The sequence below is a fragment of the Solea senegalensis genome, linkage group LG19, assembly GCF_019176455.1.
Source record: "Solea senegalensis isolate Sse05_10M linkage group LG19, IFAPA_SoseM_1, whole genome shotgun sequence".
NCBI lineage: Eukaryota > Metazoa > Chordata > Actinopteri > Pleuronectiformes > Soleidae > Solea > Solea senegalensis.
Genome location: NC_058038.1, coordinates 1,814,743 through 1,941,922, shown reverse-complemented (window position 1 = coordinate 1,941,922; position 127,180 = coordinate 1,814,743). Strand labels below are relative to the sequence as shown.

The 127,180-nt window shown below is 43.0% G+C and overlaps 7 protein-coding genes across 13 annotated transcripts in view; 4 read left to right on the top strand and 3 right to left on the bottom strand.

Annotated features, from left to right (window-relative positions):
• eve1 (even-skipped-like1) overlaps positions 1-4,342 on the top strand; it is a 7,721-nt gene extending 3,379 nt beyond the window's left edge. Inside the window, exons 2-3 of the mRNA XM_044050962.1 lie at positions 1,178-1,386; positions 3,873-4,342. Of these exons, the coding sequence (XP_043906897.1) occupies positions 1,178-1,386; positions 3,873-4,340 (677 nt within the window). The 3' untranslated portion in view covers positions 4,341-4,342. The remainder of the gene's footprint in view (positions 1-1,177; positions 1,387-3,872) is intronic.
• Positions 4,343-22,728: 18,386 nt separating this feature from the next.
• Positions 22,729-29,429, top strand: atp5mc1 (ATP synthase membrane subunit c locus 1). The gene is made up of 5 exons (XM_044049980.1): positions 22,729-22,810; positions 24,372-24,419; positions 25,827-25,907; positions 26,057-26,235; positions 28,983-29,429. The coding sequence occupies exons 2-5, from the start codon at positions 24,381-24,383 to the stop codon at positions 29,095-29,097; spliced, it is 414 nt and encodes a 137-aa protein (XP_043905915.1). The 5' UTR covers positions 22,729-22,810; positions 24,372-24,380; the 3' UTR covers positions 29,098-29,429.
• Positions 29,430-30,610: 1,181 nt separating this feature from the next.
• ube2z (ubiquitin-conjugating enzyme E2Z) lies at positions 30,611-39,132 on the top strand. The gene is made up of 7 exons (XM_044049979.1): positions 30,611-31,479; positions 31,884-31,956; positions 33,567-33,754; positions 34,295-34,406; positions 34,764-34,876; positions 35,589-35,679; positions 35,877-39,132. Exons 1-7 carry the CDS (start codon positions 31,031-31,033, stop codon positions 36,057-36,059), a joined length of 1,209 nt encoding a protein of 402 aa, XP_043905914.1. The 5' UTR covers positions 30,611-31,030; the 3' UTR covers positions 36,060-39,132.
• Positions 39,133-42,240: 3,108 nt separating this feature from the next.
• On the bottom strand, positions 42,241-51,244 carry LOC122784673 (NACHT, LRR and PYD domains-containing protein 12-like). Of its 6 annotated transcripts, XM_044049971.1 has the most exons (10): positions 50,984-51,244; positions 49,600-49,897; positions 49,449-49,526; positions 46,966-48,829; positions 46,681-46,854; positions 46,014-46,187; positions 45,325-45,498; positions 44,887-45,060; positions 44,739-44,785; positions 42,241-43,059 (listed from the first exon to the last, which is right to left on the bottom strand). In XM_044049971.1, exons 2-10 carry the CDS (start codon positions 49,877-49,879, stop codon positions 42,443-42,445), a joined length of 3,582 nt encoding a protein of 1,193 aa, XP_043905906.1. In that variant the 5' UTR covers positions 49,880-49,897; positions 50,984-51,244; the 3' UTR covers positions 42,241-42,442. The 6 variants fall into 6 exon arrangements, with proteins under 6 accessions (XP_043905906.1, XP_043905908.1, XP_043905907.1 ...); XM_044049973.1 differs by lacking the exon at positions 49,449-49,526; XM_044049972.1 differs by lacking the exon at positions 50,984-51,244 and having other exon boundaries at positions 49,600-50,977.
• An 8,796-nt stretch (positions 51,245-60,040) lies between these two features.
• LOC122785794 (oxysterol-binding protein-related protein 7-like) lies at positions 60,041-74,721 on the top strand. Of its 2 annotated transcripts, XM_044051747.1 has the most exons (23): positions 60,041-60,240; positions 62,367-62,589; positions 63,267-63,410; positions 63,502-63,555; positions 63,634-63,747; positions 63,846-64,013; positions 64,814-64,955; positions 65,052-65,170; positions 65,510-65,596; positions 65,674-65,830; positions 67,837-67,970; positions 69,695-69,787; positions 70,291-70,471; positions 70,548-70,622; positions 70,819-71,033; positions 71,115-71,252; positions 71,335-71,398; positions 71,472-71,550; positions 71,694-71,838; positions 71,931-72,081; positions 72,511-72,637; positions 72,749-72,871; positions 73,970-74,721. In XM_044051747.1, the coding sequence occupies exons 2-23, from the start codon at positions 62,422-62,424 to the stop codon at positions 74,085-74,087; spliced, it is 2,796 nt and encodes a 931-aa protein (XP_043907682.1). In that variant the 5' UTR covers positions 60,041-60,240; positions 62,367-62,421; the 3' UTR covers positions 74,088-74,721. The 2 variants fall into 2 exon arrangements, with proteins under 2 accessions (XP_043907682.1, XP_043907683.1); XM_044051748.1 differs by lacking the exon at positions 69,695-69,787.
• A 4,575-nt stretch (positions 74,722-79,296) lies between these two features.
• LOC122784767 (TANK-binding kinase 1-binding protein 1-like) lies at positions 79,297-95,856 on the bottom strand. Its single transcript, XM_044050100.1, has 13 exons — positions 95,754-95,856; positions 88,159-88,393; positions 87,931-88,062; positions 86,810-86,914; positions 86,544-86,694; positions 85,608-85,798; positions 83,693-83,757; positions 83,506-83,612; positions 82,903-83,093; positions 82,545-82,826; positions 81,525-81,605; positions 81,212-81,439; positions 79,297-80,103 (listed from the first exon to the last, which is right to left on the bottom strand). Exons 2-13 carry the CDS (start codon positions 88,384-88,386, stop codon positions 79,975-79,977), a joined length of 1,890 nt encoding a protein of 629 aa, XP_043906035.1. The 5' UTR covers positions 88,387-88,393; positions 95,754-95,856; the 3' UTR covers positions 79,297-79,974.
• Positions 95,857-105,040: 9,184 nt separating this feature from the next.
• LOC122785706 (lymphocyte antigen 6D-like) lies at positions 105,041-109,657 on the bottom strand. Its single transcript, XM_044051620.1, has 5 exons — positions 109,606-109,657; positions 108,808-108,909; positions 107,717-107,893; positions 105,781-105,906; positions 105,041-105,363 (listed from the first exon to the last, which is right to left on the bottom strand). Exons 1-5 carry the CDS (start codon positions 109,652-109,654, stop codon positions 105,179-105,181), a joined length of 639 nt encoding a protein of 212 aa, XP_043907555.1. The 5' UTR covers positions 109,655-109,657; the 3' UTR covers positions 105,041-105,178.
• Positions 109,658-127,180: the final 17,523 nt, after the last annotated feature.

Sequence of the window (127,180 nt, the reverse complement as noted above, 5' to 3'; positions counted from 1 at the left end):
AAAATACTTCCAGAATATATCAGATGTGTGTTTTGTTTATGGTAGAACGTGCACCTCTGCCACTTTGGAGCCATTAGTCCTGTAATGATCCACTTCCAAACGTGCCAACATCAAACGGCGGAGAACAATGAGGCTCTGCGCCGCTGTCTCTGCATGCGCGTCTTTAATTCTCCATAACAAAAGTACAAAGGCCGAGACAGAGACCAAAGGCTTCAGCCCTTAAACACATTTAACACCTCTGTGCGTGGACCGCGGCGCCGCGCCGGCCCGACGCACTCACACACACTCACACACACACCACTCCACGGCAGCACGCGGCCTCTGTCTGCACCGAGCGCCTGACCTGAGATATGGAGCAGAGAGAGAGACAGACAGAGAGAGAGACAGACAGAGAGACAGAGAGAGAGAGGACAGGTAAAGGTAAATCCTGGTGTTCCACAAGCGGAGAGGAAAGAAGAGACCGAGCACGAGGAAGAGGAAGGAAGAGTTTCCATTTATTTAGATTGTTTTTATTTATTTATTCCTTCTGACTCGTCCACAGAAAGAGAAGCCGCCTGATGTGTAAGTACCAACAAAACTGTACACAACTCGTTAATGAACAAAGTCGCAGCTAAACTAAACTGACATGGAACGTTTGATTCATTCCAGAACTGATTAGATGCTACTTTGTATTTTGTTTTTCGTCCTCAACACTCCAGTGTTTATCAGCACGTGTTTGATATATTTTTTAACTCAAATATGTAGAATATACTTTTAAAGTCCTCTCTTTTTCTTACATATCATTAAGTTTTATTACAAATAATTTCCTCATATGGACTATGTAAATACACGTGTATACTAGTACTAATAATAACAGTAATATTATTAGATAGATTATCGTTATTATTATTATTATTATTACAACAATAATATTAACAAGAAACTTTTTAGAAATGTTCATCTGATATTTTGACCTATAATGTAGTTTTGAATTGATTTATATTATAAACTGAACATTACTAATAATAATAATAATAATAATAATAATCATCATCATCATCATCATAACAACAGCAACAATAATAATTATAATCATAACAACAACAATAATAATAATAATAATAATAATAATAATAATAAAACTATAACAATAAAAACATAGTGTTTCCACATCATTTCCTGCGTGTTTGTTTCCCAGTGTCGGAGGGCAGACAGACGCCGGTGGCGGCTCAGCAGGACTCGTGCCCGCGCAGCGTCCTGATCGACAACAGTCGTCGGCACCGGACCGCGTTCACGCGGGAGCAGCTGTCCCGCCTGGAGCAGGAGTACGGGAAGGAGAGTTACGTGTCCAGACCCCGGCGGTGTGAACTGGCCACGGCGCTCAACCTCCCGGAGACGACGATAAAGGTATGAACCACTAACGAGCTGAGTGTCTGAGGTCAACCCTTCAAACGTTAGAGGTGATCCATATAAATATTGATACTGATAATGAAATCTAAAACAGTTTGACTTTTCATTCATTGTATTTATGAAAATGGGTGAAGACACAAAGCTTCTATTCTAGTATCTGTATCAGTTATCGGCCCAAGCATTCCCGATATATGGTTTCTGATGTTTTTCACATGTTGAATGTTTGAGTGTCTTCACACATGGTCGTCGTCTTCATCAGCAGACGAGGTTTGCTTTGTTGTCACAGAGTTGTCGATGTTTAAAAAAGCCTCCATTATTCGGACCATACTTGTGTAAAAGCTGAGACTTTGACAGCTGATCTTTGAACTTAACAAAACAATCTCCAGTCACAGTCTGCACACTCGTTTTATAACTTGCAGCTGCCTTTATTAGGACATGACTAAATATAGACACTCTTGAAGAGGCCTCTTTCAAAGCAGACACTTTTGATAAGGTGTCGTGGTTTTTTTTACAACTGTAGGAAATGTCCAGAAAATTTGGTGTGGACATTTTCAGAGCTTAACGTTCACATCTGAGGGATGCAGCAGGAGCATCTCTGGGGACATTTATGGAGCTTTTCTATTACACAGTTCCAGCACTTGACTCTATACTCAGTTTGGTATCAGGCACGTCGTTTTCTTTTACTTCATAGTACGTACGTCCTCATAGGACTCAGTCACAGACTCTGAACTTTCAGCAGTGCTGTCACTAAACACACCAGACTAGATTTGAGACATGTCCTTTGCTAAATGTTGTGTATTAACACATGTCTTCAGGATTTTTCCAGGGAAGGTTCTGAAACGTGGGGACATTTGTTTTATTGCATTCAATGTCTCCTCCCGTTTGTTGTTTCAGTCAGCACAGAAGATTGAGCAGTGGCAGGTTTAGCTGCACCTCACGTTTGATGCAGAGGCAGTAAATGTGCCCACCTTTCTGGCAGCTACTGGAGGGTCTTTTATGAAGGAGCAGGAATGCGAGGCGAGGCCTTGTAAACGCCACCACCTGACGTTTTAGAAGCACTGCCTTCCGGGAGATTGTGTGAGCTGGTAAAACAGTTGAGGACTAGACTCACAGACACACTTGTTACTTATCAGCCCCATCTTTGAATTTTAGGACACAGGACAACAAGGTACTGAGGAAAATAACGTGTCATTTAGAGTAGTAGGATACATCTTTACTAGAATGTTCTCTGTGGACAATCTGCATCCAGATAAGTGTTTCACGTCAAATATCTCACCTGGTCGACCCCAGAGGTGAAGGCTTTCTGCAGTGATTTGGGTTTGATTCTAATTTGCTACGCGTCTAGCCTTCTCTTTCATACTTTCACACTTAATCTGCTCTGTCCATTAAAAAATGGTGTGGGGGGGGGTATTCTCTTTCCACAGTAAAAATGCATATCACAAGACCTTTAACAACTATTGGCTAAATAGTGCCTATGTGAGTGTGTACCATACTCTATCCATACGTCACCAATTTCACTGAAGGAAATGCATGAATCCTGCTCTGGATCTGCCTGGAGATTAGAGCGGTGCTCAGTTACCCACATTTACCTCTTCAACTTCACTGTTGGTGTGAGCTCAAAAATCCTTGTCCTACTTGTCAACATTGTTGTATTTTCTGAATCAAAGCAAACAACTGCAGAATCATCTCCTGTTTACCCCAAATGTTCAAGTGACGTACGTTGTTATTGGCATATTAATATCCGGTTGCGTACATTCAACCGCAGAAGAAGAAGAACTACTCTCGTTGTAGCTGCTGAGATGCAGAGCATCCACCGTGCCAGAGGGGGAGCTGTGTATCTGAGAGCTGGCCTATCTATTACGTCACTTCCAGGTAACACAGGACAGTGGGAAAGCTCTCGTTGGCTGGCCAATCACAACACAGTCCACCTTCTGGGGGTGTGGTTTTGGTCTGAAACAGCGCGGCTGACGAGAGCGTCAGTGAGGAGATATTTTGATCGGCTCGTTTGCAGCGATTAGGAGGTTTTTAACCATGAAAACAAGTTAATATATGTAAGTAGACCTCCATAACTAACATATATGTGTGATACAAGCATTCGATGTCGCCTTTAAATGAAAATGTAATGTAACCTCACATTGCGACCACTGATAACTCTCTAACATGTCTTCAGGTCATTTCCAATTGCACTCTCATGTAGCCAAGCAGCATCCGATCAAGCCAGTTATTTAAAACACGTGAACAATGGCTTGACAAAATTGTCATTTTGCCACTTTAGGACGAAGCACAAACTAATGTTAATCTTCTTCTCAACTTGGAGGTCGTATAATACAAATTTAAGAGAATCTTGAGTCTCATTTGTCTTATTTATCTGTCTCTTGTGTTGAATTTTGTTCTCTTTTTACACCTTCTATACTTCCAGAAGGAACAGTTTGAGTACATGGCCGTTGTTGTCAACCTTTATGTATTTTCTTCTCTTCCTCCAGGTGTGGTTTCAGAACAGGAGGATGAAGGACAAACGTCAGAGACACTCCTTGCCGTGGCCTCACCCTCTGGTCGACCCTCTGGGTGCACTCTTGTTGGGCCGCGCTTCTCCTTCCACCACCTTGCCGTACCCCTACATCCCGCCCCACCTTCATCACCTCCCCCTCCACCACTACTCCCCCCTCGCTCTCGCCTCGCCAGCATCCCCAGCTCACAGTCCCTACTCTGCTCCCATGAGGTCCCTGGATGCATTCCGCCTTTCCCAGTACCACAGCAGGCCAAGGGGACTTCCACAAGCCACGGCAGCCCTCTACCCCTCCGCCAGCATCGTGCACCATCCAGCTTCATGCCCCTGTCCGCTCTGTCGTCACTGGGGACAAGAACAGATCCTCAAAGCCAGAGGGGAGGCGCTGGGACTGAGCCAGGCTCGGAGTACCAAGGCCAACATGGAGCCTGCTGGTGTGGAGTGACGAGCAGAGACCAGTTCATTCCACACAGAAACAAGGTCATTGAACTTAGATCAGATACACGGCTGCAATAGGACAGTACACTCACTGTGACTTCACGCGATGCTATCGACTGTACAAGGAGGAGCTTGTCATCAAAGCTACGTGCTCATATGTAGCTCCTCATAACAGGAACAGGAAACACGCGAGTTAAAAGAATTCCTGAGTAGAATTGGTTATTTTTGCACACACACCAGTTAGTGATAGTGAATCTGTTAACCCATCGTTGAACACACGAGCCGCGCGCTGCAGCAGTGAGCAGCACTTATCTGCGCAATGGGGGATTGGATGCCTTGCTCAGCGGATATTTGGATTGAACCAGTGGCCTTTCAGTTTGCACACAGTGCATGTACTGCACGCCATGCCTTCCCACTCGGCCGTGGGCTGTTTTGTCCAGCGCACGGTGTTGCTATTTGGAAGTAAGCAGTTATTCACATGCAGCATCTAAACATGCTTGAAAATGCATAAGCAAGGCCTTTGCAGGGTTGCATTTCTGTCCTGTCCATTGTTACCAAGCAACCGGAACCTGGGAGCTGCTGAGACGATGGACATTGCTGCAGCTTCATTGTAGCAACATTGTAGCATTGTAGTGTGATATCTGTCCATTATGTGTGCAGTCATTGGGGCCATAAGTGCTTTAAATGCAGTTAGAACAGACCTTATAGGAATCCTGACCAGAAATGTTGCTTCTGATGGGCATTAAAGAACTGCGATTAGAGCTTTTATTACATGAAACTATGTTACTCAAAGTTGGAATTGATCATCAAGTCCAGTTTTGAAACACAAAATATAGAGAATTATCCGTGTGTAGAACAAATAGTTTAACACTGTGATGTTACAGCTATTCCACCCCCATGATTTCAAGATGGAGGCTGCATGTCTGCTCTCAGCTTCGTGCATATTTACTCTAATGTCAGACTAAAGCTGCTGATTCTGACTGTTACTATCCTCACGACTAACTGACTTTTCTGTCTACAATATCACTTTATAATAACATCAGTTCATTTTTGTGTATGTAGTCAAACCTGTGGTAACTGACACGGACAAGGATCATGTTTCACATGTTAAAGTGTAAATGTAGTTGATGAAACTTGACATTGTTTCATTTTCATCTCGCTTTTCTTTCTTTTCGTTAAATTATTTGAATTTAATAATTGGTCCGGCAAACTTAAAGAAAAAGATAAGAAAAGATTTGTACGCTGAAACTCCAGTGACACGAACACATACATTCAGACTTTACATGACTCATGAAATCATTATTACATGTTAAATGACAACAATATGACATTGTGCCCTGTGGGATAATGCAGGGTCTGGAGTGTCTATATTTAAAGTATCCATACGTGATTGTTGGGGGAGAACCCCTGCTCTGTGCCACATTACTTATCATCGCTGTTTTAAGACTCCAACATTTAAGCTCTGATATTTTCTGGAGCTCGCAGGGTTATGAAGGCTGAAGTGCAGACTTTGAAGTGGCAGCAAAAGCACAGTAACACTGAGTGAAGCCTTTAATTATATATCACACTGAAGAGTTGATCTCCATTGTTTTCTCTGTAAAAAAAACTACTGCTTTTATTTATTTTTCAATTTACTTTTTAACTGTTAAGCTTTAAGTAGCGGTCACTGATGCGTCGGTCTAAGCCAGGGTCACTAGAGTATCTAGAATTCCGAGTTGTTTACAGTTCATTAATCGAAGAAACCATAGACCTGCACATTAGAATGCTGTTGATGTTGATGTTTGATGATACAGTTTTGTGTTTAAAATGATATATGGAATAAATTCTTGCACAAAAATGTCAAATGCATCAATAATCTTTGATTTTCTGGGTCGTTATTTTGTGGAATGAAAACGCCTCACAGCAGAGCTGCAGCTGCATACAGATGTAACATTATGTGTAAACTGTTAAACAAAGAGTCTTAGAGTTTTAAGTCATGGACGTAGTTGCACAACAAAGCTTTAAGGTTTGCGCCGGGCAAAAAAACACAAAAACACTGACTTGCAACGACCATGAACTTGAAGTGTACAGCAACATGCACTCTGGTGAAAATGCAGTCCCACATACAGAACTCAAAGTGCCTTTAAATGTCACTTTTGCAATAAATGTGCCATGTTTACTCGCTCAAATGAAAAATGCTGTCAGCCTTGGTATCGCTGATTGATTGTAGTTCTCAGAGGCTTGATGGAGTTTCCCAGTCAGACAGGAAACTGCTGCTGAAGCTGTAAACGTGATAGAGAGATGAAATCTCATCAATATATGTGGGCTAGAGGGAGAGAGAGAGAGAGAGAGATGACTGTATTTGAGTGTGAACGTCTTTTTGAAATATTACTGCGTGTATATACTGCATGTCTGTGTGTGTGTGTGCATTAATTACCGTTTAAGTGCATGTGCCCTCTGTTTGTTCTTGCCTTGCGGTTGACGTTTGTCGCGGCTCCATGTTGTAAACAGAGCAGAGGCCGTAAAAAGGTTTCAGATAGAAAAGTCAATCAGTCCGCTGGTTGGTGGTTCCTGTAAAATGAGGGAGAAACACACCGACGGGCTCCGTGTTATCCGACACAGTTTTCTGTAGACCACAAACATGTGTGAGTTCATGTTTCGTAACCAAAATGATGTCACTGAAACAGACACACCCATTCACTCACACATGCACGTGCAGCACTTGGACATGTTGACATGTAGACTAGACTAGCCCAGGATCAAACCCAACACGCTCCTGTTGTGAGGCTGCAGGTACTGCTGATAGAGAAAGAGGGAGCCAGAGAGCACGACTCTAGCTACACTATATAGCACAGCAATATATGATTTAGTGTGGACCAAAGCAGGTGAATGGCACTTTTGATCAGTGTTTTTACAGAATATAATCTATATGTTAACAATATAAAAAACAATACAAGCAGAATGCAGTCAACATGTTTGTTTTATTGCAAATTCAAAAATGGTTGCCAGTTTAAAATAGTATGTGGACAGTATGTCGTTAAACTGGGACCAAAATGGTGAAAATGTTAGCCTTGGTTCAGGTGTGCTTGGGGGCGGGGCTCCCCTGAACAGCTGATGCTGATCCTGAGGCCTGAGAGGCTCCCTCACACATTCACTGAGCACATTTCACCCACTGCAGCACTACTGACCACTGATTGACTACATGCTTACTTCCTACTATTTTAAACTGGCAACCATTTTTGAATTTGCAATAAAACAAACATGTTGACTGCATTCTGCTTGTATTGTTTTTTTATTGTTAACATATAGATTATATTCTGTAAAAACACTGATAAAAAGTGCCATTCACCTGCTTTGGTCCACACTAAATCATATATTGCTGTGCACGTCCACTGGTTTGGTTTGATATTGGTGTGTTTACATACAAACACTGATAAACAGCAATAGTACAGTAAGGTATGTTTTGCATTCAAAATTAGGAAAGATGGTGAGTAATACCACTGACAACATCTGACGAGAGATATTTCTTCTTATCCTTTGCCCCACACACTTTAACTGTGTTTCCATAAACACACCAAAATGTCCTCATAACACCACGTGTATCACCAATAACTCTCAGTCGTTTGGTGTGAAAACAGCTTTTGATTTATGGATCTCTTGTGACTAAACACAAGCTTTTAAAAGGACCTGCAAGTCATTTCCAGCTTTTCATTCCTTATATTCTTATTTATACACTGTAAACTTGCTCCAAAGTTAGAAATAAACTATTCCTGTGTCTGATTTCATGAATATATTGATATAATGGCCTAAAGTGGTGGTCAAATCATGTTGAGTATAAAAACATCAAATAATTCTGCAGGTGTTCATCTTTAGGACATTTTCGATAATATAAATTAAATGAAAGACAGTCAAATAGATTAAAATGGGCTTGATAAAATGCAGCATATACCAAATAAACCCAACACTATAATTATCTAACAAAGCAAATACTTTGCTGTGCTGCTACTTACTGCAGTACACATGGCTTTTACACCATTGTATAACAACCTAAAACAACTGAGGCCACAAAACCTGATGCACATTTCAAAGATGGACTGATGGTCTTAAAAGCCAGAGAACAAACAGTAAGAATATGAATGATGATGAAACAGTGAGGCCTTTTACAATGCTGCTGCTGCTGCTGCTGTGCTTCACTGACCAATCAATATTAGCTTTTACAGAACTGAAACAAAGCAGTAACTGACACATACAATCTCCTCTGAGCCTCGGTCAGATCTTTCATTTCCTTTAGCACAATGAAGTCCAGACAGAGCTGCTAGCCGTCATGCTACGCTCCAGACAATCCAGTGTGTGAGCATGATTCCAGGCTTAGCTGCCCCAGCGCTCACCTGGGACAGGTGTTCACCACGACAGCCACGCACGTGCAGCCTGAAACCAGGAGCAGCTCCACACATGCTGTGTGTAATAATGTAGGACAAAGGTTAATTACAGGTGAGTGCGTCTGAACAGAGCTTAGCATGGCGGGACACACGGAGGAGACCACTCGGATAATAATGTGGTATAATCACATTAGGTTATAAGTAAAGGGGGCAGGAGTACTAGCCTGTCTGAACTAGCTTAGGTTGGATGAAGAGAGCTAAGTGGTGAATAAAGGGGTTTTTATGTGATATAATTGAATGTCTGTCATACAGTGTGCCATTCTGGCTCTCAGCTGCACAAACAGCTGATTCAGATACATGAACTTGTGTAGTTACAGTGTAAGTGTGTGTGTGTATCTGCAGAATTCAGAAACCCAGACCAATTTCATCACCTGGGATTCCAAGATGGCTTCCATTGCATTACATTTAGCAGACGCTTTTATCCAAAGCGACTTACAATTGAGTACAAACTCAAACTTGCAACCATTGCGACCATAATGTCTTTTGCACACAGGGTACCGGTCTTAACCACTGATCCACTCCACCCCTTCCACATTACAAACACTGCTGCTTTTACCATTAACGGCACTTGTGTTGTTATTTGTTTCACAGTAAATCAGTCGCACACATCTCGCTGTTTAACTTTCAACGGTACGTCACAGTTCACATAAGCCTTGCACCAGTAACCCCGTGAAGTTTTTTTTTTTTTACATTTGGTACGAGGAGGCGTGTCTTGTTGAGTGCTGCACGTCAGTTGCAGAAATGTCACGGGAAGACGCAGGAGGAGCCCCAGAGTTGGAGGACGCACCAGCAGCAGCATCGCTTCATTTCTCCTGTGGGAGCATTTTGGATTTCTGTTCTACAACATGAGACCGAAACACGGCTATACTGACAAACGCAATATAAAGACTGACAATGTAATATGCTTAACTGGCATCATGTGAACTCATCTGACAATGGTTTGAATGTGATGGACAGTTATTTACATGTACACACTGAGCGCTACAGCTTTAAGTGCACAATATTATAAAAATCTGTTTGTCACTTTATCTCATCAAAACAGTCTCCTGTGACTGTCATCATACATCACAAGTCGTCCATCATATGTGATCTATGACAGAGCCGCTACTGCTTTTTATGCTCTGATCTGGAACACATAACTCAAGCTAACCTCCTTCGATGGTTTTCATTTCTAAAATGTTAGATTGGTACTTCTTTATGGTCTAAGTCCTGTAGTGTGCAGCACATTGGAATACTCCAGTAACACATGTAGTAGCCACATGCATATTGCACGCATCTGGTGTATGCAAACGTGTGGCTGCACAGCAACTATGGTCGACAGCCTCATGCTTAACATTAACACTGGGAATATGGTGAAACGGCTAGCATGGCAGTGAGACAGTTTCCTTTACACAAGTCATTATTTACATCTTCCTGTAAAAGACTGGGGACTTCCTTTAGTCTCATTGGTACGTGCCATGATGCGCTTGCATTTTATTTCATATACATAGTTAACAGACTGGTGGAAACTATCAGCCATGTAACATTTGACCTTGCGCTCCTTCACACGTGAACATTTATTTGATGCATAAATTATCTGTGCAAATAATTTCCCTTTTCAGTTTAATGGGGCTCATTGGAGGAGACGACCAGCTCCAAAGAGGTCGCTGATCCACATCGGTCACAAGTAAAAACTGCTGACCAACAAATATTAGCACCTTTCCCACAATGCAGTCTGATCCACACAGCAGACATTAGCACAACATGTTATGAGTAATGGTTTTCACTTGTGCACATGTCAGGAGTCAGTCTAAGAGTTCCTCTGCCTATTTGTGGTGTTCGAAAGAACTAGTACAGTCTATGCTCGTCCAGTTCCATCCAGCTCCTAAACATCCTAAATATTTAGTGTCTTGATGCCTCATTTTACAATCTGATATGTCCGTCTTTATATTTGTTGTCTCTGTTGTAAGCCCAGGACAGTCAATAGAAGAGCCATTATCAGAGCAGTAGGTGCAATCAGAAGACTAAGGAGCTCATATTTGACCCTTCTTCCAAACCTCCCCTTAATTTATTTGGATATTTGGACATGAATACAACCATGACATGGTAATCTGGTGCCAGTGTCTGTACAGCAAAGAAATAGCCACCGAATAGTAAGGAAATACATTGATCTCTGAGGTGTTGAATTCAAACAACAATACAAGATTAACTGAATATTCACAGATGGACGTGAGCAGCGTCCTGACATTCTCCCTAAAGACTACAGGACAACTTCAGTTCAGTTCAGCTCAGTTCAATTTAGTCTCACTAGCGGCAACTCGTTAAGAGCAGCATGGAAAATAATCACCATGACAACACATAGCAACAAATACAAGCAGGTAAAAGCACATGGAGCCAAGAAACAGAAGTACACAGAATGAACTGCCAGCGGCCAAGACAACAGTTTGCTTCTGGGTCATGAGAGCAGTGAACAAGCGTCCATGCAGCATCAGCAATGGCGGCCATCAGCCATGACATAGACATCACTCTGAATGCAGCTCGTCAAACATTGATTGCTGACCTTTAAATTGCTCTTCCTGCTCATGTGGTGTTTGAACATGAATCTCTGTTGTGAATGTGTGATTTGACAGTCAAGATGTTTCCATGCTGTGGTTGGACACCTTTTTTATTGGACGACTGTCTTTGTCCCAGTAAAGGGAATTACTGAGTGAAATGTCTGGCTCCAGGTGTTTGTCAGTATTAGGCATTTTCTGGTTGATTTTAGGCAGACTAACAATCATGTCATCATTTTTTGCTCGTAAACATCCTTTAATGATGAGAATGTATTGGTGCATTTAAAATGAGACAGTGCCGCCAAAGAAGTGAGCAACTATAATCACTATATTTCCAATGCTGTACATATACAATGTGAGGCTGTGTCTCGCAGTGAATTTAGCCCATACACTCATGTCCATATTCAGTGGACAGCGTCCTGCAGAGTCCAGCACTGTGTAAGAGACATTTTTGTTTCTTCCCTGGTAACAAAGCCACCCTCACACTGTGGGATGACATATCTGACGTATCTGCACTGCCACCTGTTGGCAATAAGGCTGTGCTGCAGCTTGTTGCCATGTGCACTCACTCACCGTCTTCCGCTTTATCCTCCACATGAGGATCGTGGCGGGGAACTTATACAAAAACGTATTTTAAATCTATATCCACAAAAATCACTGTCACACTACATTTGCATCTATCACTTTTTATTATGTAAGTTTACAATATAAATCCTGACAGGAGAAGAAATGACATTTTGTTTCTGACTAATATTATTCTGAATATATAAACTAGCATTTACAAGAGCTCCTAACACATCACAACTTTATGCATCACACTTAAGCAGATTTGTTTATCAATGGAAATTCCCCCATGACCCATCTATGGGTCTCCACTGGGACTGATGGTCTTACTGTAGAGAACTGTTGTACAGAGTTGTGCTTCTTTATTGCTCTGATATTAGCAGTGTTTGAGTGTATTGATAATATTCATCTGCAGATGCCTTTGGCCTCAGTTCTGGCTCACTTTCACAAATGTAATGAATCTGACCTGCCCCTGTCAAATAAATGAAGAAACTAAAGTGTACAAATAAAACAAACCCCCAGAGAATAATTCACATCCTCATGGAGGTAGAGAGCTTATCTCATACTCTTGTTAAATCACTTAAATTAAGTTCAATGAACGTTGCCTGCAGTCAGAGTCATGCCACATCAGTGCGCTCTAATAATAATAAGTGATCGGTATTTGTAAAGTTTCTTTTCTACTTTCTTTAGGTAATATATTTTTTGCAATTTCATTTATATGCTGTAATTCCACAGATTGATTTTCATGCTTCTTTATCGTTCAGTGAAGAGGAAATGTGTGCGCACACACTTTGTACAGACTGAAATCAAACATCAGATTTACTTAACTCACTTATGTCAACCGGTCCCACTAAACACAATTAATTAAATGGGAGAATGACTATGTATATAATTATTACTATTTACTTTTATGCATATTTCACTTAATAGATCTAAATATATTCTACATCATACAATTAAGTTGGATTTACTTAACACTATAATCTTCTTCTACTAAACACAGTAAACACTGTTGTGTTGGATTTAATTAACATTGTCAAGTTGAATTGAATTGAATTGTGTTTATTTTAATAAAAATGTTTTTTTTTTTATGTTGCATTAACTTAAGTCCTACACAGAAAAAGTCCTTTCATCTGCCTCTATTTTAAAATTCAATTTCAGACAAGACGGACAAGTTAAAAAATTCGACATTTCTCTCAAACTCAAATCTATTTTCGTCCACAAACCAAAAGATACTCATGCACTGAAAACTTCCTCCCCCTTCTTTTCACGATGGCTCTGACAGAGAAGAAACACTTTGAAATATAACATTAACATGTACAGTAATACAGAACTACAGCACAATCCATCTCACTGTGCCGGAAAGGTCAACAGGAAAGTGATTCAATACGTACCAGCTTATAGAGACATAGTGCCGACATTACAGTTACATGTTCTCCTCTGCATGTAGACTCGGACTCTGTTATATGTAAACACACTGAGTATGAAATCAAAAATATCCATTAGGTATCGAATTTAAAGTGAATCAATTAAAATTGCATGGCCATCATGTTTTGTGAAGGTTTTTTAATAAAACAAATGTTTTTGTTATGTTGTTAAAATCACTGGCCCTTCAAAAATACACCATTCAGTACAAAGCAAAACCAAATATAACAATAATCATGGTGTCTTCAAGTAAAAATGCCAAAATTGAAACTTGGACATTAAATTCAAAGCCTTTTGGTTTTGTAACAAAAAAAAACAAACTCAAAGGACAGAATTGTGGCACATGAGGCAGAAAAACAAGGGTTAGGGTTAAAGCTTTAACAGCCATTGCTGGTACAGAACAATATTAGAAAGCAGTGAACATGTCAGACCTTGGCCATGTAGTTGTTTTTTATGCAGACATTCTGTTAGTTCTTAATTAACTTGCTTACATAAATGATGCTCATTATTGTTTGTTAATGACAACAAATGATAAAGTTATGTCCATGCTATTTGACATTATTCATTTGAATCCAAAACACAGAATTATTCAATGATGTCAGTTGAAATAACTTTTTAATGCAAACACCTGAGTTTCATTTCTTAGCTTTATTGTGAAAGGTCACAGATGTCACCACGGTGTGTCTACATGTGCAGTCACATCTGTGACACTTTCTTTACTTAAAAACAAGAGCAGCAGTAGTACTGAGGCAGTGATGAAGCAGGGAAGTGTTGGCTTTATCGTTGGAACAGTAGTTTGTGATGGAGGAGGCTGCAAACCACAACAACCACATGAAGGACCTGTGAACACACACACACACACACACACACATATAAAACTGACACACAACCACAGTATCACATTTACTTTAACTCACAAACCACATGAATGAATGAGCAAGTGTTAAATTAACAGATTATTGCTGGAATATGGAATATATTGCTGGGTTTTTTTTTTCCAAAATAATAATAATAGAATTCATATCTACTGCGTTTTCTTATTAGAACACAACCACAGGTCATATGTAAAAATGAGAGTATACTGAATAGCCACAAGGGGGCGACTCTGCTGGTTGCAAACAGAACAGAAAATGTGCTTCCTCTTCTCACTTCAGCAAACATTTTCCTAAAGAGTTCATGGTCTCAGTTTGAAGTCTTCTTCAATAGAGAACGATGTCAGCGTTGTAAATGATCTCCAAGTGCAGCACAAGCGACAAATGGGAGAAGAGGAATGTTCAGCAGCTAGCATCGTCAAGCCCAGAAGACTCAGGCGTCAAATGTCAGCAGTACATGACTCTGCAGCAGTGGCAGTGATCAGGCTGATGAACTCTGTCAAAATAAAAGCATTACAGTCGAGATTCAAGCCACACAAACACAAAATTTGATTTTACATGATGGGTGACGGAAAACGTCAACGTGTCACCATCCAAATTTCATTATGGCAACACAACACAACACAACACAACACAACACAACACAACACAAACTCTGAGGAAAACACTGAAGTTTCCTCCCCATTGTTTGGATTCTGCAGTTTGTATGAATGTAGGATTTAGTGACTGTATTAGACCCAGAATACTGTGTAGGTTCATTTATTAAATTTTGTGTAAGAACATTTTTTATCACTACTACTTTCAGAAAATGACTTTAAAAGTCAAAAGCTTTTCTTTGAAAAAACAGGAACGGCGCTGAAGAAGCCTCTTGGAAGAGAGGTGACATGACTTGTAGTGCTGCTCCAATAATTAATTGAATTTAGTGGAGAATAATATATTATTTTCAGATATTTTCATAACTTTTGACGTGGATTTTTAAAAGTGAACCTGCAGTCAGAGGCATGTGTGCGAACATCTCAGCGATGTATTACACACGTCAGCAAAGCGGAGCTAGTAAATTGCCGGCTGTCGCCACGCGAGGACATTAATCCGGTTTATGTAAATGGAGTGAACCAGCTCATTAAAGGTTCATTTCACGTGTTTGCTCGTGATATTTCATTTCTTACATCAGTGATTTAAGAAAGGTGAGAACATCTCACACTACATCGCGGCTGCTGTTCTATGAGACTGGGATCTTTCACACACACACACACACACACACACACACACCACAATTACACTAATGTCTCTGTCTACCTCCATCCATCCCTTCATCACCCCTCCCCCACTGCTGCTTCCTAATAAACTGGGCGAGAGAGAACTCAATACCAAACCAACCAGCCCATATCATTCTCATGGCATCATTGGAACAGTGTGTGTGTGTGTGTGTGTGTGTGTCTTCACTGTGGTAGGGTAGTAAAAGTAGGTGTGCCACCACACAGAGCAGTAAAGAGATTGCTTGTTAAACTCCCTCACCGGCACCACACACACACACACACACACACACACACACACACACACACACACACACGACACATATTATATGCACATACGGAGGTAATGTAAAGTCAGCACACATTTGCTGGCCCCGTTCCACACGAACACAGAGACGGAGACACTCGTCTCCGACATTTGTGTTTAAAATGACGACGCTGCAGAGGAAAGGGAAGCTGTCGTTGTTTTTGTAGATGCAATAGATGCTAATGTACACAAGAACAGCACAGAAACGGCGCGTGTTAATGGCACAAATGACAATAATGGCACGGTGCAAATCTGTTTGTGTTCGGTGTGACCTTTAAACTCTAAAGGGAAGGGTCTCACTCGCTGTGTGTGATTGTATGAGGTTTAGTGGCTGTGGCTCAGGAGGTAGAGTAGGTACTCTTAGAAACATTAGGACTGTGAGGGACTTGACGAGAGTCATTGCTGTTTTTTTCTCTTGTGCACATTTTGCACAAGAGAAAAAAACAACTTACTTCACTAACTTCAATCTTTAATTATTAGAGAGAATAATAAGTTAAATCAATGGTTTGTCAACGTTTTCTCTCTCTTTGTCACAGTATGCACTTTGGGTTGGACAAAGACAGGGAAACGCAACATCACTTCATGGACTACGCCATCATCATCTTTGGTGCCTCGTGACAAAACCCTTCTCCTATTAACAGAGTATCATAAAACCTCAGATTCAGAATTGTTATGTCTGATAGTTTATATTAGTGCAGTTTATTAGCCACTAATATTGTGTGTGTCAGCCTCTGCTGACATCAGAGTCACACAGCCACCAAACAAAGACTTTATTACAACACAAGCAACTGCCCCCTGACACACACACACACACACACACACAGTGTGAAGTGAAGACATGGACAGGAAGTCACATATAAAGCAAACATGTCTCTTCAAAACTACACATGTCAGTTTGATAGTAATACTATACTATACTATACTATACTATACTATACTGTACTATACTATACTATACTATACTATAATATACTATACTATACTATACCATACTATACTATACTATACTATACTATACTATACCATACTATACTATACTATACCATACTATACTATACCATACCATACCATATTATACTATACCATACTATACTATACCATACCATACTATACCATACTATACTATACCATACTATACTATACCATACCATACCATACTATACTATACCATACCATACCATATTATACTATACCATACTATACTATACCATACCATACTATACCATACCATACTATACCCATACTATACTATACTATACTATGCTATACTATATACTATATACTATACTATACCATACTATACTATACTATACTATACTATACCATACTATACTATACTATACTATACAATACTATACCATACTATACTATACTATACTATACTATACTATACTATACCATACTATATCATAGACCCTTTCATTGTATACAAACATTAGCAAGAATGCGTGTGCAGTTTGGGGTCAGAAACAACACAGTTAAGCGAATAGCACGTAATACTAGCCAGCTTCCATAAAAGAGTGTGTAGTGGTCAGATATTCACTCTTACCTTATAGATAAACCTAGCGTGTACACGTGAGGAAGGTTTTTAGCACACCATGTTTACCTGTCAGCGCACTAGCCGGCAGCTAACTACAAGCTAGCTACGTCCACGACCACACCATAACTTTAGGCAGCATAGGTTCATATAGATATATATGTGCACTGGATTTCACACTTTTCTGTGAAATCCAGGCTTTTCGTCGTGATCGTAAAAAACAGAAAGAGCTGATAAATGATAACGTACATGAAATGAAACACGAGCCTCTGGCTGCACTAGCATCACCACAGTCTGCTCTTTTTAATGCTTGGACTCACAGTCTATCTTTTTGAAAGGGATTCTGAAGAACGTGCTGGTTCTATTTTCACAGTCAACTACGCTACAAGTAGGCATCTTATGTGTTGGACTGTTGTACAAGTTAATGCTACGAGTGTGTTTCCTGACCCCAAACTGCACACACACATTTCTGTGACATAGCCCTCGAAAGGGTCTATAACCTCCCAAAAATATAACCTTGCCCACTGCATGCTGGGAAAGAATATCCAATAACGTCTCCATGTCCTTGATCTTGTCAGGGCCAGTCGTCCTCAAGGAGACCAAAACCTGGTCCTAAAGAAGCAGATTTGAGGCTAAGATTTGAATTGTGGTTAAGTTAATATTACGGTTACCAGTTATGGTTAAAGTAAAGGAATGATGCTTATTTGAGGCTATCCAAATGAATGGTAGTCAAGGCTGTGTGTGTGTGTGTGTGTGTATGTGTGTGTGTGTGTGTGTGCACGGTGTGTGTGTGTGTGTATGTGTGTGTGTGTGTGCACGTGTGTGTGTGTGTGTTCTCTGCGTGTTTTAACCAGGCTCTTCTGTCTCCAGTTCATTGATCCCACTGAGGTAGGTCATCATTACTAGGCTACTGTGGCATGGAATGAATGTTGAGGAGGTGTGTGTGTGTGTGTGTGAGGTGTGCGGTGTGTGTGTGTGTGTGTGTGTCTGCTTCCCCCCTGGTTGCCAATAAATCCAGAGGCCATATTAGCACTCAACACTAATGAAGATGGCAGTCTCGCTCAGTCTGTGTTGTGTGTGTGGTGTGTTTGTGTGTGTGTGTTCCAGGTATTACTCATGTTGTGGGGACCTTTACACTTGACTTGACTTGACTTCCTCAGAGGGACAAAAATCATGTCCCCATAAGGTGAGAACATGTTGTATGGTTAGGATTAGGTTAGGGTCAGGTAAAGGTAAAGGTTAGAGTTAGCGTTAGTGTTAGGGTTAGGCTAGTAATAATTCTGGTTACAGTCAGAGCAAGTCTCAAGGAAAATAAATGTCAATGTAATGTCCTCTGAAGTCGAGGAAACCAGACACACCAGACTGTGTGTGTGTGTGTGTGTGAACAGTAAAGGGAGGAGTCTTGCTGGCTGATAGACATCGCAGTTTGATTGATCTTTTTCTGCAGTGACAGTGCCACCAACTATAGCCGTCATTGATCTCAAAGAAAGCACAAATCACTGGTTCCAAATGACACTGACGTCACTGTCGTTTGATTGTTTTGTTAAAGGTTGTTTGCGATATCATAATAAACGATGTAACTTTATTTGTAAGACTATCAGAAGTGACTGAGGGAGCATTTGTGTGTATACAGCAGCAGAGCAGGGTGGTGCAAACAGCATTTATCCCCATTTTGAGCAGTAGAATTCACTTCTAAAACATTTTGAGCTGCTTTGCATTTTCAATCTCACTCCAACCTGTTTGCAGACGTCTTGTTTTATGCTGTGTTCCTCCTGAACTCGGGGTTGTTATTCCAAGACGGCTGCCACTATACAAACATTGCAACAAACACTGTTCTATTTGTAGTTGGAACTCGGAATTTCCAAGGTCACAGTCACCATACAAGCACTGCTACTTTGACTATTAATAGCACGTCTGTCACATTTGTTTCACAGTAAATCAATTATACACATAGTACTGTTTCTTTTTTTTCCCACAGACATCGCTCTCAGTTTTAACTCCTGAGTTCCGATGTAAATGGAACGGTGTGGAATGGTTAGTGTCTGAAAAACATCACTTCCTGTGTGCAGCACAGGAGCGTGGCTGTGTCTAAACTCTGCTATGCTGAGAAACACAGAGGGAGTCGGGTGGAGCTGATGGGCTAATCATTTGACAATGGTTTCAATGTAACACACACTTGTTTAGATTTTAAAGTAATAAGTTTCAAACAAGTTTCAGCTTTAAAAGTAGCAAATGTGACACTGAGCTCTAACATGCACAAAACAGACAGATATCAATTTTGTCATTTGTCAATAATTCAGCATCTCAAGTCAACACCAGTGAGGTCATGTAAAAGCTGTTTTATTATTATTTAAGCATCAAAGAAAGTCTGGGAGGAAAGTAAAACCTGAAGGTTTGACCTTTGAACTGCTTTTCACCACTACCACACAGCTCATTGTGTCTGTTGTTGCATTTAAGTGGAATTCATGGATGTGTGAGTATGACACAGAGTCATATCCAGGACATCCTGAACTGAACTGAAGACAATTTAACTATTTGGACCTTTAAGTGGGAGTTTACTGTGGGAGTACACTGTGGGAGTTTACTGTGGGAGTATACTGTGGGAGTACACCTTGTACACTGTGGGAGTATACTGGGAGACTGTGGGAGTATACTGTGGGAGTACTGTCTGTGGAGTATACTGTGGGAGTACACGTGGAGGTTCACTGTGGAGACTGTGTACACCTGTGGGAGTACACTGTGGGAGTTACCGTGGGAGTGTATACTGTGGGAGTACACTGTGGGAGACTGTGGGAGTACCGTGGGAGTACACTGTGGAGGGAGTACACTGTGGGAGTATACTGTGTGGGAGTATACTGGGAGTGGAGTACACTGTGAGGGGAGTATACTGGGAGTACACTGTGGAGTATAGAGTACACTGTGGAGGGAGTACTGTGGGAGTACACTGTGGGAGTATACTGTGGAGTACACTGTGGGAGTATACTGTGGGAGTACACTGTGGAGTACTGTACTGTGGGAGTATACTGTGGGAGGAGTACACTGTGGGAGTATACTGTGGGAGTACTGTGGGGTATACTGTGGAGTACACACGGGAGTACACTGTGGGGAGTACACTGTGGGAGTATACTGTGGGAGTATACTGTACACTGTGGGAGTACACTGTGGGAGTATACTGTGGGAGACTGTGGGAGTATACTGTGGGAGTACACTGTGGGAGTATACTGTGGGAGTACACTGTGGAGTTTACACTGTGGGAGTATACTGTGGGAGTACACTGGAGTACTGTGGGACACACTGTGGGAGTATACTGTGGGAGTACACTGTGGGAGTACACTGTGTGGAGTACACTGTGGGAGTACTGTGGAGTATACTGTGTGTGGAGTATACTGTGGGAGTACACTGTACCATACTGTGGGAGTACTGTACTGTGGGAGTACACTGTGGAGTATACACTGTGGGAGTACACTGTGGGAGTATACTGTGGAGTACACTGTGGAGAGTACACTGGGAGGAGTACTGTGGGAGTATACTGTTACAGTGGGGAGTGTATACTGTGGGTGTATACTGTGGGAGTACACTGTGGAGGATACTGTGGGAGTATACTGTGGGAGTACACTGGAGTACACTGTGGGAGTATACTGTGGGAGTATACTGTGGGTGTATACTGTGGGAGTACACTGTGGGAGGATACTGTGCATTTTTAGTTATACCACATGTGTCTTCTGTTGTGTCTAAATGTTCTGAATTAAGTCTCCTCAGAAAGTAACTGCAGATTAGGGTTAGAACAGCATTGATCAGGTTTATATTCAGCATAACAGGCCAAAATCACAGAGAAGCAAATAAACGTACATTGTACAGTGGTGTAAGATATAGGAGGTGTGGTCATAGGCTCATGTGACGATTCCTGCAAGTAGAAGCTGTGGAACAGAAACTACAATAGAAATCAGAAGGTTAGAGAGAGTGATCACCTAGTGTTCTGGCGCCCTCTGCTGCTCAGGCTGTGCGCCTCTGTCTGCAGCGCCACAAAAACATCTATAATTATTTTTAACAAGATATAATGAATATTTATGTGCATGCACTTCTCTGATATCAGCCAATCAGGTGGCAGCAGAGTCAGCATTAACCGCCCGGCAACTCGCTCCCTCTGTGGCTGTAAATGGCTCTGAGTTATTCACATGTGCATTTTTAACATTTAGCTTCCGTTTTCATCTGTGGGAGAAGTGGAAATGGCTGCTGTACACTGCAGCTACTCGCCGGACACATCTGAGTGAGGGTTCAAAGGTCAGAGGTCACAGTGCCTGACAATTCTGAAAGACTGTTAAAAGATTTAGACTTTAAAAATGCACCAAAAAAGTGTATGAGGGAGAGAGTGTGTATGCTAACCTTGACGGAACCTTCCAGTTTTATTCACTCCTGTATGTCAACTTCCTGCAGATGTTATGATGTATCGTTGGCTTGGCTGGGAAGACCAGCAGTCCAGTTTTGGAGAGGTTTAGCTGGAGGTCATGGGCTTTCATCCATGCAGGTATGTCAGAGAGACAAGTGGGAACGACAGATACAGCTGGGTATCATCAGCATAGCAGTGATACGAGAAGCCCTGTGAGCGGATGATCTGGCAAAGAGGAGAAGCCCCACTTTTATTTTAAATAAAAACAGTATCAATGTGAAGCTTTACTGTGACATTTCGATTGTATACACTTTCATTTCACTTTATAGCTTTAAAAATGCTTCCATTCCTCAAATTTACTGAACATATTCTTTGTTCTGTGGAGAAACAAATCTAAATAAATAAAATGTGAAGTTATTAATAGTTTAACTATAAATGGTATGTTTCTTTGTAAACACAGCATCGGGCTTCTTAGTTTGTGCTTGGTAATCACAATCAAGTACTGATCATGATTATTAGTTGGTTATAGGAACAAAATATTTAAATTTTAGTGCCATGGTGTGTCATTACTATTCAAATGTGAGCATGGGCAACAGAATATTTGTCAAAATTGTATTTATTTATTTCTAGGGCCTCAGACCTCTAATTTGGGATGCTCTGAACTAAAATGGATCTGGTCATGTGTTCACCCTATAAATAATTAATATTAATATGAAATGTGTTAGCAACACAAGCTACAGCCTCCACAATTATTTTACAGCTGTATGAAGATGAATTGATCCACAGTACATGAAGAATATCCTTCTAGAGGCGGGACTTCCTGTAAACCAACCAATCGCTACCTAGGACACTGGATGTGCTTTGAAAGGTCGCTTCTCGTAAACTCGTCGTTCCCGGCAATACTGCCCAATAGAATTCATTAAACGCCCCTTGTCCCGCCTTTGTAAACGCCTCGGCCTATTAAAATCTTCGTTGTCTAGAAATGTAGGCGGGAGCTTTGTGAGTGACTTGATCTTGGACCAATGAGGAACGAAGGAGGGTTCCGTGTGACCAATGGGCCTTTAGGACGTAGAGGCTGAGCTTATAAATGACAAGGTGACGGCGCCTCTCGTCCTACATTCATTGACTGCCGCCGTGAGCGAACCAAGCTAATCCCGGACCCTCCGTAAATCGCAACTCACCGGTAATATGTTGTTTTTTTTATAAACCATTGCCTCTGTAGAACGTCTAATAATGCTAATCTGTCTGTTATGCACACGCGTGAGTGTGAGTTATCTCACAAAAGGTAGCTGTCATTGCTAACAGTCAGTTGCTAGCATGTTAGGTCGGCCATTCAATGACTTGGTGCTGAGTGTTCGGATTACGACTGGATTATTATATGTGCGTTCTTCGTTGTTGTATGAGACGGTCAATGTAGTTTATTAACGAGAGTTTACGCTCACTGTGGTTGTTATGTGGCTGGTGAAGGCAGCGGGTCACACACCGGGCACAGCGCGGCCCCCGCTCCTCTGACAGGCGGCTGAATGTAAAATGTCTGACACTCGGGGCCTACCGTGCTCTGTGTGCGCCAGTGTGCGGCTGCAAGGACAGAGCTGTCGGGTACCCGCGGCGTAATGTGGCACCTCGTCAGTGCACCACAGCCCGGCGAGGGTGTATCGTAACGGGCAGTGCTCTGTGTCTGCTCTTTAGGCCTCAAGTGACCGTCTGCTGCTCATTTTTGACCTTCAAGGCTGCTAGCTGGTTAGCATAGCAACTTAGCTGAGCTCCAGCACTTCCCCTGCTCTTAACCCCCAATCTTAACAGGTGGCATTGCCATGCAAGCTAATCTGTTGTTGTAGTGCAGACCACACTGTTGCTGTTACCCATGAACGTTATGCGAATCCTGAAGTGAATCGTTGTTAGCAGACATTTCGTCCAAGTAATGGCGTCTGAAAGTGGGAGTGATAGTCATTCATTCGGCAGCATGTGTGGAGTATGAGCGGTTTAGATCTGGAGCTCATCCACACACTAGCCAACTCAATTGGATTAATCTGCTGGATGAACTGGCTAACTGGTTACAGCCACCAGATCGGGGCTAAACTCTTCCTCGGGGAACTTGTTGCTGAATTTGACAGTTGCATGCATTAGTTGTTTGTTTTTAATGTGTGTGTGCGTGTGTGCGTGTGTGTGTGTGTAGATATATAAAACATGGAAATATGACTTGAACTATGTGTGTGTGTGTGTGTGTGTGTAAAATGTGTGTGTACTCAGAGCCTGTGTTGAAAGTAACATAAGGCCATTAAGCTGTAGGTCACTAATGGACACCATGTATGGAACTGCAGCCTTCATCCTTGATGAGACTAACCTGATTCTTAAACTTAAACAAGTAGGCGTTCATAAACGTGCCTGTTTTAAAGTGTATAGAAGTGAAAAGTATTTTTTTAAATGCATGTTATACAGAGGTGTAAGATAATATTGATTCACAAAAATATTCCTTTGACTTTTAGCAGTTTGACCTTCCCACTTCTTTGAGTAGACAGTACACTTTATGTTTATGCATGTAACATATTTACAACGAAAGGTTTTCATAAATGGAAACATATTAATGTTTTTCTGTATGGAATGTAAAAACAAACTCTTGTCGGTAATATTTCATACATGTATGTTAAAAATGTGTGTTAGGCTGCAGTGTTTTTGCACAGCCTGTAACTAGATCAGAAGGTTTGTGTATATAAACTAACACTGTACACCTTTCCTCTCTCCAGGTTTCAGCCATGTATGCCTGCGCCAAGTTTATCACTTCCCCTGCTGTGGTACGTCACCTGTTGATATAGTTGTTTGTAGCTTTTTATAGCTGCAACCAACAATTATTTTCATATTTGATCATGTGTTTACGTTCTTGATTAATCGAGTAATTGTTTGCTCACAAAATATTCAAACGGACTGGTCGACAATGTAGCCAACGATTATTCAGTTGTTTCAGCCATAGAAGCTTTAAAAGGTAGTTTTAAAGAAAATATGTGTGTTCTTGTGAATGAACAGTACTTGAGTGTAAATGTTTCTAGATCAAATCATTAATGTGAAATGATATTTTGGCTCATGGCTGCATGCTTGAGTTCAAGGACACAGTATTTACTGCGAGTGGTCAGAGGATGGCAGCCGTGGCATTTCCATGTCAGCTGATCCTGCAGCATGTTGGGCATCTCCATCATGGACTTGTGCTAGAGTACAGGTTGAATTCACACATTCCGTTACAGAAATACTGTGAATCCATATTTCCATAACTTTCCTCTTTGGTATTCTTGCATAGATTTAAAGGTCTTGTGTGTAATGTTGAAGGCAGTTCTGAAAAGGTGTGTCCTGAGTCTGGATTTAAAGGTGTGAAGGGGGTCAATGTTACGGTGTCGTGTGGGAGACTTCTAGAGGTGGGGCCAGAGTGGCTGAAAGCCCTGGACCCCATGGTGACGAGACAGGCAGAAGGTGTAGTGAGTTGGAGAGCAGCTGATCTGAGAATGGGAGGGAGGGAGGAGGGGGAGAGATTGTGGAGAGTCTTGAAGGTGAGGAGGAGGATGTTGCATTGAATTTAGGGGGGTTCTAGGGTGCTATTGATGATGCGGGTTGCTGAGTTTTGGACCGGTTGAGGCTTTCGGGGGGGATTTGTGCGGGAGACCAAAGAGGAGAGCGTTGTCTTCATTAATTAATATTAATTGAGAATTAAATTTAAGAGCACAAAATGTCAAATGTTAAAAAATGTTGATCTGTTTTTTTACTAAACCTAGAAGTGATGATTATCTGTGATGTGATGTTTTGTCCTCAAACTAAAATGTTTAGTTTTAACGATTGATTTGTGAAAAAGAGCACAGAAATATTCACATTTAAGAAGCTGAATAATCAGAAAGCTTGTTTTACCGATAAAAAACTGCAAAATAAAACTGATTAATCAATAATTTGGTGATGATTCATTTAGTAATTGATTATTAATCAAATGATTGTTGCATCCCAACTCAATTGTATGATTCATTTGTTTCACTCCAGAATGAGCCTTTTTATATTTAAATGCTGTTTTTAAACCACCATGTTTTTTTACAATAACCCACAGAATATTTCCCATTACTGCCACTTCCTCTGTCTCTGCAATAAAAAGAATCAATGAGAATATGCAGTTTTTTAATGGTTTATCAGGGATGTTGGTTGTAATGTCATTTGCCTGTTGTCTGCAGCTGCGTGGGGGGTCCAGAGTCCTCGCCCGGCCAGTCTCAGTCTCCCTGTTCAACAGACCTGAAGCCACAGTGGAGCAGCAGGTCAGTTCTTTAATGGTCATCTTGAGTTAAACAACTAATTGGGTCAGAAGATTCACATTTTATGATGTACTGTCATTGGTGCTGGGTTTTGTTTTTTTATTTTGAAGCACAGTAACCAATATCAACTCACTTCCTCCCTCCTCTGCTAGGCCTTGTTGCCACTCAGCCAGTCGGTACTCTCCACCCGGTCCTTCCAGACCAGCGCAGTCTCCCGAGACATCGACACTGCCGCCAAGTTCATTGGTGCCGGTGCTGCCACAGTGGGTGTGGCCGGCTCAGGCGCTGGAATCGGAACAGTGTTCGGCAGCCTCATCATCGGCTATGCAAGGTAGTGTTTGCGCACAATGGCCGTCTTTAGAGCTGTGGTGTAGTGCGGTGTGTTTGTGACCTAATAGTCTATATTATATAGTTCTACTGACAGGTACTGAAGCAGGGGAGGAATGTGCTAGTTAAGGGTAAAATGGAATTTATTTACCTAAAATGGATGGCACCTGACCACTTGTAGGTGTAAATCCACCTGAGAATGGATTGTTATCTACTTCAGGAGGTCGTTGCGGACTCAGGACTACAAGGTGTAAATGTGATGTGTCTCCGCCCCTCCCCTAACTATGTGAGCAGTCTCCTGTCAAAACTGCAGTCTCTTCTGCTTTTGTCGGTTTTCTGACGACTTCTTCCTACACAATAGTGTGACTTTATATGCAGCCAACACTGAGCGTAAAGGTCATTGACGTGATCGGATAGCAGTCGGCTCTTGATGTGGACACTGGAGACGCAGGTGTGGATACATATGGTGAAGATCTGATCACAGAACATGCATCCTAATGCCCCGTGTGTGTGTGGGGGGGCATTAGGATGCACATCTGAACTATAATATATACTATAATTGATCAGTCTGGTTATTTTATCAAAATAGTTTGATAAAAATGTTGTTAAAAATTGGTTCGTCTTTGCCAGACCTGGAAATGATCTCCACTGTCTTTTGTTGTCCACAAACCAAAATGAATTGTATTTCATATTTAATATTTAATAAATATTTACATAACACAAAAAACACAAAGGGAAAAAAAAAACAATTAAATGAATTTAGTCATTTATCAGACACTTTTATCCAAAGTCACTTACAATAAGTGCATTTCAACATTTGGGTACAAACAAGAGCTAGAAGTAAGTCAAAATATAAAGTGCTACTCATAAGTGCGGTGTACAGTAGAATCGAAAGATGCGTTTTTAGTCTGACGGAAGATGTGCAGGCTTTTTTTTATACCAAACAACTTAATGAAAATGTTGTTCCAGCCTGACTTGGTGTAATGTTAAACATATAAACATTGATTTGAAGGGTATTAAATACAGATGAGTATGCAGAGTGTTGGTCATAAAAGCATCTTGTTTTGACCGTTGTCCGTGCCCTTGATGGCAGCATCAGCTGTAACCAGGTCCTGGAAAATATTTTCTCTCTTCATATAATCAGTAATCAACGTTGATCTCAAATGACTTTTGTCCACAAACCAAATTTATTCACTTTGAATTGTTTGTCTCCCGAAACAGGAGTCGCATGTTTTTTTTAAAGGGAAGTTTAACAGTGTAATAAATTAAAGCAACACTAAAAAATTTAAATCAGTTAAAAACACTTAGGGACAGCACCGCTGATCGCCAGCGGCATGCGGCGAGCTGAATAAACTGCTGCTGTATGTGACTGTATCAGACCGGTTATGGTATGCTCCGGAGCTGGCGATCAGCAGTGGCGAGGTCTCCGGAGCACAGTCAGTGCTGTCCCTATGTCTTTTTAACTGATTTTCACTGAGTGCAGCACCGCTGATCGCTGCATAAACTGCTGCTGTATGTGAGCGTATCAGAGTATGTGCTCCGGTCATGGAGGACGTACTGAACAAATATTTTTAATTAGGACGTGTCAGAATGGTCAGTTATGACCTATGTGACCTTTTAACAATGTGTGTTTGTACATTACATGTCATTTAGCAGACACTTTTATCCAAAGCGACTTACAATAAGTGCATTTAAACATTTAGGTACAAATGAACTAGATGTAAGAGCTTCAAGTAAACCAAACTATGAAGTGCTAGTCATAAGTGCGATGTATATGGTTTTTTTTTCGTCTTAGTCGAGGTAGAGTCGGAAGAAATGTGTTTTTAGTCGGCGGCGGAAGATGTGGAGGCTTTCCACTGTCCGGATGTCGATGGGGAGCTCGTTCCACCATTTGGGAGCGAGGACAGTGAACAGTCTCGAGTTCTGCGAATAAGTGGGCGGGCTGGGGTGTAGGTTTTGATCATGTCCTGGATGTAGGCTGGACCGGATCCGTTTGTAGCGTGGAACGCAAGCACTAGGGTCTTGAAGCGGATGCGAGCAGCTACAGGAAGCCAGTGAAGGGAGCGGATGAGCAGTGTAGTGTGTACGTCGGTGAAATGCGTTCGCTGACTAAATACGGCGACCGCTGGCCCCAGTCTGATGTGAAGTGGTGCGAACACACGTTTGCTGACTTTATCCGGCACATTAGCTTCATATATAAAATCCTCTGTAAAACACTGTGCTCCACTGTGCAGCCACCAACAGCACACTTGTCCCTCCGCGTTGACATAATACCGCTCTTCCTCCCTCGCCTGCACTCTCGCAGGGACAAGGTGGAGCTAAGGTGGAGCTCTCCAAGTAAACTTACTGGTGGGGCGGTAACATTCGCGGTGAAATGCGCATGCTGCCGTCATAAGCGCAGGGAATTCAACATGGAGTGTTTTATCGCCTATACTTACACTAAGGGGGACCACGAAAACATGACTGAGTATTCTTTTTCCACACTTTGGCGACTGGTAGGGCCTCCAGAGTCCCAAATATAAGTATGGTTAAAAAGTTGATTTTGCATAATATGTCCCCTTTAAATGTTTCAGTAGAAATAGGACACTGAAATAGGGCTGGGTAATGTATCAATATTTTTTGTTTTATTTTAGAGCAGGGGTCTGAAACTCAAAATTAATTTAAGATGGTGTATTGTCACTCCTTTTAAGACTTCATTATTAGTAGCTCATCATTCCTAAAACTGACCACTGACTGTTCTCTGCTCCACAGGAACCCCTCCCTGAAGCAGCAGCTCTTCTCCTACGCCATCCTGGGCTTCGCTCTCTCTGAGGCTATGGGTCTCTTCTGTCTGATGGTGGCGTTCCTCATCCTGTTCGCCATGTAAACGTGGAAACAGCCACACCTATCTCTCTCTCTCTCTCTCTCTCCACCCTCCACTTAATACCTCCACTTCCCCTTCTTCCCGGTCTCCTTTCCCCTTGTATCTCGCTCCCTTTCTCCCTAACTTACCTTCCTTTTTTGGAGGGTGGGTTTTTCAGAAGGGGAACTCTGAAAGAGCTGATGGGCCATTCCAATCTACAGGGGAAGAAATATTAGAAACATCTGAGGTTAACAAACCTTTAAATACTACATTTTTATGTTTTTCTGAAGTTTTATGTGAGACCTCACATCAGTTGAGAAAAAAATCTGTCCAGAATAAATGGTTGGAATAACTAATGATCTGTGTCAAGTTGTCTTTATTTTTGTTTACATTCCATGTGATGCCAAGTGACTGAGGTTGTATATAAAATCTCCAGAAAATGACAAGACTTCTCTGAGGAACTGGAACTAGCAACTTTTTCTGTGGTGGGTCTGTTTTTTATTTGTTTGTATTAAAAAAAGATTGGCAGCTTATTCCTGAGTCCTAAATATTCCCATTTTCCCCCTGGAGAAAATCACTTTCTCACTCTAAAATCTAATGATATGACGCTGAATCGAAACGCTCTCAGTACAGAGGCTTTTATGATCAATTAAAAAAGCCAGAGCCATTTAATCAAGCAGATTTGTAAGGATATTGATCGTTTTTCAAAATAAAACTGCACGTTTGAAAGCACATCATGAAATGAGAACATCAACTGTAAGTTCCAGAGACTTTGAGCGACTGAAGAGTACTGAACAAGACTGGTTTTAAGTTGTTTAGCATTTAATCAACGAGTACACTGGAAATCAGACGTTTTACTGCACAGTTTAAGAGAAATGTCATTAAAAGTCTGATCACACTTTTTAATCAAATATTCCCAAATTTGAGATGGAATAACATTCTGCATAAGATCTGGACGAGACTGGTTTCTCAAAATACTGTCAAAATGTGATTTCCAGTATTCTAGTAGGTCTCGATGTGCTGAATGCAACTTCATCAGTCTCGTTCAGAACTTTATATAGTTGCTCCAAGTCCAGTTCTAAACTTATCGCTGTGGGGATATTCAGTGTTTTTATCATTCAAAAGTGTACAGTCAGGTACAGCGCTGTCTGTGTTTTATTTTGAAAACCTTGCAAATCTATGGGTTTTTTTTAATACCGTAAAAGCCTCTGTAAGTAGGAAGTTAAAAATCAGTGTTGCATCTGTTGCATTTCTTCTGAACCACCACTTTTAACGAAATGTATTTATTTTGTTGAGATTTACAAACGTACCAAAGCAGAACTGTAGCACTTGTGGCCCCGTGAACTAAAACTTTGATGGGCAAGGGTCATCAAAGGTTTCTTGCCTATCAAAGGAAAATTGCTTTGATGACTTTGATGAACAAAATAATATGGCAACGTGGACAGCAGCAGTGAACCTCTTACGGATTTCGGGAGTTCAGAGAAACAGACTATTACTTTGAAAGTTTCCACCGGATGCGTCGTGTTTTATGATCGACGGCAGCTTGACCGGTAAGAAATCAGATCCAGAAGTTGCGTTATGTGAGAGAACGGATTGATGCGGATGTGGTCGCTGTAAAACACCGTATTCTCACACTTTATCTCGTATTACCGACAACAGCCAAGCGGTAAACGGGTCCACCAGGTGGAGCGAGGTGGACGCGGAGACCCCGCGGAAGACTTGACACTTTTGAGAGGCTCTGAGGAAAACACAGCGACGCTAACGACAAGTAGCCACCATGTAAGAAAAGGAAGAGGAAGGAACGAAGAAAAGCCTTGTTTTTGTGGCCTCGCCAACACTCGCTGACGGCGCTGGTGACCGAAACAAGCCGAGGTAACTTCACCGAGCCGAGGTAACTTCACCGTTCGTCCTGTCACTCAGTCTACACCAGCGGTTTAGCTTGTTAGCTTCCGGGGCCATGGCGGACAGCTACGCGAAGGAGTCCAACGGCACTGCCCTCGTCACCGGACAGGGCAGCGGAGCGTCGCTGCTTCCGACTCTGGCCAGCGCCCTCCCAGGGGGAAACTCAGTGGTCGCCGGTGTTCACTCCAGCTCCAGCCCGGCCTCTCCTCCGCCCGCTGCGGCCGCGCAGAGTGGCCTATCCGCTGTGATGGCGTCCATGTCCGCTGTCACTGCTACCCCGGCCGGGTTCGGGACCACGTTCACCCACGGAACTACGCCACCTGTCCTGGCCTTGTCTCCAACTGTACACGCATCCACGCCTCTCCATGGTATTGGGATAGGGGTCGGAGGGGTGGCAGGAGCGGGCCTTCAGTCCCAAATCCACGCCACGCCCTGGGACCCGACCCTGAGTACGGACTGGGATAGGGAGAGGGCTTCCCAACAGTGCATCTCGAGAATAAAGAGGTAATTGTTAAACTGAAGCAGTATAGATGACGTGACTTTCCCTTCAGACTGTCACTGATGTGAATACAATCGAAAGTAAAAGTTCGTGGAATCGCTGGAAATCACCGTTGCTTTTCAAGTAAACGCCAGGATCACGTTTGTTGTTCATCCATGTTGCTTTGGAACGTTAGGACAGACAAAAGTCTGATTTTGTTTTTGTAAATTTGTCTGCTAATGTACTAGCATTGCACATTCACAACAAAAAACATTTGCTTATGACAAAAAAAGTATATGTAAAATAAGATAAACAAATACATATGACTCTGTAATTGTACATATTATGTTTATTTATATAGATATTTATGGTGAACTTTGTGGTTTGGGACCCTCATCTGTCTCCCTCTGCTCTCCGTCTGTCTCTGCAGGGACATCATGTCCATCTACAAGGAACCTCCACCAGGCATGTTTGTCGTCCCTGATCCTGAAGACATGACCAAGGTAAAACGCTTGTTCTTGCACGACAGGACAGACATTTACACTATGGGCCACGTTTCAAGCATTCTGATCAACACAATGCTATATGCTCTATATACTATATATATGTATATATATATATATATATATATATATATATATATATATATATATATATATGTATGTATGTATATGTGTATACATATATATATATATGTATATGTATGTATGTATGTGTGTATATATACATATGTGTGTGTATATATACATACATATATATATATATGTATATATATATATACACACACATATATATATACATATGTATATATACACACATATATATATATTTATGTGTGTGTATATATAATACATATATATGTATTTATATTTATATATATATATATATATATATATACACATATATATATATCTTTCAAACCCATTACTGCGAGATTTCCATGGCAACAGAGCAAACTTCATGTGTCATGTGAATTCCTGCTTCCAGGATGTGCACATTTGAGAAATGTTGTGTTTTTGATGGTCAGTATCATGGTGCTTTTCAGTGTGTGTGTCACACATTACTGTCATATTGTGATTTTCCAGTTAAACTCGTGTTGAAACCGTCAGTTACTCACCTCTGTGGGAGTCATGGCAGTCTGTGGACACTGATGCCTGCTGTTGAGATTCTCATTTGACATTTGTGTTTGGACAGTGTTGTCCACTGTGGATTTCGTCTGTGATTTTCAAGGCGTAATTTTCTGCCTCGTGGTCACTTTAGCTGCATTTACATGGACACAAGTAATTGGAATAAAAGCCTGACCGCAATAAAAATATGTCATGTTAACGTCCAATCCAATACAGCCCATTCAGAAACAAATGTCTCTCCGAACCAGAGGACAAGATCGACATTCAAATGTGTGTTCACATAAACAGTCTATTCGATCACGACTTCCTCGTTTGGTTCTCTCACGTGTCTAAACCACATACACATGATTTATTTGCGTTTGGAAAAGGATGAAAATTCCATTCCAGAAAAGAATAATAAACAGACGTGGAAGTGGAGGCTGATATTGGACGGCGAGGGGACGAGCAGTGTTTGTTTACTACGCTAACGGAAGTGATGCTGTTTCCTCTGCTTCCAGGGAATGAAGTCGTGTTTCCGCCGTGTGGAAAGGTGCAGTACATTACACATTTTTTTGCGTTTCCATAAGGAATAGTACCAAAATAACCAGTCCAAACATTCCATTCTTTGACACCCTACCCTTGGGGTACCTGAGTACGGTATGGTAAGGTGGAGCTCTACCCACAGCTGATTGGGCACCAGGAAAACGTCACTCCTTTGCCTTTGATTGGTATAAATTGCCCATGGACGTCGAGGCAAACACCCGCAGTCTATTCTCATGTAAAGCTTGGCGTGTTGTTGAATGGAAACACAGCATTAGACAACACTGCACATTGAGACTTGATGCTTGATGCACGTGTACGCACTCCACAATCACATCATTTCATTTTGCCTCCATGTAAACGATGGAATTGTTAATTCTAATCAGAAAACTGTTGCCCGTGTAAACGGAGCTTTTGTTCGTACCTTCCTTCTCTGTCACGGTCTGACGATGCTCCTCTCCTCACAGATACACGCCCTGATCACAGGACCATTCGACACGCCGTATGAGGGCGGATTCTTTCTCTTCCTCTTCCGCTGTCCCCCCAACTACCCCATCCGCCCGCCACGGGTCAAGCTCATCACTACAGGACACAACACAGTCCGCTTCAACCCCAACTTCTACCGCAATGGCAAGGTTTGCCTCAGCATCCTGGGGTGAGTCGTACTTCATCCCCTGTTCATTGTTTGCATTAGTTGTCTCACTGGAAGTCTGTAAAGGACGGTCACACTTGATTAGAGAAATACCTTTAACAAAGGTACTGGTGTCTAAGTGGTGCCTGAAAGTGTAACATTTTGTTGGAATTAAAAACTGAGCAGATACATGAGATTGTGTGACGTTGCCTGTCGTGTCCCACTGATCTGGATTCTGATGCAACAATGACACCGGGTGAATGGAAACCTTTCTTTGGCAGTGTTTTGTTTTAGTTTAGTTAAATGTGAATATTGTCTGGTTTCTTTGCTCCATTTCACAAAGAAATCATTAAAAAAGTGCATCGTTTTGTGTTTGTGGAAAAGCAAGACGTTCGAAGGTTTGGGAAACAGCGAACATTTTCTGACGTTGTATGGACCCAACGATTAATCGATGAATGGAGCAAATCATTGACAGAATGATCATTTATGAAACTTAGCTGCAGTCCTAACTGTAAATCCTGACAGATGTGTGCTGAGCAATAATGTCTATGTGCGCGTGTGCAGGACCTGGACAGGCCCGGCATGGAGTCCAGCCCAGAGCATCTCATCTGTCCTCATCTCTGTCCAGTCTCTGATGACAGAGAATCCCTATCACAATGAACCTGGCTTTGAACAGGTACTGTGTGTTTGTTTGTTTGTCCGTTTGTGATATTTGATTTGGATTTGGTGTTTGGCCCATGTTAGGCGTTAAATTCCATATGATTCAGTGAGTTGGGAAATGTTTATTTACCGTACATCCTTTGCACTAATACAGGAACTTGGACTGAAATGATTTGTCACATCTGAAGTTGTGTAACTGGTGGTTTGAGCTGACACCCGCGCTGATAAGCCACGCGTGAATCATCCCCAGTTAAATTCAACCAAAGTTCTTTCTTGTCTTTTTGTGTTGTTTGTTTTTGATCCAGTAAAAGAAGTTATTCCATAAAGCTCTCTCATTTGTGTGTGTGTGTGTGTGTGTGTGTGTGTGTCACAGGAGCGCCACCCAGGAGACAGCAAGAACTACAACGAGTGTATCCGCCATGAAACGATGAGGGTGGCAGTGTGTGACATGCTGGAAGGCAAGGTCTCCTGTCCCAAAGCTCTGTGGTGAGACCTGCACTCTGTTCAGACCTGGTTTTAACATTTATCTGGACACACATGGAGATGCTTCCTAATCTCACAACTGTCCTCCTGTGGTCTGATGACTCTGATGAGTATTAACACAGCACAACATAAATCTGCAGTTTGCTTGTGTTAGCAGGACACCACAGGCTTTCAACAGTTAATCAGTTATTACATTAATTGTCGACTATTTTGGAAGTGTTTTTTTTTTGTTATTTGTTTTCTTTGCTCTGTCTAACAAAGAAATCATGAAAACAACTTTGGGAAACGCAGATCAACATTTTCTGACATCTTCTGGACTGGTTATGACAATAATTGTTGGTTGCAACCCTAAACTGAACCCATTACCACGACATTTTGTGGAGGCGTGGAGATTAATCCAGGGATAATTTATTAAATCTTAACCTGGATCTGATTAAGAGGTGCGGATGAGAGGTTTATTTGTTCGGGTTAGTTGTTTTTACAGCCTTTTACTTGAGGTTTGTGTGCGTCTTTTTTAAAGTAGCATGCACAAAATGAAGTTTTGACGTATTTTACATGTCAATACATGTCATTGGAAATGTCTGATTTACCTTTCTGGAATATAATATATAATATATAATATAAGGGTTACAGAAATGGCAATGAAATAATCATAAACGTTAATTTGCACGTCGGGCAGTTGGTTGCTAATTTGGTGCATGTGTGTGTTTTTTAGGAGTGTGATGGAAAAGTCATTCCTAGAATATTACGATTTCTACGAGGGAGTTTGCAAAGACAGACTTCATCTACAGGGACAGAACATGCAGGTGACTACAGTTCTTTTCCTCTTCTGCTCTCATTTACCTTCATTTTCTTTGATTCATGTCAGTTTGTCGAGTAGGAATGAAATCGAGTGTGTTTTCATCATGCTTTCATCATCTGCCGTAAGAATACTTGTTTTGACTGTTGGCATACGTCACTGCGGGCGCTCAAATGTGGCTAACTGCTCTATTACTGTACCCAGGACCCCTTTGGTGAGAAGCGCGGTCGTTTTGACTACCAGGGCCTGCTGGCTCGACTCGGCGCCATCCACAGGCGAATAAGGGAGAAGATCTTAGCAGATGACGACAACAACGACGACGACTCGGACTTGGACACCAGCTCCTCAGGGACGGACCCTGACAGTCAGGGCAGCTCCCAGCCCTGACCCTCTAATCACGACTGGACATTGGCCGGATCAAGAAATGAAAGACAGTGGAACATTTTTTTTTTCTTTTTGTTGACGTTGTTTTGTTTGCAGTGGAGGAACAAAATCACATGAGGCAACCTAATGTCTGCCCAGACGACGCATACTTCAATATGCTGTCCTCCCACCACTGGTGTCACAGCTGGTCTCTTGGCACCAGAGGGCCATGCGGCCCAGGTGAGCGGCCATTCTTAGAAACGAGCAGGAGTTAGGACCACGGGGTTATGACACCTCTGCTGGAGGTTGACATAATAACTAGCTCTACTCTGAAGCCTTCCAGCCATTCTGGTCAGAGATGGTCCCTGAAAGGCAGAGCTTCCCTCCCTCATACCTCCATTGTCTCTCTCACTCCTTCACTCTCCTGTTGAGGCTTTGCCTCCGCCGTCCTGTCACCCATGCATCTCCTTCCACCTTCTACTTTGTTGTTACGCCTCAACCCAGGACAGAGCACTGTGTGATGAAGGTGTTTGTCATCCTCAGCCTCCTTCCTCCTGCTCATCTGCACCCAACCCCCCAGCGTTCAGTCCATGTAGCTCGCACACGTCACCTCCTCGCACTTCAGCAGCTTTCGTTTCCACCATTCTTTCTACGAAATTGACTTTATCCGCACTTTGACCTCGTTCTGGGAGTTCATCTTCGAAACGAGACCTTTTGGAAGGTGACGGCTGTCGGCTAACGTCCAGCTTGTGGTCCAGTCCTCTCACCATGCATGACTGTTTGTATTCACCAGCATAACTGGACGTCAGTTCTTGTTTCACGTACCCCTGCTACAGTCCTTGTCCCCTCGAGGCCGCGTTGGCATCGCTTCAGTTTGGTACAGTACGTATATTTTTGGATTTTCCATCAGGACTTTTACCAACGTAACCAGCCCCAACCTGAGTACAATGGTACGGTAAAGTGCCAGAGAATGGTCACAGTACAGTACCTGGGTGGAGTTAGATACGGCACATCCCAAACCCCGCCTACACATGCCTGACCCAGACCGTACCATACTGTACCAAACGGAACCGTGTCATGATGGAAACACAGCTTATGGTAATTGTCATGCACCTCCTGCCTCTCATCTACCGTCACGATCCAACACAGCAAACGACAAAATAGGTTCCACGACCCATTGGAAGAAAAGTGACTGGGAACAACTTAGTCATTGTCTCTCAGTAAGAGGTTTTTTATGCAGTGATTTAATTACTCACCAATAATAATATTTTTTATACGTCTAAGATACAGTCAAAATTTACAAAGCTCATCTGTTATCTGGTGGAGAATTTGAACAAGCTCTGAAACTTATTGACACCCTTCATCTCTGCGAGTTCTCTGGCATGCTCGACAGTCCCTTTCAAAACAGTAGGTCGTCTTATTCTTCTCGCTGATGGGCGTGAATCACTGGTTTCACAAGTGAAGCCTCAAATTTGTTCAGGTTTCTCTCTGTGTCAGTGGCTGCATGAGTTTTATTTTCCATAAACCTATTCCATGGCATCCATCAGGGTTCAGTTGTAGGTCCCCTGGTTTTAAACCTTTTGCTCCATCTTTAATTATCCAGTTTCGTTACAACACGTCTCCACTTAGTCGGACCCAAGGACTAAAATGTCTAAAATGGAAATGGCATTCAGTGTCAGACTGAAATTATTTCAGAAATATAGCTGAGAGCCAAGTTTCTCACTGATTATAACAAGTCTCAGAAACGACACCTAATCCCAAATGACTCTTTTTATAATCAGCAATATTTCTTACATTTGTAGACAGGACAGTTTGAGATCCCCAGGAATGAGCTGACATTTGCAGCTTGTGGCGTAATGAAAATTAGATCCTGATCTAATAAGCAATACATTATCACAAAAAGCAGACAAATGAGACGTCACTGGTCCAGAAACTACATCAGTCGGTCATCCTACGTGAGTCTACGACATGAACGTGTTTTATAAGGTCACGGGTGAAAACCGCGTCCTGTTTGACGTCACGCTGCGTTTCATTTACAGCAGAACTTGGAAGCTGGCATCGGGAGTGACGTCCCCGCCCCCACACGGGTTCCTGTTGAGAAGTCGGAAATGCAAACGTATCTCGGGCTAGCCCTTGTTGGCTAAATCGGTCGCTAACAGCGGTCTACGTTATATTATCCACACACTAACAGCGTAGCGACATGTCAACGGATGAAATTACGACTGATTTACTGTAAGACAGATGTGGCTGAAGCGCTGTTAGCGTTGAAAGTAGCAGTGTCGCGCCCTTGGTGAAGTTGCTCAGAGTTTCCGAGTTGGAGATGATTTCGGAAAATCCGAGTTCTGTCCACAAATGCAAAGTACCACTTTCCAACTTTGTTGGTGAAAAGTGTTACACAGATCTAGATGCAGAGAAATCCAGGAGCTCACTTTGAACCAGAATCAGGTTTGGCCAACGTGACTGGGACCTGAGCCTGGATGACTGGAGCGGTTCTCCAAAATCCAGAGAGGAGGAAGGAACGAGCAGTGTCAGGAGAACACGTAACACTAGCGAAGGCTTTGTTTGAGTCATGTGCCTTGTCTCCTGTGGCCAGAGAGAAGCCACGCCCACCAGGCCTCATTTTAGCCTGGACTGCAGCTCAGCCACAACCACAGAGACATTAGCAGCTCTCCTGTCTATTATACACAAAGTTCTGCTCTTAATCGATCTGTGTAGCAGATAAGAAGCTGTTTAAAAAAGAAAGAAAAACATTTTTTTATGTAGTTTCTCCAGTGTCATGCTTTAGTTAATGATCATTGGCTGTGTTTAGAGATGATGACTCTTGTCATCTGTGCTTAAAGTGTAACTAAACCCCCACATATAAACCAGTGTATTTCTGTATCTAGTCGTTTTATTTTGCTGATCCAGGTGCAAATTGTCACAGTTAAGGGTAAAGTATTGAAATTGTGCTTGTTAAAATTTGACATTACTACTGCCTCACGCTGGTCAAACACCAGCTGCTGCATTACAATTATGTCATTGGCTCAGTCCACTCTCAGTCCCCGCCCTCATGCACGTGTCATTGGCTCAGTCCCCGCCCTCATGCGTGTCATTGGCTCAGCCCTCAGTGTCATTGGCTCAGTCCCGCCCTCATGCCGTGGCTCAGTCTCCGTCCTCATGCGCATATCTTTGGCTCAGTCCGCCCTCATGCATGTGTCATTGGCTCAGTCGCTCTCAGTCCCGCCCTCATGCCGTATCATTGGCTCAGTCCGCCCTCATGCGTATCATTCAGTCCACTCTCAGTCCCCTCCCTCATGCACATATCTTTGGCTCAGTCCCGCCCTCATGCACGTGTCATTGGCTCAGTCCCCGCCCTCATTCACGTCGAAACCGTTGCTCTGTCGTCTTTCGCTCCGCTGCTTGGAGCACGGTGTGAGCGATGGAGAAACTCGGCGTCAACTTTCACTACCAGACCACGCCCCTGTAGAGGCGGTCTCTAATGCGTCCTCACAAATGTGACCAGGCATTAGAGAGCGCCTCCTTGAGGACCTCTGAGTTCATGCCTCAGTGTTTTCACACTAACTCGTGCAGACTGATGCACCGTCATCCTGCTCCTGCAAACATTTTGAAAACAGGGCTGCGGAAACCAAGTCTGATCACATGTGATCACAGGAGACACATCGAGGACGCAGTTTAATGCCAAATGTAAACGGTCTTACTACACGCTGTCCGTGTGCAAATGGGTCGGACGGACGTTACTCCCAGGTTTAAATGGGGCTGTGTTCAGAAGTACACTGATGCTCGTACTTTTCAATATAGACAGTATTGTTTATGCCTTGAACACTCAAAAGACGTTAAATAAACAGATACAGTAATATTGTTTCACCACACTCTGAACGCAGACTAGACTCAAATCAGGGTTGAAGCAAAAACGTAGTGATGGGTGTTTTTACAACGAAAGATCCTTCAACATAAAATCATTCCACTCGTCTGTGTTTAAACTATCTGGGACTGAAGTCAGTTACTTTGTAATCTGTTGTATTTCCTTATAACGAGGTCAGAAACGTCCCATCAAACAACGTTTCCCTGTCTGTGCTCATGTCAGTCAGTGTGGTAGTCAAACGCTAGCGGCCACGTCATAAAAGCTTCATAAACTTGAGTTCCCATGGAAACAATATCTCAGTTTTCAAGTGTAGGTTATTAGACAAACACAAGAAACGCCTCCTGTCATGAACGAGATAAGTGAGCGCTGGTGTGTTTTGCTTTAGTTTCAAATCGCATTACTAATAGAGGGCATTCCTTTTGTTCCCCTTTTATCTTATTACCGTCTTCAATGATTATATGAGGAGCAGCTGATTGCCATCATGTTGGTCTGCCTGCAGTGGAAGTGAAGAGATGGCGTATCCTTGTTTGGTTGTGTTGTGTCGTCCTTGACAGCAGGTGTCTTCTGTGGTTCAGCTTGGATTCCTGACACAAGTCATCATTTCCATGTCTTGAAAATGTCAGTTATTGTACAGAAATGATGGGGAAAGTACAGAATAAAAGTGTTGTTCAGTCCTGAGATGTGTATCGTGTGTGTGTGTGTGTATGTTTCTGACCACTGTACGTATAGACGGACGGTTACGACCACGTTCAAGAATTTAAATAAATGGTATTAAAACACTTTTCTTCAGTCATTGCAATAACCGTGTGAATCAATTATTTCAGGAGAATCATCATGGGAAATATGTTTTCACATCATATGCAGTGGAGCATAGACTGACCTATGAATGCTGTTTTCAATATATAGATTTCAATTTGTGGAGCCACGCATCAGGTGTGGAGGGGAGTGCCACGCCCACATGCAACTCTCATGTTGGCAGCAGAGATGAATGTGACTGGTTCTGAATTCCTTATAGTTTTAGTGAAAACAGTCAGGGACCACATTATACATGTCATCTCACTCCAGAGAAGGGTTTCCCGTCCCGTATGACACCACATCCTGGATTTTCAAAATAGAAATATGCGTTCCCTTTAAATCTGCCATCGATCTCTGTGTCATTTCCCTGTGTGTGTGTGTGTGTGTGAATTGTTGCAGTTATCACATGAAAAACACATCAATCATTTATTTTTACAACATATCATCAAATGTCATGTCATCAAACAATGGTTCAAACTTCAGATAAATGTGTGAACAGAACAATTATCATAGTTGTTGGAGAGTTTGTCATCTGAATATTTTAATTTTGAACTGAATTCAGTCGTTGAACTGCGTAGAACGACAGTGAACCAGTTTTTCTCTCAGATGAACCAGTATTTAACCCTTGGTTCAGTTTTTGAGGGGTTTCCTCTTTTTGGGACTTGACCTTTCTACAGCTGGGATGTGAAAGTAAAACGTTTTTATGAAACTTTGAACTGAACAAAAACCCAATGCACAGACTAACATGTCGCTTGTTTTCAGAGATGTATAAAGTACTAGAGACCAAGACTTGAAGTTGAGGTGTTTTTAAGCACCACAAGTGAAAGTACTAAACTATTCAACATGTTATTGTAAGTAGTTTATTTTAAAATGTACTACTCAAGTACTGAAAGTAAAGGTAGAAGTATTGTGTTACGTAGGGAGCACAAAAGTGATTTGTATTTGACAACAGTGAGCTATCTATGTCTATATATAGCCAGCTAGCAGCTAACTGAACACCGCAGCATGTCAGGAAGCGCGGGTAGCTAGCTACTTAGCTAGCATTAGTTTTGTTAAATGTTAAAGTAACATTTCCAACACTGTTATCCACTTCTCTGATGAAGAGTTTGGACGTTTATTGAGCCAAAGTCTTCTCTCCTACAATAACACTCTGAAAATATGATGATTGGGGCAATAACATAACACAAGTTATATTTTTATGAGTTTTATGCTGAGAGGTAAGCTGCTCCATGGTCATATTTATGTGCTTCAGAAGTACAGGCATGAAGGCCACCGCTTCAGGGCCATGCTCTCTCGGTGTGTTCCATGCTCCTCCTCCTCAAACAATGACAGTAAAAGCTGTGTTTCCATCATGGATGGTTTGGGTCAGGCTTGTGAGAACACCCCGCCTACTTTTACTTTAGGTGAATGTGGGCTGCGCTTACTGGTGCGATGACTGACACAACAGGCAACACAGGATTTTATTCCCTGCTCGGTTTGAGACTGTTTATCTGAACAAGACATCAAGCTTTGTATGAGAATAGACTGCAGGCATTTGTCACCATGTCAGCTGACTGTCGTGGGTGGAGCCAGCCTGACTGCACCATACCATTTTACTCTGAAGGCTACCAAAGGATAGAACTATTGGGCTGGTTATTTTGGTACTATTCCTAATGGAAACGCAAAAAAAGATGTGCCGTTTTGAAGTGAACCAAACCGTGTCACAAGATGGAAACAGGACCTAAGACCTAGTGTGAAATACACAACAATCCTACGACTCTGAAAGTCTTGTTGCGTGAACTTGGCTGGAGGAGCAGTGTTGGTCTGTTGTAGGCGACTCTCCTTCCTTCATCTGACACAGAGACACTGTGGAGTCAAACCTGATCAGATGCTCAAAACCAAATGCAGGGCAGAGAGGTTCAGTGAATGTGCTGTGAAAGGTGTGGAGATGGATCCATTTGTCAGAGGACAGTCTGTAGAAGGACACGGTCCCGGCAGGCCAGTCCACATACACTGACACTCTGTCAGATATCGGGACGGGGGTGCGCACACACCCTTGCATTCTTCCACCAGTGAAGGCAGAGTAGTTGTGTTTTGGAGAGCAGAACATGCTCCAAGAACTCTCATTAAGCCCAAGGCAGCAGTCAGCGCCTCTTCTACTGATTCCTCTGTAAGCCACTCCCACGGACACCCACCCTTTCCTCTCTACCTCCCAGTAACAGCGGTCAGTCAGACTGTTGGTGCACAGCAGCTGTTTCCAGTGATGGAATCTCTGTGGGTGCTCGGGATACGGCTGCCTCTCCCTCACCAGTGTCACCGTCTTGTTGTCCTCAGACAGAGAGAGGTATTCGTTTGCTGTGTTTGGGTCCAAGGTGATTTCACATGCATCTGACAGAGGGAACCACAAAGTGTTTACATGCAGGTACTGGTGCACAGAAACTCACTCGGAACAAAACATACGACTCATCTCAATCAATCAAAGTCATCTGACAAAAAGGTTAACACCTCCAACAACTGTCTAAAGAGTGGGAAATATGGAACTCATCTACATCAGACTTCATTTGTAGATGGAATTGTAACTTAAAATAGAATATACACAATTAGAAACTTGACTTTGCATCATGTCCCATTGTTGTGGCCAAATTACACTGTATGATATCAACTTCCCTGAAATGGATTCGGCCTGATGTTAAGTCAACACAACGGGGATATGCAGATGTTATTTAAAAGTCAACCATCCCATTTATTAAGTCAAACAACACCGATTTAAAATATTTGTGACTGGAGCACAGACTCCGTCTGACACAGTCACTGGACTGAAACACAGTGGCAGGGTCTGTGATGCCGCTCACGGTCAGCAATGCTGTCACTGAACACACCAGACTCCTCTGTCACTGAACACACCAGACTCCTCTGTCACTGAGCACCAGACTCATCTGTCACTGAACACACCAGACTCCTCTGTCACTGAACACACCAGACTCCTCTGTCACTAAACACACCAGACTCCTCTGTCACTACGCACCAGACTCTTCTGTCACTAAACACAGACTCCTCTGTCACTGAGGCAGCACCAGTCATCTGTCACTGAGCAGCACCAGACTCATCTGTCACTAAACACGAGACTCCTCTGTCACTAAGACTCATCTGTCACTAAACACACAGACTCCTCTGTCACTGAACACACCAGACTCCTCTGTCACTTAAAACACCAGACTCCTCTGTCACTAAGCACCAGACTCATCTGTCACTAAACACACAAGACTCTTCTGTCACTGAACACACCAGACTCTTCTGTCACTAAGCACCAGACTCCTCTGTCACTGAACACACCAGACTCCTCTGTCACTAAGCACCAGACTCTTCTGTCACTAAACACACCAGACTCTTCTGTCACTAAACACACCAGACTCTTCACTGTCTCCTCTGTCACTAAGCACCAGACTCCTCTGTCACTAAACACACCAGACTCCTCTGTCACTAAACACACCAGACTCTTCTGTCACTAAACACACCTCCTCTGTCTGTCACTAAACACACCAGACTCTTCTGTCACTAAACACACCAGACTCCTCTGTTAAATATTGAGATTTTAGACATTTCCCTGCTAATTGTTGGAGATGAACCCAGGTTTTTAGGACTGTTAAGTCTTTTTAACTGATCTACAGTTCGGCTTGATTTTTGTGTCAGACGTCTCTTCCTGTGACAGCACTAGACTTGTAGTTAAGACCACTTAAACCGAAACCAAGACAATACCAAGACCCAAGGGTATCGAGACCAAGACCGCCGAGGCAGTGACAAGACCGAGACCTCATAGAAGTGGTCTCAAGACATACAACTCTAGAACTTTGTTCCCATTTAGAAAATAGAAGATAAAGCATGACACACATGAGTGGACAAGAGCTGTTGTTGTCCAATAAGTGTCACTTTTTAAAACTGTCAAATCTCAAGAAGTTTGTTTTGTAAACCTAAGAAGACATGTTTTCCATGTTTTCTGGATAAATGTTAAAGTGTGTTTCCTATGCCGTGCCCCTCCCGCTGTAATTGTGAGGGAAACACACACTTACACTTCTTCAGACCAGGTTTCAACCAGCGGATGCCGCTGGGATCCACTCTAAAAAAACAAAAAGAGCAATGTCTGTCGTAAACCAGCATGTTTAAGTCACATCATGTGTCAGACATCGTCAGGGAAAAGAAAATGTGCAGCCTCCATACCGGAGAGTGTTCAGTCTCCACTGTGGGTCCGTGAGTCCAGCAGAGAGCAGTGTCACTCCTGAGGCTCCTGGGTGATTGTAGCTCAGGTCCAGATCTTTCAGATGGGAAGGGTTGGAGCTGAGAGCGAAGGCCAGAGAAGCACAGCCTTCTTCTGTCACTAGGCAACCTGATAACCTACACACACACACACACACACACACAGACCGAGTATGAGAGCATTTATTCTTTGAGGAGCACTGGGTGGAGCTGAGGTGAGTCTCAGCTGGCCTGGGGTGAGAGGCAGGGCAGGACAGCAGCCTATCACAACACCCTCAGACAGTAAATTGATTCAATTCAATTCAGACAAGAGGAGGTTGTGTGAAAGGTCGGATTAAAACTGATGTAGGATGTTCAGATGTAGACGAACGCCCTGAAATCAAACTGCATACACACTCTGACCTGAGACGTTCCAGTCCACAGTGAGGACTCTTCAATCCCACTGAGATCAGCTTCACTCCTGAGTCCTGCAGGTCATTGTTACTCAGGTCCAGCTCCCTCAGACCAGAGGAGTGGGAGCTGAGAACTGAAGCCAGGTCTTCACAGCTCCTCTCTGACAGGTTACAGACATCCAACCTGAATTATTTTGTGAGGAAAGTGGACAGAAATGTATTAATATTACAATAAAGATGTATAGATCATCATTTACTCCCTAAATGGCACACAATGCACATGTAATCCCAATCTGACCACTTTTGCCTTGCTCTGTCCTGCACGTTGTAACAGAAAGAACAAACACACACACACATACAGTTGAAAACAATTACACTTTACAGAGGAAAACAAACAAATTGGATTTGCTCATAGTGTTGGGATAACCCTAGTGATGTAACCCATCAGATGTCAATCAAATGATGAATGGATGATCAGTGTCTGATAGTGATATCACAACCGTATGAGCCTACGATCTTTGAGCTGTTGCTTTACTTAATAATGAGCCAGTTTCAGAAGATAATGCTCTCTTGAAGGAGAAGCATGAAGCATGATGGACTTTTTTATATGATCTGTTTTCAGATGTCTGATCTAATCTTTTTTCCTCAGTCTTGTCTCAGTGATTCCATAATAAACTTTGCAGAAACCTCGATGCTAACCTGAGCATTTCCAGTTGACAGCAGTGGCTCGTCAGCGCAGCAGACAGCAGCTCCACTCCTGCGTCCTGCAGGTCATTGTTGCTGAAGTCCAGGTTCCTCACACGGGTGGACGGTGAGCTGAGGGCTGAGGACAGGGCCTCAACGCTTCTCCACGACAGTTTACAGCCACTCAGCCTGAACAGGAAATGATCAAATATGGTTTGTATTTACAGTATGTAGCGTTTCCTTTGTCTTTATAACCTCTGAAAGCTGCTTTAAAAGCTGCCATTCACCCATTCACAACCTTTCACTCAAACAGTACATGTGCAGTGCATTTTCTATCAGTCCATTCACAAGCTGCAGACACAGCAACATGAGCATGAATCTATAACTTCCAGTTAAAAGAAGACTCGCTCTATCACTGAGCCATAAAATCCTTATAAATATAAATCTGGGGCCAAATATGAGACTGGCATCAGCTACTCATGCTTGAAGATGGAGGAAAAGAGGAAGACCAAAGAGAAGGTTCATGGATTCTGTGAAGGAGGACGAGAGGACAGTTGGTGTAACAAAAGAGGACACAAGGGGGCAAAGAGGACGAGCTGGAAACAGATCAAAGGAAGAAGAATATGGAAAATATGGCACAAACACTGATTTATTCATTGCTGTTAACGTGAAGTGAGCTGACCTGAGGGTTTCCAGTCTACAGTGAGGACTCTCCAGTCCCACTGAGATCAGCTTCACTCCTGAGTCCTGCAGGTCGTTGTTACTGAGGTCCAGCTCTCTCAGACGAGAGGACTGGGAGCTGAGAACTGAAGCCAGAGCTTCACAGCTCTTCTCTGACAGGTTACAGCCACTCAGACTGAAAAATACAACATAATCCACAACTGTCAGCAGAGAGATGATCGGTCGTGATTGTGTATTGGAAAAAGACCAACCTAAGACTAATAAGATGTTTTGTAATTAGACCTACAAGAAAACAGTCGAGTTCCCGACCACAGGAAGCAGCTTGAGGAGACCTCCCTCTGTAGCTGTGTACTTCCTGAGGTCAAACACGTCTATGTCTTTCTCTGATGACAGCAGGATGAAGACCAAAGCTGACCACTGAGCAGGAGACAGATTTTTACTGGACAGACTTCCTGAACTCAGATACTGTTGGACCTCCTCCACTAAAGAGTGGTCATTCAGCTCATTCAGACAGTGAAACAGGTTGATGCATCTCTCTGCAGATGGATTCTCCCGGATCTTTTCCTTAATGTATTGCACTGTTTCTTGATTGGCTGCTGACGTGATAATTGTCTGTTTGAACAGCGCTTGAAGACGTTTTTGATTTGCCTCCATGAAGAGACCCAGAAGGAAGCGCAGGAATAAGTCCAGGTGTCCATCTGGACTGTCCAAGGCCTTGTCCACTGCCATTCTTTGGATCGAAGCTATTGACGGTTTGCTGAAAATCCTCTGCATGCTCTGGACCTTGAGTAGTTGCAACATTACATTTTTGTTTCTATTGATATATGACTGCACCACGTAGACCGCGGCCAAAAACTCCTGAATACTCAGATGGACAAAGCTGAACATCTTGTCCTCATCCCTGTCCTTCCTCCACCGGTGTTCTCTTTTAAAGATCTGCGTGAACACTCCTGAGTACACCGAGGCTTTGTCAAAATCAAGGTCACTCTCTTTGAGATCTTTTTCATAAAAGATGAGGTTCCCCTTTTCCATCTGTCGGAAAGCCAGTTTTGAGAGCGACTGGATGTACTGGACGCTCTCCTCCGTGCCGTACTTCTCCTTTGTCTGTCTTATCTGAAACACTAAGAACACCACATACAACTCAGTCAGGGTCTTGGGCAGCTCTCTAACACTGGTTTTCAACATTTCCCCCAGAACTGTAGCAGTGATCCAGCAGAAGACTGGGATGTGGCACATTATGTGGAGGCTCCGTGACGCTTTGATGTGGGAGACGATTCTTCCACCAAGCTCGTCATTGTGGAATCTCTTGTTGAAGTACTCCTCCTTCTGCGGATCACTGAATCCTCTCACCTCTGTCATGATGTCAACAAAGTCAAGAGGGATCTGACTGGCTGCTGCTGGTCGTGAGGTAATCCAAATGCGAGCAGAAGGAAGCAGTTCACCCTTGATGAGGCCTGTCAGTAGAACTTCTACGCTGACCGCCTGTGTCACGTCGATAGAGGGATTTTTGTCAGTCGTGAAGTCCAGCTGCAGGTGACTTTCATCCAAACCATCAAGTACGAACAGTAGTTTGAATTTACTCTTGTTGTAGTTGGTGTTTCCTGAAGCCTGCAGCGTTGTGAAGATTCCATTCAGGTCTTCCTCCGTAATGTCCTTGGTTTCCCTGATGCACTCATGAATAAGTTCAGCAAAGCAAAACCTCTCCCCCTTCAATAAATTCAGCTGGCGGAAGGTGAAGGGGAATATGAGGTGCACATCTTGATTTGATCTTCCCTCCGCCCAGTCCAGAATGAACTTATATACAAGGAATGTTTTGCCAATTCCTGCTATTCCGTTGGTCAACACTGTTCTTACAGGTGTGTTTTTTCCAGATGGGTGTTTGAAGATATCACTGATTTGGACCGGTTCCTCTGTTTGCTCGGGTTCTCTTAATGCCATCTCAATTTGCCGCACCTCATGCTGGGTGTTGATGTTCACAACGCTCCCATATGTGACGCACAGGTCTATGTAGACGTCGTCCAGCGGTTTTTTATCCATCCTTTGTGTCCATCCTTCCTGTGCACACATAAATCTGTTTTGAAGGTGGGATTGGAGCATGTGCTGGTATGACACAATGGGTTTGGGGGGTTTACGCTCTGGCTGCAGGACATCTATAAAGAGACAACAACTATCAACCTTTATGTTCTTTATGTTATGTTTGATCCCATTAGCTTGAATGTTAGGATAGCTCAAACCCACCCATGTACCCACCATGGAAACCATGGGCAAACTCATTTGGACCCATATTGTGAGCCCTAATATAAACCTAATGGAGTCCATATAGACATGTTGGCTTGGAATGTGTGAATCCAAGGTTCATGGACCTTGAAACTGGAACATTTCCATCTCTGCAAATACAAATACACGTCACTTCAAATGGAAGCAACGGCCCGAAATGAAAGACAGCTGCTTTCCGGTGGCCGCCATGTTGGATGTATACAAAAGCTCTGTCGTTATCGTGTTAAGCTAACAACTAGTTTGTGATTGGTTCCCTTTTGTAGGTTAAGGTAAGTTAGCCAGAAACAGAGTGAAACTAAATCAGCGTCAGACTCGGTTGGGTTCACCCACGCTTGCACCTGACCATCATCACCAATACTCAGTTCAGACTGTCCCGAGTGTATTGTTAGGCTGGTACCTGCTGTGACTGGCTTGTCTGTGTTGGAGCATGGTTCTGTCAAGCTCAAGTTAATCAAGCTTACAGCTAAGGAGAGAAATTGAGAGTAGGCTCACCTTCAGTCTGACTAATGTTGGGAGGAAGTGGAAGGGATACGTCATGTTGTCTGGATGCGGTGCTGCTTTCTGAAATCTCTAGAACATCATTCACATTGAGAGGTAAGTGATCAATATTTGGTACAAAATAAAAACGTTCTTTCTTTCTTACGTCTGGGTCCTGAGCCGACGTTGGCCAACCTCTGCACCAGATCATTCCTGTCCATCTTCATCAACACTTGCCTGGTTGCCTCCACAGACTGTTGACTGTATGTTTGCACTATGAGGTCCACAGTGTCCATCCTGTCTGCCGTCTGTAGGTGGCTCTTTGGAATGGCCGAAAGGCCCTCCAGGATTTTATCCTGCTGCAGGAACCACTTGAACATTTTAAGCTCTTCATCTACAAGATCTTCCAGCATTTCCAGGAGCAGCTCTGTAACTGACGCCATCATTTGTTCTAGGACATTTTACTGCCACAAGAACAAGAGCAAGGGGAAAGTGTCTCGTTAAACAGTGTGTTTTTCTTCATATATCACACACGCTCAACATTCTGCTCTCTATGTATCTATTATGCCATTGTTATTCCCACGTTGTGCTTTGAACACCTGTTTAAGCACCTTGTCATTTTGTTTGTCTTTCATTTGCTGCTTGGTGGTCATTATTAGGGATGACTTAATATTGGTATTGGTTAGATTAAAATGCATAATCCAAATATTCTATAGATTCCATGTTTCACTATAACAATTTAAATAAAAATCAGCACCAATGTTTTAGTTGGAAGAAAAAACTATTTTGTGAACAACAGGAAGTATATATTGAAAAGTTTAAAAAAGATTATGTTTTTTTTTTCAGAATTAAAATACACCGAAATGTATAAATGTTGAACAATGTGCCATATTTTGTATGTGAAACAACAATTTTTTTAACTTCAAATTTGAGTTACTTTTCAAAGCTTGTGTTGGTAAATCAAACTGGAAATTAAAAACTCATGAATGGTTTCTATTTAGAACAATAGAATATTAAATAGATGTGCTTTCTGTCTACTTTTATTTCTGGCAATGTGTGTGGTAAAAAAAGAAGTATTAGACATAAAGTATTACACCATATCAGCATGAAGTAAGAACACGTACATGATGCAATATCTGCAGCATCAAACTGACCAAAAATGCAGAACTCTTGTTTTTCTGTACGTACTTTACATTCACACATTACTGCCATGGAACTTAACGATCAAATCACTTAGCACTCATTTTATTACACACACACATTATCTACTTCTAATATTGTGTTTTCATCATCATATTCCTTATTTTCTTTCCTGAGTCTTTTGCTAATTCTAAAGGAGCCAATGTAATGCAACCAATTTCCCCGCAGGAGATTATAAAGATTATAAAGATTGTGATTCTGATTTGACCACATGCTTCAACATGTTTCTAATGACAGTCACATGCAAACTCTCCTCACAGCCACAGTCCCAGCACAAATCACTCACACTCGTCCTTGAACGTAGCAGCAGAGAAAAGAAGTGTTTGTGAGAACAAACATGGAGAACTCACTCATCTAAATGAGATTCCTATAGCTGCGATAGTCTCCTCAGCCTGGATCCATTTGCCTCAATGCTGCCGTCAGCTCCACAACGCGTCTCTCCTGGTGTCCCAGTGATCTGTGCAAAGTCTGAGGTGAGGACAAAGTATCCAGGAAGACGTCACCTCCCTGAGTCCAGACTTGCAGGCACAATGGCGCTGCAGTCCCTTTTTGTGCTCAGTATGACTTGGGGCCCTCAAATCACATTAATCTCAGGGCCCCATAAAGGCTTGGGCCGGCCCTGCTGGCACACATACATGTGATCAATGTCGACCCTTTTTAACCATAAGAATTCAGTTGTTGTTTTATTAGCAGTCAGGCAATAACACTCCCTAAAGTTATACTCTTTGTCCACTAGGGGGGGATATGTCCATAAGAGACATACCTGCTTCACTGACATGACACATCCTGCCCCCATCCACTCCTGACATAACCGTCATCAAAGACAAATAATATGATTATATCACATTTGAACTTTCTGATTCATTTATCATTATCATGTGCTTGGTGTCTCTGCTGTCATGTATCTGAGAGGACACTCATTTTCTGTCACACTCGTACTCATGAACCATCTGTTGTATATTTTAATGGAAAAGAGAAATTGTGTTGGGCACACACACACATCTCTGTATTGTCTATTCTGAGTGCTGCTGTGTCCTGTTCTGTCCACTAGGGGGAATCTTGTCAATTGTACCGGAAAAACAAACGGTTCACACTTACGTTGGTCCAAAATCTTTTTTTGTTTTAATGTTTAATAAACATCTCAGTTGTTCTTTTCATGTGTCGGGCTTCACAGGGTTCGATAAACATTTTAGATTTGAGTTTGTTGTTCGAAGTTAAAAACCACACATTTACAGAAAAGGGTTTTGAGTTCAATTATTCTTTGTTTTGTTTTTGTTCGAGTTGACTGATGTATTCAAACTATAATGTTCCTACACACGCATGTCATTATAAACGTCTTTTTATTGATAAGTCAATAAATAAATCTGTTCCCATGATGCACCTGTGCCGCAGGTGCACCAAATATGAAACTGCTGTGTGTGGCACGCGCACGCTGACGTTGTAGTTTAGCAGGAGGCACGCGGCTGTGGAGAGGAGCAGAAGCAGAGGAGAGACAGCGCGGCTCACTTCGGCTCACTTCGGCTCGGCTCGGCTGGGTTCGGCTCATCAGTGCAGCAGGTGTTCAGCTGTCGGACAGGACCTCAGTCTCTGCACAGTAACTTCACACGTGAGTTCTCGTTCACACGAAATATGTCATTACATTTCGCTTAGGAAACGTTTTTGTGGCGCTTGTGTTGACGTTGTGTCTGTCAGATAAAATAACTTCGTAAATTTAGTTGTTTCATGATCATTTTCATGTGAAAAGTCACAGAAACGGCGAGTTTCTTTAGCTGCTACCTGGTAATCGAAGCTAATTCTGCTAATGTCTGTTAATTAACGTGGTTTCATCTGTGACGGCGCCATTTTGGTGTTTTGTGTTGGTGTCAATCAAACACACGCGCGCGCCACAGTCATGTGTGTGTGTGTGTGTGTTTGCTGCTGGATTCACATTCAAACAGTGATTTAGACTTTAAACAAACAATAAATCAATAAATTTTAAGGTCACTCATAGGTCACCGGCAGTATTTGACCAAATTAAATCAATGAATCTAGTGTCATGTATAAACATAAACTGTCACATTCAGTGATTTATTTTGACATGACCTCTTAAAACCTATGATGTCCCTCTTTATTTATCCTTTGATGTGCACTTTTATTTTCTGGGCTTTTTTCTTTGCAGTTCCTCTGGCATTTGCTTTTTTTTTTACATGTTTGTTTGCGTTTGGAAATAGGTAGTTTGAGTAATTAGACATCTTCTGTTGTGCTGTGGAGGGACTATTTATTTTTCTTCCAGATGGAAGACACTGGAAATACCCCGTGAACACCAGGAAGTGTTTCAGTATCGTTTCTCTTCATTTAGATGTATTGTAATCAGACGCTTGGCTCATAATGTGTGTGACTTGGTGTTTGGTGTTAAATTAGACTATGTCTGGGTGTTGCTGTGAAAAGACCTTCACAGAAATAATGCTGTAGTGTACAAAATGTGGATCTCCCTTACCTGGTGCGCCATTAAAAATAACTATCTTTACATATTAAAGTAAGTGGTAGTCACATTGGTGCTTTTATATTTAACGTGGTCACACGGTTCACCTCTGCAAACTTGACCCTTAAAAAGTTCTGGCCTAAAAGAGCTTCAGTTCAGTGTGAGATGACTTCTGTCGCTGCTCATGTATTAAGACTGTTGTGGAATTACATAAAAATGTGTATTTTATTTTAAAGAATGAACTAATACAATGAAATACTATAAAAAATATGTATTATGTTTTATAAGATTAATGAATGTAGGCTAAGTTTGTTGCTGTTATGCACACATGTGAAGTGCAGCTACTTCCTGTTACTGCTAATGACGTGGTTTTATTTTATAGAGTTAACTGGTTGATTTGAAAGACATCATAAAAATAATTTATTTTATTTTACAAGATAGTGATTGTAGGCTATTATTATCATTATTATTATTATTGTTGTTGTTGTTGTTATTATGAAGCATTGTGGAAAAGTTTTATACAAGTAGTGGAAAGTCTGTGGCTCTTATTTTTAAATCCAGGCGGAAAGGAAGTGGTGTTCTTTTGTCTTTAGCTGCACAGTACAGGTGAATATAATGTGTAGTTTATTTTATTTTATAAGAATAAATACTAAAGCTTTTTTTTTATTATTATAAAAAATATATTTTTATAATATTGAATATATCTGAACTTTATGAATTCCCTTTGGGATCAATAAAGTTGTCTGAATCTGAATAAAAACGAAATTATTTTTAATAAGAATACAAAAACAAAATGCACAGATGTGTATTTATTTTTCTAAGAAAAATAACTACCAGCAGATCAAAGCATCTACAAAGCAGTGCGTGCATGTATTATATATTACTGTTTCTACAGCACATCTGCTGACTCCATCAAAATGAACCTGAAAACATTTTGAAAACCTGATAATTTCAAGTGAAACAAGTTAAATATTTGCTTATTCCTGCTTATCCTTTAGTTTTTCTATCATTGTAAAGTTGACTGTACTTTAACACAAACGTTCTTATTGTCATCAGCACTGTTGACATAATATTAAAGCTGTAGTGTGTGATTTAAGCGGCTCTGAATATGACTGAATCAAGCCCTTGAACTTCCCTCCCTGTTTTATAAATGAGTACAAAGTTACACCCTGCACTCTTTTGTTCACTTGTAAACCTGTGAGAGTTCCCATCAGTTTCCTGTGGACAAAAGCGGCCTGTGCATGTTGCTCTGGCACATTCCTGGAAAGCGAGAGAGAACCAGTCTGTTCAGGTCTGTTTGTGGGACATCACATACACATGAATCTGATGGTACATATTGTTCTCGACAGCACTCCCCATAAATAACAAATTAATGACACAAGGATAAACACTGAAACTGAAACGGTTTGTGTTTGCTTTGGTTTCCATAGCACCCAAGGTTGGGGATTTGCTATTTGTGTTGACCGTAGACGTTGTTGGCTGCTTGTTATCGTGCCACATCGCTCCCCCAGTGACCTTTAAATTGGTCTGGTCCACTGTCTTGGGTTGTCATCATTTGCTTGTTTGTACAGAGAATGCAGAATGTTCAAAGCTGCTGTCAGTCTTTGGCTAACTTCCTGTCTGATATTGTAAGCATTTCCCTCTCTTATTTATGCAAATATCCAGTATATAGAGCTTTTCTAGTCATGATGACCACTCTGACCTACAGCTGACCCACAAATATAATATAATCATCAGTCAGTCATCATCTAACCGCTTTGTCCTCCACCAGAGGGTCGCGGGGGGTGCTGTGCCAATCTCAGCTACATCGGGCGATAGGCGGGGTACACCCTGGACAGTTCGCCAGTCCATCGCAGGGCCACACACAACTAGAGACAAACAACCATTCACTCCTATGGTCAATTTAGAGTGTCCAATTTACCTATTCCCCACATTGCATGTTTTTGGACTGTGGGAGGAAGCCGGAGAACCCGGAGAGAACCCACGCACACACGGGGAGAACATGCAAACTCCATGCAGAAAGGCCCTTGTTCCAACCGGGGCTCGAACCTGGGTCTTCTCGCTGCAAGGCGAGAGTGCTAACCATTACACCACCGTGTGGCCCAATATAATATAATATAATATAATATAATACATGCATTTGCAGAGGGGGCACAAACACAGACAGTAACCTCCTGAGCAGAAAGAATATGTAGTATCAGTCCGATACTGTTCAAAATGACTGAATGCAAAATCTGATACAATCCAAACTGAGTGATGTTGTGGGCTGTTTAATTCTTTATATTTGTTCTAGTGGGAGAGTGATGTCCTTAAAATAGCTTGAAATGGCTCTAAATGCATCAGCTTTGTAGTTTAAAGGGTGTGAAATCGAGCTTGTGATTTCGGTTAGGGATGGGAATGACATCGGATTATTTTTTTTCTGTCGAGCTGTGACTCCTGATGGAATTCTCCCAGCTTTAGTGTCAGGGACTTTTCCCTGGACATTACTGCGGGTGATGTCGTTGATGTCAAATGCAGCGGTAGATTGTTTACCTTCACAACAAAGCTGCTCACATACGGCAAAAAGGTTTCTGATTTCTGGGTTTATTCTTACATGACCTTTTCTGCCTTTTTAGGAAGGTTTTACAAGTATGAAACTCAATGATTTAAAAATATAGAATATAAATTATCTGAAATGTCCATGTCAGTTTTCTAGGCATCTCTTTTACTGTTCAGGTCAATGGATTTGGATTCCAAGGTGCATTACATAAATAAGTGCTTATAGGCAGCCTGCATTTGTGTCATTAGTAATTAGAGTTTGAACTTCAACTTCATCCCTGTTTGAAATATCATATTTTGAATAAAATGTGATTGTGAGAGTTTATCTAAAAGAGTTTAGATCAACTCTGCTATAAATGGTCAATATGATATGCTGATATTACAGTGGTCTGTGTTTATGTTTTAGTCTAGATGAGCACTCCAAGCGGTTTTACCATTCACCCATTCACACTCACACTCTCATACAGTGCATTTTCTGTCACTCTTTCATATCCATTCACATTGCTGCCCACACAGCCATCAGGAGCAACATGGGGTTCAGTGTCTTGCCCATTGACACATGGTCATGTAGACTAGTAGATTAGCGGAGCCGGGAATCAAACCCACAACCTTCGAGTTGAAAGAAGACTCGCTCCACCACTGAGCCCCAATGAAATTTAGCATCTATTTAGCTTTCATTCAACAAGAGATGACAACATATTTAGATGGGAAATACAAAATAGAAAATGAATTATAAGAGCACGAAAGAGATGACAACATAAAATAAATGTAGAACTTAATCTCTACATTTACTGCAGAGAGAAATACTTGTAGTATTTACAAGTATTTATTTTAAGTATTTACGACTAAAATGCATATGAAACTTGAAATGAAAAACCACTTCACTGTGAGAACAGTATTTTGCAGTGCATATTGCACAATAGAATATTTATAATGATGAATGGTGTGTGGACTATGTAACTGAGCAAACACAGAGAAATGTGCTTGTCTGTGTGTATGTTGCACATGTTTGATGAATTGAGTGATTCAGTATTTTACAGAGTTTAGTGTGATAACAGCTCTGGGGTTAAAGCTTTACAGTCTGTCTGTTTTGTCTCTGATTGACGTGGGACGTCTCCCTCAGGGCAACAGTTCAGGACAGGTTTGGATCTCTCGCTCGTTTAATTCACCATAGCCTCCAGAGTCATGTTCTGCAACTGTAGGCCAGTTTTTCAGTCTGGTGGATATGGAACAGCAATGAAAAACACTGACTTCTACATACTGGCATTATGGTCTTGTGTAATGGAAGGTAGATGTTGTTTTTGTTAATGTTGCCGAGACTGTACGTCACCTGCTTATTATCTCGTTTACTGGTCGGACCGCATGCCTCTCATTATTGTCATGAACATATTTCACAGTCCACAACATGTATGTGGTATAGCCAGGGTCTGACCTCAGTTGTGAGGTATGTTTGTGTGGACGTCTCTCTGAGGACAGACTGCTCACTGAACAGTCAGGACTCTTCTGAGACAAACCTGAACAGCTGGAGGACAAAGGTCTGGCTGACCTACAGAGACCCTGTGAGGACACTTCTAGATATCCATCACTGAACACATCTGTGCCTCATCGTTGGTTTTAGAAAAACCTTGACAGTAAAAAAAAAGAAATGGATGTGATTTAATAGAGATTTCTACAGATGGTGTCTCTCGCGTCACTGCTCTGGTGGTTAAAATCGGAATCGACACCCAATGGTTACGTCAACCCATGCAAGAAGTCCCGGAAGTATTCCTGCATGTTGTGCAACGCTGCTTATTATTCATGTCAGTGAAGTATGATAGTGTTAAGATGAAGTATGATCGTCTGCCTCGGTTTCAATAAAGCGTACATGTTTGTACAGCTTGAGGCCACGGTCACTGCAAAAGTTGCATCAATGAAATACAGAGGTCAGTTTTTGTTTTGCTTTTTTTTACAGTGTATTGTAGATGGATTAGGAGGAAATGGCTGCTCACACCGAAGATATGATGAAATGAATGTTGACATTGAATTTTCATGCTCAGGTTTGTGACTGTTGTGCCACTATCCATCACATCCATCAGTTTGTACTACGCAATAGAGGAGGTTTGTTTTTACAGACCTGTGCACACAAACACGTCAGCATTACTAAAACATTAAGATAACATCAGACACACAAAGACAAACAGTGGAAGTTGACTTTATTTTCTAGGGCAGTGATTACAGAGGCTTCAGAACTCTGTAATCACTGCCCTAGAAAACTAGAACTCCTACTGTACGTCAGTATGTGCAGTTTAACAGGAGCAGTGTGAACGTTTTTGGTCATATGTTCTTTTGTGTGTTGTGTATCTGATGGTGGACTTGATTTTTAATTGTTCAACAACACTATTCCGTATGTTTGTCCAATGTTGATTGTGGTTGGTGTTTTTCCAGATGCAGTTAAGTGTTGTGAGCGTCAGTCTGTCCACTGCCACAAACCCTAAAGTTGTCATGGTTGGAGTAATGTTTTTGAATGTTCATCTACGATTCTGCAACTGCATTGTTTTCATTATGGCAGCTTTACGTTATCATTCAGTCCTTGAGACCAATTTCTAGCTTCCATGACCGCTAAGGTCAGGTATTGGCTATGTGCAGTGCTTAATTTGCTAAATCTGAGGTCCTGGAACACAAAAAGCAGGATGATGGATGCTGGATTCACTTAAATAGGTTTTTGGGAGGGGCCAGATCCTTTTCCAGCAGGATCCAGCACAAATGGCCTTGGCTGAGTGTTGTCTTTGATGGTACAGCTCAGTCAGAGTCCTCGTGCAGCCTAAAATGTGTAACTGCACAGACTCTACGTGACATCTAACGTGCCTCCAATAGAAGCCGAAACTACATATGTGTTGAAAGCTCTGGCCCTTTTTAGTCTGAACAGAAGAGCAGACAAGTCGGTGTGACTGGAATGCATACGTGACAGAATTAAAGTAAATCCAAAAAATGCACTCACAACATGACCAAGTATGCTTGAAACTGGGCATGCGTGTCCTGTAGCTCATGGTGGTGTACAATGCACCGTGCTTAAAAAGTGACTCTGAGACATGGATCAGATAATGATGTGCAGTGCAAAGCACGCAGAGAATGCAGTGGCCTCCAGCTCCCAACATCCACAGGCATGCTGTGAGCTGATGCTGAGAGTCACGTAATGGATCTACATACATGGGCTTTCTACCTGTAACATAGCAAAGTGAATACCTGGCATTATTGGGATTTTACTTGTTAACTTCTAAAGCAGAACTTTCACTGTAGGTGACTGAGTGAACGGAAGTACAAGGCATTTACTTGGTGACAGTAGCATCCGTTGATTTCTCCCAGAAAGAGAAATACTTTTGAATGCAACATAAAACATGTGATGGCTTAGTAATATCTAGAAATGGACATTTCAAGTTTTTGTTTGTTTTGGCAGTTTTTTGTTTTATCCCAATATGGCGGCCTAATCTATGTATCACAAGCTTTTACCACATTTTTAAACATTCCAACTTATTCCATGTTACCACAGGGGGATGACAAGGTGCAGATTGGGAATGTGGGAATACAAGCATACAAGCTTCCCTTGCACTTATTTGGATCTGCCTTTTATTGATTTATCAACTTCTCTGTCCCTCAAGCACTGAAACACAATTTTTTGTTATGAACAGGTCGATGGAAACTCACCTCATGTTTACAGCAAATTCATCAGCACAATAATTAACGCCTTATTTATTGCCGTGAAGCTCCCCATTCATCAGTCCTGCATTTATTTCACAATAAAAGCCTTGTTGAAAATTAAACTGTAAGGATGGCATGCATTTAGTCGGTCTGTCTCGCTGTGCCGTTACATCTCACATGCCTGTGATGCACCAACGACACACCCCTCAGGGGCAGTGTGGCTGCTCTCATTAGATGATCTAATCTGAAGACTCTCGCTGGCTCGGGTTGGGCTCGGACAGAACCGTGTGATCTGAGCCTCAAGCGGTCCGTGACGAAGCTCACAGTTGTTTGATCTGTGACTCTGACGGTCACGTCACGCCAAAATGGCTGCCCATGTTTGTTGTTGACTTGTGATGCAGCAGTTGCACACAGAGCTGGTGTCTGCATGTGTCAGATCAAACGCGTGTTTACCAGGACCAGGACCAGGACCAGTGTGTCTTAATGGTCTCTTTGAATGGCTTTTGGAGTTGTGATGAATAAATGTTCTTTTGAAAGTATGAACACATTGCCTCTCAGGTTTGTAAATGTGCATCTTTTGACGGCGAATGAGCTGAGCACTAATCCTGGTGGTGACAGAGCTGGTAGGCCTGTTCAGTCAGGTTGAGTCAGTATTGCTCTCTCAGCCCCGCCCAGATACTGCTGGCTTTGATATGCACTTGTCTGACCGGCACATCATCAGTCAGGTGTGGCGTTTCTCTCCGTGTCCACACAGAACAGAGCTGAAGAGAGGTTTGCAGAGGACACGGATGCTGAAGGAAACTTAACTGGGAATTCTTGATATATTTTTTTTTATGTTTATAAGGAACTTGAAATAGAATTGTTGCCTGGTTTACAACAATTCTTGAGAGAAGGCTGAAGAACTCTTGTGGCAGCGGCTTGTTGAAACAATAGGTGTGTTTTTCCTTTTCCTGATTTCAAGATGATGTCATGTGAGTGATCTGCATACATGTATGTTTTTTAGCTGTTGAGTCTCCAGGCATCACCTCGTTCTCCTTGGCGTGAAGCTTGGATAATAGTTTTTGTGTGTGCGCCCCCTGTGGCAATAACCTGACAGACAGGCCTCTGCCGACACGAGGCAAAACCATGTTAGCGGCCAAAAGGCTCACTGAACAAATGTTTACCCGTGTCTTAACAATGTGGTTTCTACTTACTGTTAAATTGCCTTTAAGGCTGTAAACTGAAGTTTGTAAACCACTCTCTCGCCTGCACCAAAGTCCGCAAATCAAATCAGAGTTTCTCTTGTAACAACACGGGAGGTGCAGATGCAGATTTGGTACATTTTTGTCACTTCAGTAAATTCAAAAGAAAGAACTGAGTCACTGAAGCCGCGACGTAACACATGTGAAGTAGATCCTCTGTGCCGTGATGTTAATTTGCTGATTGTCTCACTCTCACTGTGCAGGAGAGTGAGTGTGTTGCAGTACAAACACAAACCTTGGTAGTAGTTGCATGTATTGGCAATAGTTTTTCTTTTGTCTGGCTGTCATTTTGATCCTAGATGAAGTTAGCATACACTGACCCAAAGTCAGGACTACATACAGTACAACCAGACTTCAGAAAACCTTCACAGGGACTTCAATGGCCTATTTCCACAGACTCTACTCGCCTCGGCACGGCACGGCACGGCACAGTTTAGGTTGCGTCTCCACTACAAAAGTACCTACTCAACGTGGGCGGAGTCATCAGTGCATGGCTGCGTGAAACGGCAGTGACTTCATTTTATACGCCACACACACACACACAAACATGGTACTAGTGACTAGTGACACCACACTCCTGGTAGTTGTTGGAGATTAACCCTCGTTTTTAGGATTAACAAGTTTTAACTTGAGCTGCAACTAACGATTGTTTTCATCATCGATTAATCTGTCAGTTAATTTCTCAATGAATCGTTTGGTTCATGAAATATCAGAATCCCTTAAATGTTGATCAGTCATCGTCAAACCTGGGAATGATGATGTTTTCAAATGTCCACAAAACAATCGTAAATCTTGTTTTAATCATGAAAAAAGCTTTGAACCGATTCATCGATGATGAAAATAGTTGTCGATTAATTTAGTAATCGATGAATTGTTTCAGCTCTAGTTTTAACTGATCTACAGTTCGGTGCCAGTGGAAATGCTACGTAAACCGTGCCGTGCCGAGGTGACCTCCGACGTTAACCCTCCCACAACACGTGATGAGCAGCAAACTTTGCTCTGAATCTGGTCATGCTGCTCGGAACTTGAAACACTTGCTCTTTTAGGCCGGGGTCACAACAGCTGAGAGGTGGGGGGGCCAAGGGGGGGGGGTGTGATATATTTTCTCAGGAGCAGGATGACCCACTCACGGGGCCGTTTGTTGACTGGTTATCGTCCATGTATCTGGTTGTCTCAGTGGTCTGGTGAAGTTATGGAGAGATGATTATTAATATTTGTGCAGGGATTATAAAAGCAATTAACCCTGACCCATCACAAATCGCGTGGAACACTCGATGCATGTAGTACACAGTGTACATGTAGTACACTGTAGTACACTGTGTTCTTACTGGCACTGTGCCTGTATTCTGACTGGCTGGTGTTCTTCCAAAACAAACCTGTGACTTGTTTCTTTTTGACATTGTACACTCGAGGGAATCTCTTGTGGCTGTTACTCTTTCCTTATCCTTTCTTCAACTGCACTTTTGTGGAAAATGTCTAATTGTGATTTCGATTCATTGAAGATAACTTTATAAACCTTGCATTTGAATGTAGGTGTGTGTGTGTGTATAATATAATTAATATTATAATTAATATATATATATATATATATATTATATAAGATCGCTAATAACATTATTAGCAATGTCTAATAACAAGGATGCCAGTATTGTGTTTATTTGACATTATGTCCACAGCAGTGAAAGCTCCAGTGAGACATCATAATCACATGAGGACAAATACATAATACTGTCACAGATCATTTCAGAATCAAAATGGCTTTTATTGTCATATAAAATGTAAATTTGCATTTCTTTTTCATGGTTGTGTTCTCTGCAGGTCGTCGTAGTCTGCCATGAGACAAGTTCTCCTCCGCTGAACCTCCGTCGTTTCCATGCAGCGATATCCTCACCACTTTTTTCCAATGGACCCCCAAGTATGTCCGCTTCCTCCAGGCAGCAGCAGCCAGTCCATGATCAGCCTCGACAAATCCCCGGCCAGCACGTTTAAACCCAGCCACTCGCGCAACAGCAGCACCGGCTCCTCCAAACATTCCAAGCAGGTGAGTGAGTGTCAGTCAAAGAATGTGACTGAGCTGCTGAGTTTGTTCAAGTTTGACTTCTTACTTCCTGTTTTCACCTGTTTACTGCATTTATAATCATAATGTGTTCTGGAATATTCTAGATTAGCAAAATGAAGACATTATTCTGTAAATATATTTAAAGGAAATTAAAGAAAAATTCATAATTATTTGATTTAAAAAAAAACAAAAACCTTTGAAATGGAAAATGTTGTTGAAAGTTGTTGAAAATCTTGACACTAGCTTTATTGTTTAATGTTATTTGCTTGGCACTAATTCAATTCAGTTCAATGTTATTTGTATAGTGCCAAATCCTAACATACATGATCTCAAGGCTCTGTACATAGACAACATCAAGGAGAGCAGTCTACTCTTACAGACTCTGGGAACCACAAGTAAACCTGTATTTTGTGACCTAAGTGGTCTATTAGGGGGATAAGGTAAGACGAGGTCTTTCAGGTATGAAGGGGCGTGACCATTAAGTGCTTTGTACGTGAGGAGGAGGATTTTAAATTGAATTCTGAACTGTGAACACTAATGAACTTCCATATATTGTCTAAAAGGTTCAGACAGACGACTTTATTATTTATTCACTGTGATACATGAAATTTTAAGTTTAAAAAAATGTATATACAATTTTGGCCCCCAATAAATGTCAGTCTCGTAACTGGGAGGTGATGGACGACCTGCAGCATGTGGAAATGATTTCTGCTCAAGGCTCCTCTCTGGACCTCACTATCCCTGGGATCTGTGAAGGCTACTTGATGAAGAGGAGGAAGTACCCGCTCAAAGGGTGGCACAAGGTGAGCGCAGCATCCCATAGCATCCCTGAGCATCTAAATCTCTTCTGTCTTTGTATTCTACTGAACTTGACTTTGTTTGGTCCTTTTTTAGAGATACTTCCTTTTGGAGAGAGGAATTATCAAGTACTCCAAAACACAGCAGGATGTAAGTGAAGCTCGCACCACTATACTGGCCCTCAGTTAACTGGGTCCACTGTGGCCTAATGTGTTGACTCTGTTTTAGATTCAAAAGGGAAAACTGCACGGTTCTCTGGATGTCAGCATGGCCGTCATGTCCATCAACAAGAAGTCCAAGCGCATTGACCTGGACGCTGGAGACAACCTTTACCACCTCAAGGTAACCGACGACTTGGACTTCAGAACTGAAGTCTGTGACTCTGTTGTAGTCCCTTTGAGTCCTCATGTTTCCCTTGTTCTCATGTTTCCTTCTCTTAGGCAAAGAGCCATGACATCTTCTACATCTGGTTGACCAAACTGTGTGCCCATCGTGTGTTTAGGAAAAATGAGGCAATGAGTGTTCATCATGGCGTCCTTCAAGCACTCTCCATCGGCCAGACGACCCTGCCAGCCATGGCCACGTATGCGTACAGAAACAGAGCAACAGTAAGTAGAGATTCCTGCTCACCTTAATGTCACATGTTATGTGTCATTAGACACAACACAGGGCAAGAATTACAAAGCTGTTTGCTGTAGAGCTGTGCAAATAATCAACACTTTTATGGCCTCAAACATTACAAAAACGAAATGTTCCAAACCTGGAGAAAACCCACGCTGATGTATAGTTATTTTGAAGAAAATTCACAAGGTTCATTCAAATTTCCAGTTTGTGTTTTCTTTGTTTGTTTTTTACATGCAGTGAATTTCATTCAAGATCGTTTGAAATAATTGTGATTTTAGTAGTTAGTAGTAGCTAGTTTCCATGTTTATATTTTGAAACCCTGTGAATGCATTTAGCCTTAATTGGCCTTAAATGCTCTTAAGTGGAAATCTCTTGTTTTGTGGCATTGATCACATGTGCAATCCTTCAGTGAAGTCTGTCTAACCTGTTCATATAAAAACACCTCACGTCATCATGTAATGATATGAATTATTACGGGTGTACCTCGTACACGTTGTACACGTGTGATGGCAGTGAAACATTCACTGAACAGAATGTCACAAGTGACGACCAAAGCTTTCCAGGTGGAAACTCAACATTAAACTTAGTTTTTTTTGGTCTCAGGGTCCGACTGTAAGTCTAAGAGAAACATGTATATGAAGTTCTGGCTCATGACTGGATAAAGGGGCAGTGCTTCTGCTTCACTGGTCCTCTCATCATCCCTTTGTCAAAGTCACGCGATGCTAATGGCAGGAATAGTCCAGACCTAGCTTTACGGCAGCTTTAACTGTGTTCACTCCTCCAGCCTCCTCAGTATGCCAGCTCAGCCTCCGTGTACCAACCAGAAATGGGAAGCCCTGCCCCTGCCATCGCCTCCCACCCCGGAGTTACCAGCAAGGTGTCAGCCTGGCTGCAGCAGACCCATGACATCGATGCAACCACGAACGGTGAGAATGTCTCCAGAGTGAAGCCTCGTACAGCGTGAGGAGCGAGTGTGTGTGTGTGTGTGTGTGTGTGTGACCTTCTGTCCGTGTGTTTGTCAGATCTGGCTCGGTGTCAGGCAGAGCTCACAGAACTGGCTCAGCTCATCCAGAGGCTCCACTGGCTGGAAGGAGGTCTGCCGGTCACTAACTCAGACCTGGAGATGCGCATCAGCATGCAGGCGAGTCGTGTGACATTGAAGTTACACCGGAATATTCCTGAATGTTGAAGAACCAATGTAGCCTGCAATTAGCTTTAAAGCGCTAAAAATGCTTCGCTTGTCCATTATGGTCTGTTGTAAAAGAGAAGACGTGATTGTCCAGAAGGTGACCCAGCTCCTGGAGGAATGAAAAACAAGACGTGTGTACTTGTACTTGTACTGTGTGTAGAAATGACTTAAAGTCAACTCATTGATTGCATGAAAGGCAGACGATCTGTTCTTGTCTCACTTATTGAATACACATTATATTTGTTTTATTTTCTTGATGGAAACCTTAACTCCGCCTGTCTCATGTTGCAGAATCTCCAACTTGAAAAACCCAAGAAGAAGTCCGGAAAAGGCTTTGGTCATTCCAGGACTTTATCCCGTGTTGAAGCTCTGGGAATGGTAGGGTTCCACTGTTATAAACACGTTAGTCACATCCTGTCACTTTGATATAACTCTCCTCCACTTGTCTGGTCCAGTTCACCTCCAGCCACCTGAGCACCAATCCCAGCTCTGGTGGGGGGGCGTCTGTTCAGTCCATCCCCGACTACGTCTACTCTCAGCTCTCCAACCCTCAGGTGACCTCACCTGAGGCCAAGAAGCTGCACCAGGACATCTGCACGGTGTCTCAGAGGGGTATGCACCGTCACTTCTCTGAATAGGTTTAACGCAGTTTGTGCCAGTATATAAATAAGAAGAAACTTTAGTCGACTGTTGATTATATAGCCGTACATAAGTCATGTATATGTTAATATACCAATATCTCAAACGTAAGCATCTACAGTTGTGGATACACTGCAGTCTTTCACTTCTTGGAAACCATTTATCTTCAATAAGATGTTAGTGCTGATGTTTTAAAATGCTCCACCACATTCATGTCACAGGTCACACCATGTTACCTGTGTTTAATGAAGCATTCACGTCATATTTGCCATTTACAGATGGTATCAAGTGTCCTATCAGCTCGTCATTGAATATATAACTAGTACATGTAACAACATTACATTACATTACATGTCATTTAGCAGACGCTTTTATCCAAAGCGACTTACAAAAGTGCATTTAAACATTTGGGTACAAATAAGAGCTAGAAGTAAGTAAGAGCTTCAAGTAGAACAAACTATGAAGTGCTAGTCATAAGTGCAATATATATATATATTTTTTTTTTATTTTTTTTTTTTCGTCTTAGTCGAGGTAGAGTCGGAACAAATGTGTTTTTAGTCGGCGTCGGAAGATGTGGAGGCTTTCAGCTGTCCGGATGTCGATGGGGAGATCGTTCCACCATTTGGGAGCTAGGACAGTGAACAGTCTCGAGTTCTGCGAGTGCCTCTGTGATCCTCTCAGTGAGGGAGCAGCAAGCCGGTTTGTCGATGCAGAGCGGAGTGGGCGGGCTGGGGTGTAGGTTTTGATCATGTCCTGGATGTAGGCTGGACCGGATCCGTTTGTAGCATGGAACGCAAGCACTAGAGTCTTGAAGCGGATGCGAGCAGCTACAGGAAGCCAGTGAAGGGAGCGGAGGAGCGGTGTAGTGTGGGAGAATTTTGGTAAATTGAAGACCAGTCGAGCTGCCGCATTCTGGATGAGTTGCAGAGGTCGTATGGCGCATGCAGGAAGACCAGCCAGGAGGGAGTTGCAGTAATCCAAGCGTGAGATGACAAGAGCCTGGACCAGAACCTGTGCCGCCTTCTGGGTTAGGAGAGGCCGAATCCTTCGGATGTTGTGCAACATGTATCTGCAAGATCTAGCTGTTGCAGCAATGTTGGCAGTGAGGGAGAGATGGTCGTCAAGTGTCACACCCAGGTTCCTTGCGGTGTGAGAAGGAGTTACCACAGAGTTGTCGAGGGTGATGGTTAGATCTGTGGTGGGAGAGCCCTTTCCTGGGAGAAAAAGAAATTCAGTCTTGTCGAGATTGAGTTTCAGGTGATGGTCAGACATCCACTGAGAGATGTCAGTCAGACAAGCGGTGATCCGTTCTGCTACCTGTGTGTCGGAGCTGGGAAAAGAGAGAATGAGTTGGGTGTCATCGGCGTAGCTGTGATAGGAAAAACCATGAGAGCGAATAACCGAACCAAGAGAGTTGGTGTATAGAGAGAAGAGGAGAGGGCCCAAGACAGAACCCTGAGGGACCCCAGTAGCTAGAGGACAGGGTTCCGACACGGATCCTCTCCAGGTTACTCTGTATGTTCGGTTTTGAAGATAGGACGAGAGAAGGGTAAGTGCAGAGCCTGAGACACCTAGTTCTTGAAGGGAGGAAGTAAGGATCTGGTGGTTAACTGTATCAAACGCTGCAGAAAGGTCCAGGAGGATGAGCACAGAGGAGAGAGAGGCAGCCCTGGCAGTGTGGAGTTGCTCAGTGACAGCAAGAAGTGCAGTTTCGGTCGAGTGACCTGCTTTAAAACCAGACTGAAGAGGATCAAGAAGGTTGTTCCGGTGAAGGTAGGAGGAGAGTTGATTAAAGATAGCGCGCTCCAGAGTTTTGGAGAGAAAAGGAAGAAGAGAGACAGGTCTGTAGTTATTTACTTCAGACGGGTCAAGGTCAAGGTCAACATCATTAAAATACATTTGTTCACCTGTAAACGAGTGCTTTTTCAACACCACTCTTATTCTCTGTTCATGGTCTTTGTTTTCATGTTGTTTTTCAGTCCATTCTTCTCTCAAGTCCATTCACGATGTCCTGTCCTTGGAGAGAGAGAGACTGAGGCAGGCCTGGACCGGCCCAGAAATGAGGCAGAACACCTCACAGCAGCTCACCACTCTGTGCAGCACACTGTCAGAGGTAACACACACACACACACACACACACACACACACACACACACACACACACACAGGCAGCATGAACAGAGAAACACAATCAGAAACAGTCTGCTGTAACTTAGACGTCAACAACAGTCTGTCCTGTGGTACCTTTTTCTGTTCCTACTGTTTTCCTGTTGGAGTCCTGGAGTGAAAACAGTGAATACCTGCTGCACAGACCATAATAGTATCGGCCTGTTAAAATACAATAAAGACCAAGCCCTCAATATCTGTCAGAGAGGAGCTGTGTTGAAACTGTGGAGCAGGTTTGGGCTGTTCAGAGGCCGGGTATGCACAAGTTAACACAGGTGTGACCTGATGGAACACACACACACACACACACACACACACACACACACACACACACACACAGAGGATGGTTGTAACGTACAGAAACTGTGGGAGGTGCATGCATCAGTCAGGGCGCTTGTTCATACCTGCTGTCAAACCGCCGATGCTCAGTAGGGCTTCTTGTTTGGCGTGCATGAGGGTTTCATCTTTGCTCCCTGCCTCTTTTTTTCCTCCCATTTTCCGTGTGTGTGTGTGTGTGTGTGTGTGTGTGACTCTGAGCCAGTGTTTATTTCTCAGTTGCCTGGCAGCTGCTTGTCACCCTGCATTCTAACCGTCAGCGACCCACACTACCGTTCCAACTCTTCAGAGAACAAAGTGTTGAGTTACTGTACAGTCATGTGCATTTACTTAATAATAATAATAATAATAATAATAATAATAATAAATAAAAAAGAAGATCAACCTGAGCCAGTGAACCACAGCAAGGACGCAGACGGTGTCATTTCAGCACCTGTACCTGCATCTCATACATGTTTTATAATTGTTTGTCGTGTGTGCAGCACTTAAAGGTCCAGGAAATGCAGACTAATAATTACATGTGCTGTAAATCGTCCCATGATGGCGCTCGTTTGGACGAGTCTGTCATGGAGTGAGATAATGAGAAGCGTAGACTGCCCTCGTAAAGGGTTTATAAAGGGTTTATAAAGGGTTTGTAGTTGGGTTCAAATGGTTAATAATTTCTAACAGTTATCACACATTGAGTTACCTCTCACGACCCGTTCATCTTAGTCATTAGTTGCTTTAAATCACTGTTGCCCTTTTATATCTAATGTGTTATAATGCCCTACTAATAATCCAGACACAACCCAGTAACCTCATTATGAATCATTTATGTGGGTAAAGTTTTTAATAATGACTTGACTTTAGTTTACCAAAAGAAGAAAAGGTGAAATTAACTACTATGTTATTCTAAGTATTTAGAATCCATCCAAGTTTCTATATAATGTTACTTTACTGACTTGGAGATTATTCACTGAATCATACGATTGTTACACTTGATGATCTTCTAAACTAGTGCTGCAGCATTTAACGATTACTAAATGAATCGCCAAATATTTTGATCATCGTTTAATCGGTGTGTGTTTTTGAACAAGTTTTTCATTTTCAAACTCCTTTTGTAAATGTGAACATTCCTGCTGTATTTGCACCGACAGTTTCAGCCCAAGTCTGAACCTGAACTTTCTCTGATCTGGTTCCTCCCTGAGTTTTAATTGACTGACATGTGGATGGACTCCATTATATCCTTATCACTTATCTGTGCTTCCTCTTCTTTTCTCCTGTGTCCTGCATGGGTGATCTGTGCGTGTGTGTGCGCGTGTGTGTGTCCATGTCGTGCATGTCGTGTGTGTAAAGCTTGACATACAGTCGCGTCTGACCAAAGTCCACTCGCTTTCCTTGTCCTCTGAGTCTACTGAAGAGTCCTTCTGCACTGTCCGCCCGGACCAGGTGTGTACTGCATCGTGTGTGTGTGTGTGTGTGTACTGCATCGTCCAGTCCGTCTGTCTTTCTCTTGTATAAAAACATGTCCGTCAGAGGGGACACCAGAACAAAGATTTCAGAAGACTTGAACTGTCGTTCTGTTGCTGCTTCATAAGTTTGTGTGACTGAGCAGAAGTGAAATGACAGTAAGTCACAATATCACACGTGTGCTCATTGATGTAGGTGTTCACGGACCTTTAAAATGATTTTCTCTATCGTGTGTGTTCACGTGTCAGTTTACAAACTCACTCACTTTGAGTGAAATCATTTCATGTCCATCATGTTTCTTCCCCCTCTGGCAGCCATGTTTTCAGAGGTGGTGGTTGTAGGGGCAGGAGAGCACTGAGTGCTTGTGTGTGTGTTTGGTTGATGAAAGCAGGTGGAGATGAACCTCACATTGGTGTGTATGAGCTGTGGAGTTCTGTTTTGTCTCCACTTGATTTTTTTATTCCCCCCTCTGCCTCCGACAGAGGACGCCTTCTACAGGGCGCCACCCTCAGCGTGCGCCCTCGGTGGCAGATTCCATGGCGGAGTACTTTGATGCCAGCGAGGTGATCGTGTGTGAGAGCTCCTCAGAGGCCGAGGCTTCAGACGAGTCCGGCCTCAGTGACATCACCTGCACCAGCACCTCAGAGCCTGAAGAGGGACACGGTGAGACACACACACAGAGACAGCACTGACACTGACACTGACAGAAGCTAAACCTGTGACTCGTGTTCTCCTCCAGCCACTGCCACACTCAACTACAGAACCAGTGTGAAGGAAGCTCCTGAGAGACCCAGCCCACTGCCCTCTGACACAGGTACTAACAGTTCACCGCTCCACACTCTGCTGACCACAGACACACACCCGTGTAACCGGGTCGTAGGATACTTGGGACGATTCATTCAAACTGTCAGTGACCTGAACTCATGTGTCACAAACCACTGAGATGGTGAAGTTGTGGTGACGTTAGCAGAGCTCTGAATCGTGCTGGTGTGTGTGTGTGTGTGATCCAGGTCGTCGCACCACCCTCCCCGCTCCCTCATCAGACAACAGCCACATTGGCATCATGAACATCCTGTACAACAACATCGGCAAAGACCTGTCCAGAGTGTCCATGCCCGTCCTGCTCAACGAGCCGCTGTCTCTGCTGCAGAGACTCAGTGAGGAGCTGGAGTACTCGGAGCTGCTGGACACCGCCAACCACATCGACGACCCGTATGAACGAATGGTGAGTTTGGTTCACCGAGGTCGTCCATCGTGGGTTTGAACTCGGCGTAACGTCACGCGCGTGTGTACGTCATGTTTCCAGGTTTACGTGGCAGCGTTCTCCATCTCTGGCTACGCCTGGGCGTCCTGGAGGTACGGCTACAAACCCTTCAATCCTGTTCTGGGAGAAACGTACGAGAGTCACAGAGAAGACCGGGGCTTCCGTTACATCAGTGAGCAGGTGACCAGCGGGACGACATGAACACGTGTCAACTCAAAAAACCTGTGGATTTAAAATCTAACGCCATATTTGTTGCTCTCAGGTCAGCCATCACCCGCCCGTCTCTGCCTGTCACGCCGAATCAGAACATTTCACTTTCTGGCAAGGTAGGACTGATGGTGAGCGGCGTTCTCCTCCTGCTCGACACGCTCAGCCTGACGCTCTTGTTTCTGCTCTTAGATCAAAGATGGAAGAACAAGTTTTGGGGTAAATCAGTGGAGATCATCTCTTCAGGACAGGTCAACGTAACCCTGCCCAAGTAAGTTAGAAACAAACTCACTCATCGTCGTCTTTTAAATGAATTCAACATCTTAACATGTGTTTGTGAAGAGCCTGTCTGTCTGTCTGTCTGTGTCAGTGGCCGCTGACTGTGAAACATCTGAACTCTTCTTCTGTGCATAGATATGGCGACCACTACGAATGGAACAAGGCGGTGACGTGTATCCACAACGTGCTGAGTCAGCAGCGCTGGTTGGAGCACTACGGCGAGGTGGTGATCAAAAACACACAGAGTGACGTCTGCACCTGCAAGATCACCTTCGTCAAGGTCAGGACACACGGTTCCCCTCCTCCTCATCCTCGTCGTCTCAGTGCTGCCACTCTGCTGCCGTCTCACCACCGCGACTCTTTATGTTTCAGTCTCGATACTGGAGCTCAGATAACAGTAAGAACGAGGTCCAGGGTGTGGTTCTGGACCGGAACGGAGAGGTGGTCCATCGCTTCGGAGGCCTCTGGCATGAAGGCATCTACTGTGACACTCTTCCTACACCGAAGTGCATCTGGAAACCGAGTGAGCGAACGTTCTGTCGTGTTAGAATGTTGCAAGATAAAAATGCTTCGAGAGATAAAGGAGAAAACATGAAGTTAGTTCAAGTTGTGTCAGTGTGAGCGTTTTTGTTGTTTTTAAATAGAAGAACTTTGTGTCAGTGTCAACTACAGTCACATCACCTCTCTAATACTGATGATTACTCACAAAAGTATCAGAAGCTCCATCTCACAGCGTTAATTGGTCTTAAGATCCAGGTCCTGGTCCTGGTCCTGGTCCAGGCTGGTGACGCTCACAGAGAATCTCTGATCGTAAAAGAAGAAAGCTTGTCGTGTAGATTTTCTGTTTTTAAAATGGCTCAGTGGTAAAAGCATCAGCACACTGTTGTAAACGGCTTATTACTGGATGTTGGTGGTTGTGGAGTGAATATTCACTCGTTTATTTCCTGTTCAGACGTACAGCCGGACGATCACTTCCAGTTCTACGGCTTCTCTCATTACGCCAGAGAACTGAATGAACTGACACCGGAGCTCAAGGCCGTGCTCCCCCCCACTGACACTCGCTTCAGACCAGACCAGAGGTACACACACGCACACACACACGCGCCTGCACACACACACACACGCGCACACACACCATCATCTGTTCTGTGTGTGATTGAAGTGCTCGTTCACCCTGTGTCTCCCATCAGGCTTCTGGAGGAGGGAAAGGTGGCAGAGGCAGATAAGAAGAAGGATGAGGTGGAGGAGAAGCAGAGGGAGAGGAGGAAGGAGATGGCTAAGAGAGGAGAGGAGCACACGCCCAGGTTTTTCAGGTGAGTGTCTGTGAAGTCGTTGTTCCAGGAGCGTGGAGCACACGCCCAACACACGCCTGTCGGCAACAACTGAGTTTAACACTGACAATCGTCACACGCTCATCTTGACAAAAAAAACCAAGAGAGTTCAAATGTCAGGGGGGCGGGGCTTGTGGGATTTTCATGTGTATTTGTGAATTGCATTTTGTCTTAAAGTCGTTACATTGTCTATTCAAAGAATAATAATAAAGTGTGCTACATCTCACCCAGTGAACATCCTGCACTCTGGACACTTCAGGAGCGCAGGTTCAAAAACCTGAGCCTTTGAGCCTCTGTGTCTGTGTCACGTCTGTGTCACGTCTGTGTCACGTCTGTGTCACGTCTGTGTCACGTCTGTGCCACGTCTGTGCCACGTCTGTGTCACGTCTGTGTCACGTCTGTGTCACGTCTGTGTCACGTCTGTGCCACGTCTGTGCCACGGGATTAACAGTGAACTGACTCTGCACTCGCCGCCTTCACCAAACACGTGGACAAAAACTAGGCCAAATGATCAGAGAAGTTCACCTGTTAGAGACACGCAGATAATCCATGGGGCGCGTGGATTATGTGAAAAACGTAAATAAATTGGATGAATTGCAGGTCGCGGTTGAAATAAACAAATAAATAATACATAGTTTAACATAATGACTAGATCTGAAATTATACAAAACATTATTTTTCATCAGGCAGAAATTTTCTGTGCAGCTGCTGCGTTCCGTGTGTGTGTGTGTGTGCGTGCGTGCGTGTGTGTGTGTTAATGAAACATTGTTTCAGGTGGATTATTGATATTTGACGCTCACCTGCACATCTCTACTTCTAAAGAAGGATGTTATATAAACATTTTAAATGTAAAAGTCTCATTTGTATTATCACTGCTTTGATGGTTAATATTAGACATTCCAGTCTAAACTGAAGTGGTCCAGTGTAGAATGTTCTCCATCCTCTGCGTTGCTGACAGTTGACAGTTGGACTCGTGGGCCTCGACACTCGGGTCGTTCCATCCCGAGTAACAAACACCGCGTAGTTTAAAACCACGTTTATTTCAGGTGAGTGTAACGGTCGTGTCGTCTGTGTTCGCAGGAAAGTTCTGGATGAAGCTGGCAGAGAAGTGTGGCTGTCCAATGGAAGCTACTGGAAGCTCCGCAAGTCCCCGGGTTTCTCCAACACGGAGAATGTGGATCTGTGGCCCGGTGCTTAACACACTGCTACAGAGGAGAGGAGCGCACACATGAACCTCACACTGGTTTGTCTGTGCCACACAGAGGTGACGTGCCTCAGCAGAACAAATGAAGACGGACTGAGATTGAGCCGGATGTCTTAGCTCACCATGGACCTGCAGGAAGGATCATCACTGAATCACGGCCATTGAGAAGATTGTGGGTAAAAGTTGTTGGGTTTTTTTGTGTTTTTTTTTTGGTCAGAATTGAGGAATTACTGCATGTAAAGTATCTTTATTTATGACAAACGTAAAGTTTTCTATGAATTTTAATGATTCTATAAGAATGTTTGTGGCTCTTTTTTAATGGCTCTTGTGATGCGTTTGGTTAAATAGTGTCAGAAGCTGTTGGAACACGTGGAAGATGAAGTGTGGTGCTTGTGGTGTGTGAGTGGTCGGTGAGCTGGTGCTGTCCTGCTTGTGTTCTCAGTGGGTCTTCATGTATAAACTCAAACCCTCTTCTTTTATTTCCTCCTGTTTAATTGTGGCACATTGGTATCAGTGATGTCTCACTAGTGTCCTCGCGCTGGTTAAATCCACACGACGATGACGCTCCGTTGATGCAATGAAGTTTTTTTTTTTAATTGATGTTTCAACATTGGATTTTAATAAGGAAAAAAAGACAACTGTTTAATCCCAGTCAAATGTTTTTACATTTATTTTGTTTCAAATAAAAGATTCAGTCATCACCTCTGTTTTCTTCTTCTGTTGATCTTCATCATCCAACTTGTTGAGTGGATTGTTAAGAACCAGCATCATTAGTTCAAAGTTCACAACATTTTAATCTGATTAAATTTCAGGGACGTTTTACTGAAGCAGAAAAAAAACTTTCAGACACATTATTTCAAAACAACATGAAAGTTTATTGTTGACCTTGAAATTGCAGACGATCCGTGACGGAAAATAAAAAAAAAAAGCCTTTAAGCTACAGCGTTGTAAAGGTCATGTGATGCAGTTAAAAGGAACAAGCTAATGAAGCAGCCCTTTAATTCTCATGTCAGGCAGTTATAACAGCAGTGATGCAAATACCGTGATATTCCCCTCAGACTGTCGAGTGCACACTGCAGAGGTCAGAGGTCAGTGTTGCCATCTTTAAATGGTAGCTCGTCTTAAACGGACATTTTAGAAAGATGAGGATTTGAAAAAGTGACTTCTCAAAGTAGGAATGCTCGATATTATCTGCACAATGTGGACTGATGTGGACTTATCACATGTATTATTAGATATCCACATCAAATGTGTGCGTGTGTGTGTGTGTGTCAGCCGATAATGACTTTACAATCTATTACTCTCTGAAACTTTACCTTTTAATGAAAACTCTTTCCTTATTTTCTTTGAATTGTAATGTTATTGTTATCATTATTTTGTTTGTATGTTTTTTCTCCAGCCTGTAGCTGTTGTCACTTTGCTCTGATCAGCACTTTGTCTCTTATACGTCATTATATTATATTATATTATATATATATTATTGTATAAATGGCTGAGATCAGCTGACCTGGAGTCACTGAATCCCTGTGGTTCACTCCCAGTGTGTGTGTGTGTGTGTGTTGTGTGGCTTTCAATAACATTGAAGAATCAAAACATACTGTAAGGCCGTGTTCTATTTACATCGGAGCTCGGAAGTATAGCGTGTGGAATGTTTCCAGAGTAAAAATGTCATCTCTTACCGCTTCATTTACACAAATACACAGAAGTACAGTGAGGTCAAATGTCAAATTATTCTCATTGCAATGAAATCATCAGATTCAGTCTGTTAAATCACACATTTATGCTCTGGTACTTTCTTACACTTGTGGGAATAAAACATGATGATTCTTTTTTTGTGTTAATACAGTGGTTCTCAAACTTTTTATACCAAGTACCACCTGAGTGAAAATGAGATTAATATAGAGTGAGCGATAAGGTTACTTTAATTATTATGACTTTTTAAACTTTTTTTTTCATTATCTACAAACTCCAAATCCAAATCCCTAGCTCCACTCCGATCACATACCCTGGTATCTACAGCAGAACACGATTTCTGATTTTCCTCCAAGTACCACCAGAGGATGCTCACGTACCACTGGTGGTACACATACCACAGTTTGAGAACCATGGCAGTAGACAGTTTCCAGCATGCTGCGTGTTTGGGAAAAAAGAGACACGATTCAGTGGCTTGTTTGCTTTAAAGGGCGAAAACTGAGGGAATGTTCAGTTACGTTCTCTCAGTGTTTTTTCAGAGGTTCAGATTTAGAAAATCCTTTGAAAATCAGCAAAATATCAGTCGACAGATACTGAAAATATCAGCATGTAGACTTTGTTTCTGCCTCTTTTCACAGTGGAACAGTGGACACTAGTGTGCAGCACCGTCAACACTTAAATTCACCTGCAGCGAAGCTTCTTTAATCACACGTACATCCTATGTCATGCTCTATCATTCATTGTCCTCTGAATGGAAACACGATACACAGAAGTGACATCATGGTCTATTGAACAAGGCCTGAAACTAGCGCTTGAGTCCATTAGCTCCTCAGGAAAGTGTTTGCTGACGTTATAAATCCACTTATTTTCCTTTGCAAACAGAAACAACTAGTGGCTGTTCAATATTGTCTTACTTCCTGATTAGCTTCCTCTTTTCACATATGCTCTATGCTAACACCCTCACTCCTGGACATGTGGACTATGCCTTTAACTGTGGCTCACGCAGTCTCTCAAAAGGACGTGACATTATAGTATAAAGCTGCTGACAGTGAAATCCTTACTCACTGATTAAAGGAATACTTCACCGGTTAGCATTTAGCTTTGTGTTACTAGAATAGGGGAAAATGTTTTTGAAAGATTGTGCTTCTCAACCTCAGAGATGAGAAATATCTTCATTCTTTTCTTTGTCACATGCTTGGTCCTGTTAGCATGCTTGGTCCTGCAACTGTTAGCAAAGATGGCGGACACTGTTTACATTCTGGGAATGAGGTCCCGTCCCCCGACGAGTGGCTCCAAAAAGTGCGGAACTTGCGCTTTCTAACTCACACACTTTATAACTCGGACATGCATGCTTTATAACTCGCACGCTTTATAACTTGCACGCTTTATAACTCGCACATGCACACTTTCTAACTCGCATGCTTTATAACTCGCACATGCGCGCTTTCTAACTCACACACTTTATAACTTCGCTTTTATAACTGCATTTAACTTTATAACTAACACATGCACACTTTATAACTCACATGCTTTATAACTCACGCTCAATTAGCACACTTTATAACTTTCTTTTATAACTTGCGCATTTATTTTATAACACAGCACATGCATGCTTTATAACTTCGCACATACGCTTTATAACTTTTTATAACTCACATGCACGCACATTTCTTATAATAACTTCGCGCACTTTATAACTCGCACATGCCTTTATAACTCGCACATATTTTTATAACTCGCGCATTCGCTTTTTTTATAACTCGCATTATGATTTTATAACTCGCATGGCTTTATAACATGCATAACATAACTCGCACTTTATAACTCGCACGCTTATAACTCTATAACTCACATGCACGCTTTATAACATGCATTAACTACATGCACACTTTTATAACGCTTTAGCACGCAGCTTTATAACATAACTTACATGCACACTTTATAACTCGCACATGAACGCTTTATAACTCACACATGCACACTTTATAACTCGCACATGAACACTTTATAACTCACACATGCACGCTTTATAACAAGAGATAATAAGTTGCACGCAGCCCTATTGTGGAAACAACTGCCATTTAAGCTAGCATAACTCCGAAAGGATCTACACATTTATTTTCTTAAACTTTATATCACAACTTGTGTTGTCATTTTAGGGGTGTTCATTGATCCGGCGATTGACCTAATATGCCACCGTCAGCGTTCACTTGTTGTCATAGCAACTGTAAACAACAGGCAACATGTATATCTGGCTATTTAATCTGACGTGACACCCTTTCAAAATACGATTTCCAGATCCAAACGCTTTGTTGAATCAAAACAGACAAACGTGGCCGAACTTGTGAACAATTCCGATCTCCTCTTTCTTCAGTGAGACCATCTGTAACATGACAGATACGTTTTCTTTTTAAAACTCAGTCTGTTGAAAACAACGGGGAACTACGGAGCCCTGGAGGTCACATGCACATTTTAAGAATAAACTCCAGGGCTCTGAACGTAACAAAGAAAAGAATGAATATATTTCTCAACTCAGGGGAAACTGAGGTTGGGAAGCCCAATTTTTCAAAAACACTTCCCCTATTCTAGTAATGCAAAGCTAAACGCTAATCTGTGAAGTATTCCTTTTAAAGGTGATGAGTAATTATGAAAAACACCCAACCCTAGACCTTATAGAGTCAGAATGATCTAATAAATGATAAATACTTGCAAAATCTCCCTCATCATGACGGGAACATTTCTTTTATGGTCGTGTGACAAACATTTAAAATGTACAATTAAATAGAATCATAAGCATAAGTCAAGTTCGTAGGAAATACAGAAAAAAAAATCTATCACACAATTTAAAAAAGTTATAAGATACAATATGTGTAATAAGCACATTTGAATGTTTCTCATCATCAGAGAAAACAAATCTATTCTTAACTAAGAAATTCTATAATAAATATGGAAAAAAATGAGTTAAGTTTAACTGAGAAATTATGTTGACATTCATTTAGATTTTATTATATATCTGTATATGTGTACATATATATGTACATATATATATACATATATATATACATATATATGTATATATATATATATCCATGTGAAATAATAACTGCTGTTTGATAATCATAAAATGTGAATTTTTAATTGTGGAATATGAACTCATAATCATATAATACTAACGCCACAATTATAAGACAGCAGTATTATTATTATGATTAGTAGTAGTAGTATTATCATCATCATTATGATAATAATAATCATAATAATATTACTATTAGTACTACTAATACTAATAATAATTCCTTCTGTTTTTTTGCTGTTTTAAAATAAAAAATGCTGTTTTCTGAAGGCACTTTCATGACCACACCAGAAGATGGCAGCACATGCTTTTTCCTGGTCAGACCTTTTCTTAATGAATAATGAGCCCATTTTAATCTGTTTTATCTGTTTGATTTGTTTTATCCGTTTTATTTGTTTTATCTGTTTTATCTGTTTTATCCGTTTTATCCGTTTTATTTGTTTTATCTGTTTTATCCGTTTTATCCGTTTTATCTGTTTTACCTGTTTTCCTTGACAATCAGCCATTGTCCTGTGTCCTGATGTCTCATTGAAGTAGACTATAACTTCTTCTACGGCATGTCACATATATTTGGAAAGCAGCAATCAGACTGTTGTAGACCATAAATATGTACTTATACTTTCTCATCTTATCCATACTACTAATAACAACTAATAACTAATATGACTCCACCTCAGAATAGTCCAGAGATCATTGTGGGTGTTAAACTCTTCAGAAAATCTATATGTTTTTAGAATGTTTTAATCAACATCCAGGTGCACTGATGCATGCTGGGTCAGCGTTTCTTCCTCTGCCACCTCAGCTGCTCTAACACCATGCAGAACTACTGTCTTTATTACAGCTGCTCTTTCTTCATCAATCCACCGTATGTACAAACGCTTCTGAACGGAGAGTATTTGATGCAGACGTGTTGACGTGGTACTTTTGGGATAGGCGTGTCCTCGGTGAACAAAAAACACACTCAGTGACAGATGCTTGAGCCCTGGAGTGTAGAAAAACACTATCTGATGTGGAAGGCGGGGCAAGTTCCACTGAAAGTCACCTGACCATGTCCAATCTGATCCAATATGATCCATGAGAAATGGGTGTAAAAAAAAAAAAAGGTATCCTTAAAAGTCAGATTTTGCTGTTTTCCAAGTGCGAGTCGATGTGTTTGATGAGAGCGTCGTCGGGGTAACCGGTCGGGAAGGTGAGCTGACACAAGGGGCAGCTGCGAACGGCGCTCTCCTCCGACTCCATCCATAACTGCAGACAGAGGGAAAATACGAAGACTTCATGCACTTTGCTCTCGATGTTGTGAATAAACTTTTCACAGACGCGTTGTTTTCTTCAGTTAGACACATATCGGGATGTATCGCTATAGGATTGTCTTGTAATATATAGATTATCACAGAACCGCTGTATCGTGATATTATTGGTATCGTATCGTGAGATACCCTGTGATTAGTAAGGTCTGGAAAAATCATCCCAGGTTATAGTAATCCTGTAAATATTCTGTTATGTCTGCAAATGTTCCAGCATGGAGACGCTTGACGAAGCGTTCAGTTTGGCACCAGGCGGTCAGAGTCTGTGTCAAACCTCCGTCAGCCTTATCTGAATCCATCATCATTAACCATCGTTGTATGATGACGTCACATAGGTAGCTACACGGTTAAAACCATTAAAACAAATGCTAACCAAAATCTGTGTTCAGCTCTAGTTTGGTAGTCGGGCGACTCTTGATTTAGTCGCTGTGATTCAGAGTGACCTTAAGTAATACTTTCACATGTGTATAATGCTGCTATAATGCTTATAATGTCGACACAGTCTGGTCTGCATTTCCTGGACCTGTGTTGCCGTAAAGGCTGGAAAAACTGTGCCACTTAAAATACAAATGCTCTGTCAAATGTGGGGTTTCATGATAAGACAGGTCGACGTCTGGGTCCAGATTCCCACCGCGGTCCGCCTATAAGTGACTGAGGCTCTATACATACACTTACACTTACTCCATAGTAAAATAGCAGAAGCGTACGAGTAGTAAAAGTAACCAGATCAGTGATGGCGTGCACATCAGGGGCATTTCTGTGATCATGGGGCCTGTAGTAGACGTTGACCCTGTGATTTTCACATGAGGTCAAACTCTCTGCCAGGTTTCAGTGGAGCGAGACCATTTATTTGCTTTAAAAACAAACAGAAACATCTTCTAAATCTATACTGAAATGAACTGAAGTGATGTCAATTTAATGCAAATGTCAAGATATTTCAAGGGCATTTTGCCCCGAGCCCCCACTAATTCCCTCCCCTGCTGTGTACCTAATAAAGTGGCAGGTCGGCAGTTTTATATCTTTTATTATCCTGAATGTTCTGTACTCACATTAATGGAGGGCCATGACTGAGCGTGCTCTGTGTTCATGTAGGAAGGCAGATGGCAGGAGAGGGCGGCAGGACCCTCAGGGGCAGAGAAGGAGGGATGATGGGGCTGTTTCCTTGGCGACGGGAACGAGGGGTGAAGGGGCTGCTCCCTGGGCGACGAGGCGACGATCCCGATCGCACCCAGAGTCCGAGGTGGGCTGGCAGCCGGCGACAGGTACACACACACGTCCTGCAGCGGTACACAAAACACACACTTGACACTCGAGCTCGGCTTTAAAGCCACAGGCTGAGCCACGCTCATCGTTCTTCATCACCTCTTCATCATCAGAGGACTGAGGCGGTGTCACCAGTGGGGCGGGCTCAGGCGGGTTGTCAAGGCGACAGAAGTGGTGCACCTGGATGAGGAAAGAGGAAGTGGAGAGCAACAAGTTCACTTTTAATTGCTTTAAACAACGCAGGAGTTATTGTGACGGTTAAATGTCGACACGCCCCCTGCTGTCTGTTAGTGGAAAACCAGCCTGGCATTTCATTTGAACGATCACTGATATTATTGAGTAACTACAAACTCGTGGAGATAAGATCTACACTAAAGTCTACTGGACTTATCGCTAAACCCAACAGCCATTTTGGATCAAACACTTATCTTATAGGACAAGTCCAGGTTTTGAGGAAAGTTTCCTCATTGTTTCATTTCATTTCATTGGTTCATTTACTTTATTTAAATTTCATGAAAAAGTTGAAGTCCTAACTAAAATAAGATTTATTCTAAGTGCATATCTAACTAGTAATAATCAGTCGATCATCGATATCGACCATGAAAACTGATATCGATCGACCTCTAAATTTATTTCAATTCATGTGCTGTTGCTGGTGCACGTTGCTGGTGCACGTTGCTGGTGCACGTTGCTGGTGCACGTCGCTCTCCACACTGTAAACATCGTACAGTGAAGTCTTGGCTTGGATATCAGCTGACTGCACAGGAAGCCTGCAGATGTCGCCGCCCCCTGACACGGTCGGTCCTTCTCGAGAACGACATTCAATATGTTTGTCTTTCCACTTGCCAACGAAACAACTCACACGTGAGGTGACATGAAAGGTAATGATGAGAGATGAAGAAGGATTTCAACAAGATCTGTGTCTGTGAGTCTGCAGAGGATGATGATGGTGATGATGACCATCATCATCATCATCATCATCACCTCCAGCCCAGAAAAAGCAGATTAGGTTAAATGGACACTCTGAATTGACCATAGGTGTGAATGTTGTTTGTCCGTGATGTTCCCCTGACCTTTGCCCTATGTCAGGTGAGAGTGGCTCTGAAAACCGTGTCTCACCTCAGCAGCGAGTGGAAAGCCCAGGTCCAGAGCGCAGTGACGAGGACTGCTGCTCAAACTGCTGCCACCTCCTCTCTCCGCAGCTCCTCCTCCCCCTCTCTCTCCTCCAGCTCCATGGGCTGAGGCCGGTCTGACCAGGCCCACCAAAGAGGTCCGGAGCTGAGGTTTGCTTTGACCATAAACCTGCGACTCGCCCAGGAGGGGTCTGGACTTGGGGAGGGTGGACACTGGGTCCCTCAGCAGGCGAGCGGAGGGCCTCTGAATGGCTGATGGGTCAGATACCTGCGAGGTGGAGACGGTCAAGAACGTTCACATGACAACTCTGCACAGTAATCTGTGTCAGTGGAGAATATTTTACCTCCGAGTAACTACGACGACCCTGGAACTTCGCTCGTAGGCGGCTGCTGGTTGGTTGATGAGAGTAGGAGGCGGGGCCGTCGCACAGGGACAGAGGAGGGGAGGGGCTGGGAAGCAGCCTGTCAGGCGAGAGTGAAGAACGCTGGGGGGAGGTGGGGGAGAGTAGCTGAGGACTCGGAGGTTGACGAGAGACTGAAAGTGAGACAGAAAGAGAGGTCCGAGGTCACAGGCGTTCCTGAAGAGGGAACGCCCCCTGACGTCAGGATTTTAACTCGGACACGTGGAGCAACTTCAAGTTCTAACTAACTGAAAATACTATGTTACCCTTAACCACACTTTTCTCGTACACGTTGCTCTGGTTCATATTTTTATCCATAAACATGTTGCTACAATATCTGAGTGCACAGAATAGCCTGTGGAGCTAACAAAGGCTAGCAAGAGATCGTTTGCATTCCCGAGTTCTCCACACTTAAGTGTGATGGTGTCAGGGAGCTCGCGGACTCTTTGAAGACTTCACTCTCTCTGCAGACTGTCGGTCGAGCGGCGGTCGCGTGTCTGCGAGTGTTCTCACGATCGTGCTGGAAATCGTGTGCGGTCGACGTACCCGTCTCCTGTGACACGTGTCGTAGAAGTTCACTTTGTTTTGCCGTCAGACCGCGAACCCGACTCAACTCTTCTGTTAGCTCAGTGTAGGCTAACGCTAGGTTCACCCTGCGACACAACAACAAGAGAGTGAATGAATGAACAGAGTGAATAAATGTTCTAAACAAACTCCTTGAATTCAAACTTACTGTTCATCCCCAGCTTTCTTTATCCATTCTACGTCACAGTGTTCACAGTGGGACAACTCCTCTGACTGACATGGGGACAAACACACAGCTGCGTTAGTGCCAAGACATTCTTATTTAATATTCGACACATGGTTCTGCTTTGTTTAAATTTTCAACAGACATATTTTATGTTATCTATATGTAACCGTGTAAATAATGACTTGGTTTTCATGGTTAAATTCTTCTTAATCTTTCTTTAATGTGTATTTTATTTTGAAAGTCCACAGCGGAAGTTAGTGTTACACTTAATGCTGCGCATTTTGAAATGTTACGCTGTGTGTAAGTTGCCGTCCTGTTCGCAGTTGTAAATACAAACCACGTTTCATATCATGTGTAAACTCTTTCAACATTTACTGTTTAATATGTTTGTTAATGAAACGCTTGTAAAACCCATAGTTTTATTGCTTTACGACGGATTGTTGCCGTAACGTGCGAAGTGTTAAGCTAGCTGCGAACAGCGCGTGGTGAGGATGTACTAACACGGAACTTGACGACTTATTAACCGCACACTGGTTGTGTACGTGTCCCATGTTACAGGTATGTTATCTGATCTGTACTATAGTGTCGTGTGTTATTAATATGTCAATGCTTAATCTCAGATTAACCATGTAATGTCATTTGAACTGTCAGTACAAATAATAGCATGTATTACAGATCATTAAGATATTTTATGTTTTCATATATAAGTATGTTTTAAGTAAGTATGTTTTAAGTAAGTAAGTAAATGACGCCACTATACAATCACTGCAGTCACAAGCAGTGATGTTACGCTGTGGTTCGAGTGGGAACAGACTTCACGACTCATTAACTACACACTGGTTGTGTATTTGTCTCATGTTGCAGAAATAAACAAGTCATCAAACCTGTCTCCTCGAAGTTTAGAGAATTATAACCAAGGTCACATATATGTGGTATTCGGCAGTCTGACCAATCATCACATAGTTACCTACTCAGCACGCTTTTGTAACCTCGCCTGAGCTGGTACTACAAATAGTACCTGGTACCATGTACTATGCTAGTGGAAACGCTACTTAAACTGTGGCGAGGCGAGTAGACCCAGTGGAAATACGCCGATATATGTCGGGGGAAGACACCTGGACATCTGCAGTAGGATGTTTAAAGCTTCTCTAATGTTTCTCTGAGAGGATGAAATCAGACTCATGTCTATTTTGGGGAACCTGAAACATTTTCTGATCATTTGACCGTGTACAGCCTTCAAGTAAAATAAACAGAAAGACATGCTGCATTGAAATGGTGCAGTTTATGGAGTTCATAAATACTTTGACCTATGCATTCATGACCTGTTTAAGCTCTTAGTCCTAAATGTGCCTTCTCCTGGAGTTTTGAAGTAATGCATGATGCATACATAACATTTGTCATGGTATGTTGTTCTGTCACTGGCACATGTTTGTTTTTAACTGACCACCAAGCAGCTCATGCACCTGTATGAAAACACTAGGTTTAATGTAAACAGACATAGAGCCTTCCATCCGTACTCTACCCTCAGTTGATTTGTATCTGTAAACGTTTCAAAACATGTGCACAAATACGGACAACTTTCTGTGTTTTTTGGGGGCGGAGCTTTGACCAGAGGGCTAATGCTGCATTCCATTTACGTCGGAATTCGGCTAGCCATGGTTAGCAATACCAGTCGAAAACAAAGCTCGGCACAAACAGCGTAGCAACATGTGCGACTGATTCAACGTGAAAGAAATACGATAGAAGTGCCATTAAAGGTAACTGTGGTGGCAGCCATCTTGGAACCGTAACTTGGGGTACGTGAAGTTGGTCCGAGTTGGATAATTGTGAAAGTACTTAAACCTAAGTCTTTTTGCATCGCAGTGAATATTTGTATATTTTCAAGTCTCAGACTCACCTGTCTCTGTGCTTGCTGCAGTTGAGCTACTTCCTGTTGCAGCCTCTGAAGCTCCGCCCTCAGCTCCTTCTCCCTCTGACAGGCTCCGTCGGCCTGGTGTCGCGCTCCCTCCAGCTCGGCCTCCAGTCGCTGCAGCTTCAGGTCTGACAGAGCGTCCAGACTGCGTGAGCTCTGCAGTGACCCTCTGCCCTCTGACAAAAACAGTCACAGCTAAGTTCAGTCAAAACTTAACCAGATATTGTGATTCCAACTCATCAAAACATTAGCTTAATTGGCCAGCTAGCTATCAGTGACTTGTATCTAGTGACTGCAGATGTATTATTTATTTACTTATTTTAAATGATCTGTTCAGGTCAAACTGTACCAAAACTGCCCACCAGGGGGCCACAGTCAGTAAGTATGTGTATTACTCTCGTATGCCAGTGTAACAGGGTCAGTTACTACAGTATATTTGTAAGCTACTGCAATTTATGAAATACCTGATATTTATTTTATTTTGCCTCAAAATATATGTTATAAGTTTTTATTTTTATATTTTACCGTGACACGGGAGGTTAAGTTGTCATTTTATGATTTTCTGTCCCCTACGTTCACTTTTGGGGAGCCCACCTGGTATTTAAGGGTGTGTCTGCCCTCACCTCCCATGTTGTGGGAGAGGTACGTGATGTGCGCTTGTGTGATTCCTGTATTGTTTATCATTGTCATCATGCATATATGGAGGTTGTCGTGCTGAATTTGACACGCTGTGTATTTTGTAGAGGGCACGTTTCCCTGTGTCTCACATGCTGATGGAGTGTTCTTAAACTTGCCTTGTGTCAGAAATAAACGGAGACTACCTCCAAAAGATATTCATCGTACGACGAATTCTTCTTCACAACGCAGACGGCAAAACTACACGTGTTACACTAATGCGACTTTGATCCAAACAGACCGTACCTCTGGGTACATCCAGGCTGGCGTGGATTTGGGACTGATGCGCGTCTTTGTTACGTAGTTGAGCTCGAAGTTTCTGAAGAGAACTCTCTCTCTGTCTGAGAGCAGACTCCAAACCGCAGATCCTCTCCATGTGCTGCTCAACTAGAGTCGTCTGCCACACACACACATACACATACAAAAAACTTTACCCAAAATACTCTGTGGCACAAATACATTATATTCTTACAACAGATTGTGATTGTGTGTGTGTGTGTGTGTGTGTTCACCATCTTGTCCAGGTCTCTCTGGACGTTGCTTTTCTCCAGGTGAATCTTCTCGTACGCCTGGATGACTTCCTCCAGCCTCTCCTCTCTCTCTTTACTTTTCTGGAGCTGAGACGGTGAAACGAGAACAACACACAGATGTCACCATAAACCCAGCCAGCATGTCCACGTTGGCCCCGTAAGGTTTATAATCAGGTGAACAATATGGGTCCCAAGTGGGTCTGCCCACTTCAAGCCCTGAAGTGGGCAGATTCTGCAGGTCCCACATGGATTGATTTTCATCCACATGGAACCAGCATTCTGGGAACCTTGAAACAGAAACGCCTCAGAACACCACTGTTCTCATGTAACGACGATGTCCCAGTCTCAGCTCTGATGGTGTCTTCATCATCTTCCTCCTGTGTTTGTCTTTATGTCTCTATGTCTTTATGATGAAGACATGTCTTATTTACCAGACTGTGGTACGTGAGCATCAGAAATACTGTTCCACTGTATATACCAGGGTATGTGATCAGAGTGGAGTTAAAAAATGAAATAATAATTAGAGCAGTCTGATGTCAAGTGGGCCGGACCACTAAAATAATAGCATAATAACCTATAAACAACAAGAACGCTGATGTTTGCCCTTTGTTTTACATGTTGTGAATCCTGTTATGCTTCACTTGTGATTGTTTATTTCTCTTATATTTACCCCTCTACTTAGTGACTAATGCTAACTCTGGGCCGCAGCATTCTTTCAATAGTACACACAAATTCTTCTTGCGGGCCGGATTGGACCTGGTGGGCCGGTTCTGGCCTGCGGGCCGTACGTTTGACACCCCTGAGTTAGAGTCATCTTATCTCTGGCTCCATCTTAATCTAACGTCAGTGTGTGAAGTACAGGTGAGGAAGAGGAGGATGATGATGAATCTGCGTCGTGTTGTGTGAGCGTCGATGATGATGATGATGATGATGTCACTGAGAGAGCTCAACATTTTCTCAGGTGAGACTTGCGTATAAAAAGTGGAAGTTTTTTCAGATGAGCCTTTTGTGAAGTGGCTGAAAACTCTTTTCTTTTGCATTCACCTTGACCTTTGACCTTATCCACTGTTACCAGCAGCTGCAGTGATAATCTGACTGTGTACCTCCTGCGTGAGGGAGTTGATCCTCTGTTGTAGGTTGGTGGTCTCTGATTGGATGACACTGGTGTCCTTGGTTATCGGCTCACAGGAGCAACACACTATCCTCTCCTCGCCGAATTCACTGATCATGGGAAACTGAAAGAGAAGAGAAATCATTTATTTGATATGTGTGTGTGTGTGTGTGTGTGTGTGTGTGTGTGTGTGTGTGTGTGTGCTTGGCTCCTCCTTGACCTCATAGTGTTTGAGTTTCCTCTTGATGCTGCTGTTCTCTCTCTCCAGACTGGCCAGTCGGGTCTTAATGTCATGATAGGCCGCGGCCAGGGCCAATCCCGATGACGGATACATGTTGTCCGGCAGCCGATTGGCTGACCAGCTGATCCCAGACACGCCCACGTCATCTCTCAGGCCCTCCCCTCCTCCCAGCAGCCCCAGCTCTCCTCTGCCAAACAGATCCATCATCAGTTATCTGGAAGAACGCAGAAGACACAGGTGAGAGTTCATATTTGAGAGGACGTCATGTTGAGATGTGGCACATCAATATTAAAAAGGATTATTATTTCAACAAATTCATTAGTTTAAGTAACCAGAAAGTCTGTGACCACAGACAATTATACCCCCGAGGAAAGAAAAACTGAATCAGTGTCATGATATTCCAAGAACTTTTGCAATAACAATATTTATTACGTTAATAATAAAAAAACTAACAACTATTATGTCTATTACTGGACATGATGAGCTGCCTGTGGAAGTGTCTGAGTAAGTCATGGAATGTACGGGTTTCCTTGAATGCATCATCAGCAGTGGACTGTGTTAGTGTTTGGACCCTGGTCTGCACGGCGTGATCTGGATCTAAAGTTTTCACACTCTATTTCTCACCAAACAGCAGCGATGACACGCGCAGCGTCACTCCTCACTCTTTTGGCCGCCACCTCCTTTTCCTGTGATTCCACTGTGACTCTTTCATGGCCTCATAGCTGCTCTAGCCTTATATTCATGTAAAAATGGTCTACTGTGTGTGGTCTTATGTAGATTTTCTATCTCGGCTTCTCCCTCTCTAGCGGGATTGTTCATTGATGTTGGATTTGTCAGAGATTTTTTACGACAGACACAACCCTCCCATTCATCCCATTTATTTACCCCCCCCCCTCAGAGTCTATGGAAAACCAGCTCCTTTTATTATCGTGGTGTGAGTCCTGACTACTGTAGCTCTCTCACTCGTTTATCGTTATTCTTGTTTTATGTCTCTTCTTCTCTCTCTCACACACACACACACACACACAGACACACACACACACACAGACACACAGCCCACACACTGCTTCTATGACTCTCATCTACAAGCATGATTTCTCAGATTTCAACACTCACCTCTTCTCAACTCACGTGGGTTTTAACACACACACACACACACACACACACACACACACACACACACACACACACACACACACACACACACACACACACACACACACACTGTGTGTCAGCCAAGGGCATATCAGAGCCGGCCATATGTCTTTATCATATGGTTGTTTCATTTATTCATGAACCAACACTCTGCATTACCCACAATCCACGGTGGCCAGACACAAAACCTATGTAGATTGTGCCTCATCATTACAGCATGTGATGTCATCTGTGTTTCACCGTTTTTCTGAATTCAAATGTTGTTCCTTGACCAAAGCACAAGTCAAATCTTAAAGTATAACAATGTAGGAATGAAAATCTACTTCACTACTGTACTGACATGCTGTACTTTACGAGAGTATTTTGTTTTCTTTACATAATTCCGACGACGTTGACACGTTTGTCATGTGCTGCATGGTTTCTCGCTTCATCGCGCTTCTGTTCCGCCGTTCACGCTGCTGCTGCCTGCATGGAGAACACTTCAGTTGCCTGTTAGTTTCGAGATGGAAGAAGAACCAGAAACTCCGCCTTCAACATCTCCGAGTGATCGTGGTGTTGAGGAAGGAGACCACGCCTGGCCCTGCTTAGACTCTATGTTTCATTAAGACCGTTCATATGGAATGAAATGCCTACGCTGCCTCTCGAAAGATAGTGAAATAACGTATAACGTATGAAGGGAAGTTATCAACATAAAAGGAAACACAAAGCTTGAGCTGTCAGTAAACGCTAGCTACACTTAGCAGCTAGCTAACGTTAACTAGCTGGCTATCATAATGTTAGGCTAAACATTTGAAACCATATATGATATTCAAACTTGAGTAGTACATTTGAACTACTTGTAATACTTAAGTACTTCCACGTAAGTGTGGTGCTTAAAGTACTTGGTACTTGGTCTGTAGTACTTTATACATCATGTTGAGGTAACGTGAGCCAATGATACGACCTCAGACCAAGTACAATAGCCTATGTTCTAGCATTTAATACAAATATTACATGTCATTTAGCAGACGCTTTTATCCAAAGTGACTTACAATGGAATCGAGTACAATCAGCCAGGGGTGGAATCGAACGTGCAACCACGATGTCTTTCGCACACAGGGCACCGGTCTTAACCACTGAGCCACTCCACATATTTTCCATATATTAGAAACAAATATTTCCACATATGAAAGCTCTCTAATCTTGCAAACACAGGCCGTTATACAGTTATTACAGTTATATTCAGGCAGACAACATGGCTCCCAAATGGATCCGTCCATGGTTTCCATGGTGACCGTACCAAACACGTTACTCCATCCATATGGGACTGACATCATTTGGCCACTTCAAACCCCAGTTAGCCTGGAAAGGTTACAAAGTAGGCATGTGCTTGAAGTTGGCTAACACTTGAAACTGCACAGAAACCCACTTGGGACCTATATTGTCAGCCCAAACACAACCCTCATGGTGCCCACGTGCCACAGGGACATACTGACTAGAACCACTCTGGAGCAGAGAAGACCTCACATTAGCTGATTCAATTTTGGATCCAAATCTTTTGGAATATTTTGAATTGGAAATGAATAGCATAAATAAAATGGAATCCATTTTTGAGATTCTGAAAGATTCACACCATCACTAACAAAAAAAAAGAAAAGAAATGCGCAGCAGTGTGCAACCTCTCGTTTCACCTTCTACAACAACACAGCACTGACTGCTGCATGTAGGTCTGTGCAGCCTGGTGCAGCTTCACACAGAGAAATGAGAGAGAGAGCGAGAGGGTGGCGTGGGCTGAAGAGAGAGAGAGAGAGAGAGTGGGGGAGAACATAGAAACAAGGTCAGCAGAAGGACTTTCTGTCCTACTAATGTGATCATGTGATGATTTCCTACATGTGAAAACGCTGCATGTTCATTTATTGTGAGGAAAGTTGGACTGAATTCTTCTCTCTGATGTGAGCAAACCTGAGACAACATGTACATATATATGTATATATATATATAGATATATATATATACACACATATATTTATATATATAATATACAGTCAACACTGTCAGTAGAGTAACTTTCTTGACATAGAGTAACTTTCTTTCCATTTAATTCATCAAACACAGCAAATACAAACACACACAAACAGAAAAAAGAATGATCCTCTGTTATCTGAAAACACAAATATGATCAAGTTAAAATAGAAGATAAGGCTGAGACAGCTGCCTCTCACATACAACATGTCCTGTCTGTATGTAATATTATACTTTAATGACTGAATGTTGAATTAGTTTAGTTTCTTTGGCTTTTCTTTGAAGATTCTTCCATAAACTGATTCCATCACTTTAGCTCTGAAGCTTTTTCATCATGATAAACTATTGCACTTAGAAACAACACAAGGCAACGGAAAGTAATTCACTCCTCGTCATAGAAGGTTTCATAAACTTTAATTTAATTTAATTTAATGTCGTTTCTGAATGTATCAGTAGCCCAACACAAATACTTCGAGAGCTTATTTGAGCAAAATAAAAAAATCATCATATGGACGTTGTCCACTCTGCAGTGAAAAGTGTCCTTCATGTTTGTCCTCGTCTGCTCGTCTTCTCCATTTCTGCATCAGTAAATCTCCTTTAAAGAGACGTGAACGCGCACTTATCAGGATAAGTTAAACCGGGCTTCATCATCCTGGTTTGACATTCGTGCGACGGACTAAGCCAGGATGAATTTAGCAGCATAAGCTCAGATATCCTGGATATCTTAATTCTCTTCTCTTTGGTGCAGTAGGCCCCAGAAACTAAAGCTGTGATTTCTCTCATGTCAGAGTTGTGTTGTTCACTGTACTTGTGTGTTTGTGTTCAGGTGCTGAGTAAACACTTTGTAGTGTTGTAAAACATCCTGTGACCTTTTACTCTCCTCCCACACACACACACTGTTACAGTGAACACCATGTGAAGCTGCTCGTGACACTGTTGGACTTTATCCAGCTGTAAAAGCAGCTTTGAGTTGTCATCGCGATGAAAAGTTCTATGTAAATACAGACACGACCATTTACTGTAAAACTACATTTATACCTGGATTATTTGGACCTGAATGAACTCAAATAGCGGATTAAGACTATTCCCACTGCCAGTGACAGTGACTGGTCTGCCCTGTGGTGGTTTGTTCACCCAGTTGTTCACCAGTGCGTGAAATAGGACGCCACAAACACAACACTGTGATTATATACTGTGATTATATACAGTATATAATAAAGACTCATATGAGATGTAATTTGAGAACTGAGCGGAGGGACCGTGACATTTTTATTACTTGCTTTATGGTCTTACCAGGACATCTTGGCTCACTTCTTGTCCGTGCCTAACCCTAAACCTTAAGGTGCTCTTTTCCCCGAAATACTCTTGTTGTCTCTCAAAATCCTCTATTGTAGTGAAAACTTGTTGACTTCTAGCTTGGGGAATAGTTGCCGGCGCTGGCTTTTCATTGGCTGTTGACAAGTCTTATCACATGACCGTTGTTCCCAGCGTGCGCTTACACCAGTGCCTGGGTACGATGTTACATCACTTCCGGGACCACAGCCCACCGAAAAACCCTCAACCCCTCGGTAGAGTTGCAAAATGCACAAGGATAAACTGGACAGTTTCCAAACTGAAGGTTGGGAACTTAACCCTTTAACACCGAGCACATCGCAGACGACACGTTTGTGTACGTGCACTCTGCGCGACGGTTTGTGCTATCGTCAAAACTTCCAACGGCCTCTGAAAGCTGAGAAGTTGCACGTCAAAGCCAACGTGTGGTTATTACGGTAATTTCACTCGTGCTGTTGTAGGAAGCCGGTGAATCAGCATCTTTGTCACCAGAGGGCAGAGTTGGAAAAACACCTGTGTCTATTTTTGGCCTGTTTTTACACATTGAGACAAAAACTCAAACAAATGTGATTTCAAATATGCAACATGTGATTATTTGTCCATCACTTTCCTGATGAATCCATTAGTTGTTTGGGACATAAGGATCAAAGGTCAAGGATGTAATGTTTGTATGAGTTGAAATAATTCTGCAATTAAAGCCGGGTTATAATGTCTTCTTTTATGAATTCATTATTTCATTCGTTCATGTTGTTCATTCACTCGCCTCTGCCTCTTCTTCTCTACAGAGCTCCCCCTACAGTTTGGGAGTGCAGATTTCTACGACACCGCTGTAAACATCCATCTATGGCTTTATCCTCACTATCGCTGACGCTCCCCTCCCACCCTCACTTCCTCTCTCCTCAGCATGTGCATTTGTTTTCAACAGATCCATGTGTGTGTGTGTGTGTGGAGCCGTGAAGCGTGTTTCACTCATGCAACAAGACATTTAACCATCACAATGGATCTGAAGCCGTTCAATTAGGGTCAAAAATCCTGCGTAGTTCTTAATTATCTCAATCAGGGCGACAGTGGCTCAGTGGTAAAGTGAGGTTTGGGGCTGATTGTGCTGTTCATATGCTGACGGCTGTGCTGGCAGCATATGAACGGGTTAAACAAGATGAGTGACAAGAAATAACGGGTGTGTTAACTGTCGTGTAGAGCAGCTTTGAATGATGGAGGTACATAAATACAGACCACTTAGCAGGAGGCTACTGGATAGTTTCAAGCTTTCCCACGACACTGACAGAAAAGGCAAAATCTCGCTGTTCACAGATGTGACACTGTGTGCACCGGTAGACACTCGGCCCTTTGCCCTCTAGACCAAGAGGGCAAAGGGTGTCCTTTTTTTAACAGTGTATGTGGCCGATGCTGACGTGATCATCTATAAAAGTGTGTGATATTATTGCCCCAATTAATACAAATGTATTATTTCTGATTGCCTGCAGATAAAGTGGCCTTGTGCCTTGTTGTAATGTAATCAGAAAGGAGAGAATAAGAAAGGGAAAGACAGGGAGCTACAGCAGGCAGCTCCACGCTCTCCTGGATAAAAGCACCCACCAGCAGCAGGGAGGAAGAGGAAGATGAAGATGAAAGGTCAGTCAAGACCAGATCAACTGTTTCAGGCCTTTTAAAGCTCAGATCTTAAAGTTTGTTTAACTTTGTTACACAGAGTGTTTGGCATGAAGCTATATTAGCTAATTATATCATTTTGTCCATAACTTATTTCTATGTTACAAGACTTAAATATGTAAATGACATGCAATTACAGTGCCTGTAATGTTTTAAGTACATCACTGATTCTGTGTATTTGTTTTTCTTCTTCATATATACTGTATATACAAACTCTATAGTCACAAGTGACACAGGGATTTATCATTGTCACGCTGGCACCATTGTAGCATAAAACACACACACACACACACACACACACACACTGCACGTGCATGCACGCTCATATCCAGCCTTACACTCGGGGTAAAAAAACTGCACATTCATGCGTTCCCATCCAGACTATGGAGCCCGGGTTGTTGTCCCTTTGTCACATTCGCAGTGCAGTGTCCCTGCCTGTGTCCCTGCCTGTGTCTCTGCCTGTGTGAGTGCAGTGTGTCATCTGTGTCTCTGCCTAGCGTGGCTGTGTCTCTGCCTGTGTCCTGTGTCTGTGTCCTGTGCTGGCTGTGTCCTGTGTCCCTGTGTTCTCTGCCTGTGTCCTGTGGCCTGTGTCCGTGTGTGCCCTGTGTCTCTGCCTGTGTCCCTGTGTCTCTGCCTGTGTCCTGCCTGTGCGTGTCGTGGCTGTGTCTCTGCCTGTGTCCTGCTGTGTCCCTGTGCCTGTGTCCCTGTGTCCTGCCTGTGTGTGCCTGTGTCGCGGCTGTGCTCTGCCTGTGTCCCTGGCTGTGTCCCTGTGTCCCTGCCAATGTCTGGCTGTGTCTCTGCCCGTGGCTGTGTCTCTGTGTCTGTGTCTCTGTGTGTCCCTGCCTGTGTGTGGCTGTGTCTCGTGTCCCCTGTTCTGCCTGTGTCCTGCCTGTGTCCCTGCCTGTGTCCCTGCCTGTGTGCGTGGCTGTGTCTGTGTGCTCTAGTGTCGTGTGTGTCCCTGCCTGGCCTGTGTGCTGTGTCTCTGCGTGTGTGCCTGTGTCTCTGCTCTGTGTGTGTCCTGCCTGGCTGTGTCGCGTGTGTCCCTGTGTCTCTGCCTGTGGCTGTGTCCCTGCCTGTGTCCCTGTCGTGTGTGCGTGTGTGCGTGGCTGTGTCTCTGCGTGTGTCTCTGCGTGTGTCTCTGCCTGTGTCCCTGCCTGTGTGCGTGGCCGTGTGCGTGGCGTTATTCCGCTCTCATAATAAACGCTCCTCGTTCATGGTCTCAGATAAAACCACTGCATCTTCAGACTGACCCGCGCACACAAACACTGAGACGTGTTTTTCAGCGGTGAACTGATCATTTCGCTGCCGTGAGCAGCCACATGTACACGCGCGCGCGCGCACACACACACACACACACACAAGCCACATGTACGTTGGTTATAATGAGACACATACGAAGGATAAACCGCGTCACTTACGCATCTGTAGAGGAGCCATGATGGTGCTGATGGTGCTGATGGTGCTGAGGAGGGTCGACATGACTGGAGTCTGACATCAGCAGCGGATGCTGCCGTGTGTGTGTGTGTGTGTGTGAGAGAGAGAGAGGAGGGGAGGGGAGGGGGGAGAGGGGAGGGGGAGTGATGATTTTCATTAGAGGGGAAACGGCTCTTCGTTCTGTAACAGGCGTGATATCATTTTTACACAAAATAAGTGCTAATATGATTATGAAGAATAAAGAATACATAAATACATAGATTTTTAAAGATGCAGTATGTAACTTTGATGGATTGTTGCTGTTGTCTTCATAAACAGGTAAACAAGAGTAAACTGACTATAACACACAAGGTTGTTGTGCAGAGTGACTCTGATTTATTTCTCAGTCAAAACTTTCACACAGCTGAATTTTCCACTTCCAATCTGAACAAACAGGATTTTAATAATATAAACTAAAACAATAACTACTCTATATAATAATATTATTGTTCTTGGTCAGAAGAATTATTTTACAAAAGTATTTCTTTTAGAGTTGACCTTCAGAGGCTGAGCTGAGCTTAGCTTTATCCTGACACTTGGGAGTCTTTACTTTTTCTTTCCTAATATAATTCAGATCACTTCATCTTATTTAATCACAATAAATACTTCACTTAACTGGTGGTTTGTGACCTTTGTTTTGTGGTAACGGCGCTCCATGTTGGTTGGGTCACTTCTCAGCTGCAGCTCAGGTGGCAACATTAGAGGGTGTGGTCAGTGGTTGACTACAGTGACCATGTTTGTCCACTTGGTGTGTTACTGTTGTATTTATTGTGTAATTGTGACGTCTCTCCATAGATGCGTGGATTTCCGTGTGGTGGAGTTGACCTTCCAGTTTAGTCTGTTTGACACATTTCGGGAACTTTGGTGGACGACCAGTGTCCAGTTTTGTGCTGTGCTCGTAGCAGTTCACTTTTAGTGGGGTTTGGTCGTAACTTTGGTTTGACCCGTTTGTTTTGCGGCTGTTTCACTCATGTGCGACACACACACGTTACTGTTTTGTGTTGAAACATGAGCTTGAATCTGTCTTTTGTGATGATTTACCTCATGGTGGTAGCCATTCATATAGCTAATGGCGTGGATTCTGCTAAATGTAGTTCAGATCTCAGATCTTCTGTAGCTTGTTTGGAGGTACAACCCAAGACGATATGCAACCCAAGCATTTTGATTGTATGGAACCTTTCTTTTTAAGGGGGGAGGTGTTACGACCCCAGGGTGACCTGTCTTCATGCAAGTGTGAGATGGTTTGCAGATGTGCATGTTTTGAGTAAATGACGTGTAACACAGGGCTATTATAACATGATTATAACTACACTAGTGTCCTCGTCCCATGCAGTATACAAGAGTTAGCAGGGACTTGATTCAGTGAAAGACGAGTGTCCACCTCTGCTCATCGTGTGAGTATTAGGTGTTTTCTAACCCTACCATCCATAACCTTCAAATTGAATGTATTGTAATGCACCAGCCTGGATTTCATCATGTTTCTCATACTGTTGTCTTCCACTTCGTTAGAGGACATTAGCTCTTTCTAGATCTGTGTGAATTTCAATGACTATCTTCACGGGATGATGGTAGATGTTCAGTTGGCAGGAACTCACTCCACATGTTGTGTTGTGATGATTTATGGTCACTGATGCATTTGTCGCTCTGTGTTTTGTTTCACACACTGAGCTGTGACCTTCACTAAGGTCAGAGAGGGAGTTATTTAGCACATTTGTGAATCACTGCCTCTAGAGGCCAAGAATTATGGTGCATGTACGTATGCTTCTCATCGCTCCACACCTCTAGTGGCTTAGACTTTTGACATCTTTGCCTTCACACCCAGATCAGATGAAAGCATGAGCCAAAATGCGTCAATAATCTGTAAGATCTGTAAAAACGGCCGTTTGCATCCTTTCACGTTGTATGTTACTTCATGTGCAGGTCTGTAGATGACACAGTCAGAACATGTTTGGTTGTAGACCATGACAACGGTTGTCTCACAGGAGCCACAATCAAAAAACTTTTATCTTCTGTCAACCCAGAACCATGTACACCAGACTTCAAGCCCTCCAAAATAAAGGTCCTCTAACTTTGAAACCACCTGTGTGGTGAGTGCCTTGACTTGGATTTGGTTTGTTCATTTTTGACATTCACCCATGCACTCACACATTCATACGGTGCCCAGGAACACATTGCATGTAGTCTAGCAGAGCTTGTGATCTAACCCTGACCAAGTTGGAGGACAGCAAAGCAGACAGGTTGGAGGCAGACAGGTTAAATATCACCACAGCACGGCTGCTCTCTCTCTCTATATACATTATATATTACTGGATTCAGCGCAGACGTTTCTCAGACCATCCCAGACAAAGCTGACTGAAAGCAAACGGATAGTTCTTCTACTTCCAGTAAATTCAGACAGGCTGTACACTAAGAAGAGCAATGCTGCCCTCCACAGTTTGAAGTCCGTAATCACAGTTAAAAGTCCTTTAACACAGATCCAAAGGGATAATATTACCCACAGACTCTAACGTTTCCCTTACAGTAATTCAGCAGTGGTGTAGTGTCACATGTAAGTGTTGCTGCTAAAGGTTTACATGATCATCAGGATGCTGAGCGTTTCCCCGACCACTCATTTGGAGCAGCACTCTGTCTGTGTGTGTGTGTGTGTGTGTGTGTGTGTGTGTGTGTGTGAGTTTCACAATCGCAACACTCGCCAACAAGTCCACTCATTCCAAGACAATAAGTGACATGGCAGTCTCCTTTATTAGTAAAAACATCCAGCCTAACAGTGGGTTAAACTCAGTGTCATGTAGTGGACTGACCTACCAATGTGCAGTTGTGCTCTATTGGCCGTACGTTGTATTGTTGACATACTGTTCCTTTGATTCTTTGTAACATTCGTCTGGTTCAGGTTTTCTCCAACGTTGGTGTATTGTCATCGTTCAATCACGTCGTCTCACGTGGACTCACAGAGTGTTTATTGTATCTTATCGCTCTGGTAGTTGCTGCATATGTCTATATATCTGTAATGTTTTAGATCGTTGACAGTGTGTCAAGTATCTATCGTACCAGCCTCTAACAAGAGATGGAAACCAGACCCAAAACGTCCGCTGCGTCTGTTTTTGTCAGTAAACACACTATCGCTCACCCTGCCACTGCTGCATCCCTGACACGCGCTGTGACGGGGACATCCTGACAATCCTGGCTCACGTTTGGAATGAAAGAAAATAAAAATTCAAACCTTAAATGACTTCACACGTTCAGAAACGTGGTACTATTTTGCGACAGAGTTCGGTCCCGTGCTATTGTTCGGGTTAGAGTTAAGGTTAGGTTGTTTTAGTTTTTGTTGCTTTGGTATTGGGGTCCGAAGCTTTGGCCCTATTTACGATGATGTTGGATTTTCTGCTGGCTTCATATACTAGTTTGTCGGGGACACCGGCATCCTTGATTTCCTCCAGCACTTTGTCTTTGTGCTCGTCAATGCGGTGAAATTTCTTCTTTTCTCCGTTCTCCCGCCAGATTTGCTTCCTGGTGCTGTCTGCCGCCGTACGCTGACTCAAATCCGCCACGACACTCTCGTAGCGAGCCCTTCTTTCTTTCTCCTTTTCTTTGTATGTTTGCATCCACCTCCTGTTATTCTCTGCTTTCATCTGCCGATATTGCAAGCTTTGCTCCAGTGACTTTTTGTCCAACATCTTGTGCTCCTCCTCTCGTCTATTCTTGTTTTGCATTAAGAGGCTGTTCAGTTGATTAATGTTGTCCCGTGAACGTTTCTGCACCTCCCTCTTCCTCTCCATGGCTCTGCGGTCTTCCTCTCTCCTCATCTCCTCCATTTTACTAATCTCTTCTTTATCCATTTTTGTCTTCAGGTCCATTTGTTTCTTCACCTCCATGGTGTATTGATACTGCTTACACATATTGTACTTTTCCTTCAATAAAGACTCTTGCCGCTCTCGCTCTCTTAGATCAACAGAATCCCAGAACTTTTTGTTGATGCTGTTTGGGTCAGTATAATCATAGTCACACTCCTGTGACAGCTTGTCCTTAATCATGGAAATCTCCTGAATCTGCTTTTCACGGACGGCATCGCATTTAACCTCTCGTATCGCAAAATCGATCTGCCTGATATCGTTGTCTTCTGCCAACCTCTGGAGCATGGGCTGTGAAGCAATTTCACGGACCTTTTCAATATCATACAGTTGGCAACCCATTGATTTCCCGCCCCCCTGGCCGCCTTTGTTGGTCCATCGTGGAGGTGTTGTCTTTTTTCGTCCCGCAGTTGAGATTTTGCACGACTCAGATTTAGGACCTTTTGTGCAGTGCTTGTTGCTGAATCCTTGCTTCATGTTCTTTTGGCAACACAGTACTTGCACTGAGGGATGAAGTCTTGAAGAAAAGTTCAATTATTGTCAGGGAAATTAATGGTTCATTTCTTTCATCTCGGACATGTGTCATCATTGGATTCCTTTGATCTTAGTGATATCACATCATTAAACTAGAGAATTTGTGCATTACCCGAGAATATAGGTAGGTATATAAAATGACATTATTGGGTCAACATGTTTCTTCAATGGAGACCACATGGCCTTTACGAAGAAGGCCATAAAACAACATTGTTAAATCATAATAACAGAAACTACCCAAATGACCCTGATCAAAGGTTTACATGCCCTGGAGGTTCTGGCCTGATACACGGGTTTAAAAGGCTACGAAAGGTAACCATCCTCACGCACAATAATTATCCAAGGATCTGTGGGAGACGATAGTTGACCTTTATAAAACAACAGGACTCTCTGGAAAAAGTGGTGAGGTCCTTTCACGAGTCACTTGAAGAAAAATGGACCGCATGGTCGAGTCGCCAGAAGAAAAGTCATTACTGCACCAACGCCACAAAACAGCCCGCTTACAATACGCCAAACAGAACAGAGACAAGCCTCAAAACAACTTCTGGAACAAAGTGATTTGGAGTGATGAGAGCAGCCATTGATGTTAAAGGGGCCAACACATGGTATTAAGAACTATGGTATAAGCTTCTGATCTGGTTTCTGTTGTCATCATGCTTTAAAACAAAAGAGCAAACACAATTGTTTGATAATAAATGGCTTCACCACCCAACCACTAACCATGAGTGAAAGAGGTTTTTGTATTATCATTGAGATTCTCTGAACAAAGGCATCACTGGCCTTTAGTTTTTTTATTGAAATACTCTGAATGTGGAACTTACTTTACATGACCTCTTATATACAAGGATACCACCTCGTCAGTATTAAGAGCTTGAGAACACGTTCCCATCCTCAAACAAATCATACTGAAGTTACAGAAACACCTCCTGTGATGGGAGTAGCTGAAAGGAGAAGGTCCTGCGTTCCTTTGTTCTTTGACTGCTTGGTTGACGAGATCTGAGGAACTGAGATGCATTGATGGGGTGGGAGTGTTGTGGCTGTATGTGCGAGTCTATCTCTATATGTTATGTATATGTATGGTTAATGTTCTCCATCTGCTGAAGGTAAATAATATGTTATAGTCTCACCCATTAATTCCCTATCATGGTCATTACTGACCAAAGGTGTGACTACGTTGGATAAACCACTCAAAATCGAATGAACATGGTGATCAACAATTTTATTTGTTCAGATGCTCCATTACAAAGAAACACAACCCCCCCCCCACCATTCTAATGCAGCTTTTGGTTTGGTCCATTTCCTAGGCATCAGCAAAAGCCCCGCTATAGATAATCCATTCATATATATTTCATTTTATTTCGTATTAATATCCCAGCTACATCCTGTTAGCATTGTGAAACAGCACCATGATTCCCTACATTGACCACGCCCAGTTTGTTTACTGATAAGCTACCTGTTGTTAGCATTGAATTGACCTATTATCTGTTGCTGCACATTTTTCACGAGGATTTAAATATAAAATGAATCGATTTTGGGCATCAAAGGTCAACCTCACGGTGATCTTGTGTTTTTTAATGAACATGAACTATATAAGACAAAAAAACAATGGGGAAGAGGAAAGAGGGATGGAGGAAAAGAAAGCACTGCTTTACCCAGGATTACAGAACAGAGGAACTGTTGAACCATATATCCAATACTTCACCCAACAACAACACACTGTTGCTCAGCCTACGTCGTCATTGCTATGGCGACATCCTGGTGTTTAAGGCAAACATCAGAGAGGAAGTCCTTCGGGCTCAGGTTTGGTGTCTGGTGGTTCAGAGGTTTCATTGGTCTTACAGTCGCCCTGATCCATCCCATGCAGGGTGGCTGTTTTAACTGCTCCAGGTGTGTGACTGGGGTCCGAAGCCTTGGCCTTTTTTATGATGATGTTGGATTTTCTGCTCGCTCCATATATTAATTTTTCAGGGACACCCGCCGCCTTGATTTCCTGGATAACTTTGCTTTTGTGCTCATCAATACGCTGAAATTTCTCGTCGCCACCTTCTCGCCAGATGTCCTTCCTGCTGTTGTCCGCCGCCGTGCGCTGACTCAAATCGGCCACAACACTCTCGTAACGAGCCCTTCTTTGCTCCTCCTTGTCTTTATGTGCTTGGATCCACTTTCTTTCGTTCTCTGCCTTTATCTGTTGATATTGCAGGGTTTTATCCAGTGACTTCATTTCTGAAATCTTTTGCTCCTCGTCTCGCTTATTCTTATTTTCCATTATGACGCTGTTGTGTTTATTAATGTTTTCCCACAAACGCTTCTGCACCTCCCTCTTCCTCTCCAAGGTCTTGCGGTCTTCCTCTGTCTGTAAAGCCTGTATTTTACTGATCTCTTCTTTATCCTGTTTTTTCTTCAGGTCCCTCAGTTTCTTTAGCTCCATGATGTGGTGATACTGCTTACATATATGCTCCCTCTCCTTCAATAAAAACTCTTGCCGCTTCCGCTCTCTTGTGTCAATAGTGTCCCAGAACTTTCGGTTAATGCCGTTCGGGTCATTAAAATCATAGTCACGCTCCTTTGACATGACATCCTTGATCTTGGTATTCTCTTGGATCTGCTTTTCGCGGATGGCGTCGCACTTCGCCTCTCCTACCGCAAAATCAATCTGCCTGATATCGTTGTCTTCTGCCAACCTCTGGAGCATGGGCTGCGAAGCAATCCGACTGACCTTTTCAATGTCGTGCACTTTGCCTGGCTTAGTTTTTGCTTTCCTTTGGGAGACTGCGTTTTTCCATGGTGGAGGCGGTGTCCTTTTACGTCTCACAGGCGTGGCTTCGGCCACGTTGGGGTTAGGGACCTCTCTGGAGTGCCTTGTGCTGAATGCTTGCTTCATGTTTGTGTTGTATTGTAGTACTAAGACAAGTCTTGAAGAAATTGTAATTATTATCAAGAAAATGAATGTATGTTCTTAAGTATCTTCTTCTTCTTGTTATCACTCCTTTGATGTTGGACATGACATTCCTTTCATTTTGGGTGTGACATCATTTCCACCGCCACGTCGAGAATACCGGTTTGAGCTGAGCAAACTGCCCTGTTGGAACGTTGGGGGAAGGACGTGTGAGCATCTATAAAGAAATGTAGTGAGTCTTTGGAACTCACGCTCTGTCACGCGGCTTTAAATGAAGATGAGGTTGTCCTAGAGACTGAGATTAGCTAGGAATTTGAAAATTGTCTGGTGGTCTGTGCCAGTGTGGAGATAATCCCAGTGGGGTGAAGGGTAGATACAGGCTGGACGGGTCACTAGTCCATCACAGGATTAAAACATGCAGACAAACAGCCATTCACCCTCACATTCACACCTACAGTCAATCTAGAATGTTGCACTAAATGTATGATTTTTACTATGCGAGGACGTCTGAGTACTCTGAGAAACATTTGTGTCACACCCCTGTCACTCACTTCTCCCACACAGATGTTCTGCCCATGACAGCCCAAACTAAATAAAACTGCCCAAAGCGCACAAACCACATGATGCAACTCGGCTCCTCTGCTTCATGTGGCAGTAACAATAGACCGAGTGCCTGCCAAGTCCAGTCCTGCCCAACAGCTACTGAATCCACACAGGAAGCTTACGGTTTGGGTTCCATCAGCCATTCGGGGCAGTGGGCACAAGGGATAGGACAAGATGGAGACTGATGATCCGCTGCGACCCCTGAAGAAGAAAAAGAGACACTCCTAACCCTTAACCTGTTGGGATTCTAACTGTCGACCCTCCAGTTATAAGCCAAGTTCTCTTTCCCACATGCCCATGGCCTTCCCAAATCAACAAATACAGACCTTTCAGGTGTCATATGAGAGCAGCAGAGATGGCAGTGATGGTCTGTGGGTATTATTAACCATATTGCCAAAGTGATCACAGGTCTGCTTCCTGTAAAGTTTCCCTCCTCTGATGACGTCAAAAAAGGGTTTAGGTTCATTTTAATGTTGTTTGAAGTAGTTCGCCTGTACCTATTATTATGCTTTTAATGTTAAGAAGCCACAATAAATGTCCTATTTAAAATTGTAATTACTCACTTAGTTTTAGTACTTTTACTTCTTAAGTACATTTTATGTCAAAAAATGACTTTTGATACTTAAGTACAGTAAATGTCAGGTACTTTAAGACTTTTACTCAAGTAATATTCTAAAAGCTGACTTTAACTTCTACCAAAGTCATTTTCTGGTAGGATACTTGTATTTTTACTCAAGTATCGCTTTCATGTACTTTATACAAGACTGTCGAGTTGTGCTGTTGAGTCCACATCCAGTGTTTGCTCAGCCTGATGTGTGTGCGTGAAAGTGGAGGTAAAATGAATTTGTTTTCATTTTGTAACCACGTAGACACCGTCTCTTGGACAAAGTCTTTGTTACTGGCAAACAAGGAAGAAGCTCATGAATGTAAAGAAGAAAAAAGAAATCCATTTTTTATTAAGAATACACTCAGCTGCACAGCAAAAACTGACTTAATACATGGTGGTGGACAAGCCTGTTATTATGGCCATATGCTTGGCATCTTATCTATCTATTGTATATAATGTGTATTATAGTTTTGGCTCATTGTGTATTGCAATGTCTTTAATTTAATTTAATTTAATTTAATTTAATTTAATTTAATTTAATTTAATTTAATTTATACTGTATTTCATTTGTATTTTTGACTTTTTTTGTCAAAAATACCGCTGCTACGATGACCCAATTTCCCCTTGGGGATAAATAAAGCTATCTATCTATCAGTTTGTCTGTCTAGATAGATCGATCTATCGATCTATCTATATATATATCTGTCTATCTATCTATCTATATATATATATCTGTATATATATATCTATCTATCTATCTATTATAAAGCACATACAGTATCATGCAGACTGTACATCGGGCATGTTGTGTTTGCACAGACGCTGAAACATTCTATACAACAGTGTGGCGGCTGCTTCTGCCTGTATGTGTGTGTGTGTGAGCTAAACGAGGACCTTATACACAGTAAGAGCCAACACTGGCAGGACAGCACCGATCCGGATGCTCCATGAGGCGTCACACGTGACCTTGGGATTATCAGCAAACAAAGATAGGATTGCTGCCTGGGTGGTGCACAGGTTTTTGGTCATACAGCCAAGTTCCACCTTCTTTGAGGAGTCGGATGTAACTGCAGAGGAAGAACCATTGATCAGACTGAGCATATTAAAGCTACTGTCATGACTGTTTGTCCTCAGGATGGACCAGAGACTTCAGAGACGTCTTCTCAGCTCACGTCCTCTCACTCACTAATGACACAATATTAACACTGACTCTGTTGTGACTCTCTTTGGTGAGGGTTCAAATATGATGCCATGTTACAGCGTGGCGAGTACAGACACACTACACACTGTGTGTGTGTGTGTGTGGACACAAGTCTACGTGAGTCTGCTGAAGTTTCATCATAACCACAGGTTTAAGTCAAAAAGTTGTTTTACTGTGAATTTGCGCATTGTTTCTTGTATGGTTCAATTATAGAGTTGAACATCGTAATGGATCAATACATTTATAGAACAATCACAACACATGAGTCACAGATGTTACTCACAGTCGCTGGTGAAGCAGCTGTTCTCGGCTCCCACACATTGCATTGTGGTGTTGCAGATCCCGGCCAAGCTGTGGTGAGCGCTGGCACAAGCAGGACACACCTTCCCGTTTGGAATAAAACTGGGAACTGGGGACAAAATAAAAATGTGCATCATGCATGAATGGATTTTAACAGCCTGTAAGAGCAAGTGAATGTAATACACTCTGGGATCTCTAATTATGAATAGTTGATTTCACACTACACAAGAGTATTAGGGCCACATTGTGAAAAACAAATTCACTGTCTTAATTTACGAGATTAAAATTAAGATTAAGATTAATATGTAAATTGAGACTTTTTTAATTTACGGAATTAAAGTCGTGAATTTACAAGAATAATGTCGTAAATTTACAAGAATAACATTGTAATGTTCAAACCTGTTGTTTTAGAAGAGGAGAGCAAAAAAAAGAAAGTGAAACTTATTCTAAGTACACAAAATGCTCCATAGCCCTAATTTTAAAAACTCTCCTTTTCTAAAACAAGACGAATAAAGTCATACATTTACGACTTAATTCTTGTAATTTTACAACTTAAATCTGGTAAATTTATGATTTAATTCTTGTAAATGTATGACTTTATTCTCATAAATTGACATCTTTAATCTGGTAAATTTACGTCTTTATTCCTGTAAATGTACGTCTTTATTCTTGTAAATGTACGTCTTTATTCTTGTAAATGTACGTCTTTATTCCTGTAAATGTACGTCTTTATTCTTGTAAATGTACGTCTTTATTCCTGTAAATGTATCTTTATTCGTCTTTATTCTTGTAAATACGTCTTTATTCCTGTAAATATGCGTCTTTATTCTTGTAAATTCTTGTAAATGTCGTCTTTATTCCTGTAAATGTCGTCTTTATTCCTGTAAATATGCGTCTTTATTCTTGTAAATGTCGTCTTTATTCTTGTAAATAATTCGTCTTTATGTAAATATGCGTCTTTATTCCTGTAAATGTCGTCTTTATTCTTGTAAATATGCGTCTTTATTCTTGTAAATGTCGTCTTTATTCGTCTTTATTCCTGTAAATGTACGTCTTTATTCTTGTAAAGTATGCGACTTTATTCTTGTAAATGTGCGACTTTATTCTTGTAAATATACGCTTTATTCTTGTAAATATCGTCTTTATTCTTGTAAATGTCGTCTTTATTCCTGTAAATATGCGTCTTTATTCTTGTAAATGTTTTATTCTTGTAAATGTCTTTCTTTATTCTTGTAAATGTCTTTTATTCTTGTAAATCTTTCTTCTTGTAAATGCGTCTTATTCCTGTAAATATGTATTCTTTATTCTTGTAAATGTATTTATTCTTGTAAATGTGCGACTTTATTCTTGTAAATATGCGTCTTTATTCTTGTAAATGTACGCTTATTCTTGTACTTTATTCTTGTAAATGCGATTTTGTTCTTGTAAATATTTTGTTCTTGTAAATATGCGACTTTCTTCTTGTAAATGCGTCTTTATTCCTGTAAATGTACGTCTTTATTCTTGTAAATGTATGTCTTTATTCTTGTAAATGTACGACTTTATTCTTGTAAATGTCCTTATTCCTGTAAATATGCGTCTTTATTCTTGTAAATGTACGTCTTTATTCTTGTAAATGTACGACTTTATTCTTGTAAATGTACGTCTTTATTCTTGTAAATGTACGTCTTTATTCCTGTAAATGTACGTCTTTATTCTCAAAGTCTGTGGGTTTTTTTTTCTCAATGTGACCCTAATACTCCGTCGTACAAGAGGATCCTCCCCACCGTTTTCTTTCATTCAGTTATTTATGCTAAGCCAATCAGAAGCAGGGGAGGGGCCAGACTCCATATTCAACATGTGAGAAAAACATCACAACAATCTAACACGTTTACAAGATTAAAAAAATGTGACAGAAACAAAGGAGCAGCAGCTCTTACTGGCCAGTGTCTGCATGTTGCAGTTGTCAGTATTGCAGCAAATCTGAGTGTAGGAATTCTGTGAGTAACCCAGGTTCACTGACAATTCCACCTCAGTGGACAGAGGAGTGGTGCAGGACGTGAGTGACGAACAGTTTTTATGGATTTCCAGACGCCCTAATAAGCCGTTGTTTATCACTGGAAGGAGAGAAAGACAAAACATTGGGAAATTGTTATTCGGACATAAATCCAACCTTATTTTGTCTCAACTCACACTTTATTAAAGGTTCAGTGTGAAAGACTTAGTGGCATCTAGTGGTGAGGGTGCGCATCTGCCCCTCTTTACATGGAGAACCTGATTACTAGTTACTATAATATATTGTAAATTCAGTTCTGAGGAATTCAGCGTTGTTTTCAGTCCTTGTATTTTGTAAACGTTCACCTGCCTGGGAACAATGTGCTCCAAACACGAGGGCATCATCATTATTTTTGTTAGCCTTCATTCGTTTTTGGAGTATAAAGAAATTCAAAAAAGTAATTTATATGAACAAAACATGTCATTTTAAAACTGTACGATAGGCGATAGATAAACAAATAGAACAGTCGACAGGAAATGATGTTGTGCTGAGGTTGGATGTAGTTTGTGTGAAAGGCAGGAAAAACTATAGCCAACAGACAAAAGACACACATGAACATAACAACATAATTTATAATAACAACAACAACAATAATAATAATAATGATAATAATAAATAACCCTCATGAGACACATCTCATTGTTTGGAGCTCAACCCATGAGGAAAAACAGACTGAGCTCCTGATTCACTTCGATGAACCAACTCAACCCAATTAACTTCACAACAAATGTGTTTAACGTGCAGAACCTTACGTCACAAACACATTTAAAAGAGAAAGAAAAATACACTTCATCCAAACCCAAAAGGATCAAATTCATTTTACCAGATGAAAATCAAACACATTTTCAGAACAATTTTAGTTCACTTTAGATTTATCGTTTATTTTAAACTCTAGTTTTTATTAGAAGATGTTTTTCAATTTCAGCTTTGGTTATTTGGTTGGTTTTTGTTGACCGTAAGAACGTCGACGCCCACCTGATGTGACAGTGATGCACACTGTGCTGGAGTCAGGACACTGAACGGTCGTCATGTTGCTGCACAGTTGGTCTGTACACACGTGGCAGCTCAGTGAATGGACTGAAAGATGAACACAATCAGTTTTACTGAATGTCACAAAGTTCCAAACATATTCTACTGTACAAGGGCAAAAAGTCCATAAATGTATCCTTACAATAAAAGAGTCATTTTAGAGATGAGAGCTAGAAAAACACGTTTGTACATGTTTCAGATTATTGTCACCAGGTAATCACCAGCAGAAGCCCACGTTGAATTTATAATTTACAAAAACATGAAATCTAAAAATGCAGATTCTACAATTTTTCATTCATAATCAGTTGATGTTTTACTGTTTATCATTTATCATTAAATGCATGTGTATTCATATACTTTATATACTTGCTGGATTTGTGCTCACATGTATTGCTGTGGATGTATTTTTAATGTATATATATATACATATATATGTATTTATATATATGTATATATATATATATATATATATATATATATATATATACATATATATATATACATATATACATATATATGTATATATGTATATATACATATATATACATATATATATAAACATATATATGTATATATATACATATATATGTTTATATATATGTATATATGTATATATACATATATATGTATATATATATGTATATATATATATACATATATATATATGTAGGGATGAATGAACTGTGATAATAAAGAAACTGCTGGTGCTAATAAATATAGTTATGATTTGAGAGATTCAGTTACCTGTGTAGAACAGAGCGCAGGTCAGACACACAGTCAGCAGCAGCTTCATGTTTGATGCTTGGTGGTGTGGGTTTGGCAGAATACGTCACAGCTTTATATACAAACCCCAACAGGTGGACAGGAAGTGGAATGTGCAGAAAAATCCCCTCCTGAACTCCCGTGGAACCAGTTTAACTGCTGTTTATCTGACTTTTTTAATTCTCTGCTCTGACCCGCGATGACAATAGAAGAGAAGGCAGCCACAACTAAAGAAAGTGGACAATCTATTCATTTCATCATTGTTGGTTTTCTATGAAGCCATTTACCAAAATTATTACAGTTAACCAAAACTATCAAACTACAAAAATCCTTTCTTGTAGACAATATTTATTATGACCTTTTTGAATCTTGCACCTGGCAAATACTCCATATTACAAAAGAAAAATCCCTAAAACTAAAATTAACAAAAGCTAAACTAAAACTAAGCATTTACAAAAAAAAAAAAATTTAATTAAAATAAATAAATTAAATTAAAACTCCACAAAACAAACAAAAAGTCAAAACTAAACTACAGGTAATGAAAAATGCAAAACTATTCTAACCTGGTTTAGTACACTGTAAAAATATAAATATTATTAACCTCAGGTATAGACACTGTGTGGAAACCAGCTCTGGTTCCAGTGGCACGCTCCATCTGAACTTTGGATTTGTTGATGTCTAACTCAGACAATCCTGACATGGGATTCAAATATGGCTGCCACCATACAAACACTGCTGTTTCTCATTAATCTGATGAAATGTTTTTAATTAAAGACAAACCTTTACAAATTAAAGTGCTGACAAAATAAAATACACTGGTGTGCAAAAGTCTTTGCCCCCTTTCTGATTTCTTATTTTTTAGCATGTGTGTCACACTTAAATGTTTCAGATCATCAAACAAAGACAACACAAGTAAACACAATGAAGGTTTTTATGATTAAGGGAGGGAAAACAAACGTAAACCTACGTGGCCCTGTGTGAAAAAGTGTTGCCCCCTAAACCTAATAAGTGGTTGGGCCGCTGTTTGCAACAACAACTGCAATCAAGCGTTTGTGATAACTTGCAATGAGTCTTTGACAAACGCTGTGGAGGAATTGTGTCTCACTCATCTCTGCAGAATTGTTGTCATTCAGTCACATTAGAGCAGGGATCTCAAGTGGGCTGGACCAGTGAAATAATAGCATAATAACCCAATCTGGAAGTGAAAAATATTGCATAGTCTGAGTCTGAGTTTGTTTCCTCTTCGGAGTGATTTTTTGTTCCTCGTCCATAGTTCCGCAAAGTTTCTTTTGAAGAGCGTTGCGTTCTCTATTTGTTATAGTTTTTCATAGCCTCGCTTTTGTTTTCCCTCAGTAAAGAGGATCTGTCTTGTGAGTCCTCTCTGAACCATCTTGTCAGTACACACTGGCCAGTATGGACTCAGCACAGACCAGACAGTGGCTAGAAGCCCTGAGCACCCAGGAAGCCCATCTCTCCAGGCAGGAGCAGTTCCAGACCACCATGGCGGAGCATCTGGTGCGGAACTTGACCGATCTCCTGCGGTCCACGACCAGCCCGCCCGCAGCACTGAAGCCTCCGGTGTCTGTGGCAACGCCGACGCAGGCTGCCTCCTTCGCCGGATCCGGGGTGAAACTCGCGTCCCCAGAGCGTTTTTCAGGCGAACCAGGACTTTGCCAAGCCTTCATAACTGAATGCTCCATGCATTTTGAACATTATGCCCCGAACTTTACCTCGGACAGATCCAAGGTCGCCTTCATGATCTCTCATCTGTCGGGCAGAGCGAGAGTGTGGGCCATGGCCGAGTGGGGACAAGACTCGCCCCTCTGCGGTTCACTCACAGACTTTCAGGGAGCATTACGGCAGATGTTCGACCCGGTCTCCACGGCCGGCAAAAAAAAGGCAAGAGAACTGAGCGGGCTGAAACAGTGGAGTCGATCAGTCTGTAACTACGCTGTTCAGTTCTGTACCTTAGCGGCGGAGAGCGAGTGGAACGTGACGGCGTTCTACGACATATTCCTTAAGGGGCTGGCGAAACTGATCCAGGAGCAGCCGGTGCCGCTGGACCTGCCGACGAGCCTGGACAGCTTAATCGCTCTGGCCATCCGGACGGACAACAGACTCCACGAGCTCAGGCAGCGCGGCGACCGACCACCGTGCTCCGCAGCGCTGACTGGGCTGGCGCCCCACCGATCGCCTCCCGAGCAGCCTTGATACCCAAGGGAGGGAGTGGGAGAGCCCATGGAGCTGGGGCAGACGAGGCTGACAGCAGAGGAGTGACAGACTCACGGTGGGGATGTGACACATATTAACCATGTCTCTGTCCCTCCTGCCGCAGATCCTGAGACCCCAGACCTGAGCGCAGTACCTCCCTGCTACTGTGGCAATATATAGTTCAGCAACAATCAGATGGGCTGCAGTTCCACCCAATCACAGTGGGAGACTGCCCCATAAAGGCGGGCGTAAAGCACCTGTCAGTCCTTTGGTTGCTGGAGGCTGGGTCGCGTCACTCCTGTGCTTCCTCCATTTCCGCGTCCGTGTGGTTACAGGTGGGCTGCCGGCTGCATTTCTCGCGTATGTTGCCCATCCAGTACTAAAGTGATTGTTTTATAAAGGTCCACTTGGGTGTTGCTGCTGGCTGCGCGCTGTTCACCGCTCTGTGCCACTCACTGCCTGCCGCTGGTCGCTCTCGGGGAGCTTTGATCCTCCCGTTCCACGCTGTGTTGGCCGGGATCGCCTGATCGGTATGTAGTGCAGTGGTTTTAGCTTCTTCCTCCAGCCATTCATAAGTTGCTCATTGTTTGTTCGCTTCATCGTAGGAAGACTGACCGTAACGGCGCAGCGCCGATTAATCCGCTCCTAGAACCGCTGCTGCTTTGCTTCTGCTCTATTTCCACTTCTTTCCCTCAGTCGAAGAGGTTTTTGGGTCGGGTTGCTGTGCCTGATTGGAGCTGTGCGTTTGCGGAACTGATCGCCTCGCTTGCGTCGGCATTCGCCGCTCCGCCAGGTCGCTTGGTAACGCTGTCTCCGATTGTGGGCAGCCACGTCTTAAACTGTGTGTGTGTGTGTGTGTGTGTGTGTACTCGCATGAGAGGATATATAATATATATATATATATTTGATTTGGTTCTTTTGTGGTAATTTCTTTAATTTCGTTTGTAATTTGTTTTGCTGTAACCCATAATTACAATTATTCTGTTCGTTTTGGGTTATTATGGTTTGCTTTTCAGTTGCTGTTATATAGAATTTTGGTTATTGGTCATTGGGTTTAATTATTATAATTCCTGTACATTTAATTCTTTGATTCCTCTTTTGTTATTAGTTATTGTTTTGTTTCATTATTTGTTATTTTCTAATTGGTTGCTTTCTGGTCGCCCCCATTCAGGTGCTGAGCCTACGGTGGTGGATTGGTGTCCTGGTCACGGTGTCCCCTTTTTGTTGTGTTAGCACTTTGTAGCTTCTTTGTTTTGTTTACTTTGATTTGCTTCACGTGTGGTGTTCCTGGGATCCCCTTTTCTTTTGGATACGGTTTTCCGCTGTAGGTCTCAGCACTGATTGGTTCCCCTTATATGTCCCCTTACGTGAGTAATTCTTTTTATAGTATTTTTTAAAACAGAAATTTGTATAAATAAAAGTATTTGTATTATTGAACTGCCGTCTCTGTCTCGTTGCATAACGAACCTCAGTGCCTTGCTCTATTTGAGTTAGTCCATTTATAAGAAATCCCTGGGTGAAATTCCCAGGGTGGCGTTGTCTGGCAACCATATTAAATTTATCGAGGCTGCTTTAAAAAGGCACCTCCCCACACCTCGTGCCGCCACAATCTGGCGTTGTCGGCAGGATTTGCAATTTGAGAACAGAGACGTGCGTTCTGTGTTTTTGTTTTTTTCATTTGTTTTAAAAGAAAAATTGGTTTTGTTAATGTAAGTGTCTATGCCTGACCTGTGTCTATTTTCTTTCTTTTTCTCCGAGGCAAAGCAGCAGCTGGTTTTGTGGACCTGCAACGAGCCCTTTCCCCTTTTCCTGGTCTCCTCCTCACGGTAGGGAAGGTTGTAGTTAGTATAGGTTTAGTTATGGAGGCAGAACTGCAGGAACTGAGGGATTTAGTTGCTCAGCTAAGAGCAGACAACGAGAGGATGAGACAGGAACAGGTGGCGGCCATACCTGGCCCTAGTACAGTGCCCCCAGTTTCGCTTGCGCCCACTGCACCCTCCTTTGCCAATGCTCCTTCAACGGAGAGACTGATTTTTGTGCCCAGAGACAGAAAATGTCCCACATTTAGGGGGAAGTCAGGCATAGGGTTGGCCGAATGGCTGGAGGAGGTGCAAGCCTGTATGAGAGCACGCCACTTGTCTGCATCCGATCAGGCATTCTTCTTATTTGACCACCTAGAGGGGGAGGCGCGTGAGGAAATTAAGTACCGCCCCAGTGAAGAGCGTTTAGACCCAGCCAAGATCATTGCAGTGTAAGAAGAGCTTTATGGGTGTGCAGAGTCATATGTAGCTTTACAAGAGGCATTTTTCTCCCGACGGCAGCACGAGGGAGAGACTCTATTAGAGTTTTCCCTTGCATTGATGAGCCTCATGACCTCTGTGAAGCAGCGTGCACCCAGTGGCGTACCCAATGCAGAGGTTTTGTTACGGGACCAGTTTGTGGAGCATGTGCTGGATGGGTCACTTCGTCGCGAGCTGAAACAGTTTGTGCGCAGGCAGCCTACTGCTACCTTACTGGAGGCTAGGAGTGAGGCGATCAGGTGGGAGCGAGAGGGCTTACCTGGAGGTGTTAGAGGTCGTAGTCATTCTGTTCCTTCTGTCTTCAATGCTCAGTGTGTGATCCAGGGCAGCCATCAGGCAGGTGTTAGTTCGCCTCAAGCCTTGGAGCTGGGTGAGATGAAGGAAATGCTGAAGTTGCAGCAGGAACAGCTGAACCAACTGACTCAGAGCATTTCCCGTTTGCAGGTCTCTCAGCAGCAAAGCCGAACAACTTTTCGTGGTCCCATTATCTGTAGGAGATGTCAGCAACCAGGTCACATTGCCAGGGAGTGTGATGGAGCTCGTGTCCCTCCTCGTACTCAGCCTTCTTTGCCGGTCTCTCAGCCCCGTGGGCCGTTCCATTCTGCCCAGGCGTCGGAAAACTAGCACCCGCCGAACTGCAGAGTCACAGTTCGGAGGGGGCCGTTACTGGCTCAGGGTTAGGTGCAGGTGACATGGAAGTGTCCAAGCTCATGTCATCTTGTCCTCATTTAGGTGTGAGGATGGGAGGGGTTGCGGTCTCTTGTTTAGTAGATACAGGATCTATGGTGTCAACTATTACTGAGTCTCTTTTCCATCAGCAGTTTGAGCCCTGGGGCCAAGAGCGGCTTAAATTTTGTCACTGGCTGCAGCTCAAAGCCGCCAATGGCCTGGCCATCCCTTATATCGGCTACTTAGAGCTGGATGTAGAGCTTTGTGGGAAGTTGTTGCCAGCCTGTGGGATCCTGGTGGTCAAGGACCAGCCTGGTAGTGCATCTTTGCAGGCTCCCGGTATTTTAGGGATGAATGTTATCCGCAGGTGCTATGGAGAACTTTTTGGGCAGCATGGCTTAGCTTTGTTTGACCTGCCAGTGGTATCTGAGGCCCCTAAGGCCGTCGCACAGGCCCTCCAAAGGTGCCATGAAGCCAGTGTTAAAACTGATCAGGGGGCAGGGAAAGTCAAGCTACGTGGTAAAAAGGCTTGTCGTATCCCGGGTGGCATGATGAAGATTGTCCCGGCCACATGCTCAGAGCAGCACTCTGGCACTACTGTGCTCTTTCAGCCCCTAGACTCTGGCTTGCCCGCTGGGCTGCTTGCATCTCCTGCCCTGGTACCGGTAGTACGGGGCACAGCATACATTCCCGTTGTGAATGTAGGGTCTGTAGACGTGCTGCTTTACCCCCATGCTGTTATGGGGACCTTAGAGGAGGTAAGGGTGGTGAGTTTGCCTGCTGGTGTCACTGAGGTGCCACCTGTGGTGGCTACAGTGGCTTCTCAATCTGTTTCCCCATCAGTACAGGAGCAGATGGCAGCTTTGGAGTTGGGTCATTTGCCTGCGGGAGCACAAGATAAGGTGAGGGCTCTTCTTGGCCAGTATCGTTCCGTGTTTTCAGCTTATGACGGGGACCTAGGGTGTACTGACCTGATCTCTCACGAGATTCCTCTCTTAGATGATGTCCCTGTGCGGCAACGGTATCGCCGAATTCCTCCATCTGAGTATGAGGTTGTTAAAGATCATATTAATCAACTACTGGGGGCTCAGGTTATTAGGGAGAGCAGCAGCCCATATGCCTCTCCAATTGTGCTGGTCAAGAAGAAGGACGGTAGTCTTCGTATGTGTGTGGATTATAGGCTCCTGAATGGTAAAACCAGGAAGGATGCATTCCCATTGCCCCGCATCGACGAGTCCTTAGATGCCCTAACCGGTGCTCGTTGGTTTTCCACCATGGACCTGGCTAGTGGGTACAATCAGGTCCCTGTGGCAGAGGCCGATCGTTCTAAAACGGCCTTTTGTACCCCCTTTGGCCTGTTTGAGTGGAACCGCATGCCCTTTGGGCTTTGTAACGCTCCCAGCACCTTCCAGCGATTGATGCAGCGGATTTTTGGCGATCAGCAGTGCCAATCCTTGCTGTTGTATCTCGATGATATAGTGGTTTTCTCTTCTACTATAGAGCAACATCTGGAGAGGTTGAGTGTGGTGCTGGGGCGTTTGCAGCACGAAAGGCTAAAGGTGAAACTCAGTAAGTGTGCCTTCTTCCAGCAGGAAGTGAGCTACCTGGGTCATGTCATTTCAGACAAAGGTGTCTCCACCGACCCCAGTAAGGTCAAGGCTGTCGCTAGCTGGCCCTCTCCTGCCACTCTCTCAGAGCTGCGTTCCTTCCTTGGTTTTGCCAGCTACTACCGCCGCTTTGTGGAGGGTTTTGCAAAGTTGGCAGCACCCCTGCACAAGCTGGTGGCAGAGCTGGCAGGCCTTAAACCTAAGCGAGTAGTACAAACCGTCGCTGGTCGTTGGACAGAGGAGTGTTGCCATAGCTTTGAGACTTTGAAAACTCGTCTCACTACTGCACCTGTGCTGGCGTATGCCGACTTCACCCTCCCATTCATCCTGGAGGTGGATGCCAGTTACGGTGGTCTTGGAGCTGTGCTATCGCAAGAACAGGATGGTAAGGTACGGCCCATAGCTTATGCGAGCCGTGGTTTGAGGCCCACTGAGCGCAATATGAGTAACTACAGTTCCATGAAGTTGGAGTTTCTGGCGCTCAAGTGGGCAATGACCGAAAAGTTTAGGGAATACCTGTTGGGGCACAAATGTGTTGTGTACACCGACAACAATCCCTTGAGTCATCTTTCATCCGCCAAGCTTGGGGCCACTGAACAGCGTTGGGCAGCCCAGCTTGCGTCGTTTGATTTTGAACTTAAATATCGTTCAGGTCATAGCAATAGGACCGCCGATGCCCTTTCTCGTCAGCACCTCCCCGGGGTACAAGACCTGCAAACTATGGTCCGTGGCACGTTGCTCCCTAAACCCTTACAGCAGGTCCTGCAGATAGACGAGGTAGATGCGACACAAGCCACTGTTGCAGCCTTGCCCCATCATCCCCCATCTGACCTGGCTACGCTTCAGCACACTGACCCAGTCATCCAGGAAGTCCTGGTCTTCTGGGCACGCAAACAGCGTCCCACTCAAGAGGAAAGGAGACATGTGTCTCAGTCAGCCTTGGTGCTGCTCCGGCAGTGGGACCGATTGCTGGAAAGGGATGGTGTGTTGTATCGCCGGGTTTTCCGGCCGGATGGTGCCGAGGTTGTGCTTCAGTTGGTGTTGCCTTCAGCTTTAAAAACAGGTGTGCTGACTGAGGTTCACCAAGGGCACGGTCATCAGGGGATTGAGAGGACTCTGGAGCTCCTGCGCCAGCGGTGTTACTGGCCAGGGATGTCTGCTGAGGTGGCACAGTGGTGCCAGGCATGTGAAAGGTGCCAGGTGGCCAAGGTGAGTCAACCGGCCGCTCGTAGCTTCATGGGGCACCTATTGGCTTCTCGACCTAATGAGATCCTGGCTATTGATTTTACTGTCCTGGAGCCCAGTCGTAATGGGGTGGAAGATGTCCTCATAATGACTGATGTCTTCAGTAAGTACACATGGGCTGTACCTACCGGTGATCAGCGAGCTACCACTGTAGCTCGGGTCTTGGTTACTGAGTGGTTCTCAAAATTTGGTGTCCCAGCCCGGATACATTCAGATCAGGGACGGAGTTTTGAGGGTTCTCTCATTCGGCAGTTATGTGTTTTGTACGGGATAGAGAAGTCTCGAACCACACCATACCATCCTTCAGGGAATGGGCAATGTGAGCGTTTCAATAGAACACTCCACGATCTGCTGCGTACATTGCCTGTGTCCCGTAAGCATGACTGGAGTTCCTGTCTTCCCCAGGTCCTGTATGCTTATAACACCACCCCGCATCAGGCAACTGGTGAGTCCCCTTTTCTATTGATGTTTGGCCAGGAGCCAAGACTCCCAGTTGACTTCCTTTTAGGCAGGGTTCAGGATCCCGTCGGTGGCTATGTCCACGAGTGGGTTCAGGAGCACCAAGCCCGCTTACAGATGGCTTTCGAGGGAGCTCGTGACCGATTGAAGGCTGCTGCAGAGCGCCGTAAGAAAAACCATGACCAACATGTCCGCGATGTCCCCCTGGAAGAGGGCCAGTTGGTATGGTTGCGAGACCTTGGTGTACGGGGGCGCCACAAAATCCAGGATCAGTGGGCCTCGGTTATGTATCGTGTCATGAGGGCACCGAGGGAAGGGGGATCGGTCTACACCATTGCCCCTAGGGATGACCCAGCCCGAGCCAGGCAGGTGCATCGTTCTTTGTTGAAGGCTGTGGTAGGGGTAGATCCTCCCGGTGGTGCTGCTGTTTCCTCCCCACCTCCTTCTGAGCAATCTCATTCAGAAGATGAGGTGTCATGTGATGGTGATTGGCTGGTAGTGAGGCCTGCTAACCCGTTGCCCACTTCCTTCCAGGCCGAAGCTGTGACCCGAACCACCCCGAGATCGCTGGTTCCACCATCTGACCCAGCCCCCTCGGTGCCGTCTTCTTTAGTGGTCCCTGCTCCGGTAGTGGCAGGTACTTTTTCTCTCCCTGTTGCTGAAGATGCTGTCCGGCGAACAGCACGGTTGACTGCAGGTCACCACTCTAATGTCCACCACCTCCCGCGGTCTGCAGGGGGCGCCGGACAAGGAAGTGTTAATCCTTCTGTTCCCACTTCTAATGCAGTTGCTGCACTATTTAGGCCTTGGAGCTGAGCCTAGATTGTTGTTGGTTATTCCATCGTCGGGACGACGATTCAATTGATGGGGGCGGATTGTGGCAATATATAGTTCAGCAACAATCAGATGGGCTGCAGTTCCACCCAATCACAGTGGGAGACTGCCCCATAAAGGCGGGCGTAAAGCACCTGTCAGTCCTTTGGTTGCTGGAGGCTGGGTCGCGTCACTCCTGTGCTTCCTCCATTTCCGCGTCCGTGTGGTTACAGGTGGGCTGCCGGCTGCATTTCTCGCGTATGTTGCCCATCCAGTACTAATGTGATTGTTTTATAAAGGTCCACTTGGGTGTTGCTGCTGGCTGCGCGCTGTTCACCGCTCTGTGCCACTCACTGCCTGCCGCTGGTCGCTCTCGGGGAGCTTTGATCCTCCCGTTCCACGCTGTGTTGGCCGGGATCGCCTGATCGGTATGTAGTGCAGTGGTTTTAGCTTCTTCCTCCAGCCATTCATAAGTTGCTCATTGTTTGTTCGCTTCATCGTAGGAAGACTGACCGTAACGGCGCAGCGCCGATTAATCCGCTCCTAGAACCGCTGCTGCTTTGCTTCTGCTCTATTTCCACTTCTTTCCCTCAGTCGAAGAGGTTTTTGGGTCGGGTTGCTGTGCCTGATTGGAGCTGTGCGTTTGCGGAACTGATCGCCTCGCTTGCGTCGGCATTCGCCGCTCCGCCAGGTCGCTTGGTAACGCTGTCTCCGATTGTGGGCAGCCACGTCTTAAACTGTGTGTGTGTGTGTGTGTGTGTACTCGCATGAGAGGATATATAATATATATATTTGATTTGGTTCTTTTGTGGTAATTTCTTTAATTTCGTTTGTAATTTGTTTTGCTGTAACCCATAATTACAATTATTCTGTTCGTTTTGGGTTATTATGGTTTGCTTTTCAGTTGCTGTTATATAGAATTTTGTTTATTGGTCATTGGGTTTAATTATTATAATTCCTGTACATTTAATTCTTTGATTCCTCTTTTGTTATTAGTTATTGTTTTGTTTCATTATTTGTTATTTTCTAATTGGTTGCTTTCTGGTCGCCCCCATTCAGGTGCTGAGCCTACGGTGGTGGATTGGTGTCCTGGTCACGGTGTCCCCTTTTTGTTGTGTTAGCACTTTGTAGCTTCTTTGTTTTGTTTACTTTGATTTGCTTCACGTGTGGTGTTCCTGGGATCCCCTTTTCTTTTGGATACGGTTTTCCGCTGTAGGTCTCAGCACTGATTGGTTCCCCTTATATGTCCCCTTACGTGAGTAATTCTTTTTATAGTATTTTTTAAAACAGAAATTTGTATAAATAAAAGTATTTGTATTATTGAACTGCCGTCTCTGTCTCGTTGCATAACGAACCTCAGTGCCTTGCTCTATTTGAGTTAGTCCATTTATAAGAAATCCCTGGGTGAAATTCCCAGGGTGGCGTTGTCTGGCAACCATATTAAATTTATCGAGGCTGCTTTAAAAAGGCACCTCCCCACACCTCGTGCCGCCACACTACCACCACCTTCAGGAGGTTTGTAGCAAGTCCAGAGCCATGTCGCTTCCCTCTCACAGACCCTATGACTGCGCCATAGACTTGATTCCCGTTTCCACCATTCCAAAAGGACATCTGTATTCAATTTCTGGCCCAGAGAGAGCGGCTATGAGGGACTACATAGAAACTTCACTCAAGGCGGGTCTCATCCGTCCATCCTCATCAGCTGCAGGAGCCGGGTTCTTCTTTGTGGGCAAGGACGGGTCTCTAAGATCCTGTATAGATTACAGCCCTCTAAATGCTATCACCATTAAGAACCACTATCCCCTGCCCCTCATGTCCTCTGTATTTGATCAGCTACAGCAGGCCAAGGTTTTTACTAAACTGGACTTGCGTAACGCCTACCACCAAGTCAGAATCAGGGAGGGGGACGAGTGGAAGACGGGTTTTAACACCCCCGTAGGACACTATGAATATTTAGTCATGCCCTTCGGACTCACTAACGCCCCCGCTGTTTTTCAAGCCATGATAAACGACGTCCTTAAGGACTTCCTCGACCATTTCGTTTATGTTTATTTAGATGATATTCTAATCTACTCCCCCGACCTAGACACCCACAGAGAACATGTAACAAAAGTTCTTAAGAGACTATTAGAGAACAAGCTCTATGTCAAGGCTGAAAAGAGTCAGTTCCATGCCGACATCATCTCCTTCCTGGGCTTCATTGTAGCCCCTGGAAGAGTGCAGATGGACCCAGCTAAAGTTAGAGCTGTGGCTGAGTGGCCCACACCTGATAGCTGCAAGAAGGTTCAGCAATTCCTTGGATTTGCTAACTTCTACAGGCGGTTTATCAGAAGCTTTAGCACAATAGCTGCCCCGTGGCACGCACTTACCTCCCCACAGGTGAGGTTCCACTGGTCTCCGGCGGCGGAGGTGGTGTTCCAGAGCCTCAAACGGCGATTCACCACAGCACCCATACTGACCATGCCAGACCCCCTTCGACAGTTCGTGGTGGTGGTAGACGCATCCAACGAGGGGATTGGGGCTGTCCTCTCGCAGTGGTCCAAACAAGATGGGAAGATGCACCCATGCGCCTTTCTGTCGCGACGATTATCCAAGGCAGAGCGCAACTACGACGTCGGTAACCGGGAGCTGCTGGTGGTCAAGGTGGCATTGGAGGAGTGGCGCCACTGGTTGGAGGGCGCAGAGCTTCCCTTCATCATCTGGACGGATCATAAGAATCTAGAATACATCCGTAAAGCCAGGAGACTCAATTCTCGCCAGGCCAGGTGGTCACTCTTTTTTAACCGCTTCTCTTTCTCCCTCTCTTACAGGCCGGGGTCCCGCAACGCGGTTCTGGAGGGAGTTTTGCCGGCTCATCGGAGCCACAGCCAGCCTGACCATCCGGAGGTTAACGGCCAGACGGAGCGCCTCAACCAACAGCTGGAGACCGGCCTCCGATGCCTCGTTTCACAGAACCCCTCATCCGGGAGTAAACACCTGGTCTGGGTAGAATACGCACACAATTCATTGCCCACCTCAGCCACGGGTATGACACCATTCAAATGTGTGTATGGTTATGAGCCCCCTGTCTTTACCAACCAGGAACCTGAGGTTTCGGTTCCCTCTGCCCACGCCATAGTTCGCCGCTGCCGCCGCATCTAGGCAGGCGCCCAGCGGGTGTTGGTCCACCAGGGGGATCGGGTCAAGACAGCTGCAGACCGTAGGAGACGGCCTGCCCCCGCCTACCAGCCAGGGCAGAAAGTGTGGCTGTCTGCCAGAAACCTCCATCTGCGGGTCCCCTCCAGGAAGCTGGCACCGCGGTTTGTGGGGCCATTCCCAGTCGCCAAAGTCATCGGCCCCGCAGCAGTCCGCCTGCGTCTGCCTTGGTCCCTCCGAGTCCACCCCATGTTCCATGTCAGCCAGGTCAAGTCGGCCAAGGAGAGCTCCATGGTCCCAACCTCCCCGGCCCCTCCTTCTCTGGAAGTGATAGACGGAGGTCCAGTCTACAAAGTCAAGCGGCTGCTCGCGGTCCGAAGCAGGGGCCGGGGCAGGCAGTACCTGGTGGACTGGGAGGGGTACGGGCCAGAGGAGAGACATTCGGTCCCGTCCCGGTTCATCTTGGACCATAGCCTCATTGAGGAATTCCACAAGGACCATCCTGAGCAGCCTGGGCCGTCAGGAGTCGGCTCTTGAAGAGGGGGTACTGTCACTCCGGCAGTTTGCCCCGCCCCCTCCTCCGCCGGCCTGCCGGTCCTGATTAGACACATGTGAACCTTAAAACCTCTCTGTTTCCTTGTTCCAGTGCCAGTGTGTTTTCGTCCATGCCTGATCACCAGAGTTCCTCGTCACAGCCACAGATTCCACAAGTTTCTTCGATCCTCTTAGTGACCGACGCTTTCTTTTGTAAGTTTTCTTGTCAAAGCCTTTCAGCTGATACCAAAGATTTATAGCCCTTTTGTTTTCCTCCTTGGGAGAGATTTCTGTTTGTAAATTTTCACAGCCTTTTTAGGAACTCCAATCACTAGGATTGTGACTTACCTTTTATTAGTTAGATTGATTAGATCCAATCATTTAGAATGCGTTTTGTTTTTGACCTCATTCTTGGTTAGTTAAATATCACCAATCAATAGGATTGTGCTTTTGAGTTAGTTTTCGTTTTGTAGTGTTTAGAGCTTTGTTTTCCTCCATTTGGAGAGTTTTCTGTTTTTGAGTTTTAGATGATAACCATAGTCTGAGTTTGTTTCCTCTTCAGAGTGATTTTTTGTTCCTCGTCCATAGTTCCGCAACGTTTCTTTTGAAGAGCGTTGCGTTCTGCATTTGTTATAGTTTTTCATAGCCTCGCATTTGTTTTCCCTCAGTAAAGAGGATCTGTCTTGTGTTTTGTTAACGAGTGCCAATAAAGACCATTAAAGGGCCTCTGCGTCTGAGTCCTCTCTGAACCATCTTGTCATTCAATAGGTCTGGCAGTAATCAGGCCTGGGTGTGGCAGGGGGGCAATTACTTTTTCACATGGGGCCATGTAGGTTTGGATAGTATTTTCCCCATAATAAATGAAATCATCTGCATTTTGTGTTAACTTGGGTTATCTTTGTCTAATATTTAAATTTGTTTGATAATGTGAAACATTTAAGTGTGACAAACATGCTAAAAAATAAGAAATCAGGACTTTTGCACACAACTGTATGTAAACACATAATGTGTCAGTCAGACTGAGTCAATCTGATTCCAGATTCACAGAACAACCCAGAAACAGCCACAGCCTCCAGGTCTTCCTCTGAGTATCTAGAGTTTACTGAGACCAACAGTCCTGCTCTTTCTGGCTCTCTGCAAGGTTTTCCATCAAACTGGACATAGCTGACAAATGACTCATGTCAGAACTGCCAAAGCTGAGACATCTTGAATAAAATCAAAGCAGATAGACATGCTACAGACAGCACAGATGCTATCAGTTATAAGGATGCTACAAATCAAGATTTTTACACAGTTCAGGGCTGCATGTTTCACACTTTTACACAGTAAGTGTCACAAGGAGGATTATTTAAGGTAAAGTATGCTTAAGTTATACTTAACAAAGGAAAACACATTTTGAACTTTACAGACACACAGTCCTTTAATTAATGTTAACTAAAGAAAGACATTTACACTTACTTTGCTCTAATGTCATATTTTAAACTGTCAGTTAACAGTGATTAGTGACATTAACTGTAGCTACATGACTCAATAACTTTTATGAATGAATACATGGTTAGTTAAAACATGAATTAACTGTTTGTAAATACCAAAAACAGCATTAAATAATGGTGTAATATTAATTAATGTACCATTATTGTAGTAGTCTATATTTTTAACACTTATCCACAGGACCACACATTCACTGTCTTTTTAGGTAACACATATTCACCTATTAACTAGTTGCTTATTAGCATGCAAATTAGTAACATATTGGCTCTTAATGAGTCAATATTAAGTACTTATTAAAGCCTTACTCTGCATGGCCTTATTATACAACCAGTAAACCATCAACTAAGAGTTTTCCCTCAATAACCTCAGAATGATTGCTTTTCTTGGCTTTAACCAGGTGCTTTTTGTGCTTTAAACTGATCATTTTCATCAGCAGGAAATTAAGAGACAAAAACATTCAAAAGCACCAGATATGTGTAGATATGCTGCAACGTGACGTTAGCTCTGAAATATGACCTCACACGCGTGTGTGTGGGAGAAAGCCATCATGGAAACGTGTGATCCCGGTGGAACTCGAGGTGTGTGGACACAGATTGAAACGTGCACATGTTTGAGCAACAGATTCTCTAAGGAGTGAGGAACACAGAATGACAAGATTAGACTGGTGTATACTGCCACCTGGTGGTCAACTGAGCACTTTTCTGTGTCCCATTCACACTTAACTTCAGTGGCGGTTCTGGCCGAGACTCCCCTCGAGATTGAGGTTTAGCAAACTGTGATGTTTTATTATATATATATGTATATATATATATATGTAGATATATATATACGTATATATATATATTATTATGCAGTTGCACACAGAATAGAAAACACAAATCCATGATATAGACAAACAGTGATTGAGACCATACATTAGTGTGTTTGTGTGTGTCTGGTATAAACACTGACCTTGTCAGGACCAGAGGTCCTCATGGAAACCAAAACCTGGTCTACCTGAGGCAGAACTTGTCAATGCTTGGTTAAAGTTAGGGATAAGGCTTTGTTTTGCATAAATGAATAGAAGTTAATGCAGTGTCCAAACTAGAATAGCTAAGGAAGTTTGTCCGTGTATGTGTGTGTGCTCTGAAGACTTTTGCTTACCACCCACACACACCTTCTTCTTCCAAACTGACTTTAGCACCATCTCTTCGATTTCAAATCGAAGAAAGTTCACAATAACAGATCTGGGTGGTGCGTTCGGGTTAGGCTTCGACACTGATGCTCTCTGCGCTCTCTGGATCTCTAAGTTGACACCGTCCGACAGGTTGAGTTCAGTGACCAGCATATTGTTAATAAATTCCACCATTGAAGTGCCTTCTGTATTTTCTGGTATCCCGTCGAGTCGCATGTTGTACCTCCTGGATCTATTCTCCAAGTCGATCAGTTTTTCCTGCATCTTGTTGTGTTGATTTAGAAGCAACAAGAGGGCGTCTTTAGCTACCGGGCCGCTAGCTTCCAGTTCAGATATGCGCGCTTCAGCTCCGCTGATAGCCTCGCCTTGGGCTTGTAGAGTGGAGGTGGTTTCCGCTAGCTTCTGGTTAACATCTTGTTTGAATGTAGTTAATTCGTCTCTTACGTCTTTTCTGAGGTTGGCTTTAAAATCTTTAAAGGCCTTTTGCATATCGCTCTTGATTTCCCGCAGGTCTTTGGTAGTCGGGTTGTATTGCCGGTTGTGTTATATTCCCTACTTTCTGCGCGCCCTTTTGTCCTCTAGTTGTCTTCGCCCCTTTCATAGTGACGAAACTCAGCTCCTGAAGTAACAATACCTTGAGTATTATTCACTTTTGCCGCCGACTGGTGTGGAGCTACTGTCTACTGCTGCATTCCACCATGCCACCTCAACCGGAAGTCCCTGTGCAGCCCTTTCTATCTCTCCACTGTGCTATCAATTAAAGGCAATGAAAAGCCCAAAATATATACTTTAAACATTTGGACGACATACCAAACTGTGACTTTTTTGTCAAAATTTGGACAACATACTAAACTGTGACTTTTTGTCCAAATTTGGACGACATACTAAACCGTGACTTTTTTGTCAAAATTTGACCTATATACTTAACGATGACTTTTTTGTCAAAATTTGGACTTATACTAAACTGTGATTTTTTTGTCAAAATTTGACATACTAAACTGTGATTTTTGTCAAAATTTGACGACATACTAAACTGATTTTTGTCAAAATTTGGACGACTAACTGTGACTTTTGTCAATTTGACTTTTTCAAAATTTGGATGTGACTTTTTGTCAAAATTTGGACTATAACTGACTTTTGTCAAAATTTCATACTAAACTGTGACTTTTTTGTCAAAATTTGGACGATATACTAAACTGTGACTTTTTTGTCAAAATTTGGATGACATACTAAACTGTGACTTTTGTCAAAATTTGACATACTAAACCGTGACTTCTTTGTCAAAATTTGGACGACAAACTAAACTGTGACTTTTTTGTCAAAATTTGGACGATATACTAAACTGTGACTTTTGTCAAAATTTGGACGAAATACTTAACTGTGACTTTTTGTCAAAATTTGGACGACATACTAAACTGTGACTTTTTTGTCAAATTTTGGATGACATACTTCCGTTCCGTTTTAAGTTTAAACCATGGTTTCTCGAAACACTTAGAAAAGTAATTCCCGATCAAACCGCACATTTTCATATAGGATGTGTTGGGGTTTTTCAAAACTGTGGGACTTTAAGTGCCAAAATATGGGAGTATTAGGAAAAAGAAGAACGTGTAGAATAACAAAAGATGCTTGCACTGCAATGCATACTAGTGAGGTGTGCAGCAGGCACTAATAACTATGTTGCATTTGACTGATGAAGTAATAAAAACCGAATGTTGACATTATTGATATAAAGACTGACTAGATTATTGAAGATTGAAGAGCCTGAGAGAAGAGTTGTTACGTCTAACAGTACACAAAGTCAGATGACATGGTGGTGTCTGAGTCGACACGTCGCACCTATGCAGGGGTCACAGCTACTGACCGTGGGTGAGTCTGAGTTACAGTTGAATGGTGAGTCACTCCATTCTTCAATAACAAGA

Coding starts and splice junctions, on each gene's coding strand:
- atp5mc1 (XM_044049980.1), top strand. CDS start 24,381: ATGTATGCCTGCGCCAAGTTTATCACTTCCCCTGCTGTG. Junction 24,420..25,826: donor TTATCACTTCCCCTGCTGTG/GTACGTCACCTG, acceptor TGTTGTCTGCAG/CTGCGTGGGGGGTCCAGAGT. Junction 25,908..26,056: donor AAGCCACAGTGGAGCAGCAG/GTCAGTTCTTTA, acceptor CTCCTCTGCTAG/GCCTTGTTGCCACTCAGCCA.
- LOC122784673 (XM_044049971.1), bottom strand. CDS start 49,879: ATGATGGCGTCAGTTACAGAGCTGCTCCTGGAAATGCTGGAAGATCTT. Junction 45,499..46,013: donor TGTCAACTGGAAATGCTCAG/GTTAGCATCGAG, acceptor AAAATAATTCAG/GTTGGATGTCTGTAACCTGT. Junction 44,786..44,886: donor TGGAGACTGAACACTCTCCG/GTATGGAGGCTG, acceptor TTGTTTTTTTAG/AGTGGATCCCAGCGGCATCC.
- LOC122785794 (XM_044051747.1), top strand. CDS start 62,422: ATGCAGCGATATCCTCACCACTTTTTTCCAATGGACCCCCAAGTATGT. Junction 64,014..64,813: donor CGTACAGAAACAGAGCAACA/GTAAGTAGAGAT, acceptor TCACTCCTCCAG/CCTCCTCAGTATGCCAGCTC. Junction 72,082..72,510: donor GAAGTGCATCTGGAAACCGA/GTGAGCGAACGT, acceptor TTTCCTGTTCAG/ACGTACAGCCGGACGATCAC.
- ube2z (XM_044049979.1), top strand. CDS start 31,031: ATGGCGGACAGCTACGCGAAGGAGTCCAACGGCACTGCCCTCGTCACC. Junction 31,957..33,566: donor ATCCTGAAGACATGACCAAG/GTAAAACGCTTG, acceptor CTCTCCTCACAG/ATACACGCCCTGATCACAGG. Junction 34,407..34,763: donor ATGAACCTGGCTTTGAACAG/GTACTGTGTGTT, acceptor TGTGTGTCACAG/GAGCGCCACCCAGGAGACAG.
- LOC122785706 (XM_044051620.1), bottom strand. CDS start 109,654: ATGAAGCTGCTGCTGACTGTGTGTCTGACCTGCGCTCTGTTCTACACA. Junction 105,907..107,716: donor CAACATGCAGACACTGGCCA/GTAAGAGCTGCT, acceptor TTTTGTCCCCAG/TTCCCAGTTTTATTCCAAAC. Junction 105,364..105,780: donor CAGCTGCTTCACCAGCGACT/GTGAGTAACATC, acceptor CTTCCTCTGCAG/TTACATCCGACTCCTCAAAG.
- LOC122784767 (XM_044050100.1), bottom strand. CDS start 88,386: ATGATGGATCTGTTTGGCAGAGGAGAGCTGGGGCTGCTGGGAGGAGGG. Junction 88,063..88,158: donor GGAAACTCAAACACTATGAG/GTCAAGGAGGAG, acceptor CTTCTCTTTCAG/TTTCCCATGATCAGTGAATT. Junction 81,440..81,524: donor AGTCCTCTGATGATGAAGAG/GTGATGAAGAAC, acceptor GTACCGCTGCAG/GACGTGTGTGTGTACCTGTC.